The 144,179-nt window shown below is 44.9% G+C and overlaps 2 protein-coding genes and 1 pseudogene across 9 annotated transcripts; 2 read left to right on the top strand and 1 right to left on the bottom strand.

The window, feature by feature from the left end:
• Positions 1–1,724: 1,724 nt before the first annotated feature.
• Positions 1,725–15,784, bottom strand: CCT5 (chaperonin containing TCP1 subunit 5). The gene is made up of 11 exons (XM_027520545.1): positions 15,595–15,784; positions 12,908–12,968; positions 12,212–12,376; positions 10,704–10,902; positions 6,183–6,375; positions 5,953–6,102; positions 5,628–5,747; positions 4,863–5,048; positions 4,090–4,227; positions 3,496–3,676; positions 1,725–2,287 (listed from the first exon to the last, which is right to left on the bottom strand). The coding sequence occupies exons 1-11, from the start codon at positions 15,697–15,699 to the stop codon at positions 2,160–2,162; spliced, it is 1,626 nt and encodes a 541-aa protein (XP_027376346.1). The 5' UTR covers positions 15,700–15,784; the 3' UTR covers positions 1,725–2,159.
• Positions 15,785–16,068: 284 nt separating this feature from the next.
• ATPSCKMT (ATP synthase c subunit lysine N-methyltransferase) lies at positions 16,069–103,372 on the top strand. Of its 8 annotated transcripts, none has more exons than XM_027520547.1 (6): positions 16,069–16,151; positions 20,089–20,378; positions 21,062–21,199; positions 23,031–23,081; positions 99,134–99,338; positions 103,023–103,372. In XM_027520547.1, exons 1-5 carry the CDS (start codon positions 16,136–16,138, stop codon positions 99,290–99,292), a joined length of 654 nt encoding a protein of 217 aa, XP_027376348.1. In that variant the 5' UTR covers positions 16,069–16,135; the 3' UTR covers positions 99,293–99,338; positions 103,023–103,372. The 8 variants fall into 8 exon arrangements, with proteins under 8 accessions (XP_027376348.1, XP_027376351.1, XP_027376350.1 ...); XM_027520553.1 differs by lacking the exons at positions 16,069–16,151; positions 99,134–99,338; positions 103,023–103,372 and adding exons at positions 16,181–16,222; positions 19,118–19,190; positions 31,294–32,908; XM_027520550.1 differs by lacking the exons at positions 99,134–99,338; positions 103,023–103,372 and adding an exon at positions 55,147–55,243.
• LOC113879281 lies at positions 25,277–25,376 on the top strand (annotated as a pseudogene).
• Positions 103,373–144,179: the final 40,807 nt, after the last annotated feature.

Here is a 144,179-nt window from a genome sequence, read left to right on the forward strand (position 1 = left end):
TGCTGCTACTGCTAAGTTGCTTCAGTGGTGTCCAACTCTGTGTGATCCCATAGACGGCAGCCCACCAGGCTCCTCTGTCCCTGGGATTCTCCAGGTAAGAACACTGAAATGGGTTGCCATCTCCTTCTCCTATGCATGCATGCATGCTACGTCGCTTCAGTCGTGTCTCACTGTGCGAGCCCACGGACAGCAGCCCACCAGGCTCGTCTGTCCACGGAATTCTCCAAGCAAGAATATTGCAGTGGGTTGCCATCTCCTTCTTCAGGCATGAGATGGGGGTCAGCCAAAGCACAAGGGATGTAAACAAGCCATTTGGAACTGGAAGGTAAAGGGCAATGTGGTACCTAGAAGAGGTGCTTTTCCTGGAAAGAATCAAAAGCATGTGAGCAACACATCTAAGAGTCTGTTCATCAACCACGTAGTTTCTTTCAACCAAAACCCTCCAGAACGTCCGTGGTTCCCTTTTGAGGAGTGGTTTAGTCTTCATTCAACCACAAACCACTTCACATAAGAGACTCTGGTTCAAAGCAAGCTGCTGGATGTTCTTCACAGGCTGAAATCCGCCCTTGTAAATCAACTCATCCAGACGACTAGGTCAAGACAGACTGGGTCTGTGTCTGCACTGAAACCAAACTTGAAATCGGTGCATTCTGACGCTGCACACAATAGGTAGTAAATTACAATCGAGCCACTTCAGAGGCCATTTCATGATGAGATACATACTAGGTTGTATGTTCACCAGGAAGAATGATGTTAGCGCTCCCTGCTAAGTTTCCTAACGAAACCACCAATGCATTAACATGGAGCAAACACAACAACCCAACAGTTAAGACGGGCCAGGTCCAGGTTCCCAGGAGAAACTGACAGCTCCAAACCCTCTCCCCTGGTGGCACAAGAGTGCACTTCATCATCACATCTTCTAAGCAGCATGCTTTTAGAAAAGCAAACACAAGCCAGCAGGGGGCAGAAAAGCACAGGGAGAGGGGACCCCAGAGAAGTCGGCCAGGGTCTGACCCCACTCCACTGACTGCTGGCCAGAAGACGCTGGCCAGTGAGGCCATTTGTAAGATGTGAACAGTAAGAAGCCTTTCTCCATCACAGGGTGGTAACAGGTGAAGCGCTTGGAACACAGCCTGGCCTCTGCCAAGGGCTATGCCACTGTGAGCCAGTACTGTTTAGTTGCCAAGTCACGTCGATTTGCTTCTTGACTCCATGGACCGTGGCCCGCCAGGCTCCTCTATCCATGGGGATTCTCCAGGCGAGAATGGAGTGGGTTGCCATTTCCTCCTCCAGGGGATCTCCCAGACCCAGGGATCAAACCCCCAGTGAGTAGAACTAATTCAATACCAACCTACACACATGGCAACCGCAAGGTGTTTCCTTCCACTCGACCCTTTGTTTCTGTTTCACTCTAACCTTCACTTGTTTCGTTCCCTGGCGAAAACCCCAACTGGCTTCTGAATGACCTTCTAAGCACCTGAGGGGGCGCCAGTCTGTGCCCACCCGGGCCTTCTCTGCATGACGCTGGCCAGGGCTCTGGGTGGAGCCAGGCCAGGATAACGCCAGGGGGCGGTGTGAAGATCACACCATTAATGCTGGTCTACTCAGCACTGTGGGAACACCCCAGTCAGTATAACCGAACAGCACAGAACACAGCCCACAGTCGTGTGCTGGATACTCATCTCTGAAGGGTCTCCACAAAGATTCACCCACTTAGACAGATGCAGCACTTAAATAAATTTAATAGGACCAAGCCCATATTCCTCAATGTTAAAGTAAATCTTGAGAACAAACCCAAACGTTTAAAACTGTTAAAAACAGGTCCTACATTAAAAAAAAAAATTTCAACTCAAACCCCTTCAATTAAGGCATTTGATGAATGTTATAGTGAATGTTTAACTTAAATAGCAGAATATAAAGGCTGTTTAGAGTTCCCTTTAATATAACAAATACAAAACCTTGTAAGATCATACCTCTACACTTTCATGTCTCTGAACAAGTGAAACTATGGTTACCAAACAGCTACTGTTGTCACAGCATCTACTACAGTGTCTGATACGGGACGTAACAATAAATAGCTGTAGATGCAGCACAAGACACCCATTTATTTAGTCACAGTAGTGGATCTTACTCCTCATTTTACTCTATAAATTCTCTCTTTACTCTTCAGATTCTCCAGGCTTACGGATGTCGTCAATCTTCAAAATCATTCTAACCATTTGTGTTGCAAGAGAGATCTGTTGCTTTTTGCCGATCAAAGTTTCTATGACGTGTTGATGTTTCATATCTGAAAAACACAAATTCATTCTTCTAAAACAGCATACTCCTATCATTAATGGAAAGTGAAAGTCGCTCAGTCGTGTCCGACTCTTTGGGACCCCACGGACTGTAACGTGCCAGGCTCCTCTGTCCCTGGTGATTCTCCAGGCAAGAATAATGGAGTAGGCAGCCATACCCTCCCTCCAGGGAATGTTCCCAACCCAGGGATTGAACCCAGGTTTTCTGTTTGAGCCACCAGGGAAGCCCGTTATTATTAATACCTTGTTCCCATTTATGAATCAGAGTAAAACTTAAAAGACATACAACTTTGAAAGCCACTAGTCTCGGTTATGTTTTCAGAAGAATACAATTTCATTACTTCCCAGGACGTTCTGGAATGTGGGCCTGGTTACTGGAGCACTGTGGAGGACAGGGCGCCCTCTTCAATGACAGGGTGAGTTTCTCAGTGACTTGCTAAAGAAGGAATCATTCAGTGACTTCTCACCCCACAAAGTTCCCTATGCTGTCAGTTAGTAAGCCCAAAGTAAGTGAGATTAGACGGTGCCTGATATGTAAAGTTCCTTCAGCAAAAACCCAGACATTCAAATTAAAGCAATGTAAATTGTCTGACAAAAAATTGCTGCTGTTACTAAATCCTTAGGTTGTTAACCTAAAATCCAGAACACACCTGTAGTTCTGAGTAAAAAAATAAGCCATCAGATTCTGTGGTCAGGATTGAGACTGAACCCCAGAGATGGCCCAACTAGTATGATCTGGGGATTCACCAGACCCCCATCTCACATGCTAGGGCTGCGCCCTTCTCAGCGATGAGTGACAGACGTGCTACAGAAGCACAGCACACACTCCGTTTATAAAACACCCTGTGATTTACGGGACGCGCCCACAGATCAGCGGTAAACTGAAAGTCAATTTCAGAGCTGTTTTATATGACATTCAGAACCCACACTGACAGACATTTATGTAAAAGAAATGAGATGGGAATGATTTTCTACACTGGAAATCACCTTTGAAATAAATACTGCACTGCAGTTTTTTGTTGTAGCTTGCTAAGACCAGCATCCTAACAATTCCCCAGGTAACTATATCAAACACTAAAATTCAGGACCTGGGTACCCGAAGCGTGTTCAAAAATTTAAAAAGCCAGGACCAGTTCACGGTACACGCTATGCGGCAAGTAACTCCCCAGCTTAGGTCAGACCGCGCCCAGCGCCTCACCATTGGTCCCCTTGTGCAGACAGTCGATCCCAAGGGCGGGGTTCACCTCCTTCACTTGTCTGGCCCGGACCTCGGTCATGGTCTGGATGGGGTTCATGCCGCTGTTCTCGGCCAGCGCCATGGGGATGACCTCCAGTGCGTCGGCGAAGGCGCGCATGGCATACTGCTCCAGGGTCGGGCACTGCGAGGGCACAGGGTTACGTCAGCGTACTTGACAGCACCCCCAGCAGCTCTCTGGGGACATTACAGAATGACACCCTTGGACAAGCTAACTCAGGACGAGTCCTCAGAACAGGCTGTCACATGAGTGCCGCTACAGGGCGAGAATGCAGAAGGTACACGTCGGAAGTCAAGAAAGCCAGTCTTCCCGCCGCACCTTTAGTTACAACGTCTAAGCAATTCTCAATTCCAGGTAACACTAAGCGTGCAGAGATCTGTGCCAAGGCTGCAGTGTGAAAAAGGCTGACACACGCTGGCCTGTGGTAACCCACATCCACATCTTCAGGCCCAAAGATCAGCTCAGAGCAAAGGCCCGGAGTCCAGCCCCCGCCACACACCATGTGGTCAGTCACACACTGAGGTCAGAGGCCTCACCTTGTCGGCCTCCTGGCTGACCGCCAGGGCGCAGGAGATCTCCGCGGCGCCCCCGCCATACACCACGCGGTTGTCCCGGATGAGGTTGCGGATGACACAGAGAGCGTCGTGAAGGGAACGCTTGGCTTCCTCGATGATCTGGGAAAGCAACGCTGCCCAAGTTAATGGTTCTATCTTCATTCTACTTTTCCTCCCTGTAATGTACTTAGGGAAAAAACTCCCACAATACCGGGCAGCCTAGGACTCACTCCAGGACATATGACCAAGTGGTGAAGGGGGTCAAACAAAAACAACAAAGCAACAGTCTTACAATGAGTCTTACTCATCGTGATGCGCCAGAAGCCCATCCCTGGGGAGTGGAGAGCACACCCATGCTCTCTCAGGTCCCGGTTTCTACCTGAGACTGAGGAAAGGCAAGTGTGTCCTGTGGGCCCAACAGTGGAACGTGGTCTTCAGGGTTCTACACTGTGACGCGACCCTGGTTTTTATTTGGGGGGGGGTGGGGGGTGGGGGCGGGGCTGGCCGGTGGGGGAGAGGCCCGCACTGCATGGCTCGAGGGATCTTAGTTCCCTGACCAGAGATCGAGTCCAAGCCCTAGCAGTGCAAGAGCAGAGTCCTAACACTGGACTGCTAGGGAATTCCTGAGGTGTCCCTGCTTCTCCGAGAAAGATGACCCTGTCCTTCTTCAAGTGTCCCAGCTAAATACATTATGTGAAAAGCCCAATCACATTCCAGAATCAGAAAAAATGCAGGACAAGTAAGTGAGTCCTTACCATCTTATTTCCTCCTCTGATGAAAATGGTGACGGCTCTGGAGTTCTTACACTGCTCGATGACCAGCATCTTGTCTTTGGTGGTCCCAAACGAGATCTCTTTCACAAGACCCGCAAAGCCCAGCTTCTCAGCTGTGAGCTCGGAGAACCGAGGGACGATGCGGCCACCTGTGGCGATGGCGATCAACTGACGGGAGGAATGGAAAGACCAGCGTGGTGAGCAGGGAACTCTCAACACCAGACCACAGATGAGCCAAACGTAACCCACGACCGCCATGCTCCCTAGAACCAATGTCCGGTGCAGCCTAAGAATCAAGGTCCAGCCCAACGCCTTGCTTAGGGAACAAGGTTCTGAAGAGCGGGCGACCTGCCACTATGACCCTGAACACACTCTCAGCTCTCCCCCTTCCCCTCCCGCGCCCATGAGGACCAACTAGGCTGTGTCTGTGGGGCCACAGACCATGTCTGGGCAGCTCTGAATGTTTATGAGGCTGACACTGAAGCGCACAACCAGCCTGCCACTTCAGAAGGCCAACCAGACAGCAGTGAGAAAGGAAAGCACCTGAAAATGCCATGGAACACCACAAACACATGCACAAACAGCAAGGAAGATTCTAGCATTTCCCCCCCTTGCGACTCAGCCTCTGGTCTGTGGAGCCTCAGCACAGTGTGGGAACCACAGCAGGGCGAGGTCACAAGGGCTTCGAGCAGAGGTGCTCCGTGAGCTCAAGCCCTGCGCGCAGTCTTCTTGCAGGTAGCCTCCTACCTCAATTTCAGGTCCTCCGACCCAGCGAACCGCCGGCAGGTCATTCTGGAGAAGTAAATGATTCGCTTCATCGTCAAAGCCCCACTGGCAAATAGCTAGGTTAGCACCAGTTTCTTTAATCTGGGAAAGAAATGCCACAATCACGTTAACAAAAGTATTTTTTGTGTTCTTCTATTGGAAAAAAGGTTGAAACCAAGGCGAGAAACATAGTTGGGTGTGTAGGTGGGAGCATTAAAGTACAGAAAAGAGAAAGAAATACACAAGTGGCTATGTTCTGTCAGCTCTAGTTAGTTTAAATCTCACTAGGAGCTGTCTTAAGGCGCACCTGCCGGATCATCTCTTCAAACTTCTCCTTTTCGTACTTCTGAAGGGCTTTAAAATCTTCCACAGATGTCACATCCAGCTTATGCTTCGTCTTTGGTTTCGGTGGCTCAAATGGACACGTGAGGATTGCAATCTTAGCATCTTCCACTTGCTGCAGGAAGAGACAGAAACGTATGAACTACGTGGAGGGCTCAAGAGGGAAAAGCCCGATGCCATGGAGGCACGGCTCACCTTGGGCATCTGCGGGTGACTGAAGTCCTTGTCCACGATCACGCCCTTGATCAGCTTGGTGTCCTCCAGCCGCCCGCCCACCTTGCCTTCTACCTTGATGAGCTCGAAGTCAACGTCCCTGCGCTGCATGTCGGCCACAGTGAGGACGGCGTTCACAGCGATCTCGGCCATTTGCCGGTGACAGCTGTTAACCCTGAGGGGGGACACAACACTGACCTTTCATGTCTACTCAACAGTGACTGCAGCCAGAAAGAACACGTGCTGCAAAACTCAGATGACACGACAGTGTGACCCACAGGTATGTTACAGAACTAACCATGTTCAGGGTCCCCAGGGAAGAATGTAACCACTACCTGTACTTTCAACAGTCTGGGAAGGGTCGCTTTACCCAGGTCCAGGGACCCCAAAGGGAATCATAAACTGGGATGGGAAAGAAATTGTTAATAACTGAAATGTACTATTTTCTTCCATTATGAATGTACATGAAGAGACCACTAACGTATGCCAAGAACCAAAAATTTACCAAGACCACTACTCTGTAATACCACTAACACTTTCAAGCCAAAACAGAACAGCAAAGAGATGAACCCACCGAGGAGAAGCCAATCTTATCTATGGGAAGTGCACCACTTAACATTTGAAGAGACTGCTTGATAATTTCACATCTGATTCTGAAAAAATCACAAGGCAACTGCAGCCCTCCAAATACAGTGCCTGGAATCCTAAGTTACCTGGAAAACATAGCCAAGAAACCACAAATCTTGTGTGTCCTAAGTAACTGACCAACAATGTTTCACCTTTATTGAGTGTATCAGGCCCTTGTTGGTCCATTTGAACGTCTATAGAAAAGATCTACGCATACCTGAGTTTTCTAAAGACTTGCAAATAAAGCTGAGTCAACCTAGAAAGCAGTAACACAGAATGTGTGCATTTCAAGAAAGGGTAACGCCTTCTTTCCAGGAGAACCAGAGTGCTGTACTTGCAATAAAGGCCACCCCGGGCAGTCACCCCTGCCGAGGAGTGGTCTCGGCTCAGACCTGCGACAAGGGGACAGCTGGCACCATGGAGGACAGAAGGAAGCAGGCGTCTCTGCTGCACTTGCCCTGTCCTCTTAGTTGAGCCCATGTCATCCTTTAGGGCACAAATTTAAATACTTCCCGAATTGATGTGGATTAAGACAAACCTAAAATGGAATGGATGGGTGAATTTAACTCAGATGACCATTATATCTATTACTGTGGCAGGAATCCCTCAGAAGAAATGGAGTAGCCATCATGGTCAACAAAAGAGTCCAAAATGCAGTACCTGGATACAATCTCAAAAATGACAGAATGATCTTTGTTCGTTTCCAAGGCAAACCATTCAGTATCACAGTAATCCAAGTCTATGCCCCAATCAGTAACGGTGAAGAAGCTGAAGTTGAATGGTTCTATGAAGACCTACAAGACCTTTTAGAACTAACACCCAAAAAAGATGTCCTTTTCATTATAGGGGACTGGAATGCAAAAGTAGGAAGTCAAGAAACACCTGGAGTAACAGGCAAATTTGGCCTTGGAATATGCAATGAAGCAGGGCAAAGACTAAGAGTTTTGCCAAGAAAATGCACGGGTCATAGCAAACACCCTCTTCCAACAACACAAGAGAAGACTCTACACATGGACATCACCAGATGGTCAACACCGAAATCAGACTGATTATATTCTTTGCGGGCAAAGATGGAGAAGCTCTATACAGTCAACAAAAACAAGACCAGGAGCTGAACTGTGGCTCAGACCATGAACTCCTTATTACCAAATTCAGACTTAAATTGAAGAAAGTAGGGAAAACCACTAGACCATTCAGGTATGACCTAAATCAAATCCCTTATGATTATACAATGGAAGTGAGAAATAGATTTAAGGGCCTAGATCTGATAGAGTGCCTGATGAACTATGGAATGAGGTTCGTGACACTGTACAGGAGACAGGGATCAAGACCATCCCCATGGAAAAGAAATGCAAAAAAGCAAAATGGCTGTCTGGGGAGGCCTTACAAATAGCTGTGAAAAGAAGAGAAGCAAAAAGCAAAGGAGAAAAGGAAAGATATAAACATCTGAATGCACAGTTCCAAAGAATAGCCAGAGATAAGAAAGCCTTCCTCAGTGATCAATGCAAAGAAATAGAGGAAAACAACAGAATGGGAAAGACTAGAGATCTCTTCAAGAAAATTAGAGATACCAAGGGAACATTTCATGCAAAGATGGGCTCGATAAAGGACAGAAATGGTATGGACCTAACAGAAGCAGAAGATATTAAGAAGAGGTGGAAAGAATACACAGAAGAACTGTACAAAAAAGAGCTTCATGACCCAGATAATCACGATGGTGTGGTCACTGACCTAGAGCCAGACATCCTGGAATGTGAAGTCAAGTGGGCCTTAGAAAGCATCACTACGAACAAAGCTAGTGGAGGTGATGGAATTCCAGTTGAGCTATTCCAAATCCTGAAAGTTGATGCTGTGAAAGTGCTGCACTCAATATGCCAGCAAATTTGGAAAACTCAGCATTGGCCACAGGACTGGAGAAGGTCAGTTTTCATTCCAATCCTAAAGAAAGGCAATGCCAAAGAATGCTCAAACTACCGCACAATTGCACTCATCTCACATGCTAGTAAAGTAATGCTCAAAATTCTCCAAGCCAGGTTTCAGCAATATGTGAACCGTGAACTTCCAGATGTTGAAGCTGGTTTTAGAAAAGGCAGAGGAACCAGAGATCAAATTGCCAACATCTGCTGGATCATGGAAAAAGCAAGAGAGTTCCAGAAAAACATCTATTTCTGCTTTATTGACTATGCCAAAGCCTTTGACTGTGTGGATCACAATAAACTGTGGAAATTCTTCAAGAGATGGGAATACCAGACCACCTGACCTGCCTCTTGACAAATTTCTATGCAGGTCAAGAAGCAACAGTTAGAACTGGACATGGAACAACAGACTGGTTCCAAATAGGAAAAGGAGTATGTCAAGGCTGTAGATTGTCACCCTGCTTATTTAACTTATATGCAGAGTACATCATGAGAAACACTGGGCTGGAAGAAACACAAGCTGGAATCAAGATGGCCGGGAGAAATATCAATAACCTCAGATATGCAGATGACACCACTCTTATGGCAGAAAGTCAAGAGGAACTCAAAAGCCTCTTGATGAAAGTGAAAGTGGAGAGTGAAAAAGTTGGCTTAAAGCTCAACATTCAAAAAACTAAGATTATGGCATGTGGTCCCATCACTTCATGGGAAATAGATGGGGAAACAGTGGAAACAGTGTCAGACTTTCTTTTGGGGGGCTCCAAAATCACTGCAGATGGTGACTGCAGCCATGAAATTAAAAGACGCTTACTCCTTGGAAGGAAAGTTATGACCAACCTAGATAGCATATTCAAAAGCAGAGACATTACTTTGCCAACAAAGGTTCGTCTAGTCAAGGCTATGGTTTTTCCTGTGGTCATGTATGGATGTGAGAGTTGGACTGTGAAGAAGGCTGAGTGCCAAAGAATTGATGCTTTTGAACTGTGGTGTTGGAGAAGACTCTTGAGAGTCCCTTGGAGTGCAAGGAGATCCAACCAGTCCATTCTGAAGATCAAATGATGCTAAAGCTGAAACTCCAGTACTTTGGCCACGTCATGTGAAGAGCTGACTCATTGGAAAAGACTCTGATGCTAGGAGGGATTGGGGGCAAGAGGAGTAGGGGACGACAGAGGATGAGATGGCTGGATGGCATCACTGACTCGATGGACCTGAGTCTGGGTGAACTCCGGGAATTGGTGATGGACAGGGAGGCCTGCATGCTTCGAGATTCATGGGGTCACGAAGAGTCGGACACGACTGAGCGACTGAACTGAACTCAACTGAAGACAAACCGTACAATAAGGTACCTTACATTAGATTTTTATACTACATTTTAACAAGAGCCCCTAAGTCTCCACTGTTGTTCAAGGTGAGTGTGTCCCATGGCTGAGTCTCCAGGGGACAAGAGCTGTCTTGTGTCCCCAAGACTCAGCTCTAGGCCTGGCAAGTAATGAGCACTATGTAAATGTTAGCAACAGCCAGTTTAAGACAATTTCAAGCCTGCCCCGTCATACTCAACTAAAATTCTGGATTATTTGTTCCTTGTTGAATGAATAAGGAGAAGAATCTCTCCATTAAAATGCTTCCTAGTAAAGAAATGGTGAAAACTGTTAGAAAAAATGGGTACTTCCCACTCGTAAGACCTACCACCCTAGCCTATCCTGAGAAATAAAGAACTGTATAGCTTACAAAAACTATCAAGGGGACTTAACCAAACCTGGAAATCCAGCCTCTAACAAAACTACAAAATGCCTATGTTTATATCTGCAGTAAAGAGAAAGTAAACCCGAGTAACAAAACCAGAAGGGAGCTCATTAAATTGGTATGAAGCCACCGTGGTAATTCTGCTGCCTTTAAGACCCAGCACACGCACACTGCCTCCCGCACGGACGCGCCCCGCGGCCCCGCACTGCACACGCACACTTTGGAGCCCAGCGTGGTCTTCGCCGTCTGGATCAGGGGCTCAGTGTTCTTCATGTCGACAAGGACACTGTCGCTGATCTTGTCCAGGTGCTCGATAGCGATGCGGGCGGCCTGCTCGTAGCCGTCGGCGATCCTGATGGGGTGAATGCCGCGGTCCAGCAGCTGCTCAGCCTCTTCCAACAGGGCGCCAGCCAGCACTGTGGACGAGACAGCACACCCGGCTCAGGGACCCGCTGGAACTCAAACACATGAGGTGCTGCGCTGGGAACACCAAGGCTCCAGATTTAAGCTGAAAGGGTCTCAGAGGTGGAGGCCATCCCTAAAAATGGGAGCCCCATGTTTTGGTTCTAACAGGTACCCCTCACAGATAGGTGCTCAACTCTCAGTGACGTACAGGACGCAAAGAACGTAACACAAACATTTTTATAAGGGAAAAAAACTTCCTGTTTCCTAGGCCAAGGATTTCTATTCAGTGAAATTTATGCTGGCATTACACAGTATTAAATAGAATTTGTTTACTATCCCTCCCACAACCTGTTGCCTTCCCCTCTCATTTTAACATCACAAAAATAAGTTTGAATGCTGCTGCACTCCAAGTACATTCAGAACAGTGTTTGGTTCCCAATGAATGTATAAGATATTTGCTGAATAAATTAATTCAAATTTCAAATGCAGAAAAAATAATACTGAAGATATTCATCTCATCAATCCTCCCAAACTTAAAAAAATTTCAAACATTGAAAACAAATTTCAAGAGTAATATAATAAATACTAGTTTACTTATTAATATTTTGTTGCATTTGTTTTCTTTACGTACGCTTGCTTTTTCTGTTCAACGGTTTGAAAATTAGTTGCAAAAATCAGACATGTCACTCCTGAATATTTTAACATTCAGCTCCTAAGGACAGGCACAGTTTCCTCCATCGCTGTAACAAAACTGTCACACTCAGGAAATCTTGACATTGGTAAGATACTAATACACGACCCACAAATGACCCCACATGTCCCAAACATCCTTCAGAGCTGGGAAAAAGAAATCTGGCACCCACCCAGGTTTCACATATTAGAGCTGCTGTCGCTTCTCTTGAGCTCCCTGAATCTACTTGAGCTGCCTAACTCGACTCCCCACCCCCTTCCTGTTCTTTTATATTGACCCTTTTGAAGCGCCTGGGCCATTTGTCTTGTATCATGTCCTTCCACATGGATTTGTCACACTGTTTCCCCATGATGAGATTCAGAATAAACATTCAGCAAGTGTGTTAGGCTTGTAACATTCTTTGCGAGCCCACAGACTGTAGCCCATCAGGCTCCTCTGCCCATGGAATTCTCCAGGCACGAATACTGGATTGGGTAGCCATTCTCTTTCTCAGGGGATCTTCCCGATCCAAGGATCAAATCCGGGTCTTCTGAACTGCAGGTGGATTCTTTAATGTCTGAGCAACCAAGAAAGCCCTTAATACTAAATAACTCCTCTCAAATGAGAAAGCACATTTTGCCTTTTCTTACCAACCACTCCTGTGGTTCCATCTCCGATCTCATCATCCTGTGATTTGGACAGTTCAACCATCAGCTTGGCGATCTGGTGGTCAACGTCCATCATGCTTAAGATGGTGGCGCCGTCATTGGTCACGGTCACGTCACCATCTTTATCCACCATCATCTTATCAAGCCCTAAGAGACAAACGTGTTTAAAAGGAGGGTAAAAAAAAAAAAAAGAACCTACAGTAAATCTATAAAACAGTTACCCTGACTTCTTGACCCAGTACCTATCTACGAGCTTATTACAAATAATTCAACATACATGAAGGAATATCTCCATGAATACCTTTTTAGATTGGCTAATTTAAAGCAAAACATTGGGACAATTTAATGATGTCTAAAACCAGAGAAGTTGCAAAAAAAATAATAATAATTATGGAGCATCACTAAATGTAATATCACAAAATATAATGTTGCAAAAGACAATAGCTATGATTTGGAAAATGCTAATGAAATTATGTTAAGTGGAAAAAACACCCGACCTAAATTTGGATGTAGCATGATGACTTTAACTGTGCTGAAGGTCTGGGACACACCCTAAACATCTGACCATATTAGGGGGAGGATGCCCTCCTCTGTCTCCTAACTTTCTGTAAACAGGTTGAATTGACTATTTTATGTTATACAACTTTCCTGAAAAACACAGAATGTTAAGTCTCTTACCATTTGGTCCAAGCGATGTTTTCATTGTATTTGCTACAGCCTTTGCTGCCATTATATGAGACTAAATGAAAAAGAAAAAACCCATATTCAAGTTAGACATAATTTTACGTTAACAACATATAACTAATGGCTGTAAAACTCACTTATGACACAGCTTCTATTCTCTAGAAAAGGCAGCAGACAGGTCCACATCTACCTGTGAAAACTGCACAACTCCTAGTGTTAGAAGACAATTCTTGTGTAAAACAACAGAACCAAGTGCTCTGTGTTCTCTCTATAACCCTCAACACATCTAATGAGGCAGGTTCTCCGGGCCCGTTTTATAGCCAAGAGCAGGGACAGTCTGACCTGAGAGGCCGTGCAGGACCGTACGAAGCTAACTCCACGTGAGGAGTCCAGCCGTCAACACACAACACCCTTAACTGTCACACCATGGTTTACTGCACACTCCTCTCCCCAAAGGTCCAGTCAGTACACAACCCACAACCAAGAATCGCCCACCAAGGGGGTCAATCCTGAAAATAACAGAAGCCCAAATGCATCCTTTTCCCTTTCCGTACATAATTACGCTCATATTCCCTCCAAATACTTCGTTTCCTGTCTTCCTATTCCTGCCGTCAACGACCTAACTGATCCACTACACCATAGAGATTTCCAAGGTCTCTCATTCACCAATCCTTCACATTCATCCTCCATCCAGCCAAGCCATCCATTTTTCTGAATGTGTTGTTTTCCTCAGTCCCCTGCCCTTAAATGAGTCACCAGTACTCCGACTCTCAGGTCTGTAAGCTCCAGGTTTTCTTCAAAGTCTGAGACCTCACTCTGTGCCAGTGAGGGCGGCCAAGGCCTGCTCCCCAACATGCCCTCTGACCCCTGAAGCATTGATGCACTGAAGACCTCCGCTCATTAAATCCTGACCAGTTTACAAAGCAGTTCAAATGCAATGTTCTGTGCAGCCTTCCCTTGTCACCCCGTCTCACAGGTTAACGAGACACAAAGTTCACTAGGTTTGTAAAAATACTGGTTATTCTTAAAATACACCTTTGACTGATAGGTCTACATGATGAAATATGTAAACAATAATGACCGCAAACAGGGGGTTCTTAACCAGGGGCCAATGTGCCCCCAGGTGACATGTGGCAATGCCTGGAGACATCCCTGGTTATCACAATCAGGGAGGGGACTGCAGAGGGTGGAGGCCAGGTGCTGCTATGCATCCTGTACAGGACAGACCCCACAACAAAGCAGGATCAGCCCCCAAGGCCGCGGAGCAGGCTTTAGACCACTGGCTGCAGAGTCAGGCAAGGCGGGTATGAACCCTGGTCCTGTTCTTTACTAGCTCTGGGGCCACATTTCTCTCTAAGACCTGTCTCAAGAGACCGAGGATCACAAAGATGTGGCAGAGGCAAAACCACCTGTGGCTTCTGTTATACTGGCATTTTGGGTGCATGTATTGGGTGTTAGTTTCTCTGCTGGTTGCTTCCCATGAAAAACAGAACTGAACACGTAACCCAAGTGGCTTGAGTACCTACCACTGGTCAAAGGCTGGGTGACCACTTAAGTTACCCCATTTAATTCTTGTCCTCCGCTTGACAGGGATGTATTGCCCCCACTGGGAAAGGAGGTGTAACTCGCTCTAAGTCAAACAGCCCAGGACAGACCTGTAGCACTTAATTTAAGTAAAACCTCAAGACACTAAGGGGCACCTCAGACCTGATGACACGGTCATACACACCAACTTCATGGATTCCACCCCAAATGCCACCTCCTCAGGTACAGTTCTACTTAAATTGTTATTCTGTCCAAACGCCCTTCAACGGGCTCCCTCCCATCCCTGAGGATAACATGGTCATGTCAAGGCACTCAAGAACTTCCACCTGTGTGAACCCCTGCAACTTAGACTATGTTGCTAAAACCAGACTCTGCCTCCTCCTCCAAGGTACCACGCGTTCTCCTGCTTTTGCTGTTCCTCTCCCTAGCAGCTAGCTCTCTCCCGTTCACCACAGTGCTCCATCCCGGGACAGCCAATCCTCTACCCAAAGTATTAAGGACCCTCTCTGACTTTTTACCAGCACGCACGCCCTCCCAAAGCTGGTGATTCAGGTCACACACTGCCTTGTACTACGGTTACTGGTGACCACTTTTCACTCTTACAGTTGTATTTTCTTCCTTAAAAGTGTACGTTTTTCACTTTTACGAGACCACACCCAGAACACGCCATGTATAAAGGAACTCAAAAATGAAATTATGCTGTCAATGGCTAAACCTTTAGGACGCCACGACGAAAATGACTCTCATTTCCTTTGAGGTCGTTGCAGGGACACCGACAGCGTCCTAACCGGCCAGGTGACCTGAGAACACCCCCCTGCATCCTACTGACGAAAACACTGTTTGGAATGCCTGCAGGTTGGAGAAACCAGTGGGGACGCGCCTTCACCGCCTGAGAATTCAAGCCTCCCCACCCAACTCTGAAGAGCGCCCGCGGGACACCTGAACCCCCAAATGAGACTAAAGGCTTATACGTCGATTTTTCCCGGGCGCGGGGCGAGGGACTGGAGACCAGAGGGGGCTCCCTCAAGCTCCCCCCGGAGCACATGGCAGAACCCCTCAGACATTGCGCAGGCGCAGAACCACCGGCTTCGGCCGCCTCCCCTCATCCCACCGCCAGTGCGTCCCGGGCCCGTTACCTTGAGGGCCTCAAGTCCCATAAGACGAGACTTGCGGTCCTGATCCTTGATGATGAGGAAAGGACGGCCATATTCATCGAAGGCGAGGGTCCCCACGGAAGCCATGATGCGGCAGCAAGAGTTACACTCCCTCAACCAGCGGAGACCACGCCGGAACCCAGAGCCCGCCTTCCTCTCGCGGGAGGGCGCAAGAGCTCGCGCAGGCGCAGTGCAGGCCGCCCGAGACCTATTTCTCACTTGAGACTAGTTTAACGCCAGACAGTACCTTCTGGAAGCAACGGCCTTCGGAAACTTCTATCATCCAGGAAGCTGTGGGGGGGGGGTGGAAGTTTGAAGACACGGACGGGAACTTTAAAATCCAAAAGCCAGGAATAGATGTAAATTATACATTCATTAAAGCTTTAATATTGACTGTTTCTTGATAGTGTTCCCCAACGAGGAGCTCATTTACTTAGAACATTATTTTCTCCCTCGTTCCTCTCCCGGCTCTGGGAAGGTGGTAGAGTCCACTTCCGGTTTTCTAACTGCCGGAAATCTCGCGATGGATGGAGGAGGAGGTGAGGCCCGCCGGGGGCGGCGGGCTCTTTTGGGGCGCGGGCGCGGCGTCGGTCCCGGCGTGGGACTCGCGGTTAGTCTCCAAAGCAGCCCGTCCGAGTTGGACGCGGCGGGGCGGGGATCCGCGGGGCCGGTTTCCGGGCTCGCGGCCTGGCGTTCGGTGCTCAGTGCTCGCGCCTGCGGTGCGTGCTTGTGTTTGGCCCTGGTTTCTGACCGCCCGGAGCTGTTCTCTAGCGCCTTACGGCGAATAACTCAGTTTGGCACGATATTCCGAGATGTGGGCCCTGGAGTCCCGCTGTCCCGGTTGGGGAATCACAGCTCCGCTTCTTTTTCTAGCTGCGTCTTTGGGGAAGTGACCTGTCTGCAGCAATGGCAGTAATAACACTGCTGCTGCTAAGTCACTTCAGTCGTGTCATCCGACTCTGTGCGACCCCATAGACAGTAGCTCACCAGGCTCCCCTGTCCCTGGGATTCTCCAGGCAAGAACACTGGAGTGGGCTGCCATCTCCTCCAGTGCATGAAAGTGAAAAGTGAAAGTGAGGTCGCTTAGTCGTGCGACCCCATGGACTGCAGCTTTCCAGGCTCCTCCGTCCATGGGATTTTCCAGGCAAGAGTACTGGAGTGGACTGGAGTGGGGTGCCATTGCCTTCTCGGAGTAATAGCGTCTGTCTTTACGGGTTCAGGGAGAACCGTGCCTGACCTTTGGCAAGCTGTGTTTAATTTTGCACTGATACTTCGGTAACTAGCCCAGAGTTACGCAGCTCCTAAGAAGAAAATGGACCTGGCCTTGCACTGAATTTCCACCCCCTGAAGCCCGGAGTTGTGCTGCTTCTGAAAGTTTTTTTCTGGCAACCCTAGCGAAGTCCCAGGTCCTCTGAATCCCTCCAGCTGCTTTTTTCTAACGAGCGCTGATTACGACCTAATCATTTGTAGGCTTAAATTGATTTGTTGTGGGTTTCCAGCCTCAGCTGGTAAAGAATTCGCCTGCAATGCGGGAGGCCTGGGTTCGATCCCTGGGTTGGGAGGATCTCTTGGAGAAGGCAAAGGCTACTTACTCCAGTATTCTGGCCTGGAGAATTCCATGGACTCTATAGACCATGGGGTCGCAAAGAGTCAGACATATGTATGTCCCCTCCCTCTTGAACTTCACACCCCGCCCCATCCCATCCCACCCTTGTAGGTTGTCTTAAGTACCGAGTATCGTATCGAGTATCGAGTTGAGCTCCCAGTATTATACAGCAGGAAAGTCTGCTTTCTTTAGAGACAAAGATTTGTGTTTGCTTAGGGCTAGAGGGGGCGGGGAGGATGAGGGTAATGGCTGAAGCATAAGGGTTCATCCTATGGAAGTAATGAAGAAGTTCTAAATTTGACTGGTGATGGATTTAAGGAATTGGCTCTTGTGACTGTGGAGGCCCATGCTTACTGAGTGCTCAGTCGCTCAGTCATCTCCAACTCTTTGTGACCCCATGGACTGTAGCCCACCAGGCTCCTTTGTCCATGGGATGCTCCAGGCAAGAGTACTGGAGTGGGTTGCCATTTCCTTCTTCAGGGGATCTTCCCAATCCAGGAATCGAAGCCCGGTCTCCTGCACTGCAGGCAGATTCTTTACCAACTGAGCTACTAGGAAAGCCCCAGCAACTCATCTCGTGCTACACAACTCTTAAGTTCTGAGACTCCAGAGCTATGTGAGATCTTTCTGATCACTGTCCTCTACAGTTGAAACACCTGCAGAAGGACTTTTTCATACGAGGCAAGGCAGATGTGCCTGCCTTTAAAAAAAGAAAAAAAGCAAATCTTCCGTTGGCATGTTAAGTTCCTCCGCGCAATGCTGAAAAGTATGAATGGGAATGTACTTAAAACTCCTGCTTTCTATCAAACACCATCATTTTTCTGAACTTTGACCTCCATCACTGGCAGCACGAGTAGACTTCTGTTACTGTTTCTGAGTTGGTCTTCTGCCATGACACCAGTTGTAAAACTCACTTTAGGGGACCTCAGCCTTCAATAACAAAGCCACGCTGAACGGGAGATGCTGAGGTGGGTCAGCCGTGGGCTTCCGGTGTGTCCTGTGTCCACGTTTGGGCCTCACTTCAGTTGTGACACATTACCACATCTCATGGGCTTCTCTGGGTGGCTCGGGTAAAGAGCCCGCCTGCCAATGCAGGAGATGCGGGTTCGATCCCTGTGTCGGGAAGATCCCCTGGAGGAGGAAATGGCACCTACTCCAGTATTCTTGCCTGGAAAATTCCATGGATCGAGGAGCCTGGTGGACTGCAGTCCGTGGGGTCGCAAAGAGTTAGATATGGCTCGGTGAGCGTGCACACACTGGGATGGTAAGCAGAAGTCCATCTCTTAATCCCAGCACCTGTGAGGACGCTGCCTGAGCCACTGGGCGGATGTGGTTGAGTGAAGGACTTCAAGATGGGAGGCTTATCCTGGCCTGTCTGGGTGGCCCAGTGTACTCCCAAGGAAAGGATTCCTTTTTTAAGAAGGAGAGGGGAGCAGGGGTGTCAGAGGAGGTGTCTTGTGGAGCCGGTGGCTGGACTGGCCTGGGGCCACTGGCCGAGGAGTGCGGGCAGCCTGTCCTACCCCAGGGCTTCCAGAAGGGACAGGTATGCCCACCCTGTTTCAGAATCTGACCTCCAGAACTGTGCTTTTAATAAGTGTGTATCGTTTTTAACTGGCCTAGTTTATGGTAATTTCTTACCACAGCAGTAGGAGACTAAACACAGTGACCTTTTGAACAGAAACGTCTTCAAATGATGAGACTATTCTGTGCCCCTTCCTCTTACTCCGTTTGTCTACAGATTCCTGTGGTTTTGGTTTTAGCGCCTCAGCTAGATCGAGAGCTGGTTCAGGGCAGGGTGGTCTCGTTCCCGTGGGGTTCAGTGCTGCGCGCTGTTGTGCATGCTCTTCCTGTATCCCCTTGTCTCATCCTCACAATGATCCCGTGATCCCCACTTTACAGATGAGGAGACTGAGGTTCCGAGAGGTGAAGGGTCACCGCTGTTAGTAAGGAGTGGAGCCAGGGTCCGACCTCGGTAGGCTCGGCATCTGTGCCCTTACCCTCTGTGCTCTGCCCATCATTAATCCATTTCAGAATTAATTTCAAATAAATTTCATCGTAAAAAATGTGAGATCCTATTACGAATCCATTCTGAAGCATAAAACTCAGGAGGATGTTTAAGGTACCATTTATTCCCTCGGTAATCAGTGATTGGAGTTTGTTTTATTCTGTACTGTGATAGCACTGAAATGAGTATATATTTGTCCTTTACGATCTGCCTTAAATATCTGCTTATTACCATGACTAAGATTTTTAGTAAAATTTTGTCTCCTCTGTTAACTTCAGAATTGAATTTGTACCACTGGATTTTTGATGCCTGACCAATTTTGATGTAGAATACTTTCTTCCTATTTGAAATAGGATAATGATTAGACATTTTTATGCTTATTATGGAGTTTTGTTCTGAACCACACAAGTACAGAGTACATGGTTAATATTTGTATTAATGGATTGTTGTTTAGTTGCTAAGTCGTGTCCAAGTCTTTGTGACCCCAAGAACTGCAGAACAGCGGACTCCCCTGTCCGTCATTATCTCCTGGAGTTTGTTCAAGCTCATGTCCATTGAGTCGGTGATGCCATGGGTACTGATTCATACTGGATACTGATTCATAAATAGATTTGAACACATTATTTTCTGGGGATGACTCCTAGGGGGAAAAATCAGTATGTTGGAAAGAAAAGATTTCAGTCTTCCATTAGTATTGAATAATTTTCTGTTAAACACTCTAGTTGATAGACTCTAGAACTCATTGTGGAATTCTACATTTGTAATTCTAATTGTATTGAGCAAAATTAGCCTTTAAAAAGCACGAGTTTATTTGTTGGATTTCTGATTTTGATGTTTCATAAATCTTTTCCTGCTCTCAACCCAGGGACACACCTAGCAACACTTGAAGAAGGAAGGCCATCAGAATGTGTTCCACCTGCAAGTCTTGAAGCCAACAGTTTGAAGAAAAGCAGTTGGGGGGTCTTATTTACTGGCATTGTTGGGGGGACGCTGGTGGCTGTGTATGCTGTGGCCACACCATTTGTAACACCAGCCCTCCGAAGAATTTGTTTGCCATTTGTACCCGCCACTACGAAACAGATCGAAAACGTTGTGAAAATGTTGGAATGCAGGAGAGGACCCCTGGTGGACATCGGTAGTGGTGACGGACGTATTGTGAGTTACTTGAAGACGTTTTAAGGTTTACGTTTTTTGGGGTTTTATGTTTTAAAATTTCTGTTTCACATTTCTTATGAGGCTTATGCAAAGCCTTGTTAAATTGATAGCCTAATAAAGTGTTCATTTAATTTTGTGTTTTCTTGGCTGAACTACTAAGTCCTTCAGCAGGACTTTGGAATTTATTTTTCTCAGATTAATTGTTCTTAAAGGGGAAAGTGCTCTGGATGTCTGGTAAAAAGCAACAATTGATTGATGATTATGAAATTGTTCATGAAAAAACTTAGGCCAACAGAAACATGTTAAGTCATGTAGTTTGACTATTTTACATTTTTTTCCAAGGGTGACTCCTAGGGAAAAAAAAAAAATCAGTATTTTGGGGAAAAAAAATTTCAGTCTTCCATTAGTATTGAATAATTTTCTGTAAAACCCTTTAGTTCGTATTGAATTAATTCTGCTTCTTGTGGGTTCAATCCCTGGGTTGGGAAGATCCCTTGGAGGAGGAAAGGGTGACCCACTCCAGTATTCTTGCCTGGAAAATCCCATGGACAGAGGAGCCTGGCAGGCCAGCGTCCATGGGTTTGCAAAAAGTTGGACATGATGTAGGGACTCAACAACAGTAACAACATAAGTAGGGAGTTTTCATGTCTTTTTCTGATCTTGAGCACAGCCTCTCCCCGCAGGTGATCGCAGCTGCAAAGGAAGGGTTCACAGCTGTGGGTTATGAGTTGAACCCCTGGCTCGTCTGGTACTCCAGGTACCGCGCTCGGCGGGAAGGGGTGCAGGCATCTGCCAGATTTTACATCTCAGACTTGTGGAAGGTACGTACGGCTGAGGACATGCTAGAGCACTCCACCCCCAAACTTTATGATTTTTGATTAGTATGACTGAAAACTGAATTAAAATAGAGAGTTGAAGTGTATATTTCGGCATTATGAAATGTGAACAGCTTTTAAATTGATAGATTTTACAAATCAGCCCTACGTTAGAGTAGAAACTTAAGGTTTATAACTTTACAGGTCATGTGACTTCTAAGGCTTTATTTACTCAATTTAAAATGTTCTCATTTCTCTTTATTATGCAGTGATAAAGATTTTTTTATCTCATTTGTAAGTCTTGTACATTGTCATATAGGCATTAACTTGTTAATGTCATTCTTGGTAAATAGTTTTGTGTGTGTGAGTGTATTTATATGCGCATATGAATATGTGTGTCTGAGTGTGTTTGAGACTGTGCGTCTGAGTTTGTATGTGTGTTTATGTGTGTGTGTATATGTGAGTGTGTGCACGCTAATGTGAGTGTGTGTGGGTACATGTGTGTATGTGTATATATACCTAGGGAGAGACAGAAGTAGTGCAGGAGAAAGGAAAGGACCCGCCAACCGTGCTGTGATGCTCCTTTGCGTCTTCAAAAAGTATAAGATATTTCCAAGTTTACTTGTTTTCTAAAAAGTGCCTGGTAATTTTGCTTTAGGAATGCTCCATAAAATGCTTTTTCTTAAATAAGAATTTTCCTTTGTAATAGTGTCATCAGTAGCTTATAAAAATTCACTTGAGTTTTGTTTGCATTGTTTTTTATTCCATATATACGTAAATGATCTCTCTATAGAGTAAATAAAACTTTTATTGGGTAATAAGAATTTTGACTGGCGAAGCACTTTTCCCCCCAGTTTTCCAACTAAAGACCATTTTATTGCCATTTTTACTTAAGTGTTTTAGAGAAGAGGAGGGGGACCAGAATTCTAAGGATGACTCCATAGGAGAAACAGGTGGTTCTGAAAAACCTCGAGTTCTTGCTAAGCTTGTTTTGTGTAGAGCAGAGTAGAAAGTGGGCCGGGGTGCAGATGGCCCAGTCTACCAGGGTGACCACCGGTGGTCACTGGTGAGTCCCTGCTTTTCTGACCATCAATCTGGGTGGCCCTGTGTGGAGTGGCTGTGAGGATGAGCTGGGATAGCTTCTGTGGAAACTTCTGGAAAACTGTAACAGATGCGCTAACACGGGTGAAAGTATTAATACGGGAAATCTTAAAAAGGGCCACTGTTTGTGACAACCCACTATTTTTTTGAACTTTCTATTTTGTATTGGGGTATATATGCTGGAAAAGACTGAAGGCCAGAAGACAAGGGGGCAACACAGGATGAGATGGTTGGTTGGCATCACCAACCCCATGGACATGAGTTTGAGCAAACTCTGGGAGGTAGTGAAGGACAGGCATGCTGCAGTCCACGGGGTCACAAAGAGTCAGACAGCTTAGCGACTGAATAACAACCATGGCCGACGATTAACAATGTTGTGATAGTTTCAGGTGGACAGCAGAGGGACTCAGTCATACATAGACATGTGTCCATTTCCCTCCAGACTCCCCTCCCATCCAGGCTGCCACGTAACATTGAGCAGAAGTCCTTGTGCAGCACAGTAGGTCCTTGTTGGATATCCACTTTAAATATAGCACTAGGTACACGTCCATCCCAAACTCCCTAACTGTCCCTCCCCGGTGGCAACCAGAAGTTCGTTTTCTAAGTCTGTGAGTCTCTTTCTGGAAAACCAACTATTTTTTGAAATGGGAAATTGCTATTCATTCCGAAATAAAGCTTAAGCTGATGTTTGACTTTCCAGAATTAATCTATGAATTGTTTTCTCCCTTCTCTTCAGGTCACTTTTTCGCAGTACTCAAATGTTGTTATCTTTGGTGTGCCCCAGATGGTGAGTATGCCCTTCCTGCCACCCAAGTGTCTTTTTCTAGGTTAGGAGGGGGCTTCTGGCCTGCTCCCCCGTGTGCAGAATGACAGATCATTGGTTTAACAAAGTACTTGAGGGCCTTGATAGTTTAATCATAAAAGATTCAGTCTTGTCGTTTAAAAGTTCTGCTTTAGATGAAGGTCTCAGTGATCTACCTAAGCCCTAACAATTTGAGTCTGAAAACTGCTTTATGAGCTCCTGGTGTCTAATGTGGGTTTTCACAGTTGCTCACTTACTATATCCAGCTGAAATCACTTGGGAAAGTTAACGGGAGGGGCCTTCCCTGATGGCTCAGTGGTAAAGAATGTGTGTGCAATGCAGGTTCAATCCCTGGGTCGGGAAGATCCCCTAGAGAAGAGAACGACTACCCGCTCCATTATTTTTGTTCGGGGAATTCCGTGGACAGAGGAGTGTGGCAATTTATTGTCCATGGAGTCACAAAGAGTTGGACACAACTGAAGCGACTTAGCATGCACACACAAGCCTTGAGTAGTTTCTGTTGACCTCAGTTGGCTGATTTGTATTGAATTCTGACTCTGTACTTTGGAAAGTAAAAATGCTGCAGCACTGGACTGCAAATGGTCCACAATTTAGCCTTTGGAAAGATGACCAGAATGCGAGGCTTTCGTTGTAATTGTTGGTTTACTGACTGTAGAAAGAAATCCTCCTCCACTTTTCAAGCTCTGTAATTGTAGGCATGGTAATCCTGGCAGATTTCGGTTGTTTGCCAAAATGCCACTAAGTAAGTGATAACGGTTTTTATTTTTTAAAAAATGGACTTTTTTTGTTGTTATGCTTTCTTATTCATATCTTAATTTTTCCTTAAGATATCTCATGCTGGAGAAATTTTTTTCTATTCGAGTTTTCCATAAAATGCATTTTTCTCTCTTTTTTAAAAAAAGTATTTAGAAGTGCTTTTGTTAAATACTCTTGAAAGTGATAGGATTCTGTATGTTCATAATTCTCAGCAAGCCTAACATGAAGATGAAACCTGGTTGTCTATACTTTTGTTATAAAAATGAAAAGAAGTAGAAAGGCATGATCTTTGATCATTAAAAAAAACACCTAAAAACGTATTTGGTATCAGAATTGCTATGGAATCTGATGGGTTTTTTTCCTACTTATTGTGAAGTTTGAGCATTCTTTTGGGATAATTGGCATTTTGAGGCAAAGAACCTTAATTTAAAATCCATGCTTTATACAAATAGAAAGCTGACATATGTTTTGCGCTGTCTTGAGAGGCCCTGAGGTGCTGTCCCAGCAGGGGGCAGCACTGGCCTTCTCCTGGCTCCAGCTCCTTGGGCTTCTCACCACATTTGAAGTGTAGTCAGTTTTGGGAACTGTTCATCCAAGGGAAGAGTGTTATTTTGATAAATACTTTTGTGATTATGAGCCATTCTTCTGTACACAGAGAAACCTTAAATAAGGCACTTGCAGCATTTCACCATTCTCAGGAAGAAGGAAGCAGCTGAAATGCACAAAGTGCCCACGTCTCCTGGCACGAGAGGGATTCAGCCAACTTGGAGTTCTCCACGCAGGGGGACGGAGCAGGGTGCTGAGGCTCAGATGGCCTCGGTGGGTCTAAGAGGCTCGGTTTCCCTGGTGGAGGTCCCTGTTTTCCGCCCTCCCCAGGCCTTGCCTGCATGGAAACAGTGAGAGGAGGGAGGGGGCTGCCAGGGGCTGCCAGGTCAGCCCTTGGGGTCCTTAGGTTCCTGGGAAATTCTTTTAGGCTGTCTGGGCTCATTATGCCGTCTCCTGTTAGAACGTATTTTACTTCTCCACTCACTAGCCGGTGTCCCGGTAGGGGCTTGGTGGCTGGACAGAGCCAGCATGGCAGGGTTTCCTGTGGCCACTGGGGCGCATGTGGGCCATGAGAAGCCGGAGGCGGCATTGGGAGTGTCAGAGGGCGAGACCCTGGTGTTACGTGGCCTCCCTCTCCTGCTGCTGCTGGACTGGTCATCCCTCACAGCTCTGCGTTTCTGGTGCCGGACTGGGAGTCCCTTACAGCCTTGCATTTCCGGTGCCAGACTGGTGGTTCTTCACAGTTTAGCGCAGCAGCACTCGGCTTACAGTGGCCTGAGCCTGCATCATGCGTGTGCGTCCAGAGTAGCAGGAGTGAGAGTGCCAGTGGACCTGGTAGACCAGTGCCTGGATGGGAGATCGCTTCTCGGCCTTTTGGCTAAGATCAAGTGTAGTATCTGTCCTTAGCAGTTTAATATCTGGGGCTTCCCTCATAGCTCAATCGGTAAAGAATCCGCCTGCAATGCAGGAGACCCTGGTTCAATTCCTGGCTCAGGAAGATGTGCTGGAGAAGGGATAGGCTATCCGCTCCAGTATTCTTGGGCTTCCCTTGTGGCTTAGTTGGTAAAAACTGCCTGCAATGTGGGAGACTGGGTTCGATCCCTGGATTGGGAAGATCCCCTGGAGAAGGAAACAGCTACCCACTCCAGTATTCTGGCCTGGAGAATTCAGTGGACTGTGCAGTCCATGGGGTCACAAAGAGTCAGACAGGACTGAAAGACTTTCACGTTCACCGTGAACTTAGCTGCCAGGAGGGTGGGACAGATCGGTCGCGTCCTTGTTGCAAACCCTCCGGTGACTTCATTGTGCTTTAAACCAGTGATGATAAGGCCCAGCCTTCCATCTGGCCTTGGTACCTGGCTGCCCCCAGCTCTCTGCGCACTGGCCCTGCCCTCCTCTTGGCTCCTGGACCACACTGTGTGGGGCCATATCCTCCCCAAGACTCCAGTGCCCCCAACTCTGGGCCTGGTTAGCAAACGTCTGCTGACCACTCAGGTCAGATGTCTCTTCCTCCAAGAAGCCATCCTTGGTTGCCCTGTGTGATGAGCCCCGACACCACGATTTCTAAAGCTTGTTCCCTTCCCTGTGGACATGTGACTGCACTTCTCCTCATGTGATGGCTTTGGTGGCATTGGCTGTGTGCACTGCACTGTGAGCTCAGGAACAGGGCAGACCTGTTGAGCTCTGCCAGACTCCCAGCTCCTGGCTCAGAGTGATCACCTAGGAAACATTTGTTAAACGAATGGATGAATATGGTGTAAACATGCGCGTTAAGTACACTCTGCCCGTGGGCTATTAAGTTTCATAACTTCAAAGGATGACTCATTTAATTTTAGTTACGGATTCTGTTATGAATCCATGAGTGAAAATAGTGTCATAGTGTTCTGATAAAGAAACAGGATTCATGACCATGAATCCTGCATTCAGTCATTCATTAAACAAGTGTTTACTCAGGGTCCACTAAGCATCAGACCCTGTTCAAGTACTTCAGTGAATAAAGAGAAAAAAGGAAACATCCCTGCCCCAAGGTATTTGCGTGCTAGTTGGGAGAGCAGGTATTCAGTGAGACGGCAGCGAGGACTGTGTGGTACAGTAAGGGGGTCAGTGCCGTGGGCTCACCAAAGCGGGAGAGGGAGACTGTCTTCGAAGATGGGACATTGGAAGTGAGGGGCAGCCGTGCGGCCATGTCTGGAAGAGTGCTCCAGGTCGAGGAACAGCCACTGCGAAAGGAAAGGTGCTGAGGGGTATGTGCCTGTGGGTCCAGAAGCAGCGAGGGGGTGGTCGTGGTGGGAGGGGGTGAGCAGGGGTGGCGGGGGAGAGTTATGGGGTCCAGGTGGGACAGACAGGGCCTGCCGTGGGGAGCAGAGAGTGGGGGAGATGCTGGGAGACGGGTCTGAGCTCTTGCGGGCATCCAGACCATCAGTGGGGGAAGCCAGTGCCAGGGTGGAGAAGCTGGTGACAGGTGGTGAGACTCTGGAAGCTCGATGAGTACAGGAACAACAGGGTGAGCTGGCAGATCCAGTGGGGGGCCCCCCCCAGTGCCTGACCTGAGCTGCTGGAGTCTGCTGAGCTGGGAAGCTGCAGGCAGACTGGGTAGGGGTAGGGTGGGGGGATCAGGAATTCCTCATGACACACACAGTCTGGGACACGTGTGGGGTGACACGTGTAGGCATGTCAGGCGGGCAGTGCCCGGAGGTCTGGGCTCAAGGTAGGGGGCTTGTGGGGCATCGGCGCCCAGGAGCTGAAGCCGTAGGGGGCTGAGATCACCCAGGGAGGGGCCGAAGCCTTGCTGGACCTGAGCCCTGGCCTCAAACACATGCGCGGCCCCCAGCAAAGGACACAGAGGAGTTGGGGCGGAGAAAAGGGAGGTGGAGTGACCCAGTGGCTCAGAGCTACGGACGGACCTGGCTGTTGTCTTGTGCCTTTAGCTGGTTTCAGCTTATGTTTCAAGTTTTGAAGAGGTAATTAAAATAGGATGAGTTCATGTCACTTTGAAACGTATAATTGTATGAATTACTTTGAGTTTGATTAGGCAGAGATGACACATCACGGCTTCTCTTTGTGTAAGATATCAAGACCCAGGTTTGTTGCATATTTATGTGTAATTTAGTCCGTTAATTTCTTATGATTGAAATAGAGCCTTTCATTCATAGGTTTATCTTGACTTAGCATATGACAGTCATTTGGAAATAAAAGGTCTGTAAAAGAGAAAAGAATAGTAATCTGAATAATTTACAGTTGTCCTTTTTATGAACAAAATTAGCATAAGAAACCCCTGACATTTTGGAAGAACACATATTGTCTTATTCTTTGCTTATTTAATTTTTCCCTCAAGGAACAAAATTTTTGCTTTTTTTTTTTTTTTTTGTAAAAGAGTTATCTTTTTGGAGAAGGAAATGGCAACCCACTCCAGTATTCTTGCCTGGAGAATCCCATGGACGGAGGAGCCTGGTGGGCTACAGTCCGCGGGTCGTAAAGAGTCAGACACGACTGAGCGACTTCACTTGTCTACTGACTATATAATATCCAGCTGAAGACTAGCAGAGGGGTACTCTTTCTGTCCGCTTCTGATACCTATGTCAAAAGCTTTCTCTATCTCCTTTATACTTTAATAAAACTTTATTATACACACACACAAAAAATAAAGAGTAATCTTTTACTAGCTGTTATAAGAATAAAAATATTCCATCCTTAGTGGAATTTATTCATTGTTACCTCAGTATTGATTCTAATAAAGAATCAGAAGTTTGGCTCACTCCAGCCACAGGTCATGTAGAGGAGTTTTTTTCCAAACTGCTTTTTAAAGACACAGGTGAGGAATCAAACTGTCATAGAAAATTTGTTCATCTTAATTTAACAGATTACTTTAATTAATGTTTGTCTGTGCCGGGCCTCCACTGCTGTGCTTGGGCTTTCTCTAGTTGCGGTGAGCGGGGCTGCTCTCTAGTTGGAGCGCACAGGCTTCTCATTGCACTGACTTCCCCTGTTGTGAGCACAGGCTCTAGGTGCGCAAGCTTCAGCTGTTACAGCTCACAGGCGCAGTAGTTGTGGTGCATGGGCTTAGTTGCTCTGTGGCCTGTGGAATCTTCCTGGACCAGGGATCAAAACCCGTGTCCCCTGGATGGGCAGGCAGAGTCCTATCTGGCATGTACAGTCTGGGACACATGTGGGTTGACACATGTAGGCATGTCAAGTGGGCAATGGCTGATGCCCGGAGGTGTGGGCTCAAGGTAGGGGGCTTGTTGAGGCATCCGCGCCCAGGAGCTGAAGCCAAGGGGGGACTGAGATCATCCGGGAAGGGGCCAAAGCCTTGCTGGACCTGAGCCACCACGGAAGTCCTGCTTGATTACTTTTAAAGAGAGTAGCTTTTGCACAGGTCTTGGTTTCTAAACATCACTTCTCAGAGGAACCAGGAACGTTTGAGAAGTGGCTGATCCCGGGCCTGGGAAGGGAAGATGTGAAAGCCTGGAACATTTAGTCGAGTGTGAATGTGAGGAAGTGCTCAGAAGGTTTGGTTGGGGCACATGCACAGGAGAGAAGCCAGCTTGAGGGGCTCCGGATGACAAACCGGACAACTTGAGCGTTAGAAGAAATGAGGACGACAGCGGATCGTAACCCGTTGATGAATCCAGGAGTTCATGCTTGCAGTGATGGAGACAGGGGAACGCTCTTCCTTGAGATTCTGACTATTGATCTGAAAGAAAGGATGGGTCTGGCAAGTTGCTGCTTTCAACCTGGGTATGAAATTGACTCAGGCAGAGTCATCAAGATGGAGCACTCAGTGGGGGCCAGTTAGACGAGTAACGACATTTACATCTTTTCAAGGTGTCTGCCCACAGTATCTTGTTCATTTTGAAGGAGGAATAGTAACCACAGTGTGGAGACGCTGAGATGCCTCCTTAGCCGAGTGGTGTGTTACCCTCAAAGCAGAAGGACCCCACGGGGTCAGGACTGTCGAGTGTGTGAAGTTCACAACCCCTGTGCTGGGTCGTTGCCACGGACGCACATGCCGCTCATCACAAGCAGGCACCAGGGGGACTCGCCCGTGTGCTGCTTTTTTGAGTTAAAATTTTATTTGGGGGCAAAATGAGGACTGTAGCCTGGGAGACAGCCCCTCAGATAGCTCTGAGAAACTGCTCCAAAGAGGCAGAGGGATAGGGTAGTATTTATGTGATTTTGGTGAAGGAGGAATACTTACAGTCAAGCACATAGGCTTTTTTGCAGAAGGTTTCTGCTGGTCACAAGAGACAGTCATCCCCACGAAGGATTTTTGTGCTTTTTTAGATATGAGGAGGTGCAAGAATTGGGCTCATGAAATCAGCTCCTGAAGACACCTGTCTCTGAAGGCATTTCCTGTCAGTTTTTCCCAAGCACAGAATGCCTTTCTGCTGTCCACCCTGAACTCCTTTCAGGGGATGTTGGTGGTCAGCAGCTGCAGCAGCATGTGATTTAACCCTTGTAGAGGTAGATGGCAAATGCCAGTTTGCAGTCAACAGGGCCTACTCATGGTCATAAATTCGACTGTCCTTTGGGCAGCATTTCGTGACCATTTCATCTGACGACGCTAGGAAGGCTCGTTCCAAGGGCCAGCGAAGATTTTGCAGACAGATCACTCAGTGTGCTCTTACTGGACTAGGTCTATCAGCAGTAACCAGAGGGCTCTGGACCAGCTGTCTTACTCAATCTTTCATGGTCCGGGCAAAACTCCCTCTTGTATCTTCCCGTTACACCATTACAATCATTGACCATATACAGGAGTATATATTTGATCAACTGCTTCAAGTCGACTGGCCTGTGTTCTTAAAGGAGGTTATTGTCATGACAGACAAAGAAAGGCGAGAGATTGTTCCAGATTCAAGGAAACCAAGGAACCATTACAACTCTGTGCACTGCGCGACCCTGGACTAGGGGAGAGTGTGGAGGACATTCCTAGGGCATTTGATCGGGTGCTGTTGGGATGATTGTTGTTGGGATACAGTGTTAAGTTTCCTGAATTTGATAACTGTGCTGAGGCTCTTTCTCAGAAAACACTGAAGTACCAGGGAGTAAAGGGGCATGTTGTGGGCAGCGTGTTCTCAGATGGTTTAGAAAAAGTGTTCTGAGAGAGGGGGGCGTAGAGCAAGTCAGATAAAGCAGCTGTGACAAACTGGAAACTGGTGAGCCCGGGTGCAGGAGTACAGCAGTGTTCTTGCTCTATTCTTGTACCCTTTCTGTAGATGTGAAATTATTTGAAAATAAAGAATAGAGAAAAATATATTTAAGAGGTGAAGCTGGTAATATATTTTTAGGACCTGAAGATAAAATTTTAAGCAGCTGTTAATTTGCTAATATAATCACAGTGTCAGTACTTTCAGTAAACAGTAAAACTCCTCACAAATAGATTACTTATAAAGTTATGTATAAGTGATACGTAACAGAATTTTACTTTTCATAAGTTATGTTGACTATAAAGAAATTAATTATTGGGGTATTATGGATATCTTTTTAAAAGAATTGTGGAATGTTTGATCATATTTCAATTTGGTAGAATGTGTATTTTTTTTCATGGTCTAATTCCATGTTTCTTTAGTTAGGAAAGTGGAAATCTGTGATACACATTTGCTAAAAATGACAGATTTTATATTTGATGATAGAAAATAGTTTTAAAACGGTGGTTCACGTGACTTCTGTATTTTGGTGGCTTGTCGCCCAGGAGTGCTCTGTTTTACAGTCAATAATCTGGCGCAGATATTTTCAGGGAGACAGTACAGAAGGACACTGAAGGGCCCTTCCTGTGACCCCCCTTCCTGTGTCCCCCCTTCCTGTGACCCCCCTTCTGTGACCCCCCCTTCCTGTGATCCCCACTCCCTGAAATGATGGCTGTCATTCTCCACAGATGGCGCAGCTGGAGAAGAAGCTCGAGCTCGAGCTTCAGGACGACGCGCGGGTCATTGCTTGCCGGTTCCCCTTCCCGCACTGGACCCCGGCACAGGTCACGGGGGAGGGGATAGACACCGTGTGGGCCTACGACGCGCGCTCTTTCAGGGGAGGAGATGGGAGGCCCTGAAGATCTGTGCACTTCTTGTCGGTTGTTCCCGTACAGGCTCTACCCAGAGTTTTCTGAGGTGTTGGAGTCTTTGATCTTCTAGAGACTTTAAGGCTGTGTCTTCAGCAGAGATTGTATTTTTCACCGCTGTGGAATGAGAAATGACAATTACTTTCCCTGACTTTTGGAGAAAATAAGCAGAAGTTGAGGCCAGCAGGTAGATGAAAAGCCCCCTTTCACGGTGTATGCTAACAACGGTGCTACTTGGATGTGAGAAGATTCGAGTAGGCTCTGCTCACGTTGATGGCTGGGAAAGACACTAGCAGCTCTGCACATTGTCAAGGATGTGATTTGACGCCACAGATGACAAGAAGTAATTTTTAAAGAGGGAATGTATTGTAAATGCAACTTGCTGTTTCCTGTAACTGTATTCATACTTTAGATTTATCACTCTTTTTTTCCCTTTCTTTCTGTGCTTGAGGACAAGATTAGTTTTCTAAAGGTTTAGAGAAGTGTTATATTTTATAACACTTTTTTTGGAATAACTTGTTGCAAGGCTGTTGGGTTACTGTATTTTGGCAATCTAAGATATATATGTGTGTGTAAATCTGTGTACATACATACACATTTTAACATTTTTGAATTGTGACATACCTTCCAATTGATGGTGTTTTGTAACCTAATTGGCAGTGTGGCGCTTCATGGCACAGTTGTATGTCAGCCACTGTTGGCAGAGTCTCAGATTTGATGAACTATGGTATTCAGAGAAGATACATGCTGTGGTGGAATAGTTGGTATGATTTGATAGTGAAATAAACCATCCTGAACTTTGCGAAGGCAGACCTGGCTTCAGAGCCCCAATTCAGCAGCAGCAGGGCCTTGTCCAAGTGGCTGGGCCTTGCTTTCCTGAGCATCACTGTCGTTTGGATAGTGGTATGCTGAACAGGGGGCTGGAGACCGATCTGTAGAACTCTCAGCATGGAGTCTGAGGCCTGTAAGTGGTGTTTATTATTTCAGACACTAAAGAAAAGCTTGTTCACAGAAGCTGCAGATTATTTCTGCTGGTCACCTCTTTATTTTATGAAAGCAGCCATTTATTTAATATTTCTCATTTGTGAGAAGAGATTTAACTGATTTAGATTAAAGACACGTCAAGGAAAACCTTTGAATATTAGTAGATAAACCTCACATATCTGAAAAATGAATATTGACTGTTGGCTCGCACAATCCCCGTGTATCACAGAAAGGAGTTAAACTCCCAGTAATATTACACCTGAAACCCGAACACCAAACCATCTTAAGAGAGGTTTGATCAAATGAGATGGTTAGCATTTTTAACTAAACTGATAAAAATACTATCAGTTTGATAATCTTCACTTTCATGAGCAGCAAGTGGGGAATCATTCATTCAACAAATGCTTATTGACTGTCTACTGTGTAATAAACTTCTCTGATTCAATGGTGAGTGACGTGCAAATCCCCAGATCTTACGGGGTTTATGTTCTAGAAGAGAGACAAACAGGTGAGTGAATGTTACCATGTATGAATTTTCTGGAAGACATAAGCGGTGTGATGGTGTAACAAGAAGCGAGTGTGTCTGGGGTGAGAGGGTGGGATATTGTGGACATTCGTCAGAGCGTATGGCAGAGTATGCAGAACGTACGGCAGGAGTCTCCTTAAGTCTCGACAGAAGAGCGGACAGACCAGAAGCACATCCCTTGGTTGTGTAGTGTGTCTTGTCCCCCACTGGGGCTGTAGCGTGTTGTTGTTGAGTTGCTGAGTCCTGTCTGACTCTTGTGATCCTATGAACTGTAGCCCTCCAGGCGCCTTTGTCCTTGGGATTTCCCAGGCAGGAGTACTGGAGTGGATTGCCATTTCCCCCTCCAGGGGATCTTCCTGACCCAGGGATCAAACCGTGTCTCCTGAATTGGCAGACAGATTCTTCACCACTGAGCCACCAGGGAAGCCCTCAGGCTACCTTCTTAAGTGATAAACCCATGTTGTTCTTAAGCTGCTTTCACGTGGGTGCTGTGATATTTGCAACCTCAGCAGTCTGATGGAGACAGGAGGGGTGAGGGGGGAAGCCTGCTGGCGAGGTTGGAAGGCGTGTCTGGAGTTCCTAGAGGGATGGCGAGCCCCCAGGAACTCCCACCCACTCCTAGAGTGGCGTTTAGGAATGGTACCAAGTCACGGGGTCTATGACCTTGGGCCCGGCCTTCACAGCCGACATCCCAGGAGAGCATCTTGTTCTTGGGGACATGGGAAGCAGAATCTCCTCTGTATCCTTGACCCTGGGGAGTTCTGTTGGAGGAGAGATGATTTCTCAGGCTTGGAAAGGACTTGGGGAAAGGAAGGGAAGAACTCACCTTGGACTGCCCTTCTTAGCACGTAGAGGAGCTATTATGGGCTGCATGTTTGTTTCCTGTGTTGAAATCCTAACCTCCCCAAGTGTGTTGGCATCAGGAAGAGGGACCTTGGCTTTAGGTTATGAGGGTGGATTTGTGCCCTGATGAAAGAGACCCCAGAGTGCTCTCTCGCCCGGTCCACCACAGAAGGTCACAGTGGGAAGAGGGCCGCCACCAGACCCCACATCAGCCAGCACCTTGATCCTGGACTCCCCAGCCTCTGGGACAGTGAGAAGTAGGCGCTTGGTGTTTCAGCCCCTTTCTGTGGTATCCGTCAGAGTGGCCCGATCTGATTGAGACCAGCCAGCGCTGAGAAGAGCCACACCAGCCCTTCCCAGACCTGTCTGGGCTCCAGCCAACATTTTCTTAGCCCCAGCGAGGAAGGGAAGTGGGAGGGAGCCTGGCTTCAAGAGGACTCTCCTGGGAACCCGCGGGAAGGGCGGGAAACCAGCCCACTGCCCTGATGAGTGGGGCCGAGTAAGCTCCCGGTCGGTTGGATGCTGTGGGTGGACGCTCTTAGTGAAGGCGGCCTCCCTGGGAGGGGTCTTCTCTCTGGATCTCCCCTCCTGACACTCACTGCGGGGAAGCTTTGAACACAGTTTGTCCCTCGACTAATGTGGGTGATAGAACTGGAAATAGAAAAAGGAACAGAAGAAACTGCTCTGAGAAGCAGAGTGAATTCTGGGTGGTAAAGGGTCTTGAGAACACACCCAAAGAGGCACAGTCATAGAGGTGGGGATGCGGGCTTCCCCGGTGGCTCAGTGATAAAGAATCCGCCTGCCAATGCAGGAGACACGCGTTCGACCCGTGGTCTGGGAAGATCCCACATGCCAAGGGGCAGCTGAGTCTGTATGTCACAGCTCTGGAGTCCACGTGCCAAGACTATGAGCCTGCGTGCCTGGGGCCTGTGAGCCACAGGAGAAACTACCTCTATGAGAAAGCTGCACACAGCAACAAGGGAGTAACCCCTGCTGGCCATAGCTTAGAGAAAGCCCACACACAGCAACGAAGACCCAGTGCAGCCAAAAAATAAGTAGATTTATATTAAAAAATATGAGGCTGTGGTATTTACCTTGGGTGAGAGATGGTTCAGAGGAAAGATCCTTCAAAGTTCGTAGGGTTGCCAAGCAGCAGCAGAAAGCAAAGTGACAACACGGTCGTGCGGTTTCCGTGCACTGGGAGAGTCCTGGTCTCGTCTTCAGGGAGGCGGCATTGTACTTATTTTTCCTTTTTAGCCAAGGGTGGGTGGGTGTGTGTGTGTGTGGGTGGGTGTGTGTGTGTGTGTGTGTGTTCATTAACTTGCTCAGTTACAAACTGCTCCGGTTGTATGTATGTTTATGTGGGTATATGTGTGTGTGAGATCATTAACTTGCTCAGTTACAAACTGCTCTGGTGTGTGTGTATGTATGTGTGCGTGTGTGTGTGTGTGTGTGTGTGTGTGTGTATGTGTGTGTGTGAGTTTTCATTAACTTGTTGTTACAACCCACTCCAGTGTGTGCGTGCGTGCGTGCGTGTGTGTGTGAGATCATTAACTTGCTCAGTTACAAACTGCTCTGGTGTGTGTATATATATATGTGTGTGATCATTAAGTTGCTCAGTTACAACCCCCCCCCCAGTGTGTGTGTGTGTGTGTGTGTGTGTGTGAGAGATCATTAACTTGCTCAGTTACAGCCCGCCTCGGGAGCTCAGGGTCTTACTACAGTTGGCTGCTTCTCTGCAGTTCGACCTGTTCTGTGGCTCCAAGGTGTGAACTGGGGTCATCGGGTGGGAGCCGGACAGATGTGAAGTTCACGCTCAGGATGAAGTCCTTTCAGGACCTGGTGAGTCGCTGGTCACTAGAGACGCTGGAGCTGAGGCAGGCTGGCCACTGGGTGGAGATGTTGCAGAAGAGATCCGTCCTCCAGCAGACTGAGTGCTGAGATGACTTGTGCTGATGACGAGTTCCCCAGTCCTGGCAGGGCCGCCTGCGTCCCGTCTGCCAATCTCTGGGGGTCTAGGAGGCGTCAGGCTTCAGCTGTGAAGGCGAGTCGCACAACTCCACAGAACTCAGCATCCCAAACACAACCACCTTGGGATGTGCTGACAAGGTAGTTGAAGTGTTGGGGTGCAGGCGAGTAAAGAGAAACGTCCCAGGGCCTCCAGCTGGGAGACGTGCAGGAGCAGAGAAGGAGGTTGGAATCTACAACCCATCAAGGGCTCAGCTGGAGAGAATGTGGTCAGGTTCACTGGGCACTGATTAACCCGGGGGACTGTTTCTGAAGCCTCTGGTGGAAACAGGACACTAATGACACCTCACTCCCTTCTGACATCGCCTGACCTTGGGACCTTGTCCCAGGAGCAGCCTTCTGAAGACCAGGAACCACCCCCCGACCCTTCCCCAGCTTGTCTGACCAGGTTTGGCATCTGGAACAGCTGGCTGGTAGATAGGAGCTGAGCTGTAGAGTTTTGTGTTGAAAATTTTAATTGAGGAACAGGAGGATTGGGGACTGCCAAGTGGGAGCTCAGGTCAAGAGGTTGAGGTCAGAGGACCTTGGAGAGGTGTGAGAGACAAGAGACAGGTTTCTCTCTGGTCAAGGGCTCAGTGCAGGGGGCTGGCCATGGTCCTAGGGGGTGGGAGTTCCTACCAGATGCCTGCCCTCAACCACCGACCTCTGGTTGGCTGGAGGAGCTGTCACTGTCCCTGGGATGTCCAAGCTCCCTCTTCATTGGATTCAACTGAGTGTCGGTTCCTTGAAGAACTCCGTTTAGGAACAGGGTTATTTTGTGATGGTTGACAATACCACTTGTCATAGTGGGTATTAAACACAAGGAAATAATTTTCCCCCAATATGTTGCAAGTTGTGTTATTGTTGTCATTTAGCTGATACGTCATGTCCAATTCTTTTGCTACCCCGTGGACTGTAGCCCCCCAGGCTCCTCTGTCCATGGGATTTGCCAGGCAAGAATACTGGAGTGGGTTGCCATTTCCTTCTCCAGGGGATCTTCCTGACCCAGGGATTGAACCAACGTGTTCTGCTTTGGCAGGAGAGTTTTCTACCGCTGAGCCACCAGGGAATCCCACAAACTATATACTTGGATGGAAGAAGTGGATATTTGTATAAATGTAAGAAAATTTCCATCTAGGTAACACAATATAGTTCAGGTAGAAAACTTGAGTGGTCCAGGATCCCCTTGAGCAGGACTCCGTCTCCCTTTAGAGGGGAGTGTTCCTGTAAAAACACCAAGTTACGATTGTGTTGGAATCGTCCCACTTGTGACCCTGTGGACTGATGCAAATTGAATGTGAACGACGACAAAAAATACATTGGCTCTTCTAGGTGAGGGAGATTAGATGTCTTTTTCTAACTTAATATTATAGTGTGAACGTTATCCGAGAAGGATGGATAAAACAGTAGCTCGTCAATCACTGGCTTCAATTCAAGGATGCGAGGGAGGAATCAAGTGATTTTTCTTCTCTTTAATATTGTAGGATGAGCAATTGGGCAGCCAAATTATTTTTCCTACGAATGAATGCAAATGTCAAATGATTTTCCCAGAAACTCCATCTGTATCCCAAACTTGGTGGATGCATTTGCGTGATAAAATCTTGTAGGGTTTGCTATAAATACAGCTTTGTCGTGTTGTCCATGCAGAGCGTGACAGCTGAAGAAGGGACAGTGAGTCACAGTCTGCTGCTGCTAAGTCGCTTCAGTCGTGTCCGACTCTGTGCGACCCCATAGACGGCAGCCCACCAGGCTCCCCTATCCCTGGGACTCTCCAGGCAAGAGTACCAGAGTGGGGTGCCATTGCCTTCTCTGTGAGTCACAGGACATTAGGCGAAATGCCGATACCGAGTAGCTGGCAATCAGCAAAATCGTGAGGCGAGTGAGGCTGATGGTTCCCTGTCTTCCCTTTACCTCCCCCTGCGCCGACCTTGTCCCAGGCTCTAATCCTTTATCTTTTAAAAGAAAATAATATATTTAAAATTTTTATTTATTTTCAAGTGGACCAACTTTAAAGTCTTTATTTAATTTGGTACAATATTGCTTCTTTTTTACATTTTGGTTTTTTGGCTATGAGGTATGTGGGATCTTAGCTCGACGACCAGGGATCAAATCTGCACTCCCTGCATTGGAAGGCGAAGTCTTAACCCCCGAACCTCCAGGCAAATCTCTACCCCCACCCCTTTTTTTGCACATTTTTTCACACTTAAAATTTCTTTTTTTAAAAAAATAATTGAAGTATAGTTGGTTTATAGTGTTTTAGTTTCAAGTGTACAGCAAACTGATTCAGTTGTACATATATATATTTTCAGATTCTTTTCCTCTATTTATAGGTGATTGCAAAATATTGAGTATAATTCCCTGTGCAACACAGTAGGTTCTTGTTGTTTATTTATTTTATATACAATACTGTGTATCTGTTAATCCCAAACTCCTAACTTATCCGTACCCCTCATCACTTAACCCCCCTTTTTTTTGCACCTCTGCTTTTAAGCATTATATTTGCTTGTATATATACAAATAAGATACTTATATTTTGTTAAGGAGAATGTTAATATAAATTTGAATTTTAGTAAGGCTGAAAGAGATGAATTTGTAATGGAGACGTGTCAGATTCCTTGCTTCTCTCTGCCCTTACCCCAGTCTTACCTAAACTACTCAGTTGGTGCAACTTGGAAACCAGAGCATCCATAGAAAGAATCACTGGTACCTGGGGAGATCCCTGGGCCGCCCAGACAGGCAGCTCTGTGGCGCTGGAGACTGCCCAGAGGAGAGTAATTTATACAAACAGCATGGGAACGCTGCTCTGGGGGAAGCGTAGAGCCACGATGAGCCCCAAAGGGCTTCTACTTGCTACCAGCCTGGGACAGCACAAGCCCCGGGTCATTGCAGACGCTGCTGTTACAGTTTCTTGAAATACAACAGAAAGGGCTTCACGTTGAGAGCCACGTCCCTTCCAGCCGAAGCTTCCAGTTCTACTCTCATCATTCAAAGCTACGCTCCCCTTGCAGGAAAATCCGATATGAACCAGCATGACTTCCAGGTGATCCTCTCCTCTCTGCACCAGTGGTCTGCCAGCTGACTGGTGTTAGAGCAACAGGTATTGCTGCAGTGCAGGCTGTTGTCAGGAGTAATGAACAGGAGGCGGAACAGCATGGTTTGCTTCTATTTATGTCATCATGGGGCATTCACACACTCACACGTGCCTTCTCGCTCCAACACACACAGACACACATGCGTACCCTACCTGAAGTAATCTATGAATATATGAGAAACTGGTACTAGCTTTTGCGTCTCAGGAGGGTGGGTGGCGTTTGGAACTTGATGTACAAGGAAGACATCTTTCATTACATATTTTAAAATATATATACATTTTTGCATTTTTACCATACATAACTTTTTAATGAAGAGTTATTTTTTACAAGTTCACGCAAATGGATTAGCTCTGATTCACATACCAGACACCACTTTTTAGAGCACACTGGAGAGAGAACGGCTCAGCAGTGTGGGACCGAAGTGGGCCAGGCTGTTGCAAGACTCCTTTCTCCACAGGATTCTCCAGGCAAGAATACTGGAGTGGGTTGCCATTTGCTGCTCCAGGGGATCTTCCCAACCCAGGGATCAAACCTGTGGTCTCCTTCATCTCCTGCATTGGCAGGCATATTCTTTACCACTGAGCCAGCTGGGAAGCCACGCTGGTAAATAAGAGCAGAAAATCGGAGAACTGGACCTTCCAGGGCAAATCTACCGGCTGTCAGAGTCAAGCTTTTGTGAAGATGGAGAACTCAGTTTCAGTGGTTTGTGTTGGTTACATACTGTTTGTGGTTTTTTTTTTTTCATCTTCAGGTTTTTTCCTTCTTTCCCCCCTGTTATATGTCTTTACCATAAAATGAAAGTCAGAAACATACGATTTGTGAGATTTTAGGCCAGTGGTCCCCAAAATTAGAGATGGAGAAAGGAGGCGGGTGGGCGAGGCGGTGGACTTGGTGGGCCAGGAGGAGAGCGGGCAGCCTGGACAGAGCCTCCCTTTGCTGTACCAGCCCTCCCCTTCCTCCCTGCCCCCTCCTGGTCACTGTAGGTCACGTCCAGCCCCTCCTCTCCCCTCCATCCTCGCCGTCCTTTCCTGCCACCTCTGGGAGGTGGCCGCTAACTTCTAGAACAGGTCATGCCCAGCTGGCCTGGTCGCTTTCTCTTTTGTACCGTCTGAAAAAGGACATCCTGGGTAGATTAGCAAGTGTCACACACGAACAGTGCTGAATGGAACGTTTAGGTTATTGATTCTAAGTAACCATAACTCCTGTCTGAAGCCTTTCCTCTGTGTCTAGGGAGCCCCGAGGGGATGATCCCCGGGGCTGGAGGTTGGCTCCCAGCCCTTCAGGAAGCCCCGTTTACCGTGGACACCCCTGTTAGAAATGCCTTTCTTAAACCTGGCTGAAACCTGGTTCCCTGGCATGTCCCACACACTGGTCTAATTTTACACCCTGGGAACCACCCTGAACACTACTTTGTCCATGAGCTGGAGCTTCAAAGATTTGAAGGATTGTCTCCCGTCCTGGTTATCGTCTATTCTCATTGTTTTTGATAAAAATTAACCTGGGCTGGTTACCGCCCTCTGCAGAAGCTAGATTTGGTGTGATCTTTCTTAAGCGTGGCTGCTGGACCCAGACGTGGCCCCAGGCATGGCCAGATCAGCGCAGAAAACAGGCTCCTTCCTTATCTTCAAATTAGCTGAACACACGACACTCTCACTCATGTGGACTTTTTAGTTTTGCTCCTTAGTCATGATCTGTCCCCAGTTATACAAACCACATTCATGGAGTTAAAACATTTTTTTAAAATTTATTTTAATTAGAGGATACATTACTTCCTGACTCGGACCCCAGAGCTGGTGCTCTGTGACAACTTGGAGGGATGTTGTGGGGAGGGAGGTGGAAGGGGGGTTCAGGAGGGAGGGGACACATGTATATACCTATGGCTTTTGTGTTGATGTATGGATTTTTTTGGTGTGTGTTTGTGACCCAAGTGTGTTTTCATTTGTGAAGCCAATGAATAACCTTAGATACGTTCTGAAATCTTTTATTGAGCTCGATTTGCCCACCTGCCAGGGGATTTGAAGGGACTGCAGGATCTTCATCTCCATATCCGTCATCTGGTTGTCCCTGAACCACCGGCAGCTGTGCCAGCCATGCCATCAGTGTTTGCATCCACCCTGGGTGAAGGGAGCAGGCACAGCCTCCCAGTGAGGCAGAACCCTGAAACCTCCCCTCCGGAAACCGCGTCACTTCCACCTGGGCTCTGTCGCTGTGTCCCAGCTGGGAGGGCAGTCTGGGCATGTCTTCAGTGGTCGGTCCATATGTATTTGTTGAATAAATGGGTGAATGAAGGTGTCGGGGGAGGCTGGGCCCCCGCCCCGCCGTCTTACTGAAGTGGTCTGTTTGCCTTTATCCCACACCCCGTGGTGTTGGCTTCCTGGTTAAGAAAGAAAACTCACTCCCCTGGCAAGGTTCATTCCTAGCCATCCACACTGTCTCCTGCAGTCTCTCGTGTTTTTATTTTTTTATTATGTGCTTTCTCACATTTTTCTTTAAGAAAAAACAGGTTAACCGAGGTCTAGTTGATATTCAACCCTCTCCACCCCAGCAAAACACAGGACATTTTGACGTATACAGTTTGGACATGTGTACATACCTGTGGAACCATCACCACAGTCAAGGTGATAAACATATCCGTCACCTCCAAGGGTTGTCTCTGGTTCTTCTGTGTTTTGTGTTGTTGTTTTGGTGGGAAGAACACTTGAGGTCTGCCCTTCTAACAGACTGACGTGTACAGTACTGAATTGTTCACCCTAGGCACTGTTTTGGGCAGTAGACTTCTAGAATTCACTCATCCTATACAACTGAGACTTTATACCCATTGAATATGTCTCGCCTTCACCTCTCCACCAAGCCCTTGGCAGTCCCCTCTCTACTCTCTGCCTCTGGGAGTCTGCCTCTATTAAATTTCTTACGAAAGTGGAAACATGCAGTATCTGTCTTTCTGTGCTGACACGGTGTCCTCCGGATTCATCCGTGTACTCACAGGCGGCAGGAATCTCTGCTTCCTTTTTGCTGGGGTACCTACACCTCCACCCACCTCTTTCCTGAGGTCCAGCCTTGGTCAGTCTACAGTTTCCAGAGTCGACCTTCCTCCCCTTTTCAGGACTAATGTCTGCACACTGCCAGGAGATCGCCATCTCTCTCCTGTCGTACACAATTTCTCCAACATCCGCAGGGATAATATTTTATCCTGGACAATATTTTATTCTAACACGGGTTCATTAAGAGCCGTTAACTCACCTGGCTGTCTGTATATTAAAAAAGCCCAAGTTGGATTACATTTTGCTATCCATTCTGTTTTTTAAAACTTTGTGCGTTTATATATAAACTGTATATAGTTTGGTGACTATAGAATTCTCACAATGCTGATTTCTTCCAGAGTGAAGGTGAAGTCACTCAGTCGTGTCAGACTCTTTGCAACCCCATGGACTGCAGCCTACTAGGTTCCTCTGTCCATGGGATTTTCCAGGCAAGAATACTGGAGTGGGTTGCCATTTAAATGAGTCTAAATTTGAAATTTCTAATGAAAAAATGTTTCTTACTATAATTGCTAATTGAGATAAGCTTTACCCCTATGAACAATTTTTCATTTACAGTATTTCAGTGCAAAAATCTTAAGTATTTGGGGAGTGGTGGATTCCAAAATAAAACAATGGATTTCACATTTACCACATGATTCTGCTTGTATTTACAATTTACAAATCACTTTCTGGGTAGTGGACTTGCCAGGTGGTGCTATTCCAAGTAATAATTTTTTTTTTAATCTCTTCCCTTGGACCATCACCGTCATCTTACTTTTTGCCTTGGCTCTGGCATCTTGGAACCTGGCATTTGCTGTGTCCTCTTTCTGTTCTTGAAAGGGTCTTTTCCTTCCACATTTTAATGTTTCCAAATACAGTTTTTGATCTTGACATTCACGTTGTGACGAAGCCTCTTGTTTTGTTTTGTTCTCATTTAACTGGGTGTCATCTTGTTTCTTCACGTTTTGTTTCGTAGCCTGTCTGCTGACGCAGCATCACTTTTGTTTCCAGTAAATGAAAGGAAAACATTTCCACCCACTTAGTAGTTAGGCAGAGAGAAGGAAAAAAGCCTGAGTGCTCAGCAGTTCTCTGAGATAAGTACGCAGTGGATTTACATTTTATTCTGTTTCACTGTTTGGTTCACAGGTCAGTGTTTTGTGTCTTCAGTAGTTTGGTGATTGTCTCTTAAGGTTTTTACCTGATGCTTTTTAAGACATGGATTTTGAATCTATTTAAAAAGAGTTTCTATTAAAACAGAAAGTTCTGATTTTTTTTTTCAAGCATAAAGAATTACTTTGATACCGAATGCAGTGGATTATGTTTAGAGTAATAGGAACAAACAAATACTTCAAATTATCCATATGACTATTGGTCAAATCCTACAAACTGCTAAGCAAACGTGCAAATAATTTAGACGGACTATGATGAATTCTGTCCCAGAAGAAATGAACTATTGCTAGAATTAAGACAAGGAGGAGGATCTTACTGCTTGATTTGTATATGGAGGGAAATGATGAAGGATGGCAATTTGCTATTTACAATTTTTCCCCCACAGCAGGAGAAAGTTTCAAAGTGGGTTTGATATTTTTTTTTTTTCTTTCAGTTTTCAATGCTTTGTTCAGAAAAAACCAATATTCTGGCCTAAGGAAATAGAAATAACTTCCAAGGGTAGGCCAGTAATGATACCATATAAAAGAACTCTTCAGAATGTTTTGACCTAATGTTTCAAGGTGTTAATGGTAAAATATTAAAGTTACATGCATAAAAATTTGCAGTATGATTTACAGAAAAAGAAAACCCTTTTTAGTTTACAGGGCTGTTAGTTTTGACAAATACATGCGGGTCACATAATTACACACAATGAGATATAGAATAATCCCATTATCCACAAAATTCCCTTGTGCCCATCTGTGGTAAGACCCTCTCCCAACCCCCGCTCCCTGGCAGCCACTCATCTATTTCCTGCCCCTCTATTTTCCAGAATATCCTGTAGATGGAACCTTACAGGATGTAAGGGCTTCTCAGGTGGTGCTAGTGGTAAAGAATCTACCTGCCTATGCAGGAGACACAAGAGATGTGGGTTCCATCTGTGGATTGTATACCTGGGTTGGGAAGATCCTCTGAAGTAGGAAGTGGCAACCCACTCCAGTATCCTTGCCTTGAGAATCCCATGGACAGAGGAGGCTGGTGGGCTACAGTCCATGGGGCCATAAAGAGTGGGATACAACTGAGTGACTGAACACATACAGAATGTAAACCTTCGAGTCTGGCTACTTTGACTTAGCATTATGCATTTGAGATTCATCTGTGTCGTGTGTTTATTAATCTTGATTGCTGAGTAGGGGTCTGTTGTATGGGATACACCTGATTTTATCATTCACCAGTAGAAAAACATTTGGATTTTTTTTTGCAGTTCTTGGTGATTATGAATAAAGTCAGTGTAAAAATTTGCATAGTGTTTTTTTTTTTGAACACAACTGTTTGTTGAAGTTGGGTAAATACCTAGAAATAGAATTGCTGGGTGTATGTTATGTTTTAAGAAACTGCCAGACTGTGCGCATATTAATATTGTCCGTGTTCCCACTGGCAGCTTTGGAGAGTTCTGGTAGCTTGCCGTCCTCATCAGCACTTGGTTATCTGAGTTTTCTCCCCTTGTTCAAATAAGTTTGTACTGGTTTCTTTTTTTTTTTTTTAATTAAATTTATTTATTTTAATTAGAGGCCAATTACTTTGTAATATTGTATTGGTTTCTTATTAGAGCATCATTTTGCATTTTTTTAAATGATGTCATGGGGAGCATCTTTTCATAATCTTAGCTGCTACCCATAACACATCAGTTCTTTAATCAAGTGTCTATTCAGGTATTTTGCCTGTTTTTAAAATTGGGTTGTTTGTTTACTTATTACTGAGTTTTGATAGTTCCTTATATATTTAGGATACAAATACATATGAGACATGTTTCATCAGATGTGTGTGTTTTGCCACTATTTTCTTCTAGTCTGTGGCTTTTCTTTTTTCCGTCACTTAGCAGTATATTTTGCAAAGCAGTTTTTAATTCTGGTGAAGTCCAACTTAATCTTTTATGAGTTGTACTTTCATGTCACATCTAAGAAATCTTTCCTAAAGTCACAAAGATTTCCTCCTATGTTTGCTTTTAGATGTGTTAGAGTTTTAGGTCTTATGTTAAGGTCTGTGATTTATTCTGGGTTAAATATTGTGGAGTAAGGTATGGATTAAAGCTTGTTTCTTTGCATGTGAAAGTGTGAAAGTGTTAGTTGCTCAGTCATGTCCAACTCTTTGTGACCCCGTGGACTGAAGCCCGCCAGTGCTCTTCTGTGCATGGAATTCTCAAGAAAGAATACTGGAATGCGTAGCCATTCCCTTCTCCAGGGTATCTTCTCAACCCAGGGATTGAACCCAAGTCTCCTGCATTGCAGGCAGATTCTTTACCATCCCAGCTACCAGGGAAGCCCATTTCTTTGCGTGTGTGTGTGTGTGTGTGTTTGTGTGTGTGTGTGTGTGTGTGTGTGTGTGTGTTAGTAGCTCAGTGGCTCAGTCCTGTCTGACTCTTTGCGACCCCATGGATTGTAGCTTGCCAGGCTCTTCTGTCCGTGGAATTCTCCAGGTAAGAATACTGGAGTGGGTTGCCATGCCCTCCGTCAACAGATCTTCCAATGCAGGGATCGACCCCAGGTCTTCCACATTGCATGCAGATTCTTTACTGTCTGAGCCACCAGGGAAGCCCTTCTTTGCATTAGGCCATTCAATTATTCCAGCAGCATTTGTTGAAAAAATTGTTCTTTCTCTTTTGAATTGTCATTGCATTTATGTTGAAAATCAATTGACAAAATATATGTGAGTCTCTTCTGGACTGTGTATTTTCTTCCACTAATTTATGTATCTGTCCTTTCTTTAATTTCATATAGTCCTGAGGACTTCAGCTTTATAAGGTTCAACTTTATTTTTCGTAAAAATTGTTTTGGCCATGTGGTTCCTTTGGCTTTTTGTGTAAATTTTAGAATCAGCTTGTCAATTTCTACAAAAAAGTCTACTGGGATTTTGAAGGAATTTTCATTAAATATATAGATTAATTTGGGAGAATTGATGTCTTAACAATATTGAGTCTTCCAGTTCATGAACACAGTATGTCTCACATTTGCTTAAGTGTTTACATTTTTCATCAGTATTTTGTAGTTTCTGGTGTACTGATCTTGCACAGATCTTGTTGGATTTGTACCTAAGTATTTCATGTTTTGGGGTACTATTGTAAATAATGCTTTAAAGATCTCAGTTTCCAATTTTTTTTTTATTACTAGTACATAAAAGTACAACTTATATATATTGACCATGACTTTGCTAAACCCACTTATTAGTTATAGCTCCTTTGTAGATTCTTTGGGATTTTTAATGTACAGAATCTTTTTTATTTTGATTATTTCTTTTTTTAACATTAAAGAAAACCTTTTTATTTTGTATTGGGTTATAGCTGATTCCCTGGTGGCTCAGATGGTAAAGAATCTCCCACAGTGTGGGAGACCCAGGTTCGATCCCTGGATTGGGAAGATTCCTGGAGAAGGAAATGGCAACCCACTCCAGTGTTCTGCCTGGAGAATCCCAAGGACAGAGGAGCCTAGCGGGCTACAGTCCATGGAGTCGCAAAGAGTTGGACACGACTGAGTGACTAAGCAGGCACTAGACTTTTATCAGATGTATAATTTGTAACTATTTTCTCCTATTCTGTGGGTTGTCTTTTCACTGTTTTTTTTTTTTTTTTTTTTTTGAGGACTCTTCTGTAGGAGGCCACCTCCTCATTGTGCGCCTACATGGCCTTGCCTTTTTCCAGGTGTGTAGGGACAAAAGGAGGGGAAGGGAGCATGAGAACTATCTCTTCTTTTCTAAAAACTATCTATTTGGCTGTGTCGGATCTTAGTTGCAGCTCGTGGGCTCTTTGCGGTGAGCGGGCTCTTCCTCGCAGCCCCCAGGTTTTTCCTAGTTGTAGCATGGGGGGCTCTAGAACCTGTGGGCTCAGTGCTGGTTTAGATCTTAACTTCTTTCAACAATGTTTTATAGTTTTTCATGTTTCAATCTTGCACTTCTTAAGAGTATTCCTCCATATTTCTTTTCTATGCTATTGTAAATGGAATTGTTTTCTTAATTTCCTTTTCAGATTGTTCATTGTTAGTGTATAGAAATGCAGTTGATCTTGTACTTTGCAACCTTTCTAAACTTGTCTGTTAGCTCTGATTGTGTCCTTGTGAATACCTTAGGATTTTCTGTGTACAAGATCATATCATCTAATCTGGATATTTTAATTTCTTTTTCTTGACTAATTGTCCTGGTTAGAATGTCCAGTACAATGTTGAAGAGAAGTGGTGAGAGTGGATGTCCTTGTGTTGTTCCTGGTCTTAGAGGGGAAGGCTTTCAGTCTTTCAGCATTAACTATGCTTTTATCTGTGGGCTTTTTGGGTAGATATCATTTGTCAGGATGAGAAAGCTTCCTTCTATTCCTAGTTTAATGAATATTATGATGAATGGTGCTAGCTTTTGTCGTATGGTTTTTCTTTATTCAGGTGACCTTGTGATCTTTGTTTTTAGTTCCTGGATTCCGTTTCCTAGTATTTTGTTGAGGAGTTTTATGCCTATAGCCATAAGGAATAATTTGTGGTTTTCTTTTCTTATGATGTCTTTATCTGGTTTTGGTACCATGGAAATGCTAGACTCATAGAATGAGTTTGGAAAATGTTCCCTTCTCTTCTATTTTTTTGGTAGATTTTGTGAAGGACTGACATTAATTCTTCTTTAAACATTTGATAAGACTCACCAGTGAAGCCATATGGTTACCCGATGCTTTAGAAGAAAATAAAATATGTTTTATTTTTACATACATACTATATTTAGGTTTAGGGCTTTCCTGGTGGCTGAGCAGAAAAGAATCTGCCTACAATGCAGGAGAGCTGGGTTCGATCCCTGGGTTGGGACGATCCTCTGGAGAAGGGAAAGGCTACCCACTCCAGTATTCTGGCCTGGAGAATTCTAGTATTGTATAGTCCATGGGGTTACAAAGAGTCGGACATGACTGAGCAACTTTCACTTCACTTCACTTCAAGATAAAGCAATTTAAAATTTCTGTTGTTTCCAAGTCTGTTATAGCTGACATTTTGTTCTTTAAGTAATTAATTGTGATTTAACAAGGGTGATCTCACCTTAAGACTTTAAGTAACAGTTGTTTTTAAGAGATTTGGTACCATCATGAATCAAGGAAGATGAACATGAAAATATGATCCTAAGAAAATTTTCTAATTGCTAATTTGATGATTTCTTATAATTCACCTTATCATTGTCTCTCCTTTAAACAAAACCAGTTACAAAGAAAATATTCTTAGGTGAATAAAAACGTGTCCTTTCCTATGTTTAAAACATCAACAAAAAGTTTAACTGTATTACCCCCCAGTTCAGAGAATTCTAAAGTACTCTTCAGTCTGAAGGATATACTTAGAGGTGAAAAAAAAGGAAATCGTGCAACATACAGCAAAGCAAATGAAAGTCTCAAAGTGAAAAATCTGTAGTGAGATGAATCGTCAATCACTCTGCAAGGTCTAATTCTTCCTGTTGCATTTTCTTATTTTGGCCCAGTGACACATTCAGTGAAGGATCATGATTTTATGCAATTAATTCCATGACTATAAGTACTGAAAAGGAGAGGTTATTAAAACTCGGGAGACTTCTGAGTTCTAGCAAAACCATTAAAAAGGAACTAATGTGATACTAAAATGAAAAGCAATTCAAAACTTATCAGCCTAATAAAGAATATTACCAAATATCTTACTGTAATAAAGATCTTTGAAAATGAAACAAAGGAAAAAAAAAAACAAAAACTCACCAGCTCAGATTAACAATCTGTTATGATGGGTTTGGCCCTCATTAAATCAGCCATGATATCTTGAAGAGGGTATTTAATTACCAAGTGATTTGTAACCAGATTCACTGGAGAATTATAGGAAGAATTGTAAACACGTTGACATCAACACCACACACAAAGTCTGGCCACAAACATTGTCTATATTTGGTACTCAGTGCTTTTTCTGTGACCCAAACAGAAGCAGTTCTTGCCTCTGCAAGGCAGTGAATTACACATACGATGCATTGAAATACCACCATCGTGCCAAGAAGGACAAGGTATTTCATCTCTATGAAGGGAGTTTGATGTCAAGAAACGCACTGTGGCAGATGGCAGTACATACAGGTCTCTTCCCTTCCCCACTGTAAAAGTGGAGAGGAGAATGCCGGGGTCCAGCCCCGGTGGAGTCAGGGGTTTCGAAGGGGAGACGGCATCGGTGATCAGGAAACAACAACTTATTTAAATGTTAATTAAAGATATAAAGAGTGGTTAAATAAGGATAGCTCAGTGAGAAAATTTAGTGGAGAAAAGAGGCTGAATAATTCAGCCAGAAGGTGAGAGAAAGAACGACATGGGGAGACCAAGTTTCGGTGAACAAGGCCCGCACTTTATTTTCCAAAGTAGTTTTTATACCTAAGTTATGCATAGAGGATAATGGGGGAAGGGGTAGAGTCATGCAGTAAGCCAGGCTTTCTTCCTGCAAACTTATCATATGCAAAAGCTTAGGTGATTTGCATCATCTTCTGGCCCGGAGGCCTGTTAACATTTTAAGACCCTTTCTTCAGAAAACTTATTTTTCTCTAAAGGTGATTAGTCAGGCGCCACCCTCCAAAAGCATTAGATAAAGTTGCATTCCTATAGGGCAAAGGTGTGGTGGGCTACAACAAGAAAAAGAATTAACTCAAGGGTCCCAGGTTACAAACATTAAAGCTACTACTTACACCAATTATATTAATCAATACACTGCCAGGGACACAGCAGGTAAGAGATATAGAAACTTAGCAGCAAACATTGGCCCAACAAGTGAAAAACCCTTCACCAATACAATTTCTAATCTATCTTTTAACTGCTCAAAGGAATCTGTATGTAGACAGTTTAGAACATCTCATGCCTCTCACAGTTGGGAGGCTCTGAACAATCACATGTGGCCGGAAAAACCTATTCAGGCAGGCTAGAGGACTTCCAAAGGAGTTTGTAGGTTGAAATACTGTCACACCCAGGAATTATTAACTGGAGCTGTAAAAAGTTAACTTTTTTCAGAGAGAGGTAGTGGGGGACAGCCCCCCATAAAGTCAGAGGTGTAGGTGAGAGCACAAAACAGAAAGTAGGCAGACTCTGGTTTTGGGGGTAGATGCTTGAGAATTTCCAGGGGGACTCCTGAGGCTCAATCCCGCCTTTGCATATGCCGAGCCTCCTTCCTCATGACCTTTGCCACGGGTGGAGCTCCTGTTCCTGGCAGGAGAAGTCGATTAAGTGTCCACCCTTGGACTCTAATCCCCAACCACAGAAGAAAGGCTGCCTTCCCCAGCGGAGATTTGTGCCCATTTTATCTTGCTGACACACAGGATTGTAGAGCTCACAATGATTACATTTCAAAACCACAGGAAAGCCTGAGAGGAGCCACTGAGCAAAATGCAGGTAATCAGAATCACAGAGATATCAGGTGCCCTCCTGCTCCAACAATCGTCAACCCTGCATATTCATTGGAACGACTGATGCTGAAGCTGAAGCTCCAGTACTTTGGCCACCTGATGCTAAGAGTCGACTCATTGGAAAAGATCCTGATGCCAGGAAAGATTGAAGGCAGGAGGAGAAGGAGACGACAGAAGATGAGATGGTTGGATGGCATCGTTGATTCAATGGACATGCGTTTGAGCAAGCTCTGGGAGATAGTGAAGGACAGGGAAGCCTGGCATGCTGTAGTCCATGGGGTCGCAGATTCGGACATGACTTAGTGACTGAACAACTCCTGCTCCATCTGCTCTGCCCTCAACATCCTTACGGATTTCTCTTCATTGCTCTTTCATTCCTGTTTCACATCCTTCTGCCTCATCTCCTTTTTTCAAAGTTCTCCTCCTCCCAGGACCCCTAAGTTACTTCTGAGTGCTGTCGACTGAAAACAAATTCACAGCCTAAAAGCTGTCAGTTAGGTTTTATCTGGGAAATTACTGAGGACGGTGGCCAGGAATGTGGTGTCTCAGGTATCTCTGAGGATGGCTCCAAAGAGGAAAGGGAGGAGCCAGGATACACAGTTTTGGTGGAAAAAATAAAAACAACCCTCGTAGAACATCAAAAGATAGCTGCTAATCACAAAACCCGGATATCTCAAGTTAACAATTTTAGTGCTTTTCTACGTAAGGGAAGAGGCAGGAGTCTGGCTCATTGCGATTACTCCTCTGATGTGCACATTCAGTATCTGTGGTCAGTATCCTGTTTATCTCCATCCTGAATTCCCCTCAGGGTGCACCGTCAGGCGGCTGCAGTGACTGACAGCTTGATGACTGCAATATCCTTTGTTTACTGAAATGGCTGGTGACACTCTTTGTCCACAGGATCTCAGAAATCTCACTGTTTTTGACTCCGCTCTCACAAAAACCATGCTTATGAGCTTTTCCATAGCGATCTCCAGTAATTATAAAATTGGAACAGACTTTAAGAAAATTTCATCAAACACCCTCAGGTTAGATGAGAGAACCGAGAAAGTGTGCCCCCCGGTCACAGAGAAGTGGCTGGACTGGAGTGGGAACACAGGGCCCTTGGACCTTCCTAAACGCCTGATGAGTTAATTCACACCAGACTGGTCATAGCAATGCTGGTGTGTTGTCAAGTCTCTAAGATGTTTTTTCAGAAGTGTATGGGCTTAGTGGCTCAGTTGTGTCTGACTCTTTGCAACCATGGGCTGTAGCCCACCAGGCCTCTCTGTCCATGGGGATTCTCCAGGCAACAATACTGAAGTGAGTTGCCATGCCCTCCTCTAGGGAATCTTCCCAACTCAGGGATAGAACCCAGGTCTTTGGCATTGCAGGTGGATTCTTTACCATCTGAGCCACCAAGGAAGCCTCTCATGTTTCTCAGAACTGTTTCAGGAGATGTTTTCTCAGAAGTGTGTAGAGCCATGAAATTAAAAGGCTCTTGAGAGTCCCTTGAACTACAAGGAGGTCAAACCGGTCATTCCTAAAGAAAATCAACCCTGAATATGCGTTGAAAGGACTGATGCTGACGCTGAAGCTCCAATACTTTGGCCACCTGATGCAAAGAGCCAACTCATTGGAAAAGACCCTGGTGCTGGGAAAGATTGAAGGCAGGAGGAGAAGGGGATGACAGAGGATGAGATGGTTGGTTGACATTACCGATTCAATGGACATGAGTTTGAGTAAACTCTGGAGATGGTGAAGGACAGGGTAGATTGGCGTGCTGCAGTCCATGGGGTTGCAAAGAGTTAGACACAACTGAGTGACTGAACAATGTAGAGCCATTGGATGAATCCATATGGTACATCTTCTTGGAGCATCAATTCAACTAGAACTGATACTGGAGAAAAAAAATTAAGGACTGTGTTGATGAAGCTGTTGTCTCTCAGCTCCCCCAACCTTTCTGTGGTCAGTGTGCTGGTGTTGGGCTAAGTGTCTGCAGGGTGAAAGTTGCTCAGTTGTGTCTGACTCTTTGCGACCCCATGCACTACACAGTCCATGGAATTCTCCAGGCCGGAATACTGGAGTGGGTAGCCATTCCCTCCTCCAGGGGAATCTTCCCAACCCAGGGATTGAACCCAGGTCTCCCACATTGCAGGCAGATTCTTTACCAGCTGAACCACAAGGGAAGCCTGAGTCTCTCTGTTTCCAAGCTGCTCCTTTTAAGGCACTGCCAAAAGGGAGTGCCAGAGGGTGGCTGCTAGCCTGGAGGAGGAAGAAGGGTCCTCCTTGCTGCTTTTTCCTGTTAGTGACCACCCAGTGACTGACTGCCTGCTGATGGTTCCTTACCCCTCAGCATCCGATGTTGCAGTAATAACAACTGCAGTTTTTCCCATGTGCACACAACCTGTTTCACTGATCCCCTTAGAAACACCCACACTGCTGTTCGTGTCTCCACCCCAGAGACCTTCATCCCCCGTGGGACTCGCTTCTCTGCTTCTAGGGTTTAATGATCCCAACCTCTTCCTTTTGTTTCCCAGCCCTGGGGTGTTTAGTTGCTTTCTGCATTACAACCTCTGGGAACCTCAGTTCAGTTCAGCTCCGTTGTGTCTGACTCTTTGCAGCCCCATGGGCTGCAGCATGCCAGGCCTCCCTGTCCATCACCAACTCCTGGAGTTTGCTCAAACTCATGTCCATTGAGTCGGTGATGCCATCCAACCATCTCATCCTCTGTCGTCCCCTTCTCCTCCTGCCTTCAGTCTTTCCCAGCATCAGTGTCTTTTCAAATGAGTCAATTCTTCGCATCCGGTGGCCAAAGGATTGGAGTTTCAGCCCTTCCAATGAATATTCAGGACTGATTTCCTTTAGGATGGACTGGTTTGATCTCCTTGCAGTCCAAGGGACTCTCAAGAGTCTTCTCCAACACCAGATTTCAAAAGCATCAAGTCTTCAGTGCTCAGCTTTCTTTATAGTCCAACTCTCACATCCATACATGACTACTGGAAAAACCATAGCTTTGACTAGACTGGGAACCTCACTGTCCCCTATTTGCATTTTTTAGGTCATACCAGTGCTTGGTTATCAAGCTTTTATGTTAAATTCTCAGTTAAAATAATGGGTGTGGTTTGTTTCCCCTATCAAACTATGAGTGATATAAGTACTTCAGTCTGTATTTACAATTACATTAAGGATAAATATCTGTGGAGTATAGCACAGGAATTATTTACATTTAAAAGACAAAACAGGGACTTCTTCAAAGGAATTTGGCACCCTTTCAGAAATGCCTCCTGCGTTTCCTTCCAGATACCTTCCTTATCTTCTATTAGGGGTACCCTAGTGAGGAAGTCTGGAAACATTTTAATCGGTTGTTCTGAGGGCTTTTTAATGCCCAGACGGGGAACTTCCAGAGACTAAGACTTCATTTAAGGAGATGGAACAGGCAGTCTGACTGGGAGGATGACTTAGCAGCGCTTTACAAATTTTACCTCTGAGCAAGTCATACCGCCTTCAGTCTTTCCCCTGCCTTCAGTCTTTCCCAGCATCAGGGTCTTGAAGGCAAGAGGAGAAGGGGACAACAAAGGATGAGATGGTTGTATGGCATCACTGACTCAATGGACATGAGTTTGAGCAAGCTCTGGGAGTTGGTAAAGGACAGGGAAATCTGGCATGCTGCAGTCCGTGGGGTTGCAAAGAGTTGGACATGACAGCAGTTGAACTGAGCTGAAGTCATAATGTGATGATGAAAAGAGTATGGCTTTAAATGGCATTATTCAAGTAATGATCAGAAAACAGCAATGGGTTGTTATCAGAAGCAGTTTTCCTGAACTCTGCATAAGTGCTCAGTCACTTCAGTCCCACTCTTTGTGACCCAAACTTTGTGGACTATTGCCCACCAGGCTCCTTAGTCCATGGGGTTTTCCAGGCAAGAGTACTGGAGTGGGTTGGCATGCCCTCCTCCAAGGGATCTTCCTGACCCAGGGACTGAACCCTCGTCTCCAGCATTACAGGTGGATTCTTTATCACTGAGCCACCAAGGAAGCCTTCCTGAACTCTATAAAATTCTAAGAAAGTTTTAGCTTGAGCTGAGTGGCCCATCCCATATGGGCTGGGTAGTTCATGCGTGAATCAGAGCTTTAATCAGCCCTTGGAGGTGGGATAAGTTGTATCTTCTGATTCAAGCCAGAGCTAAACTAGCAGCTGTGGTTTGTTCTGTTCACTGATCAGCGAAGCTTCTCTTTCACATTGGAACAGCCCTGCATATGCTTGGCAGGCTGATGGTGTCTTGTTTGCAGCTCCCAGAGAAGATATAACCACGGAGCATCATCCTTCTCGAGCAGACTCCCAGTGTTCTTCTTGAAGTAAATAAGGCAAGAGAACAACAAGCGAGCAGACTCCTTCTTGAGAGTGTGTCACACATAAAATTGCTCACAATGCAGTTTAGTGTCTGGAGATAATAATCAGTCTTGCATTTCTAAAGTTGTAACCACGTGGGATGGGACTGAGTGGGAGGGAGGTCTCAAGGGGAGGGTATATATGTGTACATATAGCTGATTCATTTCCTTGTACAGGAGAAACTAACACAACATTGTAAAGCAATTCTGTGACAAAAACCAGTTGTAAACACAATGGTAATGATGTAAACAGGTACACAGCCTCCTTGTCCTCCAAACAGAAAACCAGGGCTTGGAAGTTACACTGTGGTCTAAAGCAAAGAAATGTCTAGCGACAGTTGGTAAGATGTGTGGAACAGGCTGGAATCCGTGAAGCGGCACAAGTGAGTCTGGGTCTGGTCCATGGACCTTATGGAATCTGGAGGACGCTTTCTTCTGCTGTTAGGTGAGTAAATGGCATGAATATGAATGACAAGATAGTCTTTATGGGAAAAGAACTCCAAAAAAAGGGCAGCTTGAGAAGAGAAGACCCACTCCATCCCTTTTCCTGATTAAGGCATAGAAGTAGAGAATAGAATCTGTGTTAGAAGAATTATCTACATATATGAAAATATTTTCCTATGTTAACTGCCAGGAGCCTCCTAAAATCATGGAAACACAGACCACGAAGCTCTGACATGCTAGAGCTGGTTCCATAACACAGAGATCTCCTTCTGTAGGAGGTCATTTTTTTTTTTTTTTGGATTCCATGGCTCATATCCTCAAAAAATAACCAAGCCTAGAATAAATTCACCTGAGAAACAAAACTTAAACACAACCCAGATAATTCACTTACTGCCTTACATTCTTAGAAATGAAAGCCATTTTCTCTCCAAATGGGTTTCAAGGTCCTCTCATTCCATGAGATGCTCCTGAGAAGTTCTGCAGTGAAGAAACCCATTTTAACTTTCGATCCATTTTTTTCAACTTTGTTGGAAGACGGAATTCTTTTTTTTCACGTATCATCTCTTAAAATCCAGTGGAAACTACATTTTAAAGACTGGGAGATGGCCTAAGGTATTCTCTTGCATATAGAACCACAGAGGAAGACTGGTGTCTTCTTTTTTAATATATAATTTATTTATTCAAGTTTTGGCTGCGCTGGGTCCTCGTTGCTTTGCGTGGGCTTTCTCTAGGCGAGCAGGGGCTACTCTTGCTTGTGGTGAGTGGGCTTCTCATTGTGCTGGCTCCTCTTGTTGAGCACAGGCTCTAGGCGCATGGGGCCTCAGTAGCTGTAACCTGCAGGCTTAGGAATTATGGCTCATGGGCTCAGTCGTTCTGTGGCATGTGGAATCCTGTCTTGACCAGGGATCTAACCCAGGACCCCTGCACTGGCATGCAGATTCTTATCTACTGTGCCACCACGGAAATCCTGGTGTCTTCTTTTTGTGTGCAGTCTTTTGGAAAGTTTATTCGAGCTTATTCTCACATGTCGTGATCTAAAAAAATGAGTATGATAATCATAAGGGCTATTGACTTATTTTCACAGTCTTCTTCCCTGGTGGCTCAGATGGTAAAGAATCTGCCTGCAGTACAGGAGACGCAGGTTTAGTCCCTGGGTCGGGAAGATCCCCTGGAGAAGGGAATGGCAGCCCACTCCAGTATTCTTGCCTGGAGAGTCCCATGGACAGAGTTGCCTGGTGGGCTACAGTCCATGGGGTCTCAAAGAGATGGACACGACTGAGCAACTAACACTTTCACTTTTCCAGGCACATAGTAGGGTTGGAATTCCCCAGCTCCTCTAAATTAGGTATGGCCATGGGATTCAATGTGGTCAATAAAATATGGACAGAATCATTAGGATTTAGTGCATCAATTATTACACTCGCCTGGTTGCTCAGATGGTAAAGAATCTGCCTGCAATGCAGGAGACACAGGTTTAATCCCCGGGTTGGGAAGGTCTCCTGGAGTAGGAAATGACAACCCACTCTGGTATTCCTACCTGGAGAATTCCACGGACAGAGGAGCCTGTGTGGTCCCAGAGGGTCGGACATGACTGAGCGACTAGCACTTTTTTCGCTTTTACTTATTTCTACCACAACAGTTCCAGATGGTGTTATGTTTGTCAGACCCTGCTGCTGCTGCCACTAAGTCGCTTCAGTCATGTCCGACTCTGTGCGACCCCATAGACGGCAGCCCACCAGGCTCCTCTGTCCCTGGGATTCTCCAGGCAAAAATACTGGAATGGGTTGCCATTTCCTTCTCCAATGCATGCATGCATGCTAAGTCACTTCAGTCGTGTCTGATTCTGTGCGACCCTATGGACAGCACCCACCAGGCTCCTCTGTCCGTGGGATTCTCTAGGCAAGGATACTGGAGTGGGTTGCCATTTCCTCTCCATTGTCAGACCCTATCTCTTAGCAAAAATGACATGGAGCAGTGTCTGCTCTGCACCCCCTACTGGCCATTGCATCAGATCAGATCAGATCAGTCACTCAGTCGTGTCTGACTCTTTGTGACCCCATGAATCGCAGCACGCCAGGCCTCCCTGTCCATCACCAACTCCCGGAGTTCACTCAGACTCATGTCCATCAAGTCAGTGATGCCATCCAGCCATCTCATCCTCTGTCGTCCCCTTCTCCTCTTGCCCCCAATCCCTCCCAGCATCAGAGTCTTTTCCAATGAGTCAACTCTTCGCATGAGGGGGCCAAAGTACTGGAGTTTCAGCTTTAGCATCATTCCTTCCAAAGAACACCCAGGGCTGATCTCCTTCAGAATGGACTGGTTGGATCTCCTTGCAGTCTAAGGGACTCTCAAGAGTCTTCTCCAACACCACAGTTCAAAAGCATCAATTCTTCGGCGCTCAGGCCAAGCCAATGCATAGTGAACAGGTAACATGAGAAAACTAATTATATTTTCTAGCTGTGAAAGTGTGGGTCTTTTACTTACTGTAGCATAGTTTATCTTATTCTGACTGTAACAGAAATTGCTACCAGGAGTTTGATGCTAAGAGCAGGAAAATGATAATTTGTTATTGGCTTGAAGGACAAGTCGTAGGCAGTGAAGAAACTGTGAGGACGTCTGGAAAGATGACAATCCTTGTTATGCAGGTGGAAACATTTTGGTGAAACTGTTGCCCACAGTTATTTGGAAGGCAGATTATATGCCTAATGAATTTACAGCTAGAAAAAGATGCAGAAAGACAATACAGTTGACTCTTAGACAACCATGGATTGTGTAGTACTGTAGCATTTACTGTTGAAAAATACCTGAGTATAAGTGGACCTGCGCAGTTCAAATGTGTGTTGTTCAAGGGTCAGCTGTATTACTGACATGGTTTCCATTGGTTGCACTTGACAAAGTATTGTAAGAAACAAGGTCAGAAAAGAATTAGCTGGATTCCAAGCAGGAGTTCATGGAAGATTTGAGGCTTTGGAATATTGAAAAAGCTGACTGATTTTTAGAATCCAAACAGCAGAAGGTAAAATCGAGAAAACCTCTTAGTAATAAAAAGGAATTAAATCTGAGTCTTGCAGCCCAGGGCGTGACCTCTGTGCCTACTGTTAAAAACCATTCAACCAATGATATTTCCTTGGCTATCACACCATTATTAAAACCTCTGCAAGGTTTATTTCATCTTGTAGAGTATTTATTTTTATTTATTTATTTTGGCCATGCCATATGGGATCTTAATTCCCCAACCAAGGATCAAACCCATGCCCCCTGTACTAGGCAAGTCCCAAGACAGGTCTTAAAAGTAACTGGTTGTGCCTGTTGGCACATGGAGTTTTCTGGAATCAAATAGATAAAAGACTGATGAAGTTGTTGCAAGAAGTATACTTCTAAAAGAATCACCAGGCCAGATTAAAATTGGATTAAAATAAAAATTGTTTAGGACCCTTGGACCCTAAACGTTTAGGTCAGGAAGTGGGCTGAGTAAACCACACGGCTCCCAAGCAGAGCATGTTCCCTGATGCTTACTTCAGATGGGTCAAAGACCCGTGTGTGAAGCCAAGGCCTGTGGAAGATGAGGGATAATGAGGCTTCTTGCAGGGAGCATATGCAGGGACTGATGTCCCCCACCCCCAGGGTGGGACTCATAGTACTGGGTTGGCCAAAAAAACAAAACTTTTGGCCAACCCAATATTTGTCCAGGGGATTTCAGGACTGGTGAAGACCACTGTCTGTTATATATCTCCTATTTTCCTTCTTTCCAAAGAGAAATATTTGTTGGTATTGTCTGTTCCTTGTTTCTCTTTGTAAATTGGGTGTCTGTGTCTTTTTGTTTTGTAAGTCTCCAGAAAGAGAGAAGCCGTATGCGGGACCACTTTAGTTGCTGTGTACCACCTGCTGTCATGGGCTAAGCTGTGTCCCCCCAAATCAAATGTTGTAGCCTTAACACCCAAGGAGACTCCACTCAGAGATAGGAACTTTAAAAGAGGGAATTAAGGTTAAGTGAGGTCCTAAGCTGATACGATCAGTCTCGGGCAGCTAACCCTGCTGACACCACAGCTCTCCTCCAGAGCTGTGTGAAATAAACTTCTATTGTTTAAGTCCCAAGTCGGCAATATTTTTTCACACCAGCTGGAAGAGCCTAATATACCTTTGGATGAAGGGACAAGTGTACATCACCCAGAGGTGCTGGATCAGTGACTGCAGGGATCTTTACGTCCTTCTTGGGGAGGGAATAAGTGAATTTTGTCTAAAGGAAGAAAACAGAGCTGACTGGCCACCAGAGAGGCAGATTACCATTAGAACTCTTCAGCCATTAAGATGGTACTTCCACAACCCCTTGAAGATTGGCATGGTCACGTGGCTCCCTTGGCCAATCAGATGTGAGTAGATGTGACCTGGTGTTTGTCTAGGCAGAGTCCCTTAAGAGCTAAAGCATGATGTGCCGACCCCCCTTCCCTCTGCCACAGCATCTGTGATGTTCCAGATGGTAGAGTGTCTGCCAACCTGTGTCCCTGAATACTGATGACACGGAGCAGGGTCCCAGCCAATCCATAATAGTCACAAGCAGGGTGAAAAATGATGTTTACGGTCGTTGAGATTTCGGAGAGTGTTTATTACTGCAGCATAACCTAGTCTATCTCAATTGATGTAATCAATAATATGGGTAGGAAAGATCTCCAAAATGCTCATAGAAAATTTGATTGTGTCATATGATTAATTCAATATATTGGAGCTTGTCCTTCATTAGATAAAGAAGTAGAGCTGATATTGGAGGATGCCCATCCATCACTGCATTGTCCTCTGTCTTCAAAGGTGATGCTGCTGAATGACTATAGGAAGAACATGTTTTAGGTTAATTTGTCAGTAGTGGTAATGGATTCTCTTATAACCATTCACTTTTCTCTACTCAGCTACCTCTAGGAAGGCAAGGGTTATATGTCATCAGAGTCAGTCGGGGCCTCAAATCCAGCATGTCAGTTCCATTCACTTTATGCCTCAATAAATGGGCACCACCAGTTGATAGCAACAAGGCGGAGTCACCAGGGAATCCTCAGGTCCTGTTTAGCTTAAACAGGAACCGGAAGCCAGGAGCACAGGGCAAGGTATGACCACCTACAGATTGCAGACATTTGCAAGGTCAAAGTGTAGTGACCTGAGGAATATCTGTTGTATACCTTTGTGAATAATGAGCTTGCAAGGAAGTTTTACCATGTGCATTGCCAATAAGTTATCAATAAAACTCTTAGCATGTAGACTGGTGTGTTGTTATAATAGGAGTTACGACTAGCTGAACACATTCTGTGGAGTAGACTGCATGGTTGTCTGTTGTATGGTAGGTTGTTTGCTCTCTAACAATGCTTCAGAAAGCAGAAAATTTCAAAGGTGTGTGTGTGTGCTGTGTAAGGTGTGTGTGTGTGTGTGAGACAGAGACAGACAGAGACAGAGAGAAGAATCTAGAAGAAGGAAACTTTGGGGAAAGATTGCATATGAGGTTGGAGAAGGAAATGGCAATCCACTCCAGTATTCTTGCCTGAGAAATCCCATGGACAAGGGGAGCCTGGCGGGCTACAGTCCATGGGGTCACAAAGAGTCGGACAGGACTGAGTGAGTGAGCATGCATGCAGGCATATGAGGTTAGAAGGCAGAATTGTAGTCTTCAGTCAGAGCATTGTCCCTGTCTCCTGGAAGCTGTCTTTGGCCACGTTTTTCTCAATAGTCCTTCCGTGAAGTGTGGCCCTCCCGCCTCTGCCCACAGCTAATTGTCAAAGGGGGCTCTTGACCCAAAGAGCCTCTAGAGGCAGAAGTCGTGAGAGATGAAGCTTGGAGTTGAGCTGACCGAGCAGTCTTGCCCCTCTGGAAGGCCTCTGGTGAGAGAGGGAAGAAGAAAGCGAGCTATAGAGGGGAAGGGCTGGAGACAAAGCCTGGAGGGTACAAGGGGCTGGCTTCCTCTAGTCTTGTCCTTGACGAACTCAAAGACAACCCAGCGTCCTTATGCATGAGTTTCCTGTGGCTGCTGTAACAAATGACCACAAACTGGAAGTGAAAGTGAAAGTTGCTCAGTCATGTCTGACTCTTTGTGACCCCAGGAGCTATACAGTCCCTGGAATTCTCCAGGCCAGAATACTAGAGTGGAAAGCCTTTCTCTTCTCCAGGGGATCTTCCCCAACCCAGGGATCGAACCCAGGTCTCCCAACATTGCAGGTGGATTCTTTACCAGCTGAGCCACCAGGGAAGCCCAAGAATACTGGAGTGGGTAGCCTATCCCTTCTCCAGCAGATCTTCCCAACCTAGGAATTGAACCAGGGTCTCCTGCATTGCAGGTGAATTCTTTACCAACTGAGCTATGAGGGAAGCCCACAAACTAAGTGGTTTAAAATAACAGAAATGTAGCCTTTCAGAGTTCTGGAGGCCAGAAGCCCAAGGCCAAGGTGTCAGCTGGGTTGGCTCTCTTCGAGGTCTCTGAGGGAGGGAATCAGTTCAGGCGCCTCTCCTGGCTCCAGGGGATGGGTGGCTGTCCCTGGCAGTCCCTGGCATGGGGCTGTGACTCGCCAGTCTCTGCCTCTGCTGTAACGCACATGCTCTCTGTGTCTCTTCACACTGCCTTCCGTCTGTCTCTTCTCCTCTATTTATTTATTTATTTTTAAAGATTTTTTTTTTATGTGGACCATTTTTAAAGTCTTTATTGAATTTATTACAATATGGCTTCTGTTTTACGTTTTGTTTTTTTTTGCCCCCGAGACATCTGTGACATCAGTTCCCTGACCAGGGACCGAACCCACACTCCCTGCATTGGGGAAGGCAGATTCTTAAACACTGGACCACAGGGAAGTTCCTTCTCCTCTCTTTATAAGGACACCAGTCATATCGGAGGAGGGCTACCCTAATGACCTCATCTTGACTTGATCCATGTCCGCCAAGACCCTATTTCCAAATAAGGTTCATTTACAGGTGCTAGGGTTCAGACTTGAATGCATCTTCTGGTTGGAGTGCGGCGGGGGGTGGGGGGGGGGGAGCGGGCGGGCACATAATTCAACCCATAATGCCTTGTATTCATCTTTTCCCTTAAGCTTCCTGGACGTGATCTCTGTCTCTTGCAGTGTCACCTGGGTTTGCGGGGGGCGGTGACGGAGGGGGGACCTGAGGCAGACCTTGGGGGCCTGGAGGCAGAGCAGGTATAGGGGAAGAAGCGCTGACATGAGATATAGAACACCCCCCCCCCCACCTGTATTGGGAAGGGATGTGTGATCAGGAGCTGAATTAACAGAATAACTCAAAGGAGAGCCGTGTGAGGCTGTCTATCTCTTGGCCCTGCAGAGGTGGACAGACAGGGTTAGAGCTACTGGGACTCTTGCTTTCAGAAGAGAGAGAAGCCCAGCTCAAAACTGCTTAAGTAAAGAAAAGGGAGGTGGGGTTACTGACACGTGTAGCTGGGAAGACAGGGGACACTGTGTATAAACCAGAGTAAAACATAGCCAGTGCTCTGTTATGTGGAAATGTCAAAAAGAGCCAGGAAATATCTTATTATGTCTAGAAATGAGTAATAGCAATAATAATCATTTTAAAAGTGTATATTTGAATACGTTGTTGAATGGCCATTTTTTAAACTGAGTATGACACAACAATGATTATTTCAATTATACATAATATTACAAGGGTCTAAAAAAAGAAGAAAGGTTTTTGCTGAAATAGAAACGGTTTCAGGAAGAGTTAAAATACCAGCTATCATTTGTCTGATGAATTACATTAGATATTTATCATAGGTCTGGAGCTGTAAAGAGTGACTTGAAGTTGGAATTTTTCAGGGCTCGTGATTTGAAACCCAGTTTCAGTGTTACTGGAATTCAAATTATCACCATTCCATGGAAGGCATCCATCAGTCGTCCAGTCTCTAGACAAGGATGAGAATGGTGACAAAATTTAAAGAATGTGGATTCTATTCCCAACTAGTCAAGGTACCTCTTTTTTTGTTCATTCTTTTTTCATTAGAGGTAAGATATTAGAGCAGTGAAATCAGTCTCTTAAATTTATCAACCAAACGACAGTAGGAACTTCAGCTCAGCAAGGTAAAGAGCATGGATTTGAAATTTAAGTACTAATCCTATGTTGGGTTAGAACAGGGAGCATGTAGGTGTCCATGCAGTTTCTACCTCATCTTTGGGGTATAAGGAGAAAGTGTTAGACAGTGTGAACGGATGTAGAAAATTATTCTCACAAGAGTGAATGGACATTATTCTAAAATGGTCTAACAAGAAGGTCAAAGTCCTCATCTCCAATTCGTTTTAAATTTCAAGAAAAATGAAAAACAGAAAGAGAGGAAAAGGGAAGAAAGTATGTTGTCCAGTTTGTTGATTCCTCACTGGCCTTTCATGATGATTATGTCATCTGATTAATTAGTAGTTTATTTTTTGAAATATGTGCACATAATAGAATATTCAAGAGTCTTTCAAGAAAATGTCTTTGGGGTAATATAGCTCTACCTATGGAGAAGGCAACGGCACCCCACTCCAGTACTCTTTCCTGGAAAATCCCACGGGTGGAGGAGCCTGGTGGGCTGCAGTCCATGGGGTCGCAAAGAGTCGGACACGACTGAGTGACTTCACTTTCACTTTTCAGTTTCCTGCATTGGAGAAGGAAATGGCAACCCACTCCAGTGTTCTTGCCTAGAGCATCCCAGGGACAGGGGAGCCTGGTGGGCTGCCATCTATGGGGTCGCACAGAGTTGGATGCGACTTAGCAGCAGCAGCTCTACCTCCCACTCCTGATTCTTTAATTTTTCCTTAAAGGTACCCTTGGTCACTGGTTTTTTGTGTATACGTATACCTGGCAATCTTCTTTGTATTTACTACACGAATGGTAGCAGACGAGATAAACTAATTTGAAATTCTTTTCATTGCGGATTGGCACACATGGACCCATGAAGCACTGTGCTTTTCACCCCCTAAAACTGGAAATGGCACTCTGTCGTGTAGATGCATCGATATTTTTAATTGTCCACTATTTATATATATATATATTTTAGGTCTTTTGTTATTAGAAATAATGTTTTGTGTATACATTTATGAGTATGCCTGTAGGATACATTCTCAAGATAAATATGTCAGACCAGGGTCAGTAGGAAAACAGAAACCAGTCCATGTAGTTTTGCTGTTAAAGATTTTAATAAAGGGAGTGAGGGCTTACACATCCTTGGCACACTCAGGTCAGCGAAGATTAAGTAAATGTTAGTGTCTCAGTCATATTTGACTCTTTGCGACCCCATGGACTCTAGCCCGCCAGGCTATGGAATTCTCCAGGCAAGAATACTGGAGTGGGTTGCCATTCCCTTAACTCCAGCGGATCTTCCTGACCCAAGGATTGAACCTGGGTCTCCTGCACTGCAGGCATATTCTTTACTCTCTAAGCCACCAGGGAGCTAAGGTTAGAGAAGATGCAAAAAGCAATCTCAGGTTGAAGCCCTTGAGTGGGTGGTCCTTACAAGCTCACCGTGAAACTGCTGTAAGCTCCCAGAAACCCTCACCAGGGACCTCACACTGTAGTGCAAGGTGGTGGTTCTCAAGAGGCGCCAGGAGCAAGCCTCAGGCACCCTGTCCCCCAGCCTGGTTCCACCTGTGAATGCAAAACAGTGGCGGCCCCTCCCCTTCTCTTATCTGCAAGGGTTTCTCATTGGAGGAGTAAGTCAGAACCTGGGAGGGGCTTCTGGGGGATGTAGCCCCTCCCTTTTCTTTTATGATTCAGAGACTTTAGAAGGTGGTGATGAAGAGTTGACAGCAGACCATCCGGTGTAAGCGATGTGTAATGTAAGTGATGTGTAAGGAAATGCTGGGTTGATGGGTACGTGAACTTTAACACTTTAATCACGACTGCCTAACTGCTGCTCAGAGAGGCTGTACGCATTTACACCTCCAGCCCAGAGCATAGAAGAGTATTTATAAGAATGCCTCTTTCCTTACACTCTTGCCAACACAACGGATTCTACAAAAGATTTTAACTTTGCTAAGTTGATAATAAAAAATAATATTCTATTGTAGTTTCTAATTTGTATTTTTAAATGATGAGATTATTTTTCATGGTTTTAAAAACCACTTTTTCTTCCCTGGATTGGGAAGATCCACTGGGAAAGGAAATGGCAACCCACTCCACTATTCTTGCCTGGAGAATTCCATGGACAGAGGAGCCTGGTGGGCTACAGTCCATGGGGTCACAAAGAGTCGGACAGGACTGAGTGACTAGCACACTTTTCCCCCTGTGACAAGTCTATTCATATCCTTTGCCCGTTTTTATATTATGCTGTTGCACTTTTTCTTACTGATTTATAGGAGCCTTTTGTCATGGTGCTACAAACATATACCAGTCCTGATTTCTTTTTTGCTGTGCATAAAATTTTAATGTTCTTTATCCAGATTTAAAAAAATCTCCTATTTATAGCTTTTGGATTTTGCATCATCCATAAAAGTCCTCCCCTATTCTGAGAACATAAGGGACTTTGCCTGAATTTTCTTCAGCAATATTTATGAATTTTAAAAAAAATGTAAATGTTTGACCCACTTGTGATTTATTTTGGTACAACAAGTGTCACAGGGATCTAACTTAATATTTTCCACATGGACTAAAGGAAAGCAGAGAGTTCTAGATTAAACTGTACTCTTTGTAGAAGTTGTGAATTGCAGACATCCCACCGGCAGGTTTGAGCAGCCCCAGGTCGGGTAGTGCAGGCAGAGGACAGGGAGTTTTGGGGTTGGGGCAGAGCTGGAGGCAGAAGTGAGCTCCTCACAGTCACAGCTGGGAGTGAGACTGGCCGAGGATGGGGCTGGTGATGCGAGAGGAAGCAGATGGGTCCACCGGAAGGATGCTCCTCAGCATCAGCCCAAGGTGAAGGAACGGGGCTGTGAACAGACAGCTGCAGTCACTGTGTTTTGGGAAGTCTGGCCAGGTTGGGCACTGAGGGGAGGGCAGATAACACAGCAGGGGAGCCTGAGTGGACGTGCCCTCCCAGCGCCAGGCTGAGCCACCGACTCGGGGCTTCTTCCTCAGGGCTGAGACAGAGGAGCTGCTTGCAGACAAGGGGCACGTTTCAAACCAGGACACTCAGGTGCATCCCTGGAGTCAAGAGTGCAGCATCCTGGGGTGGGGTGGGGGAGGCTGCAGGCCTGGGGTTCTGTTTCTTCTCCAGACTCAGCCCCTGAGCACTTCGCATCAGACCAAGCGTCCTTGTGGGATCCGTGGCTCAATAACGAGACTAAATATATTTGATGTGGTGTTTTCGCTGTGCCAGGGTGTAGGTGGGCTTTCCATTCACCATCTCCTTGCATCCTCACCTGTTATCACCTGCTTGTATCCTCACTTGCTAGGCTTCCCAGGTGGCACCGTGGTTAAGAATCCGTCTGCCAATGCAGGAGATGCAAGAGACAGGGGTTCCATCCCTGGGATGGGAAGATCCCTTGGAGGAGGAAATGGCAACCCAGTCCATTATTCCTGCCTGGAGAATCCCACGGACAGAGGGGCCTGGAGGGCTACAGCCCTTGGGGTTGCAGAGTCGGACACGACTGAGCAACTGACAGCACATACAACAATTCTGCTACTACCGGGAAAGCTGAGTGGGATTGGGACAGATTGGGAAACTGAGGCTTAACTCCCTCAACGTCACAGACATTGAACTTGAGAAAAGTGTCTCTGAGGCCAGAACTGAGCTGTTAACTGCTCTGAAGTTGTGTCTGTGACTCAAGGTCAGCTAATGTTTCTCTCTGCTCTTGGTTATGATTCATGTACATGTATAAAGTGTTCCATTATAATTTAAAATGTACCTAGATATTGGGCTGTATGAGAACGGAATTGCTGACATACATTCCAGTCTGAGCAAGTCAGTGCCTCCATAGGTTTTTAGGAACTTCTTTGGGGCAGTCATCCCCTTCTTCCCGAATTGCCTGTCCCAGCTTCTCACAGATGCCAGTCTTTCCTTCAGAGGAGACAGGGCTTTCGTAAGAGATAAGTTTTATTCTGAAAGCTGGATGGCTGTGTGTCCTTCTGTGCCCTTCACGTCCTCTGCAGGGCACACGAAGCAGCGGTTTGATTATTTTTTCTAGAATATAGGAGGAGAAAAGGTGGCTTTTAAAGCAGTGTTTAGCTTTCACATCCACTCGCTATTTTTGTGCAATTATTTGATAAGAAAACCAAAGTTATAGATTGACCGTGTTTCTGTGAAAGGGAGTCTCTCAGCAGTCTCTCAGCCCTTTCTCGGCAAACTCTGACCCTCCCTTTCACTAGCAGCGGGCTTCCCGAGGTCTGGAAACCAGGGCTGGCTGCTGGGACACCACCCCCCGGGGGTGGTACAGGGTCCCCCGCTTAGAAGGGCTCTGCGGGGGGGGGGGGGGTGGTACAGGGTCCCCCGCTCAGAAGGACTCTGTGCTTGGTTTAACACTGTTGCTGTCTTAAAAGTTTTGCATAAGGAACCTTGTGTTTCCTTTTACTCATGTTTATTCATTTTTGGTTGCATCGAGTCTTCGTCGTGGTGCACAAGGTCTTTCGTTGCAGTGTGCAGGCTTCTCTCTGGTCGTGGCGCCCTGGCAGTTGTTGTGACCACTCAGGCTTAGATGCCCTGGTGGCACGTGGGATCTTAGTTCCCGGACCAGGGAACAAGCCCGTATCCTCTGCAATGGAAGGCAGATTCTTAACTGCTGGACCACCAGGGAAGTCCCACCTTGCATTTTCTTTCCGCACTGGGTCCTGCAAATTACACACATGTTCCTGCCTGACATGACGTGGTGAGGGGGCTTGCAGAAACCTGGGACAGAATACTTTATTGACCTCCAGTGATGGCCTCATTCTCCCAGATGCAGGGAGCCAGTCTGCTAAGGTATTATGTGGGCGGCGGCCCGCATCTCTCTACAGGCACCTCTGGAACCTTTCTGCCCTCTGCCCTGCTGTAACCATCCACAACCTGTAATTAAAGTAGCAGGGCTGTTACTGAGAGAGATGGGAGAAACAAGCTCGCAACTAGGACCTTTGCCCCAAACTCGCAGTTGTTTATCCTCCGAGATTCTGTGAGCCTGTCTCCTTGGGGCTCTTTGTATCTTGTGATATATGGTACCTGTCCATTAACACAGGGAGAATTTCCAGGAGGATCCTGTTTCTCCTGACAGCCTGGCACCGACGACAGCACTTAGGTGAGTGGGGTTTCGATCTGGTTCATGTTAAATCATTTTTGGAGGCTCAGGAGATAAAACATAAAACAAACTCGTGCTTGTTGAAGCAGAGATGCCTCCACTGCTGCATCCCACCTGCCCTCCCACCTCCAGGATCCTAGAGAGAAAAGCTCATAAGCTCCTGGCTTAGATCCATGTATGGTCCTTCCAGTGTCAAAACCTAAGCTTACTTAGATACCTAAGCATTCCTCAGAGCACAAAAATACAGGAAGAGTGAAAAGTTCTCTATGGTGAAAGGTACCGCAGAATATTGAAACAGTTCAAGGGCAGTGTTCAGCGGAACAAAGGAACTGGAGAGAAGAGGCCAGAGGTGTCCCAGGACGGGTTTTTCCAATCTCTGGGATTTAAGGCGTGATGATCTGAGGTGGAGCTGATGTAATAACAGAAATAAAGTAAAAGTGAAGTTGTTCAGTCATGTCCGACTCTTTGCGACCCCATGGACTGTAGCCAACCAGGTTCCTCCATCCATGGAATTTTCCAGGCAAGAGTACTGGAGTGGGTTGCCATTTCCTTCTCCAGGGGATCTTCCGGACCCAGGAATCAAACCCAGGTCTCCTGCATTGTGGGCAGACGCTTTACCTTCTGAGCCACTAGGGAAGCCTAAGTGTACAATCAAATGTGATGTGCTTAAACCATCCAGAAAACCTCCCCTCCCCAGGTCCAGGGAAAAACTTGTCTTCCACAGAACTGGTTCCTGGTTCCAAAGTCTGGGGGCTGCTGAGCTAGGATATTTCAGCTTTGACATCCGTATAGATTCTTCAGGTCTTGAGTATCTACTTTTTCAGTCTTGTCATGATATTTCTTCATTTACTTCTTCTAACAACCGCAGAAAGTAAGGTAGCAGGGTACGTTGATCATGTGAATGGACCAATGAATGAGCCTGCCTCACCCCTAACCTTTTAGGCTCCTCCCACTCTGAAGCTGGTCTTGACCACGTGACTTGCTTTGACCATTGGGAAGTAGAAAATGGGGAGACTGTTGTGCTCTGCTCTATCAGTCAGGGTTCTCTGAAGAAATAGAACCAACAGGATGTACATTGGTATGCTGCTGCTGCTGCTGCTAAGTCGCTTCAGTCGTGTCCGACTCTGTGCGACCCCATAGATGGCAGCCCACCAGGCTCCCCCGTCCCTGGGATTCTCCAGGCAAGAACACTGGAGTGGGTTGCCATTTCCTTCTCCAATGCATGAAAGTGAAAAGTGAAAGTGAAGTCGCTCAGTCGTGTCCGACTCCCAGCGACCCCGTGGACTGCAGCCCACCAGGCTCCTCTGCCCACGAGATTTTCCAGGCAAGAGTACTGGAGTGGGTTGCCATTGTCTTCTCCAAGCGGAAATTTATCAGAGAAATTGACTTGCGTGGTTACAGCAGCTGAGAAACCCCATTGTCTGTCTCTGCAAACTCGAAAACCAGGGAAGCAGATGGTGTATTTCAGGCTGCGTCCCAAGGCCTGAGACCGGGGCGGTGGTCATGATGGTGGGACAAGGTCAGTCCCAGTCTAAGTCAGAGAGCCGGAGCACCGGGAGAGCCTTTGTCCAAGGGTCGGAGAAGTCGGGTGTCTCAGCTCAAGCAGAGAGAGACAGAATCCACCTTCCCTTTACCTTTTTGTTTTGTTCAGGATCTCAGATGAAGCCCACCTGCCATGGTGAGGACCATCCTCTTTACTCCGTATACCGGTTCCAAAGTGACTCTGCTCTGGAGACACCCTCACAGACGCGTTAGAAGCAATATTTTCCTGGCTCTGTGAGTATCCCTTAGCCAGGTGAGGTGAATACACAAAACCAACCATCACAGGCTATGCTGAAAAAGGCCGCCCTCTCCTCCCAGCCCCGACACTTCCGTCAGCAAACAGTTTCCACCCCTTTTTACTGTTTTCTCATGTATTTCCCTCCATAACTCTAAATAGGATGCTTTTACTGCTGTTTCTTCACTTTCAGCATAGATTACAGTTTTATTACTGTTGAATTTATATTATGAAAATGCAGGACTTAGCTGTGTTACATGATCATACAATCATCACATGAACATGTTTCCCTTTCTCATATCTCGCCTTAAAATGCTGAACACACTCTGTGTGTGTGTGTGTGTGTGTGTGTGATTCTCTTTTTCTCCACATTCAGGGTTGGATGGGTTTGGAGATCTAGTGTTGTCATAATTTTAGCTGTGTAAATCTTGTTTACAAGTGAGACACATTATATCAGTGATTATATTTCATTTCCTGTGCATTTTTTCACTCCTTCTCCTGGAAATTGTTTTCTTCTCTCTTTTCTGTGTTTCTTCATTTCTCTCTCTCTCTCTCTGATCTTATCTTTTCACACTCTCAACCAGTTTTTTCCCCCAACTTTTATTACAATTTTCCATGAGGTCAAACCTCTCAGATAACTTCTCGATATTTGTTTGGGTAAGCCACTGAGATGTTATGTTTTTTCTCCCTCCCCTCCACTGGTTCATTGAGTTGCAGTTGACATGTCACATTGTGTAAGTTTAAGGTGCACAACATGATGATTTGATACACCTACATGTGCAAAATGATGCCTGCAAGAGGTTCATTAATACCTCAATCACCTCACATAATTGCTATTTAAGAATGTTATTTATTCTTAATTGGAGGATAATTGCTTTATAATACTGTGTTGGCTTCTGCCATGCATCAACATGATTCAGCCACAGGTATGTGTATGTCCCCTCCCTCTTGAACCTCCCTCTCACCTCCCACCCCAAAAACGGCGAGAATGTTTAAGATCTACGTTCTTAGCAAATTTCATGTATATACTGTCAAGTGTAGTTGACTGTAGTCATCACGCTGTGCATTAGGGGCCCAGGACTTACTCATAACTGGAAGTTTGTACCCTTTGACCAACTTCTCACTTCCCCCACCCCAGCGAGCCCCTAGCAGCCTCCATCCTTCTCTTGACTTCTGTGAGTTCTGCTTTTTTAGATTCCACATGTAAGTGAGATCAGACGATATTTGTCTTTCTCGGTCTGACTTACTTCATTTAGCATAATGCCGTGAAGTTCCATCCATCCGTCCATCCATCCATTTTGTTGCAGAAGGCAGGATGTTTTCTTTTTTAATAGGTGATTAGCAGTCCATGGTGTGTGTGTCTCTCGCATCTTTATCTTTTCATCCATAGACTCTTAGGTTGTTTCCATATCTTGGCCGTTGTGAACAATGCTTCAGTGAAAACGGGGGTGCAAACACCTTATCAAAATACTGATTTGGGGGATTCCCTTGTGGTTCAGTGGTTAGGACTTGGCACTTTCACTGCTGGGGCCGAGGTTCATTCCCCAGTCAGGGAACTGGCATCCTGAAAACTGTGAGCTTTGAAAATACAGTTTGAAAACTGTATTTTCCAAAAAAAGGATATCAATTCCATTTTCTGTGTATTTATACCCAGAATTAGAATAGCTGGATCGTATGATAATTTGAGTTTTAATTTTTGAAGAATCTGCATACTGGGTTACATAATGTACCAACTTAGGTTCCCAGCAACAGCACACAGGGCCTCCATTTCTACACCCGCGCCAGCGCCCTTCTAGGAGTCTTACAGTTTCAGCTCTAGATTTAAATCTTTAAAATCCATTTTGAGTTAATTGTTATAAGTGGAAAAAGATAGAGATTCAATTTCTTTCTTCTGCTTGGGATTATCTAGTTTTCCCAACACCATTTGTTGAAGGAACTATCCTTTCCTCATCAGTGTTCTTGGTTTCCATGTTGAATATTAGTTGACTGTTTATCTATGGGTTTATTTCTGGGCTATTGATTCTGTTCCACGGTCTATATGTATATTTTTATGCCAGCAGTGTCCAGTTTTGATTACTATGGCTTTGTAATGAAGTTTAAAAAACCAAGAGGTGTGAAACTTGCAGTTTTTCAAGATTTCTCTGACTATTCAGGGTCTTCCGTTGTTCCATACAATTTTTTTTCTGTTTCTATAAAAATTATCATTGGAATTTTGATTGCATTGAATCTATAGATTGTTTTGGGTAGTGTGGCTATTTTAACAATGTTCTTCCAATCCATGAGCACAGGATATATTTCTGTTTATTTCTGTCTCCTTTAATTTCTTCCATTAAGTCTTGTACTTTTCAGTGTACACCTTCTTGGTGTTAGTTTATTCCTAATTGTTTAATTGTTTTTGATGCTATCATAAATACTATTGTTTTGTTTATTCTTTTTCCGATATTTTGTTGTTAGTGTATAGAAGTGCAACTGATTACTGATTTGTTCATTTTGTATCCTGCAACTGTACTTGAATTTATTAATCCTAACAGATGGTGACTGCAGCCATGAAATTAAAAGACACTTACTCCTTGGAAGGAAAGTTATGACCAACCTAGATAGCATATTGAAAAGCAGAGACATTACTTTGCCAACAAAGGTCCGTCTAGTCAAGACTATGGTTTTTCCAGCGGTCATGTATGGATGTGAGAGTTGGACTGTGAAGAAAGCTGAGCATCAAAGAATTGATGCTTTTGAACTGTGGTGTTGGAGAAGACTCTTGAGAGTCCTTGGACTGCAAGGAGATCCAGCCAATCCATTCTGAAGGAGATCAGCCTTGGGTGTTCTTTGGAAGAAATGATGCTAAAGCTGAAACTCCAGTACTTTGGCCACCTCATGTGAAGAGTTGACTCATTGGAAAAGACCCTGATACTGGGAGGGATTGGGGGCAGAAGGAGAAGGGGACGACAGAGGATGAGATGGCTGGATGGCATCACTGACTCGATGGGCGTGAGTCTGAGTGAACTCCAGGAGCTGGTAATGGACAGGGAGGCCTGGCATGCTGCGATTCATGGGGTCGCAAAGACTGAGCGACTGAACTGAACTGAACAACTTTTTGGTGGTCTTTAGGATTATCTCTATATAAGATCATGCAGTCTGAAAATGGAGACAATTTTACTTTTTCCTTTCTGATTGGAATGCGTTTTATTTATTTTTCTTACCTAATTGTCAGTTGAGATTTTGTGGTTATTTTCCATGTGGGATTATTACAGCAATACCTGAGTGATAAAGAGGCTTTCCTCATATGTCTAGAGGTCTCTGGCTGGTGGCTCACTTTTAAGAATGGAGCACTCAAGAGAACATACTCTGTATGATTTTAATACCTTTAGACCATGAAATTTTTGCACCCTGTTTTATGTCTGTGAATATGTTCCAGTGTCTTCTAGTTTATAGTCTATGGGAACCTGAATAGAATTTGTATCCTACTGTTGTGTGAAAGTTGTATAAATCTTAATTATGTTGAATTGGGTCATAGTGCTTTTCAGGTCTACTGTATTCTTTTACTTTTCTGTATATTCATTCTGTTAATTTTTGAGGGTTGGATATTGAAACTCCAGCTAAAAATCTTAATTTATCTACTTAAAAATAATTGTAATATATAGTGGAACTGTATGTAACTTTGTTTTTTATTTTCCAAGTCTCCTGTAAATGTGTTGTCATGCTTTCATAACTTAAAAAAATAGGTAAAGCAATTTTTTTCCCCACCCCCCAAAAAGAATGACGCACTGAAAAGGGACCTGAGACCCTGGGTGCTTGGATGGGGCTTGGAGACTTTATGGTGACTGTGTGGGGGACATAGCCAGTTCATGGGGAGCCTCCAAATGTCAGTGTCTGCAGATCTTGCTATGGTGCCCCCACTTTTCCTGGGATGTCCTTGTCCCACTACTGGAATTTTACATCTTACTTCCTGCAATCTCATGAATGTCTCTCTAGTATATCGTCATATGGCAGGAAGAGTGAGAAAGCTCTTGTGTCTCTTCTTCAGTTCAGTTCAGTAGCTCAGTTGTGTCCGACTCTTTGTGACCCCATGAATTGCAGCATGCCAGGCCTCCCTGTCCATCACTAACTCCTGGAGTTCACTCAAACTCATGTCCATCAAGTCAGTGATGCCATCCAGCCATCTCATCCTCTGTCGTCCCCTTCTCCTCCTGCCCCCAATCCCTCCCAGTATCAGAGTGTTTTCCAATGAGTCAACTCTTCGCACGAGGTGGCCAAAGTACCAGAGTTTCAGCTTTAGCATCATTCCTTCCAAAGAACACCCAGGGCTGATCTTTAGGACGGACTGGTTGGATCTCCTTGCAGTCCAAGGACTCTCAAGAGTCTTCTCCAACACCACAGTTCAAAAGCATCAATTCTTTGATGCTCAGCTTTCTTCACAGTCCAACTCTCACATCATACATGACCACTGGAAAAACCATAGCCTTGACTAGACAGACCTTTGTTGGCAAAGTAATGTCTCTGCTTTTCAATATGCTATCTAGGTTGGTCATAACTTATAAGGGCACTAATCCCATTCAGGAGGGCTACACACTCAAGAGGAAATCATCTACCAAAGACCACCCCCCCCCCGGCCCCACCCAACACCATCCCTTGAGGGCTAAGATTTTGACATATGAATTTTTAGGGAGCCATCAACATTCAGCCCATAATGCATCATGAGATAAAGAGTCAGATGTGGACAGTGCTGATCCCTGAGAGTGCTGATGCTAGCTCACCTCTCATACTTGTCAGGAAGCGCTTTCCTAGTCTCCTTGCCTCTTCTTTCTTTCCTGACCCAGAGGATTCAGAGCTGGATTTAATGAACAGGAGAAGAAACACAAGCTGAAAAAAGAGAAAAAGGGCAGCTCCCCTCCTGACTGCAGCAACCTGACCTGGAGAAGGAAAAGAAACCTGAACTTGGAATCAAGGTTTGAATTTTGATGCTTATGTGGGACTGGATATTTAAAATGTGGAACTGAACTTTTATTTTGTGATTAAGGTCTTTTTAAAGTTTTTAATTTAACAGTGGCCAGAAAGTTCAGGAGACTGAGTTTTTACCCAGAAGTAGAAGAACTTGTCCATTAGCGGTTTGAAAAGGAAAATGAGAGTAGATATTAGTAAGTTTCAGTTGCTTTGTGATTATATCCCAGACAGTTTCGTTCAGTTACTCAGTCGTGTCTGACTCTTTGTAATCCCATAGACTGCAGCATGGCAGGCTTCCCTGTTCATCACCAACTCCTAGAGCTTGCTCAAACTCATGTCTGTTGAGTCTGTGATACCATCCAATCATCTCATCCTCTGTCGTCCCCTTCTCCTCCTGCCCTCAATCTTTCTCAGCATCAGGGTCTTTTCAAATGAGTCAGTTCTTTGCATCAGGTGGCCAAAGGATTGGAGTTTCAGCTTTAGCATTAGTCTTTCCAATGAACATTCAGGGTGATTTCCTTTAGGATGGACTGGTTGGGTCCCCTTGCAGTCCAAGGGACTCTCAGGAGTCTTCTCCAAAATTCAAAAGCATCAATTCTGTGGCGTTCAGTTTTCTTTATAGTCCAACTCTCACATCCATACGTGACTATGGAAAAACCATAGCTTTGACTAGATGGACCTTTGTTGGCAAAGTGATGTCTCTACTTTTTAATATGCTGTCTAGGTTGGTCATAATTTCTCTTCCAAGGAGCAAGTGCTTTTAATTTCATGGCTGTAGTCATCAGCAGTGATTTTGGAGTCCCCCAAATAAAGTCTCTCAGGGCACTCAGGTCCGGTGCACTGGGATGACCCTGAGGGATGGGATGGGGAGGGAGGTGGGAGGTGGGTTCAGGATGGGAGACACATGTACACCCATGGATGATTCATGTCAATGTATGGCAAAAACCACTACAATATTGTAAAGTAATTAGCCTCCAATTAAATAAATTAAAAAAAAAAGTCTCTCACTGTTTCCATTGTTTCCCCATCTATTTGCCATGAAGTGATGGGAGCAGATGCCGTGATCTTCGTTTTTTGAATGTTGAATTTTAAGCCAACTTTTTCACTTTCCTCTTTCACTTTCATCAAGAGGCTCTTTAGTTCTTCTTTGCTTTCTGCCATAAGGGTAGTATCATCTGCGTATCTGAGGTTATTGAAATTTCTCCTGGCAATCTTGATTCCAGTTTGTGCTTCATCCAGCCCAGCATTTTGCATGATGTATTCTGCATATAAGTTAAATAGGGAGGGTGACAATATATAGCCTTGATGTAGTCCTTTCCTGATTTGGAACCAGTCTGATGTTCCATGTCCAGTTCTAACTATTGTTTCTTGACCTGCATACAGATTTCTCAGCAGGCAGGTAAGGTGGTCTGGTATTCCCATCTCTTTAAGAATTTTCCACAGTTTGTTGTGATTCACACAGTCAAAGGCTTTGGTGTAGTCAATAAAGCAGAAGTAGATGTTTTTTGGAAACTCTTTGCTTTTTCGATGATCCAACGGATGTTGGCAATTTGATCTCTGTTTCCTCTGCCTTTTCTAAATCCAGTTTGAACATCTGGAAGTTCATGGTTCACATGCTGTTGAAGCCTGGCTTGAAGAATTTTGAGCATTTCTTTGCTAGTGTGTGAGATGAGTGCAATTGTGCAGTAGTTTGAACATCCTTTGGCATTGCCTTTCTTTAGGTTTGGAATGAAAACTGACCTTTTCCAGTCCTGTGGCCACTGCTGAGTTTTCCAAATTTGCTGGCATATTGAGTTCAGTACTTTAACGTTATCATCTTTTAGGATTTGAAATAGCTCAACTGGAATTCCATCACTTCCATTAGCTTTGTTCGTAGTGATGCTTCCTAAGGCCCACTTGACTTCGAATTCCAGGATGTCTGGTTCTAGGTGAGTGATCACACCGTCGTGGTTATCTGGGTCATGAAGATCTTTTTTGTATAATTCTTCTGTGTATTCTTGCCACCTCTTAATATCTTCTACTTCTGTTAGGTCCATACCATTTCTGTCCTTTATTGTGCCCTTCTTTGCATAAAATGTTCCCTTGGTATCTCTAATTTTTTTGAACAGATCTCCAGTCTTTCCCATTCTGTTGTTTTCTTCTATTTCTTTGCATTGATCACTGAGGAAGGCTTTCTTATCTCTCCTTGTTATTCTTTGGAACTCTGCATAAATGGGTATATTTGAATCTGAATAGTTCATCCTAATAGCTACATTTATCTGAGAATCTTTTTATTTTGCCTTTCCTCTTGAGAGGATAAACTTCTAGGTTATTATTTTTTCATCACTTCAGTAATATTATTCCTCTGTCTTCCAACATCTCATCCTGTTGAAGAGGAGTCTATGTCACTGTAATTGTCATTTGTGTTTCTGCACATCTCATAAAGGAGACACTGACAGCTTCTGTTCCAGACTATCTTTTTAAGGGTATTTATAGAAAAAAACTGCTTTCGGAGATAGATATGGTGTCTTCTTCTGGAGCCACGGGTAGGTTTGTTTCAGGATCTTTAACTCTCCTGCGTGCATTGAGTTTTTTTTTTTCCTTGTTGGTTGTAGGTGTTTTTTATTGATGTTGTGAGCTCAGCTTTGCCTTTTTTTTTTTCATGGAGCATAGTGAGTACCATTTAGACAAGAAGTTTACCAAATTGTGTAAATAATCACTTTAATGAACTTTTCTTGAGTGTTTAATTTAATTTTAAGATAATGTAATTAATCCTGGAGTTGCAGTTGTCATAGCAATTAACTATTGATAATTCCATTTAACAGCACTGATTTTAATTTTAACAAACACTGTCTATGTTTACTTCTCAACATTTATTTGAATACTTAGTCTTTTTTCCTTAAGCTTAACTCATCCAGCCTTCCTTACCATACACTGTCTTGGGAGTTGCTGATCGGTGGTACTGCTGTTCCTAAAATTTTTGCAGTGATTCCAGTCCCATTTAACGCTCCGCACACTTTCCTTTCCCCTTGCTCATGTTAGGTATGTTACATTTCCCATTTTATGACTTTTCACTTCTTCAAACTGCCCTTTATTGCTTGAAGTTCCACATTGTAATTTGAAAAGTAGAACACTAAAATATCTATTTCTGAACGACCTGCTAACTACGGGGCTGTAATTGTATTCAAAATCGATAGTTCAGCTGAAACTTTATTTTATTCAACTTGAGAGGTATTTTTTAGCTGATTATTCTTGCTTATGGCTTTACCTAGAGCTTTTATTTCATGGTTACATTTTGTACCATGTTAAATATTTTTTCATCTATTTTTCACAAAGCTAGATAAAAATGTTAACAAAGACATAAAAGCCATATGTTAAACCTGGAATAGTATTGGAATCAGAAATGATAGACTGCATCATCTTACTTTTATTGTTTTCTGAGATTTATTGCTGTGGAGAAGATTCAACCCAAGACTGTGATGGCTAATACAGTTAGACCAAATTTTCAGATATCTAAAATTATGGCACTAAAACTTCTTTCATATGCTAACTGGAAATGAAAAGGAAAATACGTTCAGATAAATGTCCTGAGGTAGGAAAAGAAATAGCAACCATACAGATGAGACAAGTCTTGCTTGTTATCTCTGTTAGATTGGCTGTTCTCCTACTGAGAGCTGCTCCATCATTTGAGTCCTTCTTCCTTCAGTGATAGCCCACAATACACTGTCGCCCCAGGGAAGCCAGGAAGCTCTGTGCAAGACGGCAGAGAGTCACTGCCATTCTGTTCCTTCCCCATCGTCAGCCTGGGTCCCTGGAGTCCCTGGGGTTCCCTGGGCTGGCTTCGTGACCAAGGGAGCAGGGCACTTCCTATTTATGGGACGTGGGTCCACAGATTTCATCACATTCTTCAAGGGGTCCATGATCTTCCAGATGCCAAGAGTGGAGTGTAAAAGCATCTCTCTTTTACGGAAGACTCTCTTAGAAATTATTTTGATTATTACAAAAGGGCGAATGGGTATTTAAAAGCAGAAATATCACTTTGCAGACAAAAGTCTGTATAGTCAAAGCAACAGTTTTTCCCCAGTGGTCATGTATGGATGTGAGAGTTGGGCCATAAAGAAGGCTGAGCGTCAAAGAATTGATGCTTTTGAATTGTGGTGCTGGAGAAGACTCTTGAGAGTCCCTTGGACAGCAAGGAGATCAAAGCAGTCAATCCTAAAAGGAAATCAACCCTGAATACTCATTGGAAGGACTGATGCTGAACTCCAATCCTTTGGCCATCTGATTCGAAGAGCTGACTCATTGGAAAAGACCCTGATTCTGGGAAAGATTGAAGGCAAAAGGAAAAAGGAGTGGCAGAGGATGAGATGGTTGGATAGCATCACTGACTCAAGGGACATGAATTTGAGCAAATGGCTCAGATGGTTAAGTGTCTGTCTACAATGCGGGAGACCTGGGTTTGATCCCTGGGTCAGGAAGATCCCCTGGATAAGGAAATGACAATCCACTTCTGTACTATTGCCTGGAAAATCCCATGGACAGAGGAGCCTGGTAGGCTACAGTCCATGGGGTCGCAAAGAGTCAGACACGACTGAGCAACTTCACTTCTTCTGGAAGATAGTGGAGAATAGAGGAGCCTGGTATGCTGCAGTCCATGGGGTTGCAAAGAGTTGGACAAAACTTAGAGACTGATCAACAAGCAATGATGTTGATATTAAGCATATTATTAATAATAATGTATGTGATTATGTGCCAGGACTGTCCTAAGTACTTGGTTACAAAATAAAAAAAACTTATGGATAACTGCAAATGTACAACAGGGAAAGCAAAAATATGATTCTCCATGTGCTTATCACCCAGCTTCAATCACCATCAACATTTTGCTACTTGTTGTTAGACTTTGAAACGCATGGCCTGATATAGTTTCCATTAGTACTCTAGGGGTAGGTACTCTTGATAAACCTTTTGTAGATGAGGATCCAGAGACTTAGAAAAGCTCAGTTGCTGGCTGATGGTTGCACAGCTGGTGAGTAGAGTGTGGACTTGAACTAAGGGCTGGCCAGCTCTGGAGCCACCCTCATCTTAGGCCAGAAGAGGTCTCCCTTCTCAAGTGACTGCCTCCTACCTTCACATGCCCGTGTGCGTGTGTGTGTGTGTGTGTGTGTAGTTGCTCAGTTGTGTCCCACTCTTAGGGACACTTTGGACTGTAGCCCACCAGGCTCCTCTGTCAATGGAATTTTCTAGGCAAGAATACTGGAGTGGGTTGCCGTTTCCTTTTCCCAGGAGTCTTCCCCACCCAAGGATTGAATCTGTGTTTCCTGCTTTGCAGGAGGATTCTCTACCTGCTGAGCCATAGGGGAAGCCCCTGTGCCTGGCTTCCCTGCAAATACTTTCATTTTCAGAGTAGCTCCATTTACTGAGCACCTCCTCAGCCTTTTTTTTTTCTTCAAGTTTAGTAAAAGTCACTCAGTCGTGCCTGACTCTGCGACCCTATGGACCCCATGAACTATACAGTCCATGGAATTCTCTAGTCTAGAATACTGGAGTGGGTAGCTGTTCCCCTCTCTAGGGAATCTTCCCAACCCAGGGGTTGAACCCAGGTCTCCCATTTTACAGATGGATTCTTTACCAGCTGAGCCCCCTGATAGCTGGGGGTTCCCTGATAGCTCAGTTGATAAAGAATCTGCCTGCAGTGCAGGAGATCCTGGTTCGATTCCTGGGTCTGGAAGAGCCCCTAGAGAAGGGATAGGCTACCCACTCCAATATTTTTGGACTTCCCTTAAAGCTCAGCTGGTAAAGAATCCACCTGCAATGCCGGAGACCTGGGTTCGATCTCTGGGTTGAAAAGATGCCCTGGAGAAGGGAAAGGCTACCACTCCAGTATTCTGGCCAGGAGAATTCCATGGATTGTATTCATGGGGTCGCAAAGAGTCGGACACGACTGAACAACTTTCACTTCACTTTCTCAGCTTTATGTGTGGTTTTATTCTGTTGTTTTTTGCCTGCATTAAAAAATGTATTCTTCCTGATTTTAATAAAGTGTCTCTGAGAGATGTATTTTATCCTCAGTTTACAGATGAGGAAACCTCAGGACAGGTGTTAGATAACTCAGCCTGTGTTGTACCTAATCAGTGATGGAATTGATGCTGGAATCCAGACAGTCTGACTTCTCTCCAACACACACTGGCCTCCAGGCTCAGTTAAATGTGGCATGAAATTAAAAGAAAAATGAGTGTATTTTCTAGAATTGTAAAGTGTTAGTCACTCAGTCGTATCCAACTCTTTGGGACCCCCTGGACTGTAGACCACCAGGCTCCTCTGTCCATGGTCTCCTCTAGGCAAGAATACTGGAGTGGGTAGCCATGCGTTTCTCCAGGGGATCTTCCCAACCTAGGAATCCAACCTGTGTCTTCTACATTGTGGGCAGGTTCTTTTCTGTGTGAGCCACCAGGGAAGCCCATTTTCTAAAAGGGAGTTTGTATTCATGGAGTCAAATAATGGTGGCGAGAATTGGGCACCTAGCTGGACACTGCAGCTATTTCAGCGCAGAGAGGGTGTGCAGCTTATGGGGTTCCCCCCTGCCTGCCCATGGGGCACTGTGATGTCTCCAGGGGCCCCCTTCCCCACTCACATCAGATCCTCAGGGTCCAGGGCAGGTTCTAGATTCCCATTTCTAAGCTGGGCCTCGGGCATTGATGTGATGCTCCCATGGCTTTCTTCCATCTTTTAGAGGACAAAGAGACTTCCTGCAACTGGTGGGTTTAGGACCATCCCTCACCCCTGGGCAGTGAGATCTGTCCTCTGAGACCAGAGGCAGCGTCACTCATCATCAACCAAAAGGTACCGTGGCTTCATCTTGCTTCTAGGAGCACCCAGGCCAACGACACCCCAGCATTCGGAAGACACTCCTGTCCTTCAGGGGGGTGACTGGCCCAGCTTAGTCTGTGTCATCCAACTGCCTCAGCCAAACATGTCACCTTTATGCACAGAGATGAGGAAACCAAGCATTTTGCTTTGCGTGGAGGTAGGTAGGAAAGAAAAAGCTATAGGGAAGGGACTTCCCTGGTGGTCCAGTGGCTAAGAGTCCCAATGCAGGGATTCTGGGTCCAATCCCTGGTTGGGGAACTAGATCCCACATGCCACAACTAAGACTGGGCAAAGCCAAGTAAATAAATAAATACTGCAAAAAGACTATAGGGAAAGTATCAGGAGCCTGAAGATTATTATTAAAAGTTGAGTTATGCTTATATTAATTAGTTAGTTAGTGTTAGTTGCTCAGTTGTGTCCAACTCTTTGCAACCTCATGGACTTATGAATAGCAATTATGAATTTACATTTTCACAGTATTGCAAGCCCACATTACTTCTGGATCATTAAAACGCAATGATCGTTTGATCATAGAAAAGTCACATATATTGATACAGGTATAGAAAGTGCTACTGGGTATACATCTACTAATTACTGGGCTGGCTACCGTCCATGGGGTTGCACAGAGTGGGACACGACTGAGCGACTAAGCACACAAACATACGATGAGCACGTGCTATTTCCTGTCATCAGAAAAAGAAACCCCCAAATATAAAGCACAGACTAGGGAGGTGAGATTTCACCTTTTAACCCCTGCAGCGCACCTGGGGAGGGTTGCTGTCAAAGTCCCCTGGCAAGTGGCAGGCTCCTGTCACCCCACTTCCCTCTCCCATCACTGCTTCCTGGTTTGAGTAACTCCATGCACACCGGGACAGTTACCCTTTGTTAGGACAACACTGTGTGGGAGTCCCAGTGGAGAGGACTTCACCCGCGCTGCACCCCAGCCCTCATCTTACTCGAGCAATCCTTTGAGAATTCAGAGGCTTGCTGGAGCTCGTAGCCACCCTCTTTGCTGTTGCAGTAGCATACTGATGGGGACTGAACTCACGCTTTCCATTCCAGGCAGTCTTAATACCCTGGCTAGACTCCGTGGTCTGGCCCAGCTCCCAAATCCATGCGCAAATCAATCTCCATGGCTGGCGGATGCAATAATCTGTTTGACTTTAGCCAGGCAGGCATGGATCTTGAGTGAGGGGCGGGGAGGGTGGAGTCAGGCTCTCAACCACAGAGTTGAGTGGTGGAAAATTTTGTAAAGGCCTTCAGGATTCTGTGCCTTGAAGAAGGGAAATAGTGCTGGGGGAGGGGAGACATGGTGGATGTCTGCTTCACTGATGCGTATTTTCTAGATTTTATGTGCTCATCAGATGGCTGGACCAGATACTCCCAGACTTCGGTGTTTTCATTTCTTTATGACCTTTTCCTTCAAATGGAAAGTATAAGTCTTATTTTGTTTCTCTGAGACCTGGGAGAAACTGTGGATAGCTTCAAAGGTACAGGTGTTGCGTTTGGGTTATTCAGTTAATGACAGAGCAGTGGGGCTTCCCTGGTGGCTCAGTGGTAAAGAATCCGCCTGCCAATGCAGGAGGCGTAAAAGACCTGGGTTCAATCCCTGGGTGGCGAAGATCCCCTGCAGAAGGGAATGGCAACCCACTCCAGTATTCTTGCCTGGAGAATCCCATGGACAGAGGAGTCTGGCAGACTGTAGTCCATGGGGTTATAAAGAGTCAGACATGACTAAGCACACGCACATGTGCACACACACACACACACACACACAATGCCTCCCGTTATATAGAACAAGGCCATATGTAAACATTTTATTTCCCCCTTATATCTGTTTCTAATAAGCTATTTCTTGTTATTAGTGATGCTGTTAAATTTTATTTACCTCATTGCAGTTCCTGTTCTCTGTCTTTGTCTCTATTCCTTGGAAGAAACCAAATCCAAGCTTGTACTGAAAATTTGTAATGTTCCAGGTTCAGATTCCCATCCCCTTCCCATCAATTACAGCAACACACCTGTAAATATTAATACTTCCGTTTTACAGATGTGGGCCCAGGAAGCATGGGACATGTCAAGATGGTGCCTCAGTAGAGAGAGCTGTGTGTTTGTTCGGGTCACACCAGCTGCTGGCCAAGCAGATGTCTAAGTCTCAGGCATTTGTTGCTCATTCATGGGACAACCCACCGGGGGGCTCCCAGGTGGTGGGTGGCGTTTGTCCCCCCGCACCTTCTGCCTTGTTCTTCTGCGGTTCTCTGGGGCCTTGGAGCACTCAGCATGTAGCTGCCTTCCACACACAGTCAGGCCTCTTCATTATTCTGGAATCCCATCTTTCCCTTTATCGTCCGACTTTAAAGAAGGCTGAGCACCGAAGAATTGATGCTTTCAAGCTGTGGTGCTGGAGAAGACTCTTGAGAGCCCCTTGGACAGCAAGGAGATCCAACCAATCCATCCTAAAGGAAATCAACCCTGAATATTCATTGGAAGGACTGATGCTGAAGCTGAAGCTCCAATACTTTGGCCACCTGATGCGGAGAGCCAACACATTGGAGAAGACCCTGATGCTGGGAAAGATTGAAGGCGGGAGGAGAAGGCAGTGACAGAGAATGAGATGGTTGGATGACATCATCGACTCAATGGACATGAGTTAGAACAAACTCTGGGAGATACTGGCGTGCTGCAGTCCATGGGGTTGCAAAGAGTCAGACACGACTGAGCGACTGAACACCAGCAACAGCATCTTTCTCCATGAATATACTCGCACACGATGACTTTCATCTTTTCACGGTGTCTGGTACACAATGCCATTAACAACATTTTTAAAAACGAAGTTTGTAAAACTTAATGTAGGTTTATTGTGTCTCCCAATTTTTAATTCCCAAACAATAGCAGAGAAGTCATATATTTTTCTCACTCTCAAATATTAGCCTTGTATTTCCCTTTAGCTTTTTTCTTTCAGTAAAACTGTATTTCTTGACAACGTCTGTTTTTTTTCATCGCTCTCCTCTCATTTCCCACCTCAAAGGTTGCTTCTGTAGGTGTTTTGACAGTTGCCTGGCTTGGCCAGGCTCCCGTGGAGAATGGATATTTCCTGGCTTTTCTGTGTTACTGCTCAGGCTATTAACAGCTCCTTAAATGGACTCAGCTTTCAAGTCACCACTGGCCTTTTCAAGGTTGTTGGCCATGGGTGAGGAAGTTTCTAGCCCTTTCTAAAGCTCTCTGAACCTTGTTCGGCATTTAGCTGCTTTTCATGAAAGTCCTGGGATCCCCTGGTGGCTCAGACGGTAAAGAATCTACCTGCAATGCAGGAGACCTGGATTCAATCCTTGAGTTGGGAAGACCCCCTGGAGAAGGGAACAGCAACCCGCTCCAGTATTCTTGCCTGGGAAATCTCATGGACAGAGGAGCCTAGAGAGCTACAGTCCATGGAGCTGCAAAGAGTTCAACTTGACTGAGTGGCTAACACTTTCATGAAAATCCTAGATTGGTTAGGAGGAAAAAATTTCCGCCTAGTTCTGGGATGAAGACTTTGAAAAGAGATGTCTACAGTGCATCGTTTTTGATTTTTCTTAGTGAGTTATGCTGAGGCCCAAGATGCGAGGTCTGAGATTTAATAGCCATGGAGGATGAATGAACAAGAGGATGAAAGGTAACAGGTGACCCCACCATGCGGTGAGTGAGTCCCTGCTATTAGCTCCATCCCAGCACCAGATCAACATCATGCCTGGGCTCTGGATACTTTTCTCCAAGACGATCATTGTCAGTCAGGCGTTTCCAAGAAATGGACCATTTTGCCTGGTCGTTCCTGAAGCTGGGCTGCTGAATGAGGAGGCAGCTGAGCTTTCTGTAGCACTGCAGGGATGCTGACTCACTGTCCCCAGGGCCCCAACAGAGGCAGAAGGCAGTGGTGGCCTTGGGGCACTCCTTTCTTAAAATCAAGAATGTGACATGGGCTGAGCTCAGAGGTTTAACTCCACCCCTCTGTCTCTGCTTGGTGTGCCCTCTGACTGATGAGAGATGGGCTATTCCTCGAGGGGTGGGGGAGAACTTGGGCAGGAGGTCTATCTTGCAAGGACTTGAGTGAAGGCTTTGTTGTTTTTTAGTTGCTGAGTCATATCCGACTCTTTGCGACCCCATGGACTGTAGCCTGCTGGCCTCCTCTGTCCATGGGATTTTCCAGGCAAGAATAGTGGAGTGGGTTGCCATTTCTTCCTCAAGGGGATCTTCCCGACCCAGAGATTGAACCCGAGTTTCCTGCACCTGCAGGCAGATTCTTTATCACTGAGCAATCTGGGAAGCCCAAGTGTAGGGTAGGTCTAATAGTTCCCTGGAAATCCCAAAAGTTGAACCTCAAGGTTGCTGGAAAAACTCTTGACGACATGGATGTATGTGGGAAGCAACACTTAGCCATTCAGTATTATTTTTCTAGTTGTTCTGTAAGATACTTCTTAACTCATGGCAATTACTGATTTTCCTAGATCCTCAGATATCACTGATTGTAAAATGCATTATCAGTTAAATAACAGTATTTTTGGTATGGTGAGAACTAAATACTATTGCTTAAAATGGGCTGTTTGCAAAACACATTCCAAATTTTAGAAATGATAAAATGTGATGAAATGGTAATATTTTAGCTCAAGGAAATATGTTAGAAAAGGTTTTCTGCCCTAGACTAGAGCAACACCAGCTCTGTAGGTAGTGGAAGAGGCTTTTTGTTTTTTGTTTTTTTTTTGGTCCAGGTTAGTTATCCCTTTTCCCGCAGTTTGGGGTCTGCAATTACAGGAGCAGGCAGAAGCCAGTGGCTTTGGTAGTGAGGCTCCCGCAGGGCGATTTGTGGCTGTAATTTCTTGCTGTTGTCTGTTCTGCCATCCTCCTAGCTTGCACTGAAACCCGCTGTGAGCCAGCGGACCCCTAGGGAGTGAATTTGCAGGAAGATAAATTCCCCTGTCCCTGCCTACCTTTGAATGCTATTGTGGAAACTGAATAGAATACAGATCACCCCCAAATTGAATTCTGTGTACCTGCTCTGCTAAGTAGAAAATTGCATATCAAATAGGTTCCTAGACTCAGCTCGGTCTAGACACAAAACTTGCTTCCAGTTTTTAATGTTCTCGGGCATTCAGGCATATGACACCCATTTGCCCCAATCATTTCAGGATCTCAGGCATTTTATTTGGGGGGAAGTTATCACTGCCTCCTGCCAACCCCTGGCCCTGCCCTACCCGCGATGTTCTCGAGGATGCTGTGTTTATCTCTGTTACAGCATCAGCAGCCTCAATTGGCACTGCTTAGACGTAGGGACTGGGTCTCGTTTTTATCATGTGTTTAGTATTAGTAGCAGCACACATCATTGTGCAAGAAACGCATATTAATGCGTGAGGGCAGGGAGAAATGGCTGGCATTAGGGCCTCTAAAGGTCCTTCTCACATGGACTTAGCCCTGAAAGGCAGCCCAGTGCCCCTGTCCTGTGTAGAGCACGTGGGTAAGATAACTGGTGTCTGATGAGTGTTTTATGATAATTCTCTCCTTGATGTAACTCCTCATTGGCCCTTTGTTTCCTCTGAACACTAGAGGTGCCTCTGTGGAGGAAGTTACAGAGCCTGGTTCTGCTACCGCAACTGTGGCAGTTATGTTCCACCTCCAGGCGGCTGCGCATTCTGCAAAGCAGGAAGGGAGATGCCAACCGCAAAGTGAAAATGCACAGACACTCAAGTTCCATCCGGGATCAGTGCCAGTTGTTGGCAGACTGAGTGTCTCCAGGCTGGGGATTATTTGGGGACCATCAAGAAGACCAAGGATCGTTCCCTCACTGGTGTAACAGCACATCAGCTTTGTGCTTTGCTCCTTTGAGGTGGACACCTTTCATCTTCAAGTGCACGCTCAGCCACTTCAGGCCCGTCTGACTCTTTGTGACCCCATGGACTGCAACCCGCCAGGCTCCTCTGTCCTTGGGATTCTGCAGGCAAGAATATTGAAGTGGGTGGCCCTGCCCTGCTCCAGGGGATCTTCCTGACCCGGGGATGGAACCTGCATCTCCTGTGTTGCATGTGGATTCTTTACCTGCTGAGCCATCAGAGAGTCCTAAGTAAATTTACCTCCATGGTAGGGATGTATGTGGGGCAGAGCATAAATTGAATGTCAAAGAAATTAGAACATAAAATGTGAGTTTTGTCCTGAGATGGCTTTGCTAAGAGGAACCTTTGCTTGTGTTCCGAGACTTGTGAGACTCCCGGGGCAAGGGCTTGGGGGTGGAGCCTGAGCTGTTTGATTGGCAGGAGGCAGAATCCCAGATAAATGCACCCCACCTCCCACCTTCTTGATTTTTCTCTCTGGATCTTATGGTTTAGATCTTAGCAAGCCATTTCTCGTGGCTTGCTGTAGGAGTGATTTTCCCTGAGCAGTGCTACACTGTGGAAATTGGAGGAGGCATTTTTGGTTGTCACAATGATGGGGAGTGTGCCAAGTCACTTCAGTCGTGTCCGACTCTGTGACCCTAAGGACTGTAGCCCACCAAGCTCCTCTGTCCATGGGATTCTCCAGGCGTGAATAGAAGGGCCTGTGCTCTTGATAGCATTTAGTGTGCATGGCCCAGGGACATTGTCAGTCCTGTCTGTGGAAGGATCGCCTGGTGTCCTGCCGGACTTCCTAATGTCCCAAGGGACTTTTCCTATGGCTGAAAATACCCTCTGTTTTCCTCAGGCCATGGGTGTGATCTAGCCCTGGATAATGCTGACCTGGGATGCCTTTTGTAGCTACCGTTTTCTTAATAACCTTCTGTACAGGTCTCCCAAAGAAATTTTTCTGTGATGTGTCAGGGACCAAAAATATATATATAAAAGAAAATCATTACAATATTTCATGTGAGATTGTGTAGATACTGACAAGTTCCTTTTTTTTTAAAGTAGTATATATGGCCGCTCAATTAAACAGTCACCAAATAACAAGGAATTCACCAGTATTTCCAAAGGCACCGTCTTGGTGTTTGTAGCTCACCATATGTTTGAAGTATGACATAATCCTTATGGAACACATTCAATTGGTTGCTTCCCAGTTTCAACAGGAGCAGTTAAATCTGTCTCCTTTTAGACAAATTGTTAATGAAAAGGCAGCAGAACAATCATTTTCCTGTGATATGCAATTCTGTCCCCTTAAATACAGGAGCCTGACAGAGCCATTCAGCACTGAGCGCTTTCTCCTCTGTGCAACTGAACTCTCTCTGACCCTCGGATACTAACAACTGGAGCAAAAAGGGAAGAAAGAGGGGGAAAGTTAGCTAAAACTAAAAACCCACCTGTAATACACAGAGTCCCAAAAGTTGAATGGGAAGTATATTTTACCTTATTGTTTTCAGATACTATGTGCTTCTGCTGCCAAATCTATTCTTATCGATTTTAAAGTATCTCAAGATGTGGGGGCAGTGTTTGGAAGATAGTGAGACTGTCTGAAAGATTCAGAATTTAGAGTCCCGAGTTTTCCTCTCTTTTAGTAGTGAGTCAGCGCTGCTGCTAACGGCACAGATGCACGATGTTCCTTCTTTCAAGAGACCCCATGGATTACCCAGTCCACAGGAATTCTCCAGGCCAGAATACTGGACTGGGTAGCCTTTCCCTTCTCCAGGGGATCTTCTCAACCCAGGGATCGAACCCAGGTCTCCCGCATTGCCTGCAGATTCTTTACCAGCTGAGCCACCAGGGAAGCCCAAGAATATTGGAGTGGGTAGTCTATTCCTTCTGCAGCAGATCTTCCCAACCCAGGAATTGAACCAGGTTCTCCTGCATTGCAGGTGGATTCTTTACCAACTGAGCTATCAGGGAAGTCCTCAAGAGACCCATGCAGGAGAAAACAAAGATTAGCCATCCATCCAAAACAAGTGTGTGATTTGACCTCATTTTAATATTTATTTATTATATTTTCTTGAATAGAATTGAACCAAGACAGTTTTACATCTCATTCCAAAAAAATGAAATATTCAACCACGTCTTTAGAACATAGTGTAGAATAGTGACAGCCGGTGTTTACTGAGTATTTATTCTCTGCCCCTCTGTACCAAGGTTATCAGCTGACCTCACCAATGATGGGTGGATGGTCATGATTATCACCCATGCAGAAACTGATGCAGAAATGTGAGTCAAAGAAGTTATGGTTGAATAGTATCACGGACTCAATGGACATGAATCTGAGCAAACTCTGGGAGATAGTGAGGAACAGGGAAGCCTGGCATGCTGCAGTCCATGGGGTTGCAGAGTCGGACACGATTCAGTGACTGAACAATGACAAGGAGATCACTCAGCAAGTTTGTGGCAGAGCCAGCTTTTACACTCAAGAAGGCAAACGGAAGTTAAGATGCTTAACCCTACTTGATGCCACAGCTGGAGATCACTTCACACAGTAAAACCTTGTCAATTCCGACTGCTTTGGAGATCTGGGAAGGAATGGTCTGAATGACAGGGTGTTTGAAAAGAAATGCCATCTGACACATCCAAGATATATGTGTAAAGTAAATACAGATTTTAGAATCAGGCAAGAAGTCTTGACAGTCTCATTTTATTGTAAAGGAAGGTATCTGGTTTTAAAAATACTGAAGCATTTAATTTTAAGGGTCTCGATGCTAAGTGGGTGCTAAGTTGCTTCAGTCGTGTCTGGCTGTTTGTGACTCTGTACACTGTAGTCCGTCAGGCTCCTCCGTCCATGGGATTTTCCAGGCAAGCTTTCTGGAGTGGGTTGCCATTTCCTTCTCCAGGGGACCTTCCCTACCCAGGGATCGAACTCTCCTTTCTTATGTCTCCTGCATTGGCAGACAGGTTCTTTACCACTAGCACCACCTTTCGTGATTCTAATCCATGATTTTTCACAGTAGAAATCCGACCTATTCGAGTGTTGATTTCACATAGTGCCATGTGGACCGTGGAAGGGCTGCGCAGACGTGGAAGTTACAGATGGTGGAATCTTTGAGAGTGTAGACTCCAGGCTCAGGGCTGGATTCAAAGGCTTGTGTAATGCCCCAGGGTTGAAGACTAGATGGATCAATAGGTATTCAGCAGCCCTTAGTGCAGAGAAAGGGCTCAACTGATGCAGGCAGTCATCACTACTACAACCAAAGAGGACCCTGGGCTCGGGAGTGAGCAGGAGACAGATACCACAGCTAACCCCTCCGTAGTGCATCAGACGTGTGCAATCTTATTGAAGGAAGCGAGTCTGGAAGGGAGATGTGGCCCGACCCCAGACAGCCTCAGCACAGCGTTTGGGCTCCATTTCTGCTGGCACTAGGGAGCGGGGATGATGCTGGTGTGAAACGGTAGGATTTAGGAAGTGATCTGATGGGGAGGGACAATAGAAACCTTGTCCAGAGGAGAACAGAGAAAGGAGACCAGAGCGAGACAAATGCTCACAGTGCCTGTGAGGGTGCCCAGGTAGGAGGTTGGAGGCTGGAGCACATCAGACCCCCAGTCTGTGCCCACCATGCAGGAGACCACGTGGGTCACAGGGCCTGACCTCCTGCTCACCAGTAACCACTCATAAGTTTTCTCCCCAGGTTACGCAGCAGAGACTGCAATGGCCACATGAAACAGGATTTAGGCCACGTGACAGTTGTATTTCTCCTTGTGAATTTGTAAGTCTGGGTCTGGGCTTAGTGGTTCAACAGTAAAGAATCCACCTGCCAATGCAAGAAATTCAGGCTTTAACCCTGGGTTGGGAAGATCCCCTGGATGAGGAAATGGCAGCCTACTCCAGTATTCTTGCCTGGAGAATCCCATGGAGAGGAGCCTGGCAGGTTACAGCCCATGGTGTAGCCAAGAGTCGGACACGACTGAGTGACTAACATGCACACAGGTTTTGTTTGTTTACTCAAGGTAGAGACTTGTGGACATTTTCCACTCTCCTGTTCCTCCCATTCATTTGGACACCAAGCCCTTGGCGAAAGCTCTTCTTAAATATCACTCCCAGCCCTGGATCTTTATCACCTCCACTTAGAACTTGGGGTTGGTGCCCATGCCCAGGGGTGGCCTTTAGCTGGTCCCCTCACCTCTTTCCTATCTCCAGCACAGTCATGCTCTATGTTGCTGCTCCATAGATGACTTGCCATCTCTGCTTCCTATACAGGGAAGCAACACCACCCGCAGCAACCAGCTAACCCACAGAGCCCACGAAGCCTCTTCAGTGGCCCTCCGCTGCCTGCACGGTGAACTCCTGGATTCACAGTGAAGGACGCTTGTCATCTGGCCCTGACTTTCCAGGGTCTTTCCCGTCTTACAATGCAGCCACTCCACCTGCCTCTCTGCCCCTGTTTCCTGAGAAAGCTGTGCATTTGTGAGTTAGTTTTGTTTTTAAACGCACCTCTGTGCTTTTATACCTGTGGGGGATGCCGTTTCTCATACCCCATCTCATTGTTTGCTGGTTGAATTCGTGTTCACCAAGGCTTGGTTCAAAGGGGCATGTGTGTGTGCTCAGTCGCTCAGTCCTGTCCAACTCTTTCTGACCCCATGGACTGTAGCCCGCCAGGCTCCTCTGTCTGTGCAATTTCCCAATCAAGAATGCTGGAGTGGGTTGCCATTTCCTACTCCAGGGGATCTTCCTGACCCAGGGATTGAACCTCTATCTCCGGAGTCTCCTGCATTGGCAGGCGCATACTTTACCACTGAGCCATCGGGAAGCCAGCTGGCAGACATTCCTTCCTCTGTGTTTTCATGGTGACAGGAATGCACTCATGTTCCCTTTGTATTGCACTTGCTTCTCTGCCAGTGGCTTATGTCGTCTCTGAGCTGCTGGAAGGCAGGCCCTGTGCGTTGCTGTGTGCACTGTGGGTGGCCCCGGTGGTCACTGGATGGAGGGAGGGATGGTGGCAGTGTACCATGGCGGGGGGCATGAAGAAGTGTAAAAAAGACTCAGAACCCATGAGCTGTCACAGCTCAGGACTGTGGGATTGACTTTTATGTGCCATAGAACCTTGCCCTATTGCCAGCAGTTTTGGGAAGACTCTCAGCCATAACGCTTTAAGCACGTTGCTGTAATTCCACTCTCCATCAAGTGGTCTTTAAATTGTGTTTTGAGGCTGGGAAGTAACACATCAGTGACATGTTAACTGTACAGCCGCAGCAAAATGGAGATCTAGACCTATCTGTATGCAAACACCAGGCTTCAAGTTCATCATTGGTATTAGGAAACAGAAATACAGCCTGAGCAGAAACCACAGTATATTTCCCTCTGCCTGTGTTGTGTATTTGTCAATGGGGCTTCGGAAGGACTAGGCATTTACGAACCCATTAGAATGAGCAATTTTATATCCTAATGTAAAATTAAAGGAATTAAAGGATCTGCCTGAGAGATACACTTGTTTAAACCTCTATTAATGTCTCTCTCTCTTGGTTTTGTTGTCTAGGTTAGTGATATATTATTGGAGTAGAAAATGTCCCAGTTGTGTGTATACTTTCTAAATCTCAATGTATTTTTTTTTCTGACAAGGTGTAGAACTGATTTTCTTCTCTTCTGTCCAAAATATAAGACGTAGGGACAACAAAACTGTTCTTAAATGCAAAGCATACTATAATTCTTTTTTTCCAGTTCTTTATTATTATTTTTTAAAAATCTCATTTGTATCATCACATTGTCTATTTTCCAAAGATGTATGCTCTTGTTCTCCAGGCTCTCATCTGTGAGCCCATTAATTCCTTTTCCTCAAGCCCATCAAGTGGTATTTACTGTGGTGTTTACCAAGGCCTCCCCTAGCTTGTGTGGGATCCGGGGTAAATAGTCTTTGTGAGGCCTCTGGCCATGTTAACAGTTCAATTGAAACATGTGTTCAAAAATGCATGAGGGGACTTCCCTGGTGGTCCAGTGGTTATGACTCCTCCTTGCAATGCAGGGGACGTGGGTTCAATTCCTGGGTGGGGAACTAAGATCTCACATGCAACTAAGCCCAGACTTCACAACTCCTGAGCCCACACACCAGAGCCTGAGAGTCTATGCACAGCCATCAAAGAGCCTGCATGCCACAGCTAAGACTTGACACAGCCAAATAAATAAATATTTAAAAAATGCATGGCTCCATTGAGGTGTATTGATTTATCAATGAAGGTTTAGAATCATGCAGAGAAGAGATACTGAGGAACTTTTTTTTTTTTTCCCAATCAGTGCACGTGAAGCTGCTTCCTCCTCTCCAGGCACCAACTCTATCTGTTCAAGTCTAGGGACCATAACTACATTGTGTTCATGGTCCAAGGCTCCAGTTCCTGATGATTTCACACCCCTCACCTTGCTGTCACACACAGTACATGGCTCTTTGGAACCTGTTTACACTGAAACAACACAGTTCACCTTGCCCGTGTGCTTTCCTGGGGCGCTAACCAAGGCCACGCTGTATTACACACAGTGGACATTGTCCCTTCAGCCATCCAGGAACACTGGCTTCCAGCGGCAATCTCAAGGTGTTACTGTGCTTTGTCAATGATGGTTATGAAGGCAACCCTTCCCCAGAGGATGCAGTAACGCTTGGATGATAACTTCTTTGTGGTCGTGTTCAATGTGCCGATTTTATAGTATACGGTAGAACAGCACATCTTCTGTGTCTTGAACTCTTTAGATGCTCATCTCTGCAAGCTTCGATGTGCTCTCTCGCAGTGTCGCTCACAGCTTTCTACTCCACAACCCAGGGGCCAGGCCGGGGGAGAGGAGTGGTCTCCTGGCTCAGAGAGCATCTGTCCCTTTTCCTACACTCACCTAGGAAAGTACAGCCATAAAAGATTTCCTTTGGATTTACTGTTACTTCTATAAAAATGTCAACCTGAAGGTTTGCAGATAGTCTCCTGAGTTATCCCAGAGACAGTGCACAAGGTATTCCCATATAACTGGGAATCTTGACAAATCCTGAATTGTCCAAGAGCCCAGTAGTTGATAAAGAATCTCATTCTTATGTCCCAGCCATTGTGCATGTGTGTTTATGCGAGTTATTCTAAGTGCTTCAGTTCAGTTCAGTTCAGTTCAGTCGCTCAGTCGTGTCCGACTCTTTGCGACCCCATGAATCACAGCACGCCAGGCCTCCTTTTCCATCACCAACTCCCAGAGTTCACTCAGACTCACGTCCATAGAGTCGGTGATGCCATCCAGCCATCTCATCCTCTGTTGTCCCCTTCTCCTCCTGCCCCCAATCCCTCCCAGCAGCAGAGTCTTTTCCAATGAGTCAACTCTTCACATGAGGGGGCCAAAGTACTGGAGTTTCAGCTTTAGCATCATTCCCTCCAAAGAAATTCCAGGGCTGATCTCCTTTAGAATGGACTGGTTGGATCTCCTTGCAGTCCAAGGGACTCTCAAGAGTCTTCTCCAACACCACAGTTCAAAAGCATCAATTCTTCGGCACTCAGCTTTCTTCACAGTCCAACTCTCATATCCATACATGACTACTGGAAAAACCATAGCCTTGACTAGATGGACCTTTGTTGGCAAAGTAATGTCTCTGCTTTTCAATATGCTATCTAGGTTGGTCATAACTTTCCTTCCAAGGAGTAAGTGTCTTTTAATTTCATGGCTGCAGTCACCATCTGCAGTGATTTTGGAGCCCAGATAAATGAAGTCTGACACTGTTTCCACTGTTGCCCCATCTGTTTGCCATGAAGCGATGGGACCAGATGCTATGATCTTAGTTTTCTGAATGTTGAGCTTTAAGCCAACTTTTTCACTTTCCTCTTTCACTTTCATCAAGAGGCTCTTTAGTTCCTCTTCACTTTCTGCCATAAGGATGGTGTCATCTGCATATCTGAGGTTACTGATATTTCTTCTGGCAATCTTGATTCCAGCTTGTGCTTCTTCCAGCCCAGCGTTTCTCATGATGTACTCTGCATAGAAGTGAAATAAGCAGGGTGATAATATACAGCCTTGACGAACTCCTTTTCCTATTTGGAACCAGTCTGTTGTTCCATGTCCAGTTCTAACTGTTGCTTCCTGACCTGCATACAGGTTTCTCAGGAGGCAGGTCAGGTGGTCTGGTCCCATCTCTTTGAGAATTTCCCACAGTTTATTGTGATCCACACAATCAAAGGCTTTGGCATAGTCAATAAAGCAGAAATAGACGTTTTTCTGGAACTCTCTTGCTTTTTTTGATGATCCAGCAGATGTTGGCAATTTGATCTCTGGTTCCTCTGCCTTTTCTAAAACCAGCTTGAACATTTGGGAGTTCACAGTTCATGTATTGCTGAAGCCTGGCTTGGAGAATTTTGAGCATTACTTTACTAGTATGTGAGATGAGTGCAATTGTGCGATAGTTTGAGCATTCTTTGGCATCACCTTTCTTTGGGATTGGAATGAAAACTGACCTTTTCCAGTCCTGTGGCCACTGCTGAGTTTTCCAAATTTGCTGGCATATTGAGTGCAGCACTTTCACAGCATCATCTTTCAGGATTTGAAATAGCTCAACTGGAATTCCATCACCTCCACTAGCTTTGTTCATAGTGATGTTTTCTAAGGCCCACTTGATGTCACATTCCAGGATGTCTGGCTCTAGGTGAGTGATCATACCATTGTGATTATCTTGGTCGTGAAGATCTAAGTGCTTAGCGGTTCTCATAATTTTCTGCACCCATTTGTGAAGTGTACTTTGATGTTGATTTTATTTTTCCTTTGTGAAAAAATATAATAATAGGCATAACAATTTTCCAGATGGATACTGATGGTGAAGGAGGCTCTGTGTGTGGGGTGGTGGGGGGCAGGAAGTATGTGCAATGCTCTGTTGCTCTTGTTCAGTCGCTCAGTTGTGTCTGACTCTTTGTGACCCCTTGGACTGCAGCACATCAGGCTTCCCTGTCCTTCACCATCTCCCAGAGTTTGCTCAAACTAATGTACATTGAGTTCATGATGCCATCCAGCCATCTCATCCTCTGCAGTGTTTTGTAGTTTTAGCCCAATTTTGCTGTGAATCTAAAATTAAAAAAAAAAAAAGTAACATAAGGAAAATACTGACTCAGAAGACTGTGATGTCACCATGTTAATGGAAGTGGGAGAGGATGTTTTAAAGTCACACAGTGTGTGGGGCAATGATATGAAAAGTCCTAGCAGGACATGGGTGCAGCCGCCTCTTAGGACTGCCAGACATATGACCTGGAGACTGAGGGACACCAGACTAAAAGACATCTGCCACCACCCCAGCTGCTCCTGGGTGCTAAGGACCAGAGGCAGCAATGTAGTTGGAACACAGATGGGCAAAAGCCAATCCACAGACCTACACACTTGGCGCCAGTCCAAGGATCAGCAGTGACCCTTCGTGAGCTCAGAACCCTGAATTTGCCCTGTGTCTGACATGAGTAAGAATCTCCAAAATGGGCACATCAGCACTGTTCTGGCAGCCTGTGTGGGTGCCCAGTCGTGTCTGGCGTGTTGTGACCCCATGGACTCCTCTGTCCATGGAATATTCCAGGCAAGAATACTGGAGTGGGTTGCCATGCCCTCCTCCAAGGGATCTTCCCGACCCAGGGATCGACCTGTATCTTTTGCGTCTCCTACGCTGGTGGGCAGATTCTTTACCACTGCTCCACCAAACCTTTGAGACCAATATGGTACCACCTGGTGGGAGTCATCCGCTGGCCAGGCTGCCCTCCTGGAACCAGAGCCCAGTCAGGGCTGACAGCCCACCAGCATGAATCTCTTTGCTCCTTGGCGCATCTGGTTGGCCCATTTCCAGACCATAGTGTCTGGAAATTAGACATGTTTGCCCCTCTGGTAGTGGAGGAAGCCTGTGCTTCACTCCCCGTATCTTTTCTCCTCCAGCAGCTGAAGCATGAGGGGTCGATCCCAGCTGCATGTGGTCTTTCCTGAGGTCCCCTCGCAGCCCTGGACCACTTTCCTGACTGGCCTGGTCAGTCAACTCACTGTCAGATTCAGAGCTGCCCTGTACAGCCGTGCAGGTTGCGCACTGCACAGCGGTGCCTGTTCCAAGGAGGCGCCACTCACGTCACAGACCGTGCAGATACTTCACTACAGCAGATGGCGCTAAACTGTCTTGTTCTAAAAAAGATCTGTGTATTATGATTATTTGTTTTTTTTTTAATAAACGGAAATCTTGAAGAAGGGGGCACCTTTTAAGAATTTGCAGGAAATAGCCATATAGGCTAGCGGTGCCTTGAGCTACACCTGCCCACTCTCTGCTGGCCAAGCTGTGGAGGCACCTTCATTTTCCCCTGGTTAACATCATTTGTTCATGCATTCATTTATTCACTGACAGTTATCCAGTGCCCACTGTGTGCCCAAACCCTGAGAATTTGGGAGGTTTTGTGAGCAGTTCCACTCCATGTGGTGGAGGGGTGGCCCGTTGTCTAGTGGCCCAGGCCCCCTAGGGCATGTCCAGTTTTGGCCAGCAGACCATGAACAGGAAGAGCAGCGTGTGACTCTGGGCCAAGCATTTGCGAAGAGGTGTTGCTCCCACTCTTCTTCCCATCCAGGTGGATGCACAAGCCTCAGTGGCCTGCGGAGGCCGAGCCACGGAGCTTGGCCTGTGGTCACACAAAGTCCTGATGAGAACAGTCAACGTGAGCACAGCTTCCTTGTCAGATGGACATGGATTCAAGCCCTAACGTTGCCACTCATCAGCTGTGTGGCTTGAGTCTTCAACCCCAAAGTCCTATTTCCTCACCTATAAAATGCAAAGAACAATCCCCCAGCGCCTCTATGGTTGGAAGGAACACAGGGTGTGACACACTCACACACAGTGGGAGGAGAGAAGGCACTCAGCAAAGGGCCCCCACGTTGCCCTAGGGCTGGAGTGTCCATGGTGATTAAGGCTGTGGGCTCTGGACCAGGCAGCTTGGACCTGAATCCTGGGTCTGCCCTTCCGTGCTGTCTCGGGAACGTGACTTACTCATCTGTTAGATGGGGACAGTAGCAGTCCTATGTTATAAACAGGTTGGGAGGACGAAATTGAATTGAGAACAGGGCCAGGCACAGGGTGAGCACTGGGTGAGGTGGGCTGAGTGGCCGCCTCTCGGATGGTAATGCTAATCCATGCACCCCTGACTCTGACCTTATTTGGGAAAAGGGTCATGGCTAATGTCATTAAGTTGATCTTGAGATCAGATCATTCTGGATTATTTGAATGGGCCCTAAGTCCAGTGACACATGTCCTTGTAAAAGGCAGAAGAGAAAAAGGTGGACCACAGAGAAGAAAGCCGTGAGGAGACAGAGACTGGAGTGATGCAGCCAGAAGCCAAGGAATGCTGGCAGCCCCGAGATGCTGGAGGAGGCGAGCAGGGATCCTCTCCAAGAGCCTCTGGAGGGAGCTTGGCACCTTGATGTCAGATATCTGGCTTTTAGGACTGTGAGAGCATCCATTCCTGAGGTTTGTATTTTTTAATTTTTTGCTGGAGTATAATTGCTTCACAATGTTGTGTTAGTTTCTGTTTTACAACAGTGTGAATCAGCTATCAGTTCAGTTCAGTTCAGTCGCTCAGTTGTGTCCGACTCTTTGTGACCCCATGGAGTGCAGCACGCCAGGCCTCCCTGTCCATCACCAACTCCCAGAGCATACTCAAACTCATCTCCATCACGTTGCTGATGCGATCCAACCATCTCATCCTCTGTTGTTCCCTTCTCCTCCTGCTTTCAGTCTTTCCCAGCATCAGGGTCTTTTCCAATGAGTCAGCTCTTCACATCAGGTGGCCAAAGTATTGGAGTTTCAGCTTCAGCATCAGTCCTTCCAATGAATATTCAGGACTGATCTCCTTTAGGATGGACTGGTTGGATCTCCTTACAGTCCAAGGGACTCTCAAGAGTCTTCTCCAACACCACAGTTCAAAAGCATCAATTCTTTGGTGCTCAGCTTTCTTTCTAGTCCAACTCTCACATCCATACATGACCACTGGAAAAACCATAGCATATGTATACATATATCCCCTCCTTCCTGAGCCTCTCTACCATTGCCACCCCCCAACCCCCATCCCACCTCTCTAGGTCATCACAGAGCACAGAGCTGGGCTCCCTGTGTTATACAGCAGCTTCTTGCTAGCTTTGGAAAAGGGAATGGCAACCCACTCCTGTAGGTTCTTGCCTGGAGAATCCCATGGACAGAGGAGCCTGGTGGGCCACAGTCCATGGGGTCGCAAAGAGGTGGACACGACTGAGCGACTAACACTACTGATACTGTGTGCCCCTAGCTAGCCATTTTACACATGCTAGTGTACATATGGCAACGCTACTCTCAGTTTGTCCCACCCTCTTCTTCCCCTCCGCTGTGTCTGCAAGTCTGTCCTCTATATCTGTGTTTCTATTCCTGCCCTGCAGACAGGTCCCTAACTCTCCTCAGTGTTCCCAGAGCCCTGGGAGAGTCCCTCCCGGAGGAGGAGCCCTGGACCTCACTGCACCTGTGTTTGCCGACCCGCTGCGACCACACGTGGTGAGGCTGGTGGTGCGCGAGGCTGTTCCTCGGAAGGAGACCTGGCTTCTGTTAGAAAGGGGATGACTGCTTAGTCATCCAAATGACAGATGTGGATTCCAGGGACCCGGGACAGGAGTCCCATTGGAAGGAGGTGGGTGGTGGTTTCCTGAGGTAGGGGTGAGGTCACGGCTTCCCCAGGGGAGGCAGAGCCAGAGGGTAGTCAGGGAAGCAGGTGAGCACACCTGGGTCCTGACTGCCTGGGTGGGATCAGGAAGGAGGAGGGTGTGGACGTGTAGAAAGAAGAAGAGCCCTCAGAGACCGCCTCACCTCCTGCAGAGGAGTGGAGAATGTGCTGGAAGAACCTAGTGCCCTGGAGTCACCTCTCACGGAGGTTTGAAGGACCTAGCACACTGGAAGGGCGGCGCCTTGCGGCTTTAGCTTCTTGCTCCTTGAAGATGGAGACTGCTAGCCCTTACCTGGCTCCCTTTCTGTCTCTAGCTAAGAGTTTCAGGGGTGAGACGGACAGGGCATCGCAAGCAGCAGCTGCTCTGCTGCGCATGCGCAAGGAATGCAGGTGGGCTCTCTTTTGTTCTCATAGCTGGGGATACTGGCCCCCAGAAAGGTCCTGCCTGGGCCATTCAGGGAGCGGGGGTGACAGGTGGGGACCACAGCCCTCCCAGGACCGGTCCTCTTCCTTGAACCCTTCTCATCCCTCAGCGCACTCCCGGAGGCATCTGGTCTTCAGGTGAAGACGCTGGGTAGGTCTCATCACCTTACCAATTTTTTTTTCGTCTGGCAGTTCTGAATTCGTGGATGCCCGGTCACCTGCTTACAGGAATGGAAACTGGTTCATAGAGTGATTTAAACCCCAGACCTGAGGATTACGTTCCAGGAAAGCGTGGGGCGAGGGTATCTTTCCATCTGGTTTACGGCCTCCTTCGCTGAGCGGCTCTGCCCTTGGCCTCGCCGAGGTTTTATAACTGGCTCTCATTTCGGGTCCGGCAGAGACCCCCTCCAGAGTCGTAGGAAGAGGACGCCGGCCCCCCACTTTCCCTGTGAGCGGATCTTTTCTCTTGCCTGATACAACAGTCGTAAGCAAGACTCCAGTAAATAAATCGCTCAGTTCCCACCGAAATTGCCTATGCTGGAATTTGTGCCTTTTAGAGACACATGAATGATGACTGGGACACAGCAGCCTTTTATGTGAACCCAGATGATTCCAGCCCAGATAGTAGAAATGTGAGAAGCCTCAGCGAAGTCTGTTCTCTAGGTTATAAATTCCTTTTCTCTCTAATGCCTTGGCCTTATCTGGAGATTCTCTTGGCTGCGCTTTCTTTTTTCATGGCTGTCTCTTTATTCACCCTGTTCCTTCTTTTTGTGGATTTTACTAGCTCAGCAGCTGCAGCTTAATTGAGCCGAGAATATTTGCTCAGGTGGCCGAGAGATGGTCTCACACCGCCTCCGAGGCCCTCTCTCCCTGGCACACTGGTGCCCTTCTGTAACTCTGTCCTTTTCAGAATCAGTTCTGCTTGAGCTTGGTTTTAAAAAAAAAAGTCAGCGAATGACAAAACAATTTCAAATGACTGGGTTTGTTCACCTTTCTTTAGCTGCCCTTAAAATCACGTCCCTTTCCTAACTAACTTTCAAAGTATGTTTTTTGGCTGTGTCTACAGGATGTTTTAAAAAGTATTATTATTTTTTTAACAAAAGAACAGTGCGACCAGATGCATTTAAAAATAGCTTGCACACTTGAAATATCAAGCCAGAGGTTTTGTTGCTAGAGCCTTGGAAATAATGGTGGGGTTCTGACGAAATGGAAAAGTAACTGGTCATTCACACAGTTCTCAGAACTTATGTACTTTGGGGGCAGTTATGACATTCTTCAGGACGACTTTGGTCACCTGTGGTAAGGAATCCGCCTGCAATGCAGGAGATGTGGGTTCGATCCCTGGGTCAGGAAGATCTCCTGAAGAAGGAAATGGAAACCCATTCCAGGATTCTTGCCTGGAGAATCGCATGGTCAGAGGAGCCTGGAGGCCGTAGTCCATGGGGTGGCCAAAGAGTCTGAGACAACTTAGCAACTAAACAACAACAATGGCATTCTTCATAGAACCTAAATCTACCTTGGGAGTTGTAATTGAACTTGAAAACACCTGAGGCTAAGGCTTCGGGTGTGCAGAGGGGTAAACAGAAGTCAGGTCTGGGGAAGATAGGGTCAAAAGGAGCTTAGAGAAAGTGGGGCAAAGGGAAAAAAAACATGTTGTAAAGTCAGAGAGAGGCCCAACTTTATCAGCTGTGATGATGCAAAGATAAAATAAAAACTAAGGCTGAAATAAAACGACTCTGAAAGTTTTAGAATTAATTGAAAAGATAATGTAGCAATATTCATACAGATAAATTAGAACTCGAAATGAAAAGTGTTAAGGACAGAGACAGACAATTCATATTAATAAAAGTGAAGTTGCACCAAAGAAATATAACAGCTTTGACATTGTAAACACCTACTACCACAACTTTTTTGTTCTTGTTTTTAGTGCCGCCCATGTCAACATCCTCAATTCATTTAGCCTTTTTTAGTTCCTATTGAACAAGTAAAAATTGGAGTGTTTTTATTTTTTAAAAGATGCCTTTGTGTCTTTTTCTTTACAGCTGTCCTGGGGCCTCACTGCCTGTGGACTCTCAGTTGCTGTGCGCGGAGGCTGCTCGGGGCAGTGGCTCTTGTTGTGGAGCACAGGCCCCAGGAGTTTTGGACGAGGGCCTCGCTGTCCTGCTGCATGTGTGATTTTCCCAGGCCAGGGGTCACACCCATGTCCCTTGCTTTGGCAGGCGGGTTCTTTATCACTGAGACATAAGGAAAGCTCCTGAAGTAGTTACTTTTAAAAGACACTGAGGGATTTTCTGGTGATAAGCTTACATACCTTCCTATCGTATACAAAAAAAGTTTTATTATTTTTGTATACATACCTTGCAAGCACATGTGCTAAGGCACTTCAGTTGTGTTCGACTCTTTGTGACCTTATGGACGGGAGCCCCTCCAGGCTCCTCTGTCCATGGGATTCCCAAGCAAGAATACTGGAGTGGGTTGCCGTGCCCTCCTCCAGGGGAATCTTCCCAAGCCAGGGATCGAACCTGTGTCTCTTACGTTTCCGGCATTGGCAGGCGTGTTCTTTGCCACTGGTGCCACCTGGGAAGCCCTGCATACATGCCTTATTCTTGTATAATTAATGGTCCATGGATCAATTTGACTTATCTCCTCTTAAATTCCAGTGTCTACTTATGGCTTAAAGTAACCTGATAATAGGGCCATTATCTTGCCACATCTTTGAAATATTTACAGCTAAGTTTCTTTGAAAAAGAAATTGACTAACCTAGAATTGAAGAGATGTTAACACACTGCTCTTGTAATGGGGAGAACTGTGAACTGTGGCCTGAAGATATGCTTACATACTGATCCCTCGAGCCTCTAAACACTACCTTACTCGTGAAGAGTCTTTGTAAGTGTAATAAAGTGAAGAATCTTGAGATGAGACCCTTCTGAATTACCCAGGTGGACTCTAAGCACCATCACAATGCCATCACAAGTGTCTTTGTAAGAAGGAAGCAGAGGGGAATTGGAGACACAGAGGCGGAGGCGACATGAAGATGGAGGGAGAGACTGAAGTGAGGTGGCCTCCAGCCAGGGTGGGCAGCCCCCAGAAGCTGGAAGCCATAGACAATGGATTGTCACCAAGGGTCTCAGGAGGAAGCAAGATCCTGATGACACCTTGATTTCAGACTTCTGGTCTCCAGAACTGCAACAGAATAAATTTCTGTTGTCTTCATGCAGATGTATGGCAGAAACCAGCACAGAATTGTAAAGCAATTATCCTCCAACTAAAAATAAATACATTTTAAAAAAGAAAAAAGAATTTCTGTTGTTTAAAGCTACTAGTGAAAGTGTTAGTCTCTCAGTCATATCCGACTCTTTGTGACCCCATGGACTGTAGCCCACCAGGCTCCTCTGTCCATGGGATTTCCCAGGCAAGAATACTGGAGTGGGTTGCCATTCCCTTCTCCAGGGGATCTTCCCGACCCAGGGATTGAACCTGGGCCTCCTGCACTGCAGGTGGATTCTTTACTTCCTGAGCCACCAGGGAAGCCCTTAAAGCCACTAAGTTTGTGGTAATTTGTTATGGCAGCCATAGGAAACAAAATTCTCAAAAATGAACAGATTAAGAAAAAGAAAAACTAATTAGAATATCAAGGATTTGAAAAATGGAATTAACTCTACATCCAACTGAGTGTGCTCCTTTTTAATACATACATAGAAAAATTTATTAAAATTGACCTACACCACAAAGGAAATGTGAATTTCCCAAGTTGAAGTCATCGAGTCTTCATTCTTTTGGGGGCAGTGCAATAAAAACAGCAACCACCCACAAAAAGATGGACAGAACATCCCCTGAATGCATTGGGAGATTAAAAAATATCTTCTAAATAATTCATGTTTTAATGAGAAAATCAAAATGGAAGTTATAGTACTTAAAAGCAAATGACTACCTGAGCTGTGCATATAAACTTGTGAGATAAAACCACAGTGTTACTCAAAGGAGAATTTCGAGCTAGGAATGCATTTATTAGAAAACAATAAAGATTGAAAAGAAAATATCTAAGCTTTCTTAGCTGTAAAAAAAAAAAAAAAGAACAGCAAAACAAATCTAAAGAGAGAAGGAAGGAAATAATATAGATTAGAGCAGAAATTAATGAAGTAGAAACCCAGAAAGTCCAGTAGCATTAATCAACAAACAGAAGCAAGTTATTTAAAGTGATTAAGAAAACCAGTGAGTTTTGGGCAGGTATGATCAATAAAAAAGAAAAAATATAAATAAATATTATGAAGAAACAAGAAAAGATCTATAGTTGTAAATATTTTTGACTCAAAATATTTTAAAGAATTAAATATCTTTATACTAATACTTTCAGTAGCTGATACTGAAAAGTTCCTAAGATACAAATAATCAAGATTGACCCAAGAACAAGTAGTGAAACAATCATAAGTGGAAATGATAGACAAAGATCAATAAGCAAGAGGAGTTGCAGAGTCAGACATGACTTAGTGATCGGACATGACTTAGTGACTGAACAACAAAACCAAGTCCATACTGCTTAATGGATGTGCTGTGTGCTGTGCTTAGTCACTCAGTCGTGTCCGACTCTTTGTGACCCCAGGGACTGTAGCCTGCCAGGTACCTCTGACCATGGGGATTTTCCAGGCAAGAATACTGGAGTGGGTTGCCATGCCCTCCTTCAACGGATCTTCTGACCCAGGGATCAAACCCAGGTTTCCCTCATTGCAGGTGGATTCTTTACTGTCTGAGCTACCAGAGAAACCCCAATAAATGAGTTCTACCAAACAGTCAAGGAGAAGATAACTTAGATTTGGGGAAACTATTCTAGAGTATAGAAAAAGATGGAAAAAAGACTTCATAGCCATCCGGTGGCTCACACTCTGTGATCCCAGGGAAGACCTGGTATAGTCACATAAATAAAAATATTAAAAAAAGAGAAAGAATGCTTACCAACCCATTTTATGAAGTTAGTAGAAAACATGTTATCAAAACTACACAAGGAAAGAATAAAAAATCCCAAAGGCTCATTACACTTATGAATGTGTATGCAGAAACCATAAAAATATTAGCAAATTGAATTTTACAGTTTATTAATAGGACAATACACCTTGAGCCAGTTAGGGTTGCTTCAACAAAGAATATTAATCAGTGTGGTTAACTGCCTGAAATTAAAAGAAAAAACCCCAAGCCTCCATGATTTTCATAATAGATGCTAACCTCTCTCCCCCACCCACAATAAATATTCATTCACCACATAAACCCTGAGAAAACAGAATAGAAGGAAGCTCCTTGAACTAATAATAAAGAACATATACCCCCTTACTTACATAGGAGTCCCCTTACTTAGTGACATAACAAAATTTAAGTAGTTACTGCTCCTATATGTCTTAGCTACAATTCAAGAAAAGAAATAAAACTTTAAAGGAAGAAACAAAACTGTTATTATGTTCAGATGTTATAATTGCTCAAGTTGAAAAACCAAAGGAATCACCTAGTGAATGATGAAGACCAATAAATTAGTTTAGCAGAAAGGCTGAATGTAAGCTGAGTATATAAAGAGCTTTAATTTTTCTTTAGCTAGCAATACGTAGCTAGAGATTACAATAGAAGAAAAATGATCTCCTTCATAATAGCAATGAAGTACATTACGTACCTGAGAATAGACTTGTGGCCACCATGCCAGGGGCATAGCCAGCCTCCTTCCTTCTTTACTAAACAACCGCAAATTATGTTTCTGTTGGCAATATTCTAAAAAAAAAAAAAAAAAAATTGATCTCCCACCATACTTTGTAGCTAGGGTTGCCCATGGGATAGCAGTCACACGCTCCAAGAAACGTACAGAATTCCATGGGAGGGCATTCCTTACCAGATAAGAAGAGAATGTCACCTTCTTCCTGCCTGGGAGACAGATAAGATGCTAGGAGGCACAGCAGCCTTCTTGTGGTCACAGCATGAAAGCTTCCTGCTGGGGATGGTGGAAAAAACAGCAGAAGATGCTCTGTTCCTTGATGATTTCCTGGGGCAAGGCATTGGGCCTGGACTGCCTTGGGCATGTTGGAGGGAGGTGGAAAGGAGGAAGGGGCGGGGGGACAGGACAGGGGCGAGAGGGAGGGAGAACCTCACTTGTTATAGTCACTGGTGTTTAGATTTTCTCTACCTCACAAGTGAACACATTGCTAACTGATGCAAAAACTAAAAAATGTTAAAACCCAGATGAACAAATCCATAAAATTTCATAGTAGAACATGAAACGTAGCCTAAAAAATGGAGAGCTGTACTCTGATCCCAAATGGAAAGATTCCACATGGTAATGAGGTGGTTGTTGTTATTGAGTTGCTAAGTTGTGTCTGATTCTTTGCAATCCCATGGACTTTAACCTGCCAGGCTTCTCTGTCCCTGGGAATACTGGAGTGGGCTGCCATTTCCTTCTCCAGGGGATCTTCCCGATCCAGGGATTGAACCCACATCTCTTTTGTCTCCTGCATTGGCAGGTGGATTCTTTACCACTAGTGCCACCTGGGAAGCCCCAGACCCCTCCTGGACAGCATGAGTGATCGCTTTCTTACCAGTTACATCTTCATCTGCACTCTAGTTGGCCGTCTCCTTGGACAAGTTATGTTGAGGTGCCCCTCATAGGTTTGCTGTCCTCTCTAAGAGCATCCTATCTCAAGAGGACCCCTCCCTTAGGTCCTCATGCAGATCACCAAATCAAAGCCCAAATCCTATAGGTGGTTCTTTCTAACACCCTCTTCCTGACCATCCCACCTCCCCCAGTTCTCCACAGTGCATGGTCTCTCTCCTCACAATGAGTAATAAACATGACTTGTTTACCAGAAATTCAAAGTATATTTCTGGTGGCTTTGCCTGGATGGCACTGACAATACATGTATGTGAAATATATGAAATAGAAATTAAAAGTGAGCCAAAATATGTAATATTAAGAATAGCATATTCCTGTTTATTAATGGTGTGAAACTTTCTAGACCATTTCTTTCTGCTCTCATTAGAGTACATTAAGAACTTTATTGATGTTCAGTTGCTAAGCTGCGTCCATGGACTGCGGCATGGCAGGCTTCCCTGTCCTTCACTGTCTCCTGGAGTTTGCTCAGACTCATGTCCACAGCCTTGTGTAACTCAATGCAGCAATGAGCCATGCCATGTAGGGCCACCCAAGACGGATGGGTCATGGTGGAGAGTTCTGACAAAACGTGGTCCACTGGAGAAGGGAATGGCAAACCACTTCATTATCCTTGCCTCAGGAACCCCATGAACAGTATGAAAAGGCAAAAAGAACTTCTAAAAATAGTAATATAATCAAATATTCATTATGAAAGAAATCTTGTTTACTTTGTTGTGATACAGTGATCTGAAGGCTAGATTCCAAGTTCAGTTTATTTTGACAAGGATTTTAATGTTGTCTTAGCTGAGAGGGCGAAGAAGGCGATGGCACCCCACTCCAGTACTCTTGCCTGGAGAATCCCATGGATGGAGGAGCCTGGTAGGCTGCAGTCTATGGGGTTGCAAAGGGTTGCAAAGAGTTGGACACGACTGAGTGACTTCACTTTCACTTTTCACTTTCATACATTGGAGAAGGAAATGGCAGCCCACTCCAGTATTCTTGCCTGGAGAATCCCAGGGATGGGGGAGCCTGGTGGACTGCCATCTATGGGGTTGCACAGAGTCGGACACGATTGAAACGACTTAGCAGCAGTAGTAGCTGAGAGTGAGATTTTCCAAATATAGGTAGATCCAAATGGTTTTGCTTACTAAACCATGAGATTCATTTTTTTTTTGACAGTGAAAGTTTTCCTTTATTGAACTTTGTCTATATGGTTATGTTAGTAAATGTTTAAAAAAGTGAAAAATAAAAATTGCAATGAAGAAGAAAAAATTATGGACTCATATGTTTAAAATTCCATTAAGATACTTCTAGGAAAAAGAGAAAACTTACATGTACATAATAGTTTTTTTCCCCCTCAGTGGCAGATAGTATAATTAAATTTTCTGCTCTTAAGCCATAACTTCTGCAAATTTGTCAATGAGTTTTAAAAAATTCGATCTTGTCTTATTTATATGTAATTTACCATAGAGCCAGCTTTGTTAATCTATTTTCATTTATAGTTGAAGGATACCTCTTTATCATTTACATCATCTTTCCTTCACATGAAGAAGGAAAAGTCATGTTTAAGGCATTAATGGATGTTTGGCAAAGATTTATAAAAATTCCATTTTACAATAAATTCCAGAAATTGAATTCCTGTCCATGGTGAAAAATTAAAAAAAAAATCACATCTACCAGTTATGCAATTGAAAACTTGTGGAATCAAAAATCCATTCAAAATATTCTTTTGTAAGTCTTTTAAACAGATTAGAAAATTCTGTTTTAAGTGTACAGATAGGAGAGTTTAGTGGATGATGTATTATCTCATTTGGGGCAGTAAAGTCATGTAATAATGAAAACATTTCCATTTATCTTTATTCAGAAGCTCTCTGTATAACATGGCTCTTTCTTTCATATACATTTTAAAAATGTTACTTTTACTTTGAAGGGACAGATGGAATGTGTCTAGTTTTTCTTAAGTATGATAGTGGATTACATACTAGTGGTTTTTAAAGTGGTTTTTTAAATTGGGAAAACGTAGTTTTTTGGTGCAAGTACTGTGTAACTAACCGCTTTATAATTGACAACTGTCGCGAGCGCTTTGCCTTGGCTAATCAGTCTCTGTGAGGTCTCAAGAGGGCCTCGTGGACCTCATTTCATTGCTCATTCTGCTCTTGGAAGGAGTGCGATGTCCATGTCTCTAACTGGGCAGATATAACTATTGAGCCACCAGACCCCAAACAGGAGCCCTCATGTAGGTTACCGGCCTGACCTCCCCAGCGTGTCCACCCACCTCTCCTCACTCCAGGTGACCTTGGGATTGGCCATCACTGGAATAAGTGGGCTCCCCAGGATTCACCTGTATTTCACACTGATCACGTGGCCTTGAACAAGTCACCCACTCTGTGGCCTGAGTTCGATGACATGAAGACCATCAAGTCAGAGTGCTTCCTGGTGCCTCTGAGTGGATGAGATGGAGCCAATATGGAGACAACTCAGCAAGTAAGTAAGGCTTGAATGCTGGGCCTTTATGATCCTTTAGAGACAAGAGAACAAGGTCATTGTCCTATCAGAGAGTATAGAGGACAGGGGAGCCCAGAGGCATGAAGTCAGCACTCGGCTCGGGGATTGGGGGCCTTTTTGCTTCTTGGGGGAATGTGGCATTTTATGGGGTCCCAACAGGTGGGTTTGATTTAGTTAACAGGGATTGAGGAGAGGAGTCTTCCTCTGAGTTGACAAAGCAAAGCAGACAAAGGAATCGAGGTGGAGAAGGCAGGCTGCCCTCAACAGTAAAATGGGGGAGGCTGTCTAGACCAGGGGATGTGGCCATGGTCTCTTAGTAGACCCTGAGACCCCCCGGGAGTCACAGGCCCTGTGAATCCCCTGGTCCTTCCCCTTCTCCCACAGCACCCTCTTACACTTGGTATGGTGGGTTAAACTCTTCTGTGTCCACGCACAGGGGGACAACTGGCCCAGTCCCTTCCTCCCGCCTCGTATACCTGCCCTTTAGCTGTGCCCTTGCACTTGTCTGATTTGTCTATAAGGGCCTAGTGAACTTGCTTAGAAAGGGATGCTGAATGATGATCTTTAAATTATTAATGATTTCAGCACTTTGTAATTAAAATGCTCATTTTCTCCGTGAATTTCAAGCACACATATATCACAAATACAGACAGAATCTATTTTAATGAATAACATTAAAACACTCAATTCCAAGTAATGAGGTTATTTCCATGTCTTGGCTGTTAGTTCATATTTGACTCATTCATTTATTTATCCACTCACTCACTGAATACTTTTGCCCCCTGCTTGGAGTAAAGTATTAATACAGCTTTGTAGATGTAACTGCCATCCATTACCTTGAAACAATATCTCTATACCTATTTGCCATGAAATGATGGGACCAGATGCCATGATCTTAGTTTTCTGAATGTTGAGCTTTAAGCCAACTTTTTCACTCTCCTCTTTCACTTTCATCAAGAGGCTTTTTAGTTCCTCTTCACTTTCTGCCATAAGGGTGATGTCATCTGCATATCTGAGGTTATTGATATTTCTCCTGGCAATCTTGATTCCAGCTTGTGCATCTTCCAGCCCAGCGTTTCTCATGATGTACTTAGAAAACTAAGATCATGGCATCTGGTCTCATCACTTCATGGGAAATAGATGGGGAAACAGTGGAAATAGTGTCAGACTTTATTTTTTGGGCCTCCAAAATCACTGCAGATGGTGATTGCAGCCATGAAATTAAGACACTTACTCCTTGGAAGGAAGGTTATGACCAACTTAGACAGCATATTGAAAAGCAGAGACATTACTTTGTCAACAAAGGTCCGTCTAGTCAAGGCTATGGTTTTTCCAGTAGTCATGTATGGACGTGAGAGTTGGACTATAAAGAAAGCTGAGTGCCTAAGAACTGATGCTTTTGAACTGTGGTGTTGGAGAAGACTCTGGAGAGTCCCTTGGACTGCAAGGAGATCCAACCAGTCCATTCTAAAGGAGATCAGTCCTGGGTGTTCACTGGAAGGACTGATGTTGAAGCTGAAATTCCAATACTTTGGCCACCTCATGCGAAGAGTTGACTCATTGGAAAAGACCCTGATGCTGGGAAGGATTGGGGGCAGGAGGAGAAGGGGATGACAGGATGAGATGGCTGGATGGCATCACCAACTCGATGGACATGAGTTTGGGTGGATTCCTGGAGTTGGTGATGGACAGGGAGGCCTGGTGTGCTGCAGTCCATGGGGTTGCAAAGAGTCAGACATGACTGAGCGACTGAACTGAACTGAATGAGACATATGAGTGAAGATATCTCAAGAAGATTTCAGTCCCCAGTTATTAAATCACACCCAGACTCTGAGGTGTCTCAGACGAGGTCCCAGAAATCCTGGAGCAGAAAAAAGTTGTTCCTATTGTGCCCTGTCTGATTCCTGATCCCTAGAATCTTCAGCATAATACATTAAAAATATTTTTAAAGACTTCAAGAGAAATTCTAAGTTTGCAGCTAAATTGACAGGAGGGTAAAGAGATTTCCCATATTTTCACTGCCTTAAAAATATGCTATGATCTACCTACTCATTCCTTCCTATTCACCCGCAGCACCCAACTTCTGACAACTACTTTTTACCTGACTTTTCCAGAATGTTATAGAGTTGGAATCATACAGTATTTAGCCTTTTCAGATTGGTTTCTTTCATGTACTAACATGCATTTAACATTTCTCTATGTCTTTCATGGCTTCATAGCTCATTTCTTGTTAGTGCTGGATAATATTCCATTGTCCATTATTCATGGAGTGAGTAATATTCCATTTCATGTATACATATCCAGGTATATGTCTTGGATATACCATGATTTATTTATCCATTCAGCTTCTGCAGGACATCTTGGTTGCCTCCTAATTTTGGCAGTTATTAATAAGGCTTCCATAAACATCTGTGTGCCAGTTTTTGTGTGGGCATAAGCTTTCCACTCATCTGGGTAAATACCAAAGAACATGATTGCTGAATTGTATAGTGATATTGTATTTAATTTTTTAAGAACCCATCAAACTGTCTTCCAAAGTGGCTGAACCAGTTTGCATTTCCACCAGCAGTAAATGAGGTTCCTCTTGCTCTCTCTCTCTCTCCCTCCATCTCCTTTGCTATATAAAAATGGGTTTCAAACACAGGATTAGGAAACCAAATAGTACAGGGGGCCATATAATGAAAAGGGACAGTGCTTTGCTTGGCCCCCCTTCACCATAGTTGAATGCTTCAAACAGAACTGCTTTGAAGCGTTTCTGTGTTTCAATCTCCTGGTGGTTCCTCTATGTCTCTCAACAAAGCACTGACCTGGCTCTCTCTTGATTTATCAGTTCTGAACACCGTCTACTGGCTTCCTACTGAGAGAGATGGGGTGGGGCCTGGGGGGAATTCAGCTCTCCCTTCTTCCCCATCCCAACAGCTACATCAGGTATTTCATTCTGCCCCTAACTGTGTCACTCTAAATAATGCATTTAAACATCTAATTTCTGTTACTTCAGCTTCAGAAACCAACATACTGTCTCTCACTCCCTTTCTTTCTCTCTCTCTCCTCCCACACAGATGTTTCATTATCTGGATTTAAAAGGAAGATCAAACCCATTTATGTACAATTCCTCTACAAGGACCCCTGCCAAGCATCATTCTTTCTACTGAGGTTTACAACAGAGGCGCCCTGGCCGCCAGATGTCATAGGCAGGCAGACGCTGCTTTCCTGGGGTTTTCCTCCCAGCTTGGTATTTTGGGTCCTTGTTTCCTTCCTCTTTCAGGGGTCCCTCTCCAGATGCTCCCCAGCTTTGGGTGTGTCCTATGCTTATGCCTGCCAGAGGCTGATGGTTCCCTAGTGGGAAGTGAGCTCAGCCTCCCCAGCCTGTTGGTTTCCTGGAGGCTCTGACCTGATAGAGTCTCTTTATCAGGGCACTAATCTTATTCATGAGCACTCCACCCTCATGACCTAATCACCTTCCTAATACCATCACCTTGGGGATCAGGATTTCAACAAATGAATTTTAGGAGAACACAAACATTCATTCCATAAAAGTGTCAATGTCATAAAAGACAAAGAATGGCTGTGGGACTATTACAGATTGAAAGAAATTAAAGAATCCTAGTAACTAATACCTGAGCTGGGTTGGATTTTGTAATGGAGGAAAAAATTCTCAGATGTTACTTTTGGGTTAGTTGATATAACTGAACTAAGCAGATTGGATAAAAATACTGTTTCCATCTGGAGATTGATAACTGTGGTGATTATATAAGACAGTAAGTATTCTTACATTTAGGAAATACACACAGAAGAAATTAGGATTAAAGGGCTATGATGTAAGCAGTCTTTGTTCAAAGGGTTGAGAGAGGCAGAGAGAGTTAAAGATGATAAAACAAATGAAGCAAAATGTTATCAGTCAGAGACTCGGGGTAAATGGTGCATGAGCATTCTATATACTATTTCATTCCTGCCACTTTTCTGGGTGTTTGAATTATTGCAAATAAAAGGCAAGAAAAAGTGAGCAAGGGACAAAAAAAAGGCTGCAGGAAACGTGCACACACATGTCTTCGAGCCCTTGGGTCAGTACTTTTTGGGGAAAATTCTCTGGATTCTTGGACATGGAATTGCTGGATCAAAAAATAGTCACACTTAACAAAATTTGGTTGATATTGCCAAATTGCCAGGCAGTTTTTGTTGCACTGTATGTCTTAAGATAAAATGTGGTTGAAATTAGCATCACTGATGGAGGCTGAAGACATCACCACCAAAGGGTGTGTTGGAGGCTTCTTGGGCATGGATCCCATTTTCAAAGGCCCTTTAAGCACCTCACGTGCCTTACAGTGGAGCAGGAATCATGGGAACAGTCATCGTAGGTGTATTAATCTATCTGGACTGATGTAAAAGAGTATCACAGACTTGGGGGCTTAAATAACAGAAAAGTATCAGTCTACAGTTTTGGAGGTCAGTCTCTGATATCAGGGTGTCTGCAGGGTTAGTCCCTTCTGAGGGCTGTAAGGGAAGGATGTACTCCAGGCTTCTGTGCTGGGTTTGTAGATGGCTGTCTTCTTCCTGTCTGTTCACATCATCTCCCCTCTGTGCGTTTCTGTGTCCAAATTTCCTGTTTTTATAGGGATGTCAGTCATATTGGATTAGTGCCACCCTGGTGTCTCAGATGGTAAAGAATCTGCTCTGCCTGCAATGAAGAAGATACGGATTTGATCCCTGGATCAGGAAGGTCCCCTGGAGGAGGGCATGGCAACCCATTCCTGTGCCTGGAGAATCCCATGGACAGAGGAGCTTGGTGGGCTACAGTCCAAGGGATCTCCAAGAGTTGGACTCAACTGAGTGAATGACTCACTTTTCAGTGACATCACTTTAACTTGATTACCTCTGTAAAGACCCTGTCTCTGAATAAGGTCACATTCTGAGATACTGGTTGCTGGGACCTAACATATGACTTGGAAGGGGTGGGCCCCACTCCACCCATAACAACAGGGGTCTGTGTGCTCTTGAGCAGTTCTTAAGTTCTTCCAGGCTTACCTTGCATCTGCCTTGAGCCCTGTGTCTGGACTCCATCTATTTGGCTGCATAGCTTAGCTTCTTTTTCATCTAGCCTTGCTCACATTGGCAGCTGGGCTTGAGGCTTGTTCTCCTGGCTCTCACCAGGCATTCACTTCTGGTAGGCACCCCCAGAACCACCGGAGGAGAGGCCCTACAAACTGTGAAAGAGTTGGTGGCCAGAGACAGGAGAGAGAGATGAAGCCTGCATCTTAGTGACACCCCACTTTTCTCAGCATCCTCTCCACTGCTGGAAACCCATCACTTGTTACTGTTTGTTGAATACAGGGTGCGCTGATATGGTTTTCTGGTTGTGAATACAATCCCACCAGCGCATCCTATTCCTTCTGTTCATTGTACCCCATCTGCTAAACCCCTTCTGGGCACAAGGCACTATGGCAGGAAGTCTGTTAAAAGCTGTAAGGAACAGGAGGGAATCACACTGAGGACAGCGTCATCAGAAGATGGGGGACTTGGGAAAAGACGCCTGTGCACGTCCCGCGTCATGTCATCAGTGGGGAGCGTCTGCTCCAGAATAATCCCTGGATGAAAGATGCCATGGCCCATCCTCTTAAGGACAATTAGTGTAAAAAAGAGCTGGAGCCTCTGGAACAGCATGGGCCAGCCAGTCAAGGCTCTCATTGTGAATCATACCGTAAAGTCTGTGATTTGCACACAAGGCCCTGTGTTGCCTCTTCGCTCTTAGTAAACTTTGCATGAAAACAAGCTGCACCGAATCAGAGGGAGGCAACACAGATTTTGAATGGCTTCATTTCCTTTGAGGCTTCTCATTTAGCACCAGAATTCTGATGATAACTCTTAGACACAACTACATGTCCCCATGGGCCAAGGAACAAGTCAACGGTGGGCTTTAGGGGGCGTGTCTGTTCACACTCCACACTCTGCGGCTCCCCAGGATGCTCCAAGTGTCCTCATCCTAGAGCTGTCCTGTGGGCATTGCTGCATCAAAATATTTTCTTTCAAATTGAAAATCCCAGTAGCTCAGAATCACCCAGATGTAATGAACCAGGTGAAAATCTGATTTAATACCTGTCTGCAAACTGAGCACTGTGGGGAGGAAGGCAGGGGCTGGAAATTCCTTCAGGATGGAAAAGGAAGCCAGCGACCCAAGGCAGTCACTCATCTGGACAGCAAAGGACAGAGGGACGATACAGCCAAGGCCAGGATGTCACTCAGGATTTCAGGGGGTCCTCCTGGGGGGCTCTTAGCCCTGGAAATGAAGTTATAGAAACTGGAACAACCTTGCTGTCAATCCTAATGCCAAACATTTTTCCTTCCTCTTACCTTCGCCTCTATATGGGGTTGAATAGTGTCCCCCCTGCCACCCCAGTTCATGTCCACCTGCAGCCTCAGAAGGTAACCTTATTTGGAAATAGAATTTTTTGCCGTTATAATTAGTTATGATGAGGTTATACTGGAGCAGGGCCGGAATATGAGTATCTAATGGCTGATCCTCATAAGAAGAGAAAGCGGGTGCTCAGATATGCAGGGAGAAGGTCATGTGATGACGGGGGCAGACACTGGCTGATGCATTTAAAAGCCAAGGGATGCTAAGTGCTGCTGACAACATCATCAGATGCCAGGAAGGGGCAAAGAAGAATCTCTCCAGAATCTCTAGTCAGCTCACGACCCTGCTGGCACCTTCATTTTGGACTTCTGGCCTCCAGGTCTGCAAGCAAAAAAAAAAATTTCTGTTGTTTCCAGCCGCCCAGGTGGTAATCATTCTTTTTGGTATCCCTCGGAAAACAATGGGGCTTCCCTGATGGCTTGGCAAGTAAAGAATCTACTACAATGCAGAGACACAGGAGATACAGATTTGGTCTCTGGTTTGGGAAGAGGAAATGGCAACCCGCTCCAGTATTCTTGCCTTAAAAATCCCACAGACAGAGGAGCCTGTGGGTTGCAAAAGAGTTGGACGCAACTGAAGGACTAAGCACCCACACGCAGGAAAATAATATGTGTGTGTTAGTCGCTCAGTCAGGTCCAACTCTTGTGACCTGTGGACTGTAGCCCACCAGGCTCCTCTGTCCATGGGGTAGCTATTTGGATATAGTTTAAAAGATCAGAAACTTCCTTTTCTTCTTGGGAAGCCAAGGGGAGGTCTTATTTGCACTCACAGGTGGGTTGTAGAGCTGATCACAGGCGGGTTGGGGATCAAGGCTGCTGAACTGTCAGGTCTGTTTCAGAGGTGGAAGATTGTTTTGTCTTTCTCTTGTTCGAGGGCTCGCTGGAGCTGAGACTCCGATGGCTTTTCAGTCATGTGAGAGAAGCAGCTACTCAAGTATTTAATGAGGTTCTTGGTTCCATAGCGAGTGCCATGGGGTTTCTCCTGGTTTCAGGAGGAGGCTAGATGGGCAGACATATGTGAAGGGTGCCAAACAGAGGTGTGTGGTGCAGAGGTGAGTGGGTACTCTCCAAGTCAAGAGAGGGGGACGTACCATCAGCTGGAGGAAGTCAGGATGGGCTAGAGGGCACAGGGCCTGGGCAGTCCCTGTGGAAGCCTGACTTGCCGGAAGAGGTGTTGAAGAATTGTCTTAGTATCAGTTTGCCGACTCATTGGAAAAGACCCTAATTCTAGGAAAGACTGAGGACAGGAAGAGAAGGGGGCAACAGAGAATGAGATGGTTGGATGGCATCATCAACTCAATGGACATCAGTGTGAGCAAATTCGGGAGATGGTGAAGGACAGGGAAGCCTGGCGTGCTGCAGTCCATGGGGTCGCAAAGAGTCAGACACGACCGAGTGACTGAACAACAGCGGTTTGCTGGATGGGTCAGCTGAGGGGAAAGCTGGCAAATAAGAAGGAAGAGATATCCCCATGGGCATCTAGTGTCCCCAAGTTCTGTGCTGTGACAAAGCTCTGCCAGCTCCAAAAAACATCACCACCCAGATGGTCCTGGCTGCTGAAAGGCAAATGGGGCCCAGAACCTTGCTGCTTAGGGTTCTGAGTTCTGGTTCTCAGTCTACGGTTTCAGCAAGTCTCACTGACCTTTTTGTGCCTTTCTTTCCTTCCTTAAAATAATAAATCACCCACTGTCACATCCAGTTTCAAGCAGCACATAAATGATCATAAAGCAGGCTGGAAATGTAAATTATCAAGAAATGATAAATGGTGGGTCCTAGGATGCTGCCAGCCTGGCAGTATCTTCTTTCTGCAAAGCTTTCCACTGGCCTTTCCCTGAATATTTAGACTACAAATAAGTTTCACTTTTTTTTTTTTTTTGGTTGAACACAAGCTTGAGCTCTTCTGTACTGAAGTAAGGATCCTGGTTTGTTTTTCCTAGTCAATTGTCTTTCTTTTTTTTTCTTTGGTGAGAGGAGGGTGAATGTTAATTATTTAAATTGGGGTATTGGGGGCAGGAGGAGAAGGGGACAACAGAGGATGAGATGGCTGGATGGCATCACTGACTCGATGGACGTGAGTTTGGGTGAACTCCGGGAGTTGGTGTTGGACAGGGAGGCCTGGCGTGCTGCCATTCATGGGGTCGCAAAGAGTCGGACACGACTGAGCGACTGATCTGATCTGATCTGATCTGATGGTTGCTTTACAGCGTTGTGTTAGTTTCTGCTGTACAGTGAAGTGAATCAGCTACATGTGTACACGTATCTCTTCTCTCTGGGACCTACACCCTCTCCATTTCCTTTGTAGCTCCCTCTTTAAGGACAAATTTCCTACATCCTTGAGCCCCTTGGAAGTGACAAGGAGTGTAGCAGGGTTATATGCATATAAATTGCCATATTTTTCAGAATCAGACTCTGCAAAGCTTCTACAGTTTTTGAGAAGCTGCAGAGGTGTGGAAAGACAAATGTGAACCCCTGTGAGGCGGGGTCATGAATGGGGATTGTGCCATGGGTATCATCATAGGACTACCATCATGCTCATGGCTGGGTGCCTGATTTAATTTTGCTGTTGTCATTGATGATGGTGCTTTTATTTTTTCCTTTTTTAAAAAATTTATGTGAAATTCACTTAAGAAAGTTTTTTTGGGGGACAAGTTTTGCAAATGTTCAAATCAAACCAGATGAAGAATACCGTATTCTAATGTGATATCATTTTGTCAAAAATATATGCAAAATCAATACCTGATTTAAATTTTTTACATAAATTTAAATATTTAAACAACAATTTTATTTAAAGGAATATTATAGATTATGAAATGCAAACTGAAACTCCACACTAGGAAAAGTGTTTTTTTTTAAAAGAAAAAAAATTCAACATTATTGCAACTATTTACTGTGAAATGTTTCTTATTTAAGTGAATTCACTACAAATGAATTTTATTGGAGTATAAAATGCACCCCTTTTAAATATACCTATTGATGACAAATATATACAACTGATGGTTTTCCCAGGTGGCGCTAGTGGTAAAGAACCTGCCTACCAAAGCAGGAGATGTAAGAGCTGTGGGTTCAGTCCCTGGGTGGGGAAGACCCCCTGGAGGAGGGCATGGCAATCCACTCCAGTATTCTTGCCTGGAGAATCCCATGGACGGAGGAGCCTGGAGGGCTACCGTCACAGGGTCTCAAAGAGTCAGATGCAACTGAAGTATGAGCATGCGTGTGCATACATCTGATAATCACTACCACCAGCTTCCCAGGTGGCTCAGAGGTAAAGAATATTTTTGCCGATATAGGAGACGCAGGTTTGATCCATGGATTGGGAAGATCCCCAGGAGAAGGACATGGCAACCCACTCCAGTATTCTTGCCTGGGAAATCCCATGGACAGAGGAGCCTGATGGGCTACGGTCCATGGGGTCATAAATTGTTGAACACGACTGAGCAACTAAACAACGATCCTCACTACCACAGTCAAGAGGAAGAGCACTCCACCACCCTCACCTGGAAGTTTTCATTGGCTTTGCAAACTGCTGCCCCTCTTGCCCCTGCCCCTTGGCTATCACTGTGGATTAAGTTTTAGAAGTGAATGATTTCATGGCATTTAGTATATTCACAATGCTATGCAGCCATCACCTTCATCTGGTTCCAAAACAATTTCAACATCCTAAAAGGGAACCTCGTACATTAAGTTGTGGCTCTTGTTCTCCCCTCCTGTACCCTCCAGCACCCACCAATCTGCTTCCTTTCTCCATGGATTTTCACCTTCTGGACATTTCATGCAGTTGGAATCAGACATCCCTTTGTGCCAGTCTTCCTTCTCTCAGTATAGCAATTTTGGCTTTTATCTGTGTTGTATCAGCACAGATGTAGCTTGGACATATTACAGGTTTGGTTCCGGACCACCGTAATAAAGTGAATACTGCAATAAGATGAGTTGCATGATTTTTTTGGTGTCTCAGTGTGTGTAAAAGGTATGTTTACACTATACAGTAGTCTATTAAGTGTGCAATAGTGTTATGTCTAAAAGAATCAAGGCTCATACCTTAACTAAGAAAAACTTTATTGTCAAAAAATGTTCCCGCCTTGGTGACCAGGCTCCATCTGTGAGGGAAGCGTTGGATTTGCTGTTGCAGGTTAGGTATGCCCTGTGGACCCATCTGCACAGACAGGAGGTGGGGTCTGTGAACAATTGGCATCCCCTTCTTGAAACACATGGTTAGAGTGGACGGGGGGAGGGGAGAGTGGACATTTACTGAATGAAGAAAGGACACGTGGAGGAGTGATGGGAAGACTAACAAACGCCCATCAAAGAGTTGGCGGGGCGCGTCATCCAACTGTACCTCCAGGCCCCAGACCATCTAACATAGGAGTCTTCTTAGAGTACCTACTGTGAGAAGGAAAAATGGGAAGTTGATTGTATTAATACATAGGGAATGTCCCAACCTTTGGAAATTTGCTTAATAGTATTTCTGTTTTCTATGAAATTGACCTGTAAATTTCCTTCAGATCAGTTTGGTCGCTCAGTAGTGTCTGACTCTTTGTGACCCCATGGACTGCAGCACGCAGGGCTTCCCTGTCCATCGCCAACACCTGGAGCTTGCTCAAACTCATGTCCATTGAGCTAGTGATGCCATCCAACCATCTCATCCTCTGTCATCCCCTTTTCCTCCTGCCTTTCATCTTTCCAGCATCAGGGTGTTTTCCAGTGACTCAGTTCTTCACATCAGGTAGCCAAAGTATTGGAGTTTCAGCTTCAGCATCAGTCCTTCCAAAAAATATTCAGGACTGATTTCCTTTAGGATTGACTGGTTGGATCTCCTTGCAGTCCAAGGGACTCTCAAGAGTCTTCTCCAGCACCACAGTTCAAAAGCATCAATTCTTTGGCGCTCAGCTTTCTTTATAGTCCAACTCTCACATCCATACATGACTACTGGAAAAACCATAGCTTCGGCTAGATGGACCTTTGTCAGTAAAGTAATGTCTCTGATTTTTAATATGCTGTCTAGGTTGGTCATAGCTTTTCTTCCAAGGAGCAAGCATCTTTTAATTTCATGGCTGCAGTCACCATCTGCAGTGATTTTGGAGCCTCCAAGAATAAAGTCTGTCACTGTTTCCATCGTTTCCCTATCTATTTGCCATGAAATCATGGGACCAGATGCCATGATCTTAGTTTTCTGAATGTTGAGTTTTAAACCAGCCTTTTCACTCTCCTATTTCACTTTCATCAAGAGGCTCATTAGTTCCTCTTCACTTTCACCATAAGTGTCATCTGCATATCTGAGATTATTGATATTTCTCTGTGCAATTTTGATTCCAGCTTGGGCTTCATCCAGCTGGCATTTCACATGATGTACTCTGTATGTAAATTAAATAAGCAGGGTGACAATATAAAGACTTGTTGTACTCCTTTCCTGATTTAGAACCAGTCTGTTTTTCCATGTCCAGTTCTAACTGTTGCTTCTTGATCTGCATGCAGATTTCTCAGGAGGCAGGTAAGGTGGTCTGGTATTCCCATCTCTTTCAGATTTTTCCACAGTTTGTTGTGATCCACGTAGTCAAAGGCTTTGGTGTAGTCAATAAAGCAGAAGTAGATGTTTTTCTGGAACTCTTCTGCTTTTTTGATGATCCAGCAAATGCTGGCAATTTGATCTCTGGTTCCTTTGCCTTTTCTAAATCCAGCTTGAACATCTGGAAGTTCTCGGTTCATGTACTGTTGAAGCCTGGCTTGGAGAATTTTGAGCATTACTTTGCTAGTGTGTGAGATAAGTGCAATTGTGCTGTAGTTTGAGCATTCTTTGACATTTCCTCTCTTTGAGATTGAAATGAAAACTGACCTTTTCCAGTCGTGTGGCCGCTGCTGAATTTTCCAAATTTGCTGGCATATTGCGTGCAGCACTTTCACAGCATCATCTTTTAGGATTTGAAATAGCTCTGCTGTAATTCCATCATCTCCACTAGCTTTGTTTGTAGCAATGCTTCCTAAGGCCCACTTGACTTTACACTCCAGGATGTTTGGCTCTAGGTGAGTGATCACACCATTGTGGTTATCTGGGTAATAAAGATCTTTTTTCATGTGAATATCCTTAGCTTACCTTATGTTGTAGCAGTGCTTCATAACCTCTTTTCACATCATGGTATGTGCAGAAAATGACAGCATTTGTACCAACACTGGGGTAACTAGAGGCTGCTGCCCATGGCCAGAGGTGAGGGATCTGGACTCAGTCCTGGGACTGGGGAAACCAGATCCCACAATCATCTTTAATCCATTTGCCAAAAGCCACTGAGCTATGGTGCCCCACTTGGGAAGCTCTCTTTTCAGGGGTTGTTTCAGGATAAAATCTGTATATTTATTAAGTTGTATCAATATTATTTATCAGTCAGACAGTCATGCACATAGTCAATGTCTGTACCATTAAGCAAAAAGTCCTTATCTTGAAGGAAAACGGTAACCTGCTTGTTCAAGGAAGTGTAGTGACTTCACCGACATTTTGTGCTAATTTTTTAGATTTGTCCTTCATCCAAATGTAAAATCCCCTATTGCCTTATTTTCCCCTGAGTTGAGTTCATCCAAGCAAGAGTTAAGCTATAATGGAGAGTGTCTCCTCCTTGCTTTGGCCACTTATTGCTTCTAGATGGCTTATTATATGAAAAATGTTGCCCATCCATGTGACGCTCACCGCAGAAGTGGAGATGGTTCCTGTGGTTAGGTGTAGTATCTATTCATTGGTTTATAGATCCAGGAGACCACAGAGAGTTCCATGAAACCACGTGATTCGGGAGGCCTGGAGTTTGTATGATAAATCAGAACTAACTGGAGAAGGTCCTGGACTGTTATCTATGCTGCAGAGAACACTTCCTCTGTGGAAAGCGCACAGTAGATCTCCTTAGCAATCATATTTGTTTTTGTGGAGGTAGAGGTGGAAAAGGACGGGGTTTCGGCATCAACACCATGGATCCCCACTTCTACAAAGTGAGCTACATCCTGGGAGCAGGACAGGCTTTGGTCTTGCGAACTCTTGGATAAAGTTAGCTTATTGGGGAAGTGGGAGGACCAAAGGAATAATCACTAAATGTCAAAACTACCCATCTTCCCAAACCAAGGAGCAGGAATCATCAGATGCTCGTCAGGAGAGTCATGACCATAGGGTAGAAGGAGTGAGGAATAAAACAGCAAAGACTTGGGGAAAGGCTATATGCCTTGAAATAAAATAAAAGGCAAACTAAAAAAAGCAAGAGGTAGCTCCTTGTTCTCGTCTCCTAATGTCCCCCAGCATTGGGAAGTGTCTTTGGAGCCTGTTGAGGACCCAAGGAATGTTTGCTGAATGAATAAATAAATGAACCCAAACATTCCTCTCCACTGCTTGTCCACAACCTGGAAAAACATCTCCCAAAGCAGAGGCTAAAAATCTAAATAGATTCAAGTTCAAGAACAAAAGTGAGTATTAGAAATGTGAAATACTTTAAAACTTGAGAAAAAGACAATGTTTAAATCAAAAGTCACACAACATTATTAATCAGCTATACTCTAATATAAGTTAAAAATTAAAAAAATCAAAAGTAATTTAGTAACAACTTGGTGAAGTAGTGGAATGATCAACAGGTTGGGAATCAGGAAGCCTGGGTTCTGCATGACATATTTTTTCAATTTGATACATGCCATGACAAGGTGTTTTTGATCAGTAGGGAAGGGGAAGAATATTCAATAAATGTTGTGGGGAAAAGTGGTAAGGAAATAGGAAGAATATCACCATAGGACAAGTCATACCACACAACTGAGTAACTTCCAGTTTTAAAAATCAAGTGAAAAGTGATAAAAGTAGCAAGCTGAAGTAAATAGTATTGCATACTTATTGAGCTCCTCAGTTCAGTTCAGTTCAGTCTCTCAGTCATGTCTGACTCTTTACGACCCCATGGACTGCAGCACACCAGGCCTCCCTGATCATCACCAACTCCTGGAGCTTACTCAACTTCACGTCCATCGAGTCAGTGATGTCATCCAACCATCTCATCCTCTGTTGTCCCCTTTTTCTCCTGCCTTCAATCTTTCTCAGAATCAGGGTCTTTTCTGGTGAGTCAGTTCTTTGCATCAGGTGGCCAAAGTATTGGAGTTTCAGCTTCAGCATCAGTCCTTCCAATGAATATTCAGGACTGATCTCCTTTAGGATGGACTGGTTGGATCTCCTTACAGTCCAAGAGACTCTCAAGAGTCTTCTCCAACACCACAATTCAAAAGCATCCATTCTTCAGCGCTCCTAGTGGAAGGAAATTTTTGTTGAAACTTTTGGGATTAGTGTTGGTTTTAAGACCTCTAAAATATTATTTTCTTATTTTTGTTCAAACGTTTGTTTGGATTTGTGAGGAAATTGTATTTGCAAGATAAACTGAGAAATACACAGGCAATATGCAGACTAGCACCTATTTTGACTAGATTCTCATAAGGCCAGTGCCGCCAGGATCCAGTGGTGGGTCCCTTTCCAGATTCTTTTGATATAAAATGTGTTACACCTTATAAATGACTATGAGCCTTGTAGTTTTCATTCAACGTGGTTTTGGAGCGCTATCCATTTTAGTACCAATCGATCTGTTGCTTTCTTTCTAACTGCTCCACTCAGGATATGAAGACAAATAGGGCAGCACCTCGAAAGTCCTGAGGGAAAGTGACTTTGCACTAGAATAACTGTTGAATTCTGTGCCAAAAGGGGACATTTTCAGATGTGCAAGAACAGAGTGTGCTTTCCAGCGTTACTAAAGGGTGCGCTCCAAGAGGAAGAAGCAAGCAAGCAACAAAGCAGGAGGAAACGGAGTCCCCCAGACACTTAATATTCCTTGTCGTTGTTGTTTAGTCACTAAGTTCTGTCCGACCTCCTGGACTCTAGCATGCCGGTCTCCTCTGTCCTTGGGATTCCCCAGGCAAGAATACTGGAGTGGGTTGCCATTTCCTCCTCCAGGGGATCTTCCCGACCCAGGGATCGAACCTGAGTCTCCTCTGTCTCCTGTATTGCGGGTGGGTTCTTTACCACTAGCACCACCTGGGAAGCCCCAGAATAGTGAATGACAGAGAAACCAGGAAGTCGATGTGATAATTCAAGTAAGAAATGCTGAAGCCTTAACTCAGACCAACCTTTCAGGCAAGAAGTACTGGAGTGGGTAGCCATCTCCTTCTCCAGGCGATCTTCCCAACCAGGGATGGAAACCTCATCCACTATGTCTTCTGTACTGCAGGCTGATTCTTTACCCACTGAGCCATTGGGGAAACCCACATTGTTCCTTAGCCCTCTTGTTATATCGTTACTGCTCTGTCTGTCTCCATCTCTCTCTCTCTCTGCTTTTCATATTTCCCATTTCCTCTCCTCTTTAGAACCCTCATTCCTCATCTGAAAGTGTGTGAAGTCACTCGCTTGTGTCTGACTCTTTGCGACCTCATGGACTGGAGCCCACCAGGCTTCTCTGTCCATGGAATTTTCCAGGCAAGAATACTGGAGTGGGTTGCCATTTCCTTCTCCAGGGGATCTTCCTGACCCAGGGATCGAACCTGGGTCTCCCACACTGCAGACACTTTACCATCTGAGCCACCGGGGAAGCCCCTACAAAGCCGCCTCACTTTATTATACCAGGCAATCCAGTCCTCTCTTTATCTCCCTGGCCTGCCCTGGTTTCTCCCCGGAAGCTTTCGCTTGACTTTCCCGATTTGTCAAGTCCCTCTATTGGAAATTCTTCCTCTTCCCTGCTGTACTGCAGGGTCATTTAACATTGTGCAGACATTTAAGTCCAAGCACTACTATAAAAAATGACTCAGCTACCAGAAGCTCTTCTCTGAGCAAAACTGGCTTGCAGATTTATTTTCTCTATTGTTTTTCTGTCTTCTAACTTATTATTTTCTACTTTTTTCTTAAATAATTCTTTATTTAACTTCCCTTTAGCTTGCTTTGTGTCCCTCCACCTTTGTGAATTGGGCACTTAATCCATTAGTTTCCTTCCCTTTGTTTTTCTTCTTCTCTTTTAATGGATAGAATGTAAGTGTTTTCTGCTAAGTTTGCTTAGCTCTTTCCTGTGGATTTTTACCTCTGACCATTTCATTATTGTTTTCCAGATGTTATGTATTTCAGTTTGTCCACTTTCTTTGACTCAAAGGGAACTTAAGAGTATCTTTTTTTCCCTTCTAGGTGGAGAGATTTTGTGTGTTTTGATTTGATTTTCAGTTTCTGGCTTTCTTTCACTGTGATCATAGAAAGTTTTCTTCCCTGTTTTTGTTTTCTGGAGATTTTGTTTTTGGCATGAGTCCAGTTTTTATGATAATTTCATGGGCAATTCAATTGAAGGTGTTTTCTTTATTTTCAGAGTGTATGTGTGAATATATTTGTGTATACACAAAAGCTTCCCTGATAGCTCAGTTGGTAAAGAATCCACCTGCAATGCAGGAGACCCTGGTTCGGTTCCTGGGTCAGAAAGATCTGCTGGAGAAGGGATTGGCTACCCACTCCAGTATTCTTGGGCTTCCCTGGTGGTTTAGCTGGTAAATAATCCGCTTGCAATGTGGGAGACCTGGGTTTAATCCCTGGGTTTGGAAGATCCCCTGGAGAAGGAAAAGGCTACCCACTCCAGTATTCTGGCCTGGAGAATTCCATGGACTGTATAGTCCAAGGGATTGCAAAGAGTCGGACATGACTGAGCGACTTTCACTTTCTGGGCTTCCCTTATAGCTCAGTTGGTTAAGAATCTGCCTGTAATGCAGGAGACCCCAGTTCAATTCCTGGGTCAGAAAGATCCGCTGGAGAAGGGATTGGCTACCCACTCCAGTATTCTTGGACTTCCCTTGTGGCTCAGCTGGTAAAGAATCTGCCTGCAATGTGGGAGACCTGGGCTCGATCTCTGGGTTGGAAAGATCCTCTGGAGAAGGGAAAGGCTACCCACTCTGGTATTCTGGCCTGGAGAATTCCATGGATTGTATAGTCCATGGGACTGCAAAGAGTCATACACGACTGAGCGACTTTCACTTTTCAAACCAAACTTATTTATTAATGATTCACTTAATTACTTTACTAATTATACTATTTTGGTCTTCGGTAATTTATTTATTTACTTGTCCTTTTTATGTATCAAGGACAGATGGGTGTGCTTAGGGCTGTTACACCTGTACTGTGAAATTGTACCATTGTGCTCATTTTTGTCTTTTTATAAATACAAAATGGTGGTCTTGTGCTATTAAGGTCACAAGTCTTGTTTTTGGTTTGTTTGTTTGTTTGTACTCGAGTTTTGGAAACATTTTATTCAAAAGTCAAAAGACTTCCCAGTCTTTATAAAGTATTTTGTTTTTGGAATGGCTCTTGTGTACAGCCTAGAATTGGGTCTTGCTTTTGGTATCTGGTTGCTTCCCCTCCCCGCTCCCTTTCCCCTCCCTCCCCCTGCCCCCTCCCTCTCTCCCTTCCTTCCATTCATCATAGATGAGTTAAGCTTGTTTACCTCTATTAATCAGACTTCTCTGGTAGTTCAGATGGTAAAGAATGTACCTGTAATGCAGGAGTCCTGGGTTCGATCCCTGGGTTGGGAAGATCCCCTGGAGAAGGAAATGGCAACCCACTCCAGTATTCTGGCCTGGAGAATCCCATGGACAGAGGAGCCTGGTGGGCTACAGTCCATGGAGTAGCAAAGAATTGGGCACGATGGGGTAACTGCATATACACACACATACCCAGTTTTGGTCAGTCACACCCGTCTATCTTAGTATTTATCCTTGTAAGGAGATATGTTTATATTTCTACCACTTGACTTGTCAGCTGTGATGCCTTTGCTGTCTTTTGGCTGTTTTAAATGAGGTGATTGACAAACTTACTGTGCCTTTTACCTTCTCATCGCCTGCAGCCTAGTCTTGTTTTTGTGTCATCCCTACACAATGGTGGCATATGGCGTCTACTTCTGCTCTGTGACCCCAGTCTACACATTTGCTTTAGTCTTATTTTACAGTTAAATAAATCCAACGCCACTGCCAGGCTCTTTGTCTGTGGCTTTCCTGGTCTTTGTCGGATGGGCAGAAGTTCATCCTCTAGCAACTTTCTCGAAAAGGGCTCATGGTAATAATATTCCATAATTTCTTGCAATTAAACACAAACCTACCCTTTATACCCAAAGGACAGGTTGAACTTTCTGTATGAGTATCTTATAAATGCTGGTCCATTATCTTTGGGTTTAATGGTGAATAAATCTGAAGCCAGACAGATTTTTTTGTCTGGATTTTTTTTTTCTTCTTTTAAACTCCAAAAGTTTTACTATGATTGAGCTGTAGTATTAACCACACTAGGTCAACTATTTTTTTCCCTGGTACCCTTTTGATTTTGCAGATTACATTATTCTTTTTAGATTTCATGAGCATTTTGTGGACTATATCATTAAATATTCACTTTTTAATCATTGCTTTGGGTTTTTTCAGGATTCAATTCTGTATATGATTATTCTCCTTTACCTATCTTTCAGATATATTATTTTTTTCTTTAATAAGAGCAGAAAAAGCTTTTCTCTAATTTTGTTTTCTAATGCTCATGTTTCTCATGATTATTCTTTATGTTTCTTATTGAGTTTCTAGAGTATCTAAACTCATTTCTGTTCCTTTCAGTATTTTTTCTTTATTCTTTTTTGGAGTATACTAGCTAGTGTTTTATTTCTTTCTGTTGAATACTCACATCTTTTTTAGGTTCCTGTGTTTCTGATCTTCCTTTGTAGAGACCAGAAATCATCCCCAAAAGAAGAAATGCAAAAAGGCAAAATGGCTGTCTGAGGAGGGCTTACATATAGCTGAGAAAAGAAGAGAAGCAAAAGGCAAAGGAGAAAAGGAAAGATATATTCATTTGAAAGCAAAGTTCCAAAGAAGAGCAAGGAGAGATAAGAAAGCCTTCCTAAGTGATCTTGCAAAGAAATAGAGGAAAACAATAGAATGGGAAAGAAAATTCAAGAAAATTAGATACCAAGGGAAAATTTCATGCAAAGATGGGCACAATAAAGGACAGAAATGGTATGGACCTAACAGAAGCAGAAGGTATTAAGAAGAGGTGGCAATAATACACAGAAGAACAATGCAAAAAAGATCTTCATGACCCAGATAACCATCATGGTGCGATCACTCACCTAGAGCCAGACATCCTGGAATGCAAAGTCAAGTGGGCCTTAGGAAACATCACAACGAACAAAGTTAGTGGAGGTGCTGGAATTCCAGTTGAGCTATTTCAAATCCTAAAAGATGATGCTATGAAAGTGCTGCAATCAATATGCCAGCAAATTCGGAAAACTCAGCAGTGAATACAGGACTGGAAAAGGTCAATTTTCATTCCAATCCCAAAGAAAGGCAATGCTAAGGAACGTTCAGACTACCATAAAATTGCACTCATCTCACATACTGGCAAAGCAATGCTCAAAATTCTCCAAGCAAGGCTTCAACAGTACATGAACCTTGAAGTTCCAGATGTTCAAGCAGGATTTAGAAAAGGCAGAGGACCCAGAGATCAAATTGCCAACATCTGTTGGGTCATAGAAAAAGCAAGAGAATTCTAGAAAAACATCTAGTTCTGCTTCATTGTCTATGCTGAAGCCTTTGACTGTGTGGATCACAATAAACTGTGGAAAAATCTGAAAGAGATGGGAATACCAGACCACCTTACCTGCCTCCCGAGAAATCTGTATGTAGGTCAAGAAGCAACATTTAGAACCGGACATGGAACAATGAACGGGTTCCAAATTGGGAAAGGAGTATGTCAAGACTGTATATTGTCACCCTGCTTATTTAACTTAAATGCAGAGTACATCATGTGATGTAGCATATGGATGAAGCATAAGCTGGAATCAAGATTGCATGGAGGAATATCAGTAATCTCAGATGTGCAGATGATACCACCCTTATGGCAGAAAGCAAAGAGGAACTAAAGAGCCTCTTGATGAAAGTGAAAGAGGAGAGTGAAAAAGCTGGCTTAAATCTCAACATTCAAAAAATGAAGATCATGGCATCTGGTCCCATGACTTCATGGCAAATAGATGAGGAAACAATGGAAACAATGAGAGACTATTTTCTTGGGTTCCAAAATCACTGCAGATGGTGACCACAGCCATGAAATTAAAAGAAGCTTGCTCTTTGGAAGAAAAGCTATGACCAACCTAGACAGCCTCTTAAAAAAGAAGAGATGCTACTTTACTGACAAAGGTCCATCTAGTCAAAGCTATGGTTTTTCCAGTAGTCATGTATAAATGTGAGAGTTGGACCATAAAAAAGCTGAGCACCAAAGAATTGATGCTTTTGAACTGTGGTGTTGGAGAAGACTCTTGAGAGTCCCTTGGACTGCAAGGAGATCCAACCAGTTCATTCTAAAGGAAATCAGTCCTGAATAGACATTGGAAGGACTGGTGCTGAAGCTGAAACTTCAATACTTTGGCCACCTGATGCGAAGAGCTGAATCACTTCAAAAGGCCCTGATGCTGGAAAAGATTGAAGGTGGGAGGAGACGGGGATGACAGAGGTTGAGATGGTTGAATGGCATCACTGACTCAATGGACATGAGTTTGGGTAAACTCTGGGAGTTGGTGATGGACAGGGAGGCCTGGTGTGCTGCAGTTCATGGGGTCGCAAAGAGTCGGACACGACTGAGCGACTGAACTGAACTGACTGCCCACCTCCCCATCTTTCACAACTGCTGTAGATGAGGGACATGCCTGTTATAGTGAGGTATCAATCCTTTCTGCTCAGGAGGTGTGTCCTGGTGGCATTTTCTGAGTTCTGGCTGCACCCTGAACCCTGTCCATTCTCCGTGCTTTTCCTTTTCCTTCCTCTCTGCAACTTCTGCTCAGTTTCAACTGCATTCTCCAGTGTTTACACATATTTTAAAGTTCATTGATTATATTGTTCTTCAAATTTCACTGAAAATGAAGTTTATGCATTGTCTTGGTAATGCTGCTTGTTGTTTTATGATTTTGAGGAGGAAACAGAGTTGCAGACTTAATCATGCTTACACTTGAAGTCCATCTATGTTTTCTTAAATCTTTATGATTTCATTTTGACATACAGCTAAGCCATCAGGCATTTTTTTGTGTGTATGTGAACTTGAGGTCTGATATATTTCTTTTATAGTTGTTCTAATTTGTTTTGTATTGAATAATCTGATCTTTATTCCTTGTTTTGAAATGGTATATTTATCATAGGCTACAATCTTGTATTTACTCCTTGTGGAATGTATTATTATGTCTATTCCTTCAGTTACTGTTACCACAGATTTTTAATACTGAATATTTATAATCTGCTTTTTTATGTCTACCTTTCAGAATCTATTTGCTATTTTGCTATTCTTCTAGATTTACTCCAGTAAGGTACATTTTGAAACTCCAAAATGGGAATACAATATGTATTATATTCTGTATTCATTGAAATATAGAATTCTTTCAATAGTAGAATAAGAATTTCTTTCTTTTGAAGCTAATATTATATAAATCATAGTTTGAGAAATGCTACTCTGATATTTTAACAGTAAGCAGCATGCAGGCTGTTGGTTAAAAAGAAATCATTTAAAAAGAAGTATGGGTCTACTCTTATGTTTTCCAAATTAAAAAAAAATCAGAAAGGAGGTTAAATTTGGCACCTATTGAGAAAGAATCATTTTCCTTCCTTGATCTGTTAATATAATGTATTATGTCCAGAATTTAGTTCTCACTAGGAAATATTTATACATTCCTATTGTAAATTATATGTGTTCAGGGAATATTATTATTTTAATGTATTTCTAGATTTTATATAATAAGATTTCTGCGTCTATGTTTGTGAGATTTGGTTTGCAGTTATCTTTGTCATGTCTTGATTTAATGTGATTCAGGCTTCTTAAAATGGAACACTTCTTCCTTTGCTGTTTTCTGAACCCGTTTAATCCCATAGACTTTATCAGTTGCTCAAGAGTTTGCAGTAGCCTGCTGGGGAAATCATGTATCCCTCTGTGTCCTTGGGGGGTGCTCTTTGACATAACATTCAATATCTTCTGCACTGCAGAAGTAACAATGGTGCCAGTCACTGAACTGCCGGGGTCAAGTGCTCCAATTCCAGTTATTGGAGGGTGTGAAGTGTCTTAATTTTTCTTGACTTCTCTGTCTTCATCTGAACAAACAGGCATAATGACAGGATCTACATCATAAAGTTGACGGGCAGATAAACTGAGGCAGTACCAATTGAGACAACCAATGAGTATCTGATACCAGCAAAAGCTGGAGAAACATTAGCCCTGTTCTTATTATTGATCTGTTCAGATTTGCTCCCCTTTAAAGAGCAAGGTCTTCAGTACATAGACTATTTCTAGACAATTAACTATTTCATTGAGAGTTAAATGTTTATTACCATACTATCATTTATAGAATTTGCTTATGATTATCAGAAGTATTTTCTATATCTGTGGCTGTGATTTCTTTCTAACACTTAACAATATGTATTTGTGCTTTCTGCCTCATTTTTCTTGATTAGCTGTGTTTGGAGTTTGTTTTGTTGGTCTTCTCAAATATTGGATTTATTTATCAATGATATTGTTTTTCTGTCTTCTATTTCATTAATTTCTATTTTTACTGTTATATTTTTATTCTTGCTTTCTCTGTTTTGCTGTTCTTGATATTTTATTTTTCTAGTTTCTAGAGTACATTACTTACTTCCTTGATTTCTATTCCCTTGTGTTTAGTAATAAAAACAGATAAAGTTAGGAATTGCTCTCTAAGTGGTTAACAATTAATATAAACCTGCTGCTGCTGCTAAGTCACTTCAGTCATGTCCAACTCTGTGCGACCCCATAGATGGCAGCCCACCAGGCTCCCCCATACCTGGGATTCTCCAGGCAAGAACACTGGAGTTGGTTGCCATTTCCTTCTCCAATGATGAAAGAGAAAAGTGAAAGCGAAGCCGCTCAGTCGTGTCCAACTCTCAGAGACCCCAGGGACTGCAGTACCAGGCTCCTCTGTCCATGGGATTTTTCTAGGCAAGAATACTGGAGTGGGGTGCCATTGCCTTCTCCATAATATAAGGCAGGGGTTGGTAAACCAAGGTTATGGGCCAAATCCAGCCTGCGGCCTGTTTTTGTAAATAAAGTTCTACTCAACACATCCACATCTGTTCATTTGTGTGTTGTATATGACTGCTCACACTCCCATGGCAAAATTGAGTAGCTGTGTGTCTGTGTGTGACTTGGCACACACAGACATCCGTGGGTTTCCCTGGTGGTTCAGACATTAAGGAATCCACCTGCAATGCAGGGGACCCAGGTTCAATCCCTGGGTTGGAAAGATCCTCTGGAGAAGGGAATGGCAACCCACTCCAGTACTCTTGCCTGGAGAATTCCATGCACAGAGGAGCCTGGCCGGCTAAAGTCTGTGGGGTTGCAAAGAGTCAGACACGACTGAATGACTAACACTTGACTTGACACTTGATAGACAGCCATGGGCCACAAAACCTAAAATATTTACTGTGTGGTCCTTTACAGAAAAAGTTTGCTGATCTCTAATATAGAGCAGTCTGTAGTCGTTGATATATAATTTTGTCGTTATTTTTATTTTTAAATAGTCTGTAATTATAGACCCCACATATTATCTAGGAAAGAGTCTTAAATTTCCATGTGGTTTGAATTCTCTTGTTTATACTTTTGTTAATTTCTACTTTTATTGCATTTGGCCAGAGAATATTGCCTATACAACTTACTTTTCCTTTTCTTTATTTTAGATTTACTGAGATTTCTTTTATGGCCTTGAAGTATGATCAAGTTTTGAAAATGTTTCAAAGATATGGAAAAAGGATGCATATTCTCTGTAGAAAACAAAATTTGATATTTGGTAACCTTATTCATTATGCTATTTGAATCCTAATTCTTTTGTCCATATGAAGATTAAAAACTCAAGATAAAGCTATGGTCGTGGTGTTTTGTTTCTTCTATTTCTGAGAGCCCTAGTTTGACTTTTTGTGTATGTTTGCTCAGTCATGTCCAACTCTTTGCAACCCCATGGACAGTAGCCCACCAGGCTCCTCTGTCTACGGGATTTTCCAGGCAAGAAGACTGGAGTGGGTTGCCATTTCCTTCTCCAGGGGATCTTCCTGACCCAGGGATTGAACCCATATTTTTGTGTCTCTTGTATTGGCGGGTGGTTCTTTACTACTGAGCCACCTGGGAAGCCCTCTAGTTTGAGTTATTTTGATGCTAAGTTATTTATGAATATGCATGGTGCAAACATGGCAGAAGCATAGACTGAAAAGCACCAGCCTGCTGGAGCTTCGCTGCTCTGGGGACTCCCACCACCACGGCCATGTGACCATCCCTGGCTAGCCTGGTGGGTGAGGAGACACACGTGGCCCCCATCCCCACTGCTGCTGGTGGCCCTGCCCACAGTCAGCCAGCCCCAGTTGCGGCCCCTGGTGGCTGATCACAAATGCAGACTGAGCCCAGCTGAAACCATGAGAAGAACTGACCAGTTGAGCCCAACCCACATCACCAACTCAGAATGGTGGGTTCAACAAATAATCGCTGTTTTAGGCCACTATATTCTGGCATGGTTGGTCCCATAGCAAAGACTAACATGTCCTCTGGGGATTTTTATCTGCCTTTAAAATATAATAACTCTCTTTATCCAATGATAAATCTACCCATGTATTCTATTTTAGCCATACTGTTTGTTTTGCTTCCTTTTAATTACATATTTTTGTGGATATCTAAAGTGTACAATTTGGAAAACTCAGCAGTGGCCACAGGACCGGAAAAGGTCAGTTTTCATTCCAATCCCAAAGAAAGGCAATGCCAAAGAATGCTCAAATTACTGCACAATTGCACTCATCTCACATGCTAGAAAAGTAATGATCAAAATTCTCCAAGCCAGGCTTCAGCAATATGTGAACCATGAACTTCCAGATGTTCAAGCTGGTTTCAGAAAAGGCAGAGGAACCAGAGATCAAACTACCAACATCTACTGGATCATTGAAAAAGCAAAAGCAACCAGAAAAACATCTATTTCTGCTTTATTGACCATGCCAAAGCCTTTGACTGTGTGGATCACAATAAACTGTGGAAAATTCTTCAAGAGATGGGAATACCAGATGGGAATACCTCTTGAAAAACCTATATGCAGGTCAGGAAGCAACAGTTAGAACTGGACATGGAACAACAGACTGGTTCCAAATAGGAAAAGGAGTATGTCAAGGCTGTATATTGTCACCCTGCTTATTTAACTCCTATGCAGAGTACATCATGAGAAATGCTGGGCTGGAAGAAGCACAAGCTGGAATCAAGATTGCCAGGAGAAATATCAATAACCTCAGATATGCAGATGACACCACCCTTGTGGCAGAAAGTGAAGAGGAACTAAAAAGCCTCTTGATGAAAGTGAAAGAGGAGAGTGAAAAAGTTGGCTGAAAGCTCAACATTCAGAAAACTAAGATCAAGGCATCCGGTCCCATCACTTCATGGGAAATAGAAGTGGGAAACAGTGTCAGACTTTATTGTTCTGGGCTCCAAAATCACTGCAGATTGTGATTGCAGCCAGGAAATTAAAAGATGCTTACTCCTTGGAAGGAAAGTTGTGACCAACCTAGACAGCATATTAAAAAGCAGAAACATTACTTTGCCAACAAAAGTCCGTCTAGTCAAGGCTATGGTTTTTCCAGTAGTCATGCATGGATGTGAGAATTGGACTGTAAAGAAAGCTGAGCACTGAAGAATTGATGTTTTTGAACTGTGGTATTGGAGAAGACTCTTGAGAGTCCTTTGGACTGCAAGGAGATCCAACCAGTCCATTCTAAAGGAGATCAGTTCTGGGTGTTTATTGGAAGGACTGATGCTAAAGCTGAAACTCCAGTACTTTGGCCACCTAATGCGAAGAGTTGACTCATTGGAAAAGACTGTGATGCTGGGAGGGATTGGGGGCAGGAGGAGAAGGGGACGACAGAGGATGAGATGGCTGAATGGCATCACTGACTCGATGGACATGAGTTTGAGTGGACTCCAGGAGTTGGTGATGGACAGGGAGGCCTGGCGTGCTGCGATTCATGGGGTTGCAAAGAGTCGGACATGACTGAGTGACTGGACTGAACTGAAAGTGTACAAATGATGATTTGATATACATACGCATGGGGTTAGGGCTTCCCTAGTGGCTCAGACAGTAAAGAATCTGCCTGCAATGAGGGAGACCCAGGTTTGATCCCTGGGTTGGGAAGATCCCATGGAGAAGGGAATGGCACTACACGCCAGAATTCTTGCCTGGGAAATCCCACGGACAGAGGAGCCTTGGGGGCTACAGTCCATAGGATAGCAAAGAGTCAGACACGACTGAGTGACTAACATTTTCACTTTCATATACAGTGAAATCAAAATTACAATCAAGTTAATGAATATGCCATCTCCTCATGAAAGTTACCTCTACCTTCGTTTTTTTGGTAATGATGTGCAGCAGAACTCTATGGTAGATAATCTTTGAGAGCCTTAGTCATATAATCACAGCTAACTGACTTCTGGCAACAACCAGTGAGTTTGGAGATGCGCCCCCAGCCTTGGTTTAGCCTGATGCAGACCTGAGTGGAGGATCTAGCTAGCCCATGCCAAGACTCCTGACCCATGGGGAGTGTGAGACAGTGTGTGTTGTTTTAAGCAACCATGCTTGTGACACTTGTTACACAGAAACAGAAAGCAATTATGCTTCCATATTTCTAAACAAAATGGCTTTTGTTTCCATTTATGGAACTGTTCAGTTTGGTTTCCTGTATCACTTCTTTCCCTGATGGATGAAGAGTAGCTCCCTCACAAGACTTGATTTCCTCCCTGCATTTCTACCCTGGTAGAGTCTTAAACAGTGCACTGCCCAGGCTACTTGATTTCATCATTGCCCCAAGAATGAGTCTTAACTGGGTTTAGTAGCTGAGGGCCTCCCCAGTTTTATCTTTTACTGGTTAGAGATGAGAAGCAGTTCTATTTTCTAATCTGCAAATCGTGAAATTTATGGCCTCTCCAAACTCTTTTGATTCTGCTGCAAAATGGCCATTTCTTCTATGAGCTTGTTTCTTTCTTACTGTGCCTTGTCAAAAACAGCCATTAGCAAATAGCCAGCGTTACCAACATTCTCCTTTCCCACTAAACCCACAAGTTCATTCGTGCCGCTCTCTGCTTCCCAGATGATCTCAGGTGACGGTTTTATCAAATGCTTCACCCCTGCATAAAAAGCCTTTACTATCAAGTCTGTTTTTTTGACCACATGCCACTCCACCTGAGGACTCATGCACGTATCTTGGGTTTATTACAGTGGCACCTTACTTCCAGGTATCTGTCTTCGAATTGTTCAGCTCTTTTGCCATAACGTCAACATCAAAACCAAACCACCCAAACTGTGACTTATAATAGCGAAGTTTTATGTATGCAGAGGTGATGGGTGGGTGGGGATCTGCTCCATGAGTCTGCTTCATTCCAGGATCCAAAGCAGCAGCTCCTCTCTGAGAGCAAAGTGCATGGCAGTTTCATGCCATGAATCTTGCCCAGGAACTGAACCCAGGTCTCTTGCATTGCGGGCAGATTCTTTACCAACTGAGCTATCAGGGAAGCCCTGTTTTTTTGTAAATTCTATTTATTTATTTGTTGGCTGTGCTGGGTGTTCGTTGCTTTGCAGGCTCTTCTCTAGTTGTGGCAAACGTGGGCTACTTTCTAACTGTGGTTTGCGGGCTTTTCATTGTGGTAGCTTCTCTCACTCCTGAGCACCAGCTCTAGGCTCTCAGGCTTCAGTGGTTGTGACACGTGGAGTCCCTGTGTCAATAGTGCGGTTCCCCGGTTCTAGAGCACAGGCTCGTAGTTGTAGCACACCAGCCTAATTGCTCCATGGCAGGCGGGATCTTCCTGGACCAGGGATTGAACCCCTGTCTCCTGTATTGGCAGGTGGATTCTTTACCACTGAGCCACCAGGGAAGCCCCATGCTGATCATGAAGCTTTTGCTTGAAAGGATCACATATCAGCTTTGCTCACATTTTACTGGCCAAAAAAAGTCATATGGCCAAGTTTGTTATCAATGGGACAGGCATGTGTAACACTCCCTTGGTGGGGGGCAGCACTTTATCCCGACATAATAGCCAGAGTTAACAGACTGAGAGAAGACATTTGTAAAAGACACAATTGATAAATAATTAGTTTCTAGAATATTTACCCGTAAATCAACAAGAAAAGGGCAGGAAACCAGTAGAAATATGGCAAAGGACAAAAAGAGGCAATTCGGGGAGGAGAAGGCTAATGGGTTGTAAGAAATCTCATTAGCCATCAAAGAAATGCAAATTAAGTCAAGACATCCATCCAGCTGCAGAAAGCTATAGAGCTGGAAAATATCAAATATTGACGTGAACAAGGGGAACCCTTTGAATCCTGCTGGTGAGAGTGTGTAGACTGGAACAGCTATTTGGTTGATTAATTTGGGAGAAATAAGTGAAGTGGGCATAGACAGAGGGAAGTGCCTGGAAAGTTCTAGCTCTATGGGATTATTATCATAGCAGCTGCCCACTTTCCCCCCTACATCCTTATCCAGTACTTGGGTGATAAGCAGATCAAAAGATCTAAGAGGCTGGGACCATGTCTGATTTTCTCATCATTGCTTCCCCTGCACCTTGTACAGAGCATCCCAGAGGTGAAAACTTTGTATGTATTTGGTAAATAAAAGCATGTTTCTTTCTTTCTTTCTTTTTTTTTTTTAATTCCATTATACCTAGAGACTTGCTTCCTCTAGGACAGGAAAGTATGGACTTGCCAGGGTATACCTGCATTGTCTGAGGACTCCTTTGGGATCTGTTTTGGACTGAACTGTGTCCCTCTTTCTTTCTCTCTTGATTAAAATATTAAAGTCCTGATTCTCAGTGTGACTGTTTGGAGATGGGGCCTTTGGGAAAGTAATTAAGGTTAAATGAATGTGGGAGACCTGGATTCAATCCCTGGGTCAGGAAGATCCCCTGGAGAAGGGAATGGCAACCCACTCCAGTATTCTTGCCTGGAGAATCACAAAAAGAGAGGAGCCTAGTGGGTTACAGTATATAGGGTTGCAAAGAGTCGGACACGACTGAAGCAACTCAGTACGCTCTCATGAGGTAAGAGTGGGGCCCCGATCTGATAGGGCTGGTGTCTTCATAAGAAGAGGAAGAGACATGCAGAAGTGCTTCTTTTTCTCTCTGAATACATGCACAGAGAAGAGACCAGGAAGAAGGGGGCTATTTGCAAGCCAAGAAGAGAAGCCTCACCAGACACTGTTCTTGACTGCACCTTATTCTTGGAGTTCCAGTCTCCAGAACTGTGTGAAAATAAATTTCTAATGCATAAGTCCCGCAGTCTGTGGTATTCTGTCATGTCAGCCCAAGCTGACTGATACAGGATCCAAGGTACCATCTCATAGAAATCTGCCCCCTTGAATTTGTGCTTCTCCACCACAAAGTGTAAATTAAACTATATTGTTGTTGTTTAGTCACTAAGTTGTGTCCGACTCTTTGTAGACCCAAGGACTGTAGCCCACCAGGCTCCTCTGTCCAAGGAATTCTTCAGGAAGAAATACTGGAGTGGGTTGCCATTTCCTCCTCCAGGGGATCTTCCTGACTCAGGGATCAAACCCATGTCTCCTGCATTGACAGGTGGATTCTTTACCACTGAGCCACCTGAAAAGCCCCTACATCAAACTATACCAAGGCAGAAAGACATCAAGGTCTCAGGTCTCTCCTATTGATCATAATTTGCTGAAATAGGAATAGACTTGGGGAAGCTTTCTGTTTGAGGTGGTTGGGAACTTGATGACACAAAGTCCACTGGCCTGTCTTAGCCATGGTTTGAAATGGTTGGATAGTTTTAGGGCATGAAGTTCTTTCAGAGAGGATAGGGAGTTTTCAGATCACCTCCTTCTTGGCAGGCTAAGTCATGGTTGAATTGAGCAAACAGTATATTCAGAAGCACTCAGGGCCATTCCGGAAAAAAAAGGAATTAAGTATTATCTTAAAAAATAACCCTGGGTGTGCCAGACCCATGATACAGCAGTTCTTTGCCTGATTTTGGGGTCAGGCTCCTCTCCTCCCTGGTGGCTCAAACAATAAAGAATCTATCTGCAATGCAAGAGGCCCAGATTTGATCCCTGCATTGGGAAGATACTCTGGAGGAGGAAATGGCTACCCACTCCAGTATTCTTGCCTGGAGAATCCCACAGACAGAGGAGCCTGGTGAGCTACAGTCCATGGGGCCGCAGAAAGTCAGACATGACTAAACGGCTAACACTTCAAGCACCCCTCTCGGTCAAGGGCAGCTGCTGTTGCCTATGGTCCCGGATGCCCCTGATCCCGTCTCCTCTGAACTCTCAGAGCACTCGTGTGTGTCCCTGTGTCTCCAACCAGGAGTGCATCCTGGACCCTCTCCTGTAGATCCTGATGTATTGGGGGTGAACTTGGGCTTCTACTTTTTAACAAACTTCCTGGCGATCCTGAAGTACACTGGAATTTGAGAACAACTGGTGTATCACGTGTTTGCACTTAATTATGTTTTGTTGTGTTATTCTTGACTTTTGTTTTTTATGTTTTACAATGAATTCTAAACCAGTTTCACAATCCTCTGTGGGCAGCTAATACATCTTGATTTTCCATTTATCCCACATGGCCCTGTAACAGGCTTGGAAGAGGCTCTTAGCAAAGGCTAAATGTTATCGGGTAACTGGCAAGACTCATGGACTGAAAGCTTTTTTCTCTGTTCCAAGAAACCCTGTCTTTCTTGTGTCTCTTTTGTCATAAGGTTCTCAGCTGTTCCCTTAGATTCCATTTTTGCTACTTCTGAGTCCACATCCCCGTCTCATCATCTGATGGCACCCAGACTTTTCACAGGCATCACTGGGTTTCTTCTTCTTCTTTTTAAAGTTTATTTATTATTTTTGCTGCACTGGGTCTTCTCTGCTGCACGGGCTTTGTTGTGGATGGTGGTGGCTACTCTTCATGGTAGTGTGCAGGCTTCTCACCGGGGCAGCTTCTCTCGTTGCAGCTCTTGGGCTCTAGGGTGCTTGGACTTCATTAGTTGCAGCTCTTGGGCTCGACAGTTGTGGTGCAGGGGCTTTACAGCTCCAAGGCAGGCATGTGGGATCTTCCTGGACCAGGGATTGAACCTGTGTCTCCTGCACTGGCAGGCAGATTCTTATCCAGTGTGCCTCCAGGGAAGTCCCTGGGCTTCTTTTAGATGGCCTTGAGCCCCCACCTCTGGAGTGGTCATCAGTTGGCTCTAGTAGCCAACACTGAGATGCTAGGACAGAGAGCACCTCTTCTTCAAGCTGCCCACTGACCAGAGCTCCGTCTGTCTCTGGTGACCTGTGTTGGGCCCAGTCCAGTGGTGAGCTGTGCACGGTTCTGCTTGGACATTGTCTTCCGACTGTGCATCATTTGGGGCTGGGCGAGGCTGTGGTCACTAACCGGGATAAAAGTTGCTGCCCTCTGCACTCCTCATCCTATGACAGCCTTGGTGGCCCTATCCTTGTGACCATGCTCCTGGAAGCACAGTTTTCTTCAGGCAGCCCTCACTAGGCTTGGCATGGACTCCCACAGTTTACCCATGAAATGCACAGAGTTTGTCCTGGGATGGCCAGTGACCTTCCCTTGTCTGTCTCCAAGTTGTGTGTGGGGAAGGTAGCCTTCCAAGAATGTTCTTGGCCTGCCCTGAGAGAAGCCATGGGCTGTTGCCCCCCAGGATCCTCTGTCCGTGGGTTTCTCCAGGCAAGGATACCGGAGAGGGTTGCCATTTCCTCCTTCAGGGGATCTTCCCGGCCCAGGGATTGAACCTGCATCTCCTGTGTCTCCTGCATTGGCAGGCAGATTTTTTTTTACCCCTGAGCCACCTGTGAAGCCCAGATATATGTATATGTATAAATATACATATAATATATATACATATGTATACATATGTATATATAATATAAAAATGTAAACTGTATAAATGTATATGAATCACTTTTTTGTGCACCTGAAACTAACACAATATTGTTAAACAATCATGAAAGAAGGAAAGTGAAAGTCACTCAGTCATGTCCAACTGTTTGCGACCCCATGGACTGTAGAGTCCATGGAATTCCCCAGACCAGAATACTGGAGTGGGTAGTCTTTCCCTTCTCCAGGGGATCTTCCCAACCCAGGGATCAAACCTAGGTCTCCCGCATTGCAGGCAGATTCTTTACCAGCTGAGCCACAAGGGAAGCCCAAGAACACTAGAATGGGTAGCCTATCCCTTCTCCAGAGAATCTTCCTGACCCAGGAATAGAACTGGGGTCTCCTGCATTGCAGGCAGATTCTTGGAAAGTGTTTGTCAGCCAACTTACCCAATATTCAACAAACCTTCCAAGTGACAATTAGTAGGGTAAAGTAAACAGTTCTTCTGGAACAAAGTTAATCTTGCCATGATGCTTTGTAGTAATGATATATCATATGTCTGAGCCTCCTTTCAGATCAAGTCATGACCAGGGAATGTAAGACAGGGGTTTGGGAAACAGCGTAGGTCAAGGGAACGGGGAGGGTCTGGCCCTGGATTCTGCAGAACATGGAGCCAAGGGAGATGTTAGAGGAAGCTTTCTCTTTGAGCGTTGGAGGATGGGGATTAAAGTAGCGAGCAAGCATGTTGTCTACCAGAATCTCAAGAGTCAAGACATGACCTAGGGACTAAACACCACCACCACCACCAGGCTAGGGAAACCAAGTTCAGAGGAGTGTCCACCTGGGGAGTCTGCCCAAGAGGCAGAATAGAACATAATGGGCCACAGAGCATGTGGTCTTACCCATGGGTCCATGGTGGGGGGCAGCTTTACAGTCTTCCAAGTGCTCTTAAGTACATGAGTTCCATTGATCTTTCCAACATGCCCGTAAGGTGGTTGGGGCAGGAGACACTGTCCCTGTACGGGTTAGCTTTTGCTGTGTAACATCGCTCTGAGTTACTGATGCTCATGGATGGTTGTTCATCTCATTTGCTGCTGTGGGACAGGAGTCGGCTTGACTTGGCAGGAGAGGTGTGGCAGGGCACATGTGTCCCTGGTCCACGCGTCTCTCACCTTCTTTAGGGGCTGAAGCCCAGGCATGTCCGTCCATGGTGATGGCAGAAGATCAAGAAAGCATGTTGCCATGTGCAAGACCTCTTGGCTTAGGCTTGGAACTGATGCTCTCTTATTTCCATGGTATCCTATTGACCAAGGTCAGTGGCCAAGTCTGGAGTCAGACTGGGAGAGTGTTGCTAATGCACTTGGCAAGGGTGAAGATACAAGGGGGGTGAAGAATTGGGCCATTGGTGCATCAGCTACTGTGTCCCAAATGCTGAAACACAGGCTGAGACAGGAAGTGACTTCCTGAGTCTACACCTCCTTGATAAAGCACGTCACCTGTCTATCTAACGTGTTCTTAAATAGCCCACATGGGAACAGTGGGTTGGCTGTGGTTCCATTACAGTGCCTGGTGGCAGTGAGCCCTTGCATAAATTCTCTGAAAAATAAATTCAATTAAAAAAAAAAAAGGCCTTGGCTGTCGCAATATGATTTCCTGGTTGAACGAAATGACTTTGTTGTTCAGATCCTTTGGGACAAAATGTATTTTACATGAATTTATTTCAGAGATTGATTACGATTCCCCCTCCATTTGGTCCTGCGGTTGGTATAATTGGAAGTTTAGATGGAAAAGACAGAAATGAC

The sequence above is a fragment of the Bos indicus x Bos taurus genome, chromosome 20 (assembly GCF_003369695.1).
Source record: "Bos indicus x Bos taurus breed Angus x Brahman F1 hybrid chromosome 20, Bos_hybrid_MaternalHap_v2.0, whole genome shotgun sequence".
Lineage (NCBI taxonomy): Eukaryota > Metazoa > Chordata > Mammalia > Artiodactyla > Bovidae > Bos > Bos indicus x Bos taurus.

Excerpts from the sequence above, each read along its gene's own strand:
- CCT5 (XM_027520545.1), bottom strand. The coding sequence starts at position 15,699 with ATGGCTTCCGTGGGGACCCTCGCCTTCGATGAATATGGCCGTCCTTTC. Across the intron at positions 10,903-12,211 it reads TGGAACCACAGGAGTGGTTG|TGCTGGCTGGCGCCCTGTTG; the intron begins GTAAGAAAAGGC and ends TCTCGTCCACAG. Across the intron at positions 5,049-5,627 it reads TCGGAGGACCTGAAATTGAG|TTGATCGCCATCGCCACAGG; the intron begins GTAGGAGGCTAC and ends TCCTCCCGTCAG.
- ATPSCKMT (XM_027520546.1), top strand. Across the intron at positions 20,379-21,061 it reads GTAGTGGTGACGGACGTATT|GTGATCGCAGCTGCAAAGGA; the intron begins GTGAGTTACTTG and ends CTCTCCCCGCAG. Across the intron at positions 23,082-31,293 it reads TCTTTGGTGTGCCCCAGATG|ATGGCGCAGCTGGAGAAGAA; the intron begins GTGAGTATGCCC and ends CATTCTCCACAG.